At 43.8% G+C, this 144,179-nt stretch overlaps 1 protein-coding gene across 4 annotated transcripts; it reads left to right on the top strand.

The window, feature by feature from the left end:
* Nucleotides 1-43,103: 43,103 nt before the first annotated feature.
* On the top strand, nt 43,104-106,757 carry Macroh2a1 (macroH2A.1 histone). Of its 4 annotated transcripts, none has more exons than XM_027941002.2 (9): nt 43,104-43,291; nt 53,444-53,648; nt 73,663-73,769; nt 74,187-74,384; nt 82,793-82,903; nt 91,789-91,879; nt 96,394-96,483; nt 98,743-98,917; nt 105,996-106,757. In XM_027941002.2, the coding sequence occupies exons 2-9, from the start codon at nt 53,477-53,479 to the stop codon at nt 106,159-106,161; spliced, it is 1,110 nt and encodes a 369-aa protein (XP_027796803.1). In that variant the 5' UTR covers nt 43,104-43,291; nt 53,444-53,476; the 3' UTR covers nt 106,162-106,757. The 4 variants fall into 4 exon arrangements, with proteins under 4 accessions (XP_027796803.1, XP_027796804.1, XP_027796802.1 ...); XM_027941003.2 differs by having other exon boundaries at nt 43,105-43,291; nt 82,796-82,903; XM_027941001.2 differs by lacking the exon at nt 91,789-91,879 and adding an exon at nt 89,956-90,055 and having other exon boundaries at nt 43,105-43,291; nt 82,796-82,903.
* The last annotated feature ends 37,422 nt before the right edge of the window (nt 106,758-144,179 follow it).

Genomic DNA, 144,179 nt, shown 5'->3' with positions numbered 1-144,179 from the left:
TTAACCATTTAACAATCGGCCCTGATAAGACAGTTTCAGCACACCACGGTATGGAAAAAATTCCAGTCCCTTGATCCAAGTGCTGGCTACATCAAGAAAATAACCAATGTGAAAATGCCTGGAAACAAAGATGGTATCTACCTGGAAGCCTCGGGGTGGGGGTCAGTGTGGGCATTCAAGACACTCATACACTATTTTGTTATTTAAAAGTGCCTTCATTTGTATTTATCAAATTAGATATTCAAAATAACCTTCAGAGGAGCTTAAACCCTTCCATGTGGCAGATGAGGAAACTAGAGAGAGGAAGTGTGCCCAAACCCACTACCCACTCAGCTGATGAACAGTACAGGCAGCATCTGACTTGCTCAGTCCTGGCTCTGCCCCCTGCCCCTCCATCATGTGGTTGGTGAGGGGCAGCCATGGCCAGCTCTGCCTGAGCTTGGCTTGTAGAGCCTCACTGTCCAGGTCCACTTAACAGATATCAACAGTTGTGATTCACAATTGGAACCGTTCTGCCCAGGCCCTGGAATCAACCCTCTGGCTTCAAATGTGGCCCAACAGTGAATATTAGGCAAGAGGCCACACTCACATCTCTCCTGGAACCTTTCTCAGAGCCGTGACAGGTTGTGTGGCACTGAGTGGCTGCCTTTGCTCTCACAAGGGTGGAGAGAGACATAGCTCTCTGAGCCCTACCCCTTCTCTGCTTTTTTCATACAAGATGGTTGTATCTCTAATAAACAGATCAGTGGCAGGGCAGAGAGGCTTTCTAGTAAATTCTCTGCATTATATAGTCAAACCCTAAGGCTTCCTGGACTCCAAGGGCAGGGCAGTGCCTGGGCCAGAGGGCCAGATGAGCCTTCCCCCCTCCCCAAACCTGGAGCTAGACCCCAGCGTTAGACCCCAGACAGGATCAGGACCCCTGCTTGAGGCTGGGATCTCAGACCCTCAACTACATGTGTTTAGAAACCAGTCTCTACAAAACCCACCAGTGCAGAGTGAACCCTTCTCCAAGCTCACACCTTCTCCCAGTTAGCTACTACCCTCAGATTTCTGGGTAGGAGACATCCCATCACCCAGGCACATCCCCTCCATCCTTCGTCATTTCAAATATTCTGGCATGTAGGTTCAGTATGCTTGGCTCTCTTAAACATCACACTTTATGGCCTTTTGCAGTGTAATTTTGTTGCTGTCCTGCCATTCAATTTGAATTAAATATCAAACAGATGTGAGTCATTTTTTGCTCTTTTTTAAAGAAAAAGTTTAATATTAGGGAGCATGCCCTCCTATAAGATCAGGAAAGCCATTCGGAGAAATAAGCCCCTTCAAATTAAAAAAGAATCACATTGGTTAACGTTAAGATGCTTTCAAGTGATACATTTCGAAGTGCTAAGGGAAGGTGTTTCCAGAAAGCCATAAAGCGGCCAGGAGAAAGGAGAGGAAGATATACGGCCCAAGGCTGATGGGGAAATTGGAGCCCCAAGAAGGGGCAACCCCACCTGGGAGGAAGTTCTGAGCTTGGAGATGAGGTTCACAGATGATGTTGGGGGAGGCCATCTTCCTTGACGGCCTGAGGGGGGCCTACTCTCTGCAGCCTGTGTGGTCAGGCCGGGAAGGGAAGCAGGAGGAGCGCCATGCTGCTCAGAGAGCCAGGCTGTGTACCACTTCCCACTCTCAGGAGCTTACACCAGCTTGGCCCATCTCCCTCAACCAGCTTTCCCTGGGTGACTTTGTCTGTCTGGACATGCTAAATGGCTTAGTCCTCTTGTTCCTACCATGGTCTCTTGGATGAGGGTGGGGGTAGCCTTGTGCTGGTCATGGGAGAATGCAGAGAAAGTTGTGGCTCCTCTTCACACCCAAGAACGTGCATGAACTTGCCCCAAACCTCAGGGGATTCTGGTCTCCTGGTTTAGACATCCCTTCTCCCTGCCACCCAAGGCGGCCAAGCAAAGAGCGTGTCCTTGCCAAGAGAGTCAGTGCACAGAGCCCAGGAGCCCAAGTTTACCAAGTACCCACATGTTCAGAGCCACGCAGGACTCTGTGTGAGCCAGAGTTGCTGGTCAATCTCCAAACTCCCCTCTCCTCTTGGCAACAGTCATACCTGGAGCTCAGCATTATTGGACCTGCCGCCATTCGTGGCTGCAAGCCAGGGCTTCTCCAGTGCCGGCTCAGCCTAAAGTGTTTCCATGTGGTCTTTTGACTCACTGCACCTAAAGGCAGCTCTCCAACTACAGTCGCTGACTACAAATGGCATTTCCATGTGGCAGGGCAGGGGTCCAGAAGGCCTCTGATTCCAGCTGGTTCTGGACATCCTGGACACTGAGACAATGCTCTGCACACTCATGGTTTGCCTCTGGGGAACAACATACAAATACCCAGAGACCCTGCTCCTTGGGGAGTGTCAGGTCCTGCTGATGAGAAACAGAACCAACACTTCCTAGAATTCCAGACAAAAGAGAAGTTTGAGTGGAGGGATTTAGAGCCAAGAGAAGCCTAGATGGTGGAGTCAAACAGCTACAGATGGAATCCCAGCTCCACCATTTACTAGTTTCAGGACCTTGGGCCAGAGATCAACCTCTCCCAGGCTCTGTTGCTTCTGGCTATAAAACAGAAGTGTCACCCAACTTACAGGATGTTGGGGAAGATGGAATGGAGTGCATGGGAAGCACTCAACACACTGCTGGACTGACACTGAGGCCCCAGTGTTTGGAAGTTATCTTTTTGTCACACTTCCCTCCATGGTAAAAGCTCCCAGTCTGATGGCACTTGCTAGGATGAGGGGAGGGAGGAGTGTTGGAAAGTGGATCAGAGCCAGGTTCTACTCCTCCCCCTAAGAATCATGGAACACCCACAAGAGGAGCTACAGTTGCAAAGGGAGGTGGATGTGCATTACTATCTTATAGCCCTGTCCTGGGGGAAGGAAAAAATGGGAGGGGAGAGGGAAGAAAGGGGCAGAAATATCTGCAAGTGGTTTCAGAGGAGGAATTGAAAGTCATGAACCATTGCTGCCGTCCCAACCGTCCTTTTGCATCCTAGACAACTTGGTAACAATATACTCAGATTGCTTTGGAGAGCCTGGGGAGGGGTGCAGGAAGTGCAGCTAAGAAAGGGTGAGGCCTGGCTCCCACCCTCCAGGGACTCAGAACCACAGATTCTAGAAGGTTCTGTGCTCAGACTGGCAAATGCTGCTCTGGCCAGGCTAGGAAACCCTGGAGTTGGAGATAAAGCTGTGCTTTGGATGATGTTCAGGGAGAGGGACACCTGCTCTCTATGCCTCACTGCCCCCCCCCCCCACCAGCAGTGGGTGGGCAGCCATCTGTTAGAGGTCTCAGTTTAGCTGCTCCACCTCTCAACCTGCACAATCCCACATGGTAGTCATTCATTTGTGCTCCACTGACAGCTAGAGGTCTTTTCTAAACAGGTTGCTTGATGCCCATGACAGTCATAAGAGCAATAAAAACACAGTTCTCTTCTCAAAGAACTGAAATGCTCAGCTGTTCTGAGCACATGGGTGCAACCCTTCTCCCAGCCCCTCCTACTGGCCAAAGTCCAGCTACAGGGGCAAGAGAGGAGGTGATGCCCTGGTCTGGTAAAAGAAGCTGACTGTGGCATCTGCCAACCCCACATGTCCCCAACATTCCCAGCACACCAAACCTGGAACTTCATGTGGTGGCCACATTCATTCTGATGACTCTGCTTCCATGTCCCTGTGGGAAAAGGGCCTTTCTTCATCCCGGACTGATCTCACTGGGTCCTATTTTAGCAGGAACTTGATAGCTTAGGCATATTCATATATATCTCTGCTCTCATTTAATTTTAATTCTTATTATATACTGAACTATTGAGTGACTTAAAGATATTTAATATTTAAATACACAAAGATTACTTACATCCTCTTCAGCCCTTCTTGGGGAACATACTTTTTCACAGATGAAATCAGGACAGGCAGGCTTGTTTTGTCCAGTTATTTCCTGGACATTTTACCTGGATTCATCCCTATTGCGTTGATCTTACTGGTAATGCACGATTACATCACAACACACCTTAGTCTCTAAGCAATTCCTGGGCGTCTTAATTGGCTATGATGGGGGGAGGGGTTGTGTTTAAAGTAGTACTCCAAGCTATTCATAAAATAATTTTTCCTCTGGAGAAATTCCCTGGGAATGTTTCCAGGCGCTGCATACCAGGTGAGAGCTATGTGTGGATTTTCTGAGTGCTAGTTGTAGATCGAGTGCCTGACATTTTACAGGTGTATCTCATTAACTCATGTGCCGGTCCTGCAGAGCTCTTTACTGCGGTGTCCATTTTATAGATGAGAAGACTGAGGAGGGTGGGGTGGAGTGGACATTGGCGTATCTCTGTGTGCCATTTCGCGGGATGCTCCTCCCCACAGGTGTGATCTGGGTTTCATAAGAGTTCCAGTGCCTTTCCCCAGTCCAGCAAAGGAGTCGTGGTGAAAATGCTCCTGTGACAGAAGGGAGATATTATGGATGAGAGGAATCTGCTTCTTCAGCCTCTGAAACAACCCCTGCAGATGACCATCTCAGACCAAGCCCAAGGCTACCCTTCTCAACCCCTCCAGGGACCCTTTAAGTGAAACAGGGGTGCTGTTTGGATCTCTAAGCCCTTTGGAAGATGTGAAAATGGGGGCAGGTCAGCCACATGAAGTGCTGGCTACAACGTGTAAACACACCTCAGGGTGATGCTAATCTCCTAGGTCAGGCCCTGGTGCCACCAGCCGCCCACTGCAGGAACAGAGGCTGGGGTGGCCCTGGTGTGGTGCACCGTTTGATCTCTTATCAGTGGCAGGTGGTCACTGGGCTCCCAGGGCTAGGAAGGGAGCTATTTGTTGTCCCTCTGTCTACCTGGCAGTGGCCTGGGTGCCCTGTCCAGCCACCCCTGGATGCAAAGCAGCCATGGCAGCCAGGCTAGAGAGGGGCTCCGGGATCATGCGGCATCCCTGGCCCCTGGTTGTGCCCCAGGGCTAATCAGAAACACCTGTGTACATGGAATTTCCTGCCCCAGTTCAGCCTTCATTTCCTCTGCCAGTAAAAACCCAAGGCATGCAAAGGTGAAAGAAACCAGCCAGTCAATCACCCAGACGACGGCCACCAGGGCCGCAGAGACAGGACTTTCTAAATTAAATTTTAATTCCCACCCGATGGCCCGGCCGGCACGGCCATGATTCAAACCCTGCAACCGGTCACCATGGTCAGGCAGACCCCCACCCAGGTCCTTGCAGGAATTAACCTCACTCCCTAGCCAGTGGATGGTGGTGTCTGCCTTGGCCATCAGGTTGTAGAATGAGACCCAAAGAATGAAAGGGACCCCCTTTCTCTTCAGCTTCATTGTGCAGCTGCAAGGGCTGCCTGGCTGATTAGCTGCTCACTACTTCAGGCTGTTTGAATTATTAGGTGCTGGAGAGATCAGAGCCTGCCAGTGACTCGGGGACATTTAGCAAGACAACATCAAAGCCTGGGGACGGCCTGGGTCCAAACTGTAGGATAATGGTCAGAGCCTTAGGGTCTGGGCTCTGTCCTGGCCCAGCAGGTTTAGGTGAGGAGAGAGTCATAAAAATGCCTCCCTTTTCTCCCCCCCGCTCCCAGAACATTTTTCCAGAGATTCCAGAGGGCTAGGGGAAGTAGGGCTTGGAGCAAGGAGATATTTAGTGCCCATTTTATGATTGGGCAAACTGAAGCTTCATCTGAGAGAATGACCCGCCTGGCAATCTGGCTGGGAGCAAGTCACCAGACCAAGTTCCCTACTGGGGACTGTCGTGACCTCCATCCCCACCTCAGCCAAACAGGAGGGGCAGGGAGGTGACCTTGAGAGGCCAAGAACCAAAGCTTGGGCTCCCTTGGTCTTGGGCTCAAAGCCCAGCTGGTATCCTCTACAAGTTAATTTCTTCTAGTCTCAGGCGTGTGGTCCACAAAATGAAAAATAATGGTAGTCCCTCCAATGCAAGGTTCTTCCAAGAAATGCATGTGCATGGGTGCTTTGTGGTGAGGAATGTGACAAGCTGGGGGACCAGATGATTCAATCTTTAAGAGGAAGCTTCTACTTCTTGGCATGTCAGGTAGGGAAGATCCTCCCTTCAGGAGGATATGACCCCATTCTTGACACCCAAGGCCCCACTTCCCATTGAGCCTCATACCCAGTGTGCCTCATGGCAAGATGTTCAGGATCTTCCCCTCTCAATCCTGTGTGCACTCATGACAGCAAGTGAGCCAGGGTGGTTAGAGAAGCACAAATCCTCCCTAGTCCTAAAATGCACTCAGGCAAGAGAATCTTCAGGGCAGGGATGGGGGCAGGAGGCTGCAGATCAGCTTCCTGGCAGGACTGTAGAACGCTCCCCAGGACGTGGAGCATGTCCCACACCTTTAAAATCCACTCTTTTTTTTCTTTAGTAGTGCCGCAGTCCGGCTGCCTGGGCAAAATAACCGGGGGGTGACGAACAACTTGTGTGCATTGATACAGCAGGAGTGGAAGCCATTTATTGCAGGACAGGAGCAGTATTTATACATTCCACACAGCTTATCTTATTAGCATAAACTAGATACATCAGTCAACCAATAAGGAATCTCCACACTTAATGGCTTGCTGGCTCCACCTCACAAACCACTCCCTCTGGCATTTTGCCAGGCACCATCCAGACTTGTTTACAGACGCTAACATTTCCCTGGCAAAATGCCAGGCGCCATCCTGACTTGTTTACAGACTCTAACATAGTAGTTTTTTATTTTAAAAATGATACGTGCCCACTGCACATAAGATCATAATGTGGATGACTTTCGCTAATAATGTCGAGCACAACAAGTCAGACACAAAAGAGTTTATATAAAGTTTTTAAAGCAACAGAATGTATGGTGTTTAAATCAGGAAATGGGTCCTGCTTCTTGGGAGTGGCAGTGACTGGAAGTTGACACTGGGGCTGAGTGTTCACCAGGGGCTCCGTTTCTCGATGTTGGGGCTGGCTACGAGGGTCCGTTCACCTAGTGAAAATCTACTGAGCTGTACACTCGTGATTTGTGCCCTTTCCTGTATGTATTCAATATTCATATTCAATGGTAAATTTCCTTAAAGTAAGTTGTCAGATCCATAGCAATGTTAGGTGTACAAATAAACTACAAAGAAAATGTGTCTTTTTAAAGTAGGAAATTGGAAACACGTCACTTATCCTACCATCCATATGAGGTTATTTCCTCCCCTCTTTTCCATTCATGATGTGTGTATTTGATAAATTTAATAATATTCTAGCATATAAATTATATATTCAACCTCTTCCCTAAAAGTTCTACTGTAAGCATTTTTGCATACCCCTTTAATGACTCCTGAAAAGCATCTGATGACCCTATTATATGCTACTATATGGACATGTCATATTTTAACTAGGATGCTCAACCAGAATCAACTTTTCTCCTCCCTGGAGAGGGGGGCACTGCACAGTGTCTGGTGGGGAGAAGAGGAGGTTATTGACACCCATCAGGGACAGCCAGGCATGGGCTGCAACTTATTCACTTCCATTTCCCAAGGGCCTGGTCCAGATCTTGCAACTGGCCAATGTTCAGTAAAAATCAATGATCCTGCTTCTTGTCCTCTTTCCCTTCTGAAGAGGAGCAGTACTCACAGTTGAATTTCCTGGCTTGTCTCTTTTCTGCACATTCCCCTGCATAGAATGTGTTAATTCAGTTTCTTAAAATGAGTCTGAGGGACTCAGGGGAAAAGTGTAAACTGATCTCAAAGAAGGCTTGAAGTGCCAGGCAGCAAGAGGACACAGCACAGACTTTCAAATATCAGCCCAGAAGATGTTTGTAATTGCTCAGGGCCATTCTGCTTTCTAGAAATCAGCCTATTCACTAGCAAGAAAAGACTTATTCAAAAAAAACTGCAAGAAACAATGTTGATTACCGGGCACAGGTCACTGAAAGTGAGACCATGTAGCCCTAATGGAGGAAGTACAAACCTGACCTGAGCACCAGAACTGTTGGAGTGAAGACAGCACGGTCACCTTCAAGGAGTGCTTAGAACCTAAAGCACCTCCTGCCTCTGGTATTTGCCAGACCTAGCAGAGGAGCCTAGCAGGGGAAATGCAGGCTGCAGGCTGCAGGGCAGGGCTCTCCATGCTGCCTTATAGGGGGTAGATGCTGCAGCAAGCTCCTCATCTCAGGGCTACAGGCTTTATTGGAAAATCCCTACTAGTCCTTTGATCCCAGACTCAGCAGGGATGAATGACTAGTGATCTGCCACTGGTAACCTCTCAACTACTCTGTCTAGACAAAGTTACGATTCTGGATATTTCATATAAGTGGAATCGTACAATATGTGGGCCTTTTGTGTCTGTCTTATTCCACTAAGTATAACCTTTTCAAGATTCATGTGTGTTGTAGTAGGCATCAGCACACTTCACTCCTTTTTTGTGGCTAAATGATATTCCATTGTGTGTTTACACCACAGTTTGTTACTCCATTTTTCTATCTATGGAATGTTGGGGTGTTTCCACTCTTTGGCCACATGAACCCCAGTGTAAAATTATTTGTTCAAGTGATTGCTTTTTTTTTTTTTTGTACTGGGGATTGAACCCAGAGATGTTTAACCACTGAGCCATATCCCCAGCCCTTTTTATTTTTTATTTTGAGACAGGTTCTAAGTTGCTATGGCCTTGCTAAGTTGCTGAGGCAGGCTTTGAATTTGCGATCTTCTGCCTCAGCCTCCCCAACTGCTGGGATTACAGGTGTGCACTACCATGCCCAGCACTTTCACATTTTTAAACAGCAAAAATGAACTAAAATTACTGCATCTATGGTATCTCTCTGTCTATCTCCTTTAAGAAACACTACTATTTTTCACAGCAACTATACTTGCAATGCATGAGAATTCCAATTTCTCCGCATCCTCACTTATCCTTGTTATTTCCCCTTAAAAAAAAAAAAGCATAGCCACCCTGGTAAGTATGCAGTGTTTCCTCATGATGTCTTTCTTCAGGTACTTCCCATACATACTAAAGTGGGAGGATTCTGCTGTGAATAAAGGAAACAGAGAGATACAGGATCTCAGGGTAAAGGAAGGGAATTCAATTTTTTATTAACATATATCAATTGCACACCTTGATGGGATTCAGCCTGATGTTTCCATACATGCCTATGGCATGCATGCATCCAATCTGACCTCCTTTTTATCCACACTACCTCCCCTCCCCCACACCCATGCCCTTCCCATTTCCTGTACCAATGTCTTAAAGTATTACCCATACCTTTTCTTTCCATTCAACTTTCAGGTCATCCTTCTCCACTTTCATGAGAAAGAACATGCCGTACTTGTCTTTCTGTGTCTAGCTTTAATATAACATCCACCAGTGCCATTCATTCTGCTGCAAAGGGTTTTTTTTTTCTTCTTTATGGCTAAATAATATCCCATTTTGTGTGTGTGGTGTGTGTGCACTCGCACGCCTGCCAAATTTTCTTTATCCATTCATCTGCTGACAGCACCTAGGCTGAGACCATATCTTAGCTACTGTGAATAGTGCTGCAATAATCATGGGAGTGCAGGTGTCTCTTTGGTTTACTGATTCAATTTCTTTTATTTATATATATATTTATATATATATATATATATATATATATATATATATATATATATTTATATATATATATATATATATATATATAAATCCAGAAGTGGGATCGTTGGATCACATGGTAATTGTATTTTTAGTTTTTGTTCTCCATAATAGATGTACTAATTTATACTCTCACCAAGAGTGAATTAAGAGTTGCTTTTTCTCCACATCCTCACCAGTACTTGTTGTTGTTGTTTTTTGGATAACAGTTATCCTAACTGGGGTGAGATGACATCTCATTGTAGTTGTGATCTGCAGTTATCTGAGGACTAATGATATTGAATATTTTTCATATATTTGTTGGCCATTTGTATTTCTTCTTTTGAGAAATATCTACTCTGATTATTTGACATTTTTTAATTGCCTTACCCTGTTTTTTCCTTGTTAAGCATTTTGAGTTCCTTATGTATTCCAGATGTTAACTCTTTGTCAAGTGAATAGTTGACATTTTGCTCTCCCATCCTGTAGTTTGTCTCTTCATTCTGTTGTTCTGCTGTGCAGAAGCTTTTTGGTTTGATAGAGTCTTGTTCTATTTCTGTCTTTGTTTCCTGTGCTTTTCAAGCACTATTCAAAAAACCATTCCCCAGACCAAGGTCTTAAAGTGTTACTCATATTTTTTCTTCTAGTAGTTTCAGAATTTCTGGTTTTACACCTAGGTCTCTGATCCCTCTTGAGTTGATTCTTGTTCAGGGTGAGAGAGGGGAGTCGGTTTGGAATTTCTGCGTGCAGATGTTCAATTTAAGGAAGGGAATTTTTGCCACCCTTCAAAGTCTAAATTTTCTTTCCTTTAAAAAAAGAAACCCATGGTTGCTAGAATTGAGTTCTGTAGCCCATCGAGAGCACTTTGCAGTCCTGAAGCAAATCTCAAGAGGGTTTGGAGATTGCCACACTTGGGCTTAGATATGAGGAGACTGCCAGGCAAGCCTGAGGGAGGTGGTGAGGGCCGCTGGTGCTGACCGAGTTGTGGAAGCCTGCAGCCAGGCCTTCCTCTCTGCTTATACTTTTGCCAGCGAAGGGGAATGAGTCTGAGCACCTCTCCAGGGCCTCAAAAGTTTATGAGTTGGCTTTGTAGGATAACCTTGCTTTTTTTGGATGAGTTATAATGAGAATGCACAGTGGGGAAAGTGCCAACTAGCTTTTTAATAAAAACTATGGGTCCGGGTGGGGAGAGTACTTCTCTGCCTTCTCACCAATAGGGTCTGCGGGCCAGGGCTCAAAGGGTGACATATCAGGCTTTGGGTCCATTTTGATAGACACTAAATCAGAAGACTTTTTTTGTATTCCAGAATTAGTTTCAGCTAATTCTGAATGAAAATCTCTCCAGAAGTAGGAGGATGCTCCTTGTGATCTTCCCTCGGCTGCTGCCCATCAGCTTTGGGGGTTCTAAGTGTCTGGGAAGGGTGTAGTGGGACCAAGAGCTGATCCTGAAGGCCCCATTGAAGCTGCCCACTCCCAAATGCCAAACACCGCCAGAGAAACCCTCTCTGCTCTAGGTATAATTGTTCTTATTCAGCCTACACTGGAACAATTAGCATAGCAGAGCTCTGTGGGTAAGAACACTCTCCATGGGACTTGTAAGAGCTATAGTCGAAGAGATCAAATAACCCCTGTGCTTTCGGTGCAACAGGCCTGCACTCCATCAGCAGGCTGTGCGTGCCCAGCCAGCCAGGACGTAACTTTGGTGCAGACAGCAGGGCAATGAGGCAAGCAATAAAAAGGCCTAATCTCTTAAGGCAACATGAATTGTTGGCGAGAACATAAGGGGAAAGCAACATTAGCCAAGGATCATTTTCTTCTTGTTATAGATGCCTGCTGACTGCTTGGAAAAACCAAAGTGGGGAAAAATCCTGCTAACACTGGTGGGCAGCAAGATGCAATTTATTAGGACTGGTTTCCCCAAATTTTAACAGCTAACCAGTCTTACTGTAATTATTAGTGAGTACTATTGACTGCATGCTTCTTCTGCAATGAGTATTTTATATTTAATAACTTGCCTAATCCTCATGATCCTAAAAAATTAGCAGTATTATCACCCTATGTCATTCAGGTCCAGTGCAAAAAAAAAAACAGAAGTCATTTGAGGTATTAGCAAAGGAAGATTTTTTTTTGTATAGGAAATTGAATGTTTACAAGGTTGTAGTAAGGGATGGAGGAGCATTTGCATAGGGTAACAATGAGCTCTGCAATGTACATATCACAAACCCTTATATTCAAGGACACATAGCTTGTATAGCTTAGAGACCTGAGATAGCAGGCAGCTGCTGTAGCTGCCACCATAGCTATGTCACAATTTCTCCCATCATCTTTCTTGATTCCCTCTAAACTCAGCACAACCAAAGCTCCCTGGCACAACCAAGCTCTCCAGCAAACTTCCAGGGAAAAGAAGGCCTTCCAAACCTCCCTCCAGAAAAATCAACAAATTTACTTTCAGCCAGAACTGTAGCTGCAAGGGAGTCTGGGAAGCTTCCCCGTGAAGGAGGGTAAGTTGAGAATAAGAATACCTCACATCTCACATTTCATTTGAGTCCAGAGACGTTAAGTCACTTGCTCAAGGTTGCAAAGTCAATAACGAAGCTATTACTTGAGCCCAGTTAACAGACTCTGAAGCCTGTTCCTTCCCTCTGCTTTCTATCACATTTAAGAGAAAAAGTACTCTACGTATATTCCTTTTAGTTATAATTACGTTTATTTATCATTAGATCTCAGATTAAACTGCAAAAAGATTACTCTAAATTTTAGAGATAATGACTCTGGCAATTGTGAGAAATGAATTGCTCCAGGATTAGGAAGGAGGTAAAGTGGAGCACGCTAAGAGAAGATAAATGGGACTGGTGTGGATTCAGTTGCAGAGCAAAGGTTCTTGTCTCCTTGCCACAAGCAGCCTGAAGCATGGAGCAACACGCCCAGCAAACACTGGCACTAAGGGCCAGACATCATGCCTGATCTGCTGGGTAGATAGTCCATTTCATCTTCATTTAAACTTATAAGACAGGCAATTTTCTTCTTTAGATTTCATAGTCAAGGAGACTGAGTCTCAGAAAGATTAAATGATTTGCCCAAAGTCACACAGCCTGTCTGTTTTGGCAACTAAACCTTTCTCAGTTACAATCTGGAATTCTTAACGCCTGGCCATGTGTGTGCCTCCCTGGTCCCCTAAGGTCTGGCAGCATCTCACAGCACACAAAGAGCTAGATTCATCCAAAAAGGCTGATCACCAGCTACAGTATTCTGTGGAGCTGGCTCCAGCAGGCCTGGGGGCCACTTAGGGGCTGGGGTACCCCTCTACACAGCAATGTCTTCCAAGCCCATGATGCAGGACTCCTCACTGCACCCCTTCTATGGGGCCTGGGGAAAATTCTACAATCACATTGAGAATCTGTAGGGGTTTGCCAGTCCAATCCTCTATTGCACAAATGGAAAAGCAGAGATTCCAGGAGAGGAAATAAATAGTTAATTGTGATGGTTGCAATAGAGGAGGCAGAATCCAGTCTTCTTTATCTCCTTGTCAACTTCAGAGCTAACATTTTAAAGAAGAGGCATTGGAGCCAGATGATGTGCTAGTAGTTTAAGGACCCTTGACACCAGCCCCTCTCTTCACAGAGAACTCCTCCACCCACCCCACCTGTGAGTAGCTCTGAGACAGGGCCAATGTGCTCTTTCTTGAGTTCCATGATATTGATTTGTCTGTAGTCTTTGTTCTCAGTGATTACTTTTTCACTTTTCTACATGTTATCTCAAGCTTCAATTAAAAAAAAAAACTTACTTAAAAATAATATTGGCTGATTAGAACTCCCTAGGAGCAGGAAAATATTCCAATTTTAATTAATAAATCTTCTTTTTAGTTTAAGGGGATGAAAAAAACTATAGCATCTAGTACTGCTGTTAACTCAGGGTTTAAGGAAACTTAGGAGATGAAAGATGATTTGAGGGCTCCTTGGCAAAAACCGAGACATTTCCTTTACTTTCCCTTCAGAAGGCAGAAACACACACACACACACACACACACACACACACACACACAAACACACACAAGACCTATGGCAGAGCCTCCATAGCTGTATACAGACTGGTTATCTCTTCTTCCTGGATTACCAGCTAGACTACATTTCCCAGCCTCCCTTGCAGGCAAGTGCAGCCATATGAATGAATTCTGGACAATGGAATGCATAAATGGTGGAAGCAAATTCCAGCTTGATTTCTCTCATGTACAACCCCCGATCCCCTTTTCAAATCTACTGGAAAGGTTCTCCGAGGCCTTAGTGGAAAGTGGGGGCTGTAAAATAAAAGGAGCCTGAGTTCCTTTGACATCATGTGGAGGAGAGCCATGTAGGAGAGTCACCTGACCAGGAAAACCTATGATGGGACATTGCACAAGCAAGAAATAAACTTTACTGTAGAAAGTATTTAAGTTCATAGCTTACTTGTTACAACAAGAACCTTTTTGAAAAAGGCAAATCCTATTCCCCAAATCACCCCCCGCCTTCTCAATTTAGAGGCAGCCCCAAAGCATGTTCAACAATCTGAGAAGTCATGGTGGCCTCTAGCCTATTACTTATTGACTCTTAAATCAGAAACTGCTCTAACAAGAACAATTCACCAGCTTCCCAGGGCATTAGGGCAGTGGATAAAGGGGAAAAGACTCATTTCTCATTATAATATGTGAGAATCAGCAGCCTCCCTTCTTTTTAAAAATTATTCTGTCTCCTTCCTTGTCAACAAAAAGCTCAGGACAGCAGAATTCTGAACCCATTTAGTACAGAGGCTATCAGTTCTGTACCACCAGAGGGCAATAAGAGAATCATCACAAAAGGAAGAAATGGAGTGAACATTTGTGGAAAGGAACCAGAGACAGCCACCAGAATTGTGGAAAAGGACTGTGGTAATGGGAGTGGGTCAGTGAGGGAGCTCCTTTGACATCTGCCTCTCAGCTCCAGCTCCCTCACAGGCTAACTCTGCCTGTATATTTTCTGCATATATGAAAACCCTGGCTGAAAGATCCAACTGCACAAGGCAAAGAAAAACTGAACCGGAACTACCTCCCACCAAGATGTCTAAATATGTAGCTCTGTTAGAAAACAACACCATGAAAAAAAAATAGAAACAAAAGGAGGGGGGGGGGCAGAACCCACCTTATTCTCTGTTGGGCCTGGGGCCTGTAAGAACACAGTTTCTCCAGCATTATCTTGTGGTTTCCTACTAAAACCAAGGTTGTGTGTTCTGTTTCCTGGAATGGAGAGAAAGCTTTATTTTTTTTTCCCACACCAAGTCCCTAGCTGAAAATAACTAGAAAGGAAGGACAAAAATGTACCATTTAACCTTATGACAGCATCAAAGAGCAAGGAGTGGTAAAAGAAAGCTCTAGGAGAGAAGGGGAATCCAGAAATGTGAGTCCAGTAGCTGGCAGTCTTTTTGCCTTGAGATATTTATCAATTCAATTTTTTAACTGAAACATTGATCAAAAGCAGCAGCTGAGAGGTTGAGCAGAAGTTTTGACAATCTTTCACCTGGTTAATCTTCAAGATTTCCCAATCAGGAGAGGATTTAATAAGCAATGCAGGTTTTCCATTGAGATCCTTAGTATCTACAGCCCAAATATTAGAGAATTTTAATCCAGGTATCCTAGAAGACTTTTAAGGGAAAAGTTGGTGTCATGGGACCAGGAAATACAATTTCAGCGAAGCTGGAGTGAAGGAGAAAGGAGAGCAGAGCAGAGAGGGGAGGCTGCACACAAGGAATATATCAGTGAGCTTTTAACCAAGCACAGCTGATTGACCAGTTTCATGCGTCTCTACTAGCTACTGTGTCTCTGAACAGTCCTTCCAAGTTGTGTAAGTTGGGAATTCACCTGCCAGGAATTCCCATCTCTTGACCCCTGTGATTAAAGTTCATTCCAAAAAGTAAGCTCCCACATGTCTAGATTATCCCCAAATCCTTCCAGTAGTTCCAAGGCAGACACATCTCACACCCTTTACGTCACCCGGACATAGAAGTGGTAGAAGAAACCAGACACTTATGCGTCAGAATAACGCTGAGTTGAATGCCTTGAGCAGCATCCTTATGGATGAAGGGGACCAATAGCCCTAGAGAAGGTGAACTCACAGGATCAGAGAAAGAACACAAGAGATATCTCATACAATGAGTGGACCAGAAACAGACCAACACTAGCAAAGACTAGCTCCCAATATTGAATCATTTCAGCCTCTGATGAGATTATGAAGAGCTGTCCTGGAAGGGCAAAGACTAAGATGAAGCCTGGTAAGGGACTTCCTTTAGGCACAAAATTGAAGGGGTGCCCCCCCCCAAAAAAAAAAAAACAGCAGTAATTAAGATAAATGATATAAAAGTGAAACATTTTTAAAAATTCAAATTAATGAAAATTACCCATGAGAGACATATCAAAATTTGGGGAAAATGGTGTTTTGATTGGAAACTAAAAGGCTGCCCAGAGACACGGTGTTTGACTCAGTAAAGTTGTTCCTCACAAAAAAAATGTGGTAACAGTTCTGTTGCTCTTACACCTGGGTAATGGGGTTGACCATGTAAGTATGGAATGGGTGAGAAATGGTAGAAGCCAGGTAATTCAATGTTGGAAGGAGAGTTACAGAGAAGCAAGGTTGAAGGCTGGAGTGAACCATGTGGTTTTAGATTAGTGTTAAGATATTAGTATAAATTCATGATTAGCTTACTCTAGATACAGATGGAGAGATTCAGAAATAATTAAATAGAGCTGAATATTTGGGTCATTATATACATATTTCTAGTTCCGTGTATTGAGAGAGACTATTATGGTCCAGTATTTTGGTCCAGTTTCAATGAAAACTCCCAGTGCCCAGATCTTGGTGTCTACTAAAAGTAATCAAGGATCCTGGGAGAACTGGCTGGTTCTGGAGCTGGGGCAGGGAAACACAAGATGAGCCTGCAGTTATGGATCAGTATTGGTTCCTCACTTGTCACAGCATGCCGTACTGATGAGAACTGTTAACAACACAGGAAATTGGGTACAAGATATGTGGAACTCTCTTTGCAACTTCTCTGCAAATACAAAAATATTCTAACAATGTTTTTTTTTTTAAAAAACTGTAAGCAAGTAGGCCAATTCAAATGAATTTTCACCATTGAAAACAAAAGTAATTAATGTCCTCAAAAATTATGAACATGTATTTAATACTATTTATAGTTAAATAATTTGCAAAATAATAAATATAAACACAATCATGTTGTATTACACATAATTAAAATATACAATAATAGCATTAAGAAAGGGGGTAAAGGAATTAAGATTTTTTAAAAATCCTTGTATCATCTGAAAAATTGCAAAAATATTCACTTACATCAGATTTTTTCATGAATCAGGAATGTATATTCTGATCTCTAGGTTCATCACCAACAGAATGGTAATGGATTGTGGAACTGACAACATACAGAGAAGAAAAATCGAATAGTAAAAGTAACACAAAAGAGAGTAAGAAAGGAAATGGAGCATAAAAGAGACAAGGAAGATAGGAAAAAAACAATAAATCATAATGCTTAAACCTAAATATCAATTATAACATTAAATCTAAATGGCAAAAAAAATGAACTTGGGTGTAGCTCAGTGGCCATTTGCCAAGCATGCTAGAGACCCTGGATTTAATCCCCCAGTATCAAAAAATAAATAAATAAATAACAAATGCACCAATTAAAATCTAAATTAGACTAGATTTAGAAATAACAATAGCAACAACCAAATACAACCTTAAATACATTCTTTAATTATAAAGATACATAGTAAATAATGGGATGGGAAAACATTCAATTCAAACATTAATTAAAGCAAAGCTGGCATTTCTAAGGGGACCTCAAAGTATTACTAAAGATAAAGACCAATAATATATGTTAAAAAGATCAATCAACCACAAACACATAAAAATTCCAAATTCATATGCACTTTATAACAGAAGCTCTAAGCATTAAAAGCAAAATTTGACAGAACTATAAAGGAAAGAGATGAGTCCACATCTATCATAGGAAGTTCTAATACCCTTCTCTCATTAACTGAAACACAAGCAGGGAAAAAAAACAATAAGGGTTTAGAAGATTTGAAGAATACGATAAAAAAGTTGATCTAATTAACATACATGGAGTTCCACCTCCCAAAAGTGACAGAATGGATATACATTCTTTTCAAGTGTACATGAACATTTGCCAAAATTGAACATACGTTGATGCATAAAGGGAATTTTAACAAATTTCAAAGAACTGAAATCATAAGGAAGATAATCTTAACCCACAATGGGATTAAACCAGAAATTCAAAAACAGTAAGATTACTGGAAAAATCTCAAATATTTGGAAATTAAGCAATATACTTTTAAGTAAATTATGGGTCAAATAAGAGATCATAATAGAAAGGAAAACTAACTAAATAATATAAAAAAAATATACTAAGTCCTGTGGGATGCAGTAAACCTGAACTTGGAGGGAAATGGATACTCTGGAACTTTTACAGGGAGGAAAAGGAAAGAGCTTATAGAAGTTAGAATTATAGCATGAAATTCAACTCAGAGAGTTCCACTTCCAGGTAGAAGAAGTTGTTTGTGGCAAAGCAATGCTCTTGCTAAAATAACTTAGAAACATCAGACAACTTACCAAAAGCATCTATTCAAAAGTATCAAAGATCTTCAGAGGCATCAGAAGTTACAGGGAGTAAGATTCCATTGAGAGGGCAACCTTTCAGGGACAAGCTGAATATCTGCATCCATTCTCAGGGTAGTCATAAATACTGGACATAGGCCACAGTTTAAAAGTCTGGGCTAGGCCCTTGCAGACATGGCTTCCAGGAGCAGAGAACCCTGTGGACTGTTAGCAAATCACATGAAGTGACATAATTGTAGATCTGAGGGGCCTCAAACACATGGATGGTTTGATTCCTAAGACCTGAGATGAACTCTCAAACTGTAGTTAAGCAAGCTACTTAATCCAAACCCTTGGAAAAGCTGAGCGTAACTTTCTACAGTCCTAACATGTTCACAGACAGAAACCTGCTTGGGAAGTGAGAAATGAGGAGTTAAAAGTTAAACCCCCCTGGGAGTGACAGAAATTGACACTGACAATCTCTCACCCCTTTCCTGGGAAGACTAGCAATCTGCACATACCTAGAAGCCAGAAGCCAGACTTGGCCTTGGCAGAAGGCTGCTGCTATGGGACTGAGAAAGCAGCCTATGGGTATTTGGGAGAACCTCAAATACATCTTTGTTCTCCCTTTCACAACTATTGCAAAACTCTGAAAGTACACAGGGTGAGAGGCTAAAAATTTAAGCAAAACACCTCTCAAAAAAGCAAACACAAAAGTTCCAATAGTCACTGGGTAATGAAAAGAAAAAAAGACATACTAATGTCTTAATTGACAATTCTGAAGGGCCACAACCTAGGAATAGGGGTAACCCAGAGGTAAAGTGTGCTGAACTTAATGTGTGCTGTCACTATACCTGAGTGGTACAGGGGGTGAACTATAGCAAGTGCTATCAGTGCCCTGCTCAGACTCCTTTGGGCTACATCATTATAGTGCACAGTGACCTGACATTCAGCAGTTGGATGACTTTGCTTACCCTGCCCATGTATACAATAAGCCAGAAGGGACAAAGAATTCTGGTCTCCTGGAAATGGTGCTCAATCAATGATTGATGTGTGTTAGTGAATAAATACTTTGCTCCCTCATTCCTCAGTTGAGCCAACTCATAGAATATTTTCTACAATGGTTCCCAGACAGAGTACTCACAATGGTAACTTGTTTGACAGGGTACACTTTATGACAGTCTTTGCTTCTCTCTCTCAGTTCCCCACTCCATTACGGATTTCTTCTGAGATCACATTATAAGTAAAGGAAATGCTCTAAAATCCTATTTCAGGGTACACTTCTGGAGGGACCCTCAGTAAGAAAACAGAAGATAGGATCAGTAAACTGTAAGACAGGTTAATAGAAAGTATCCAAGCTGAATCACAGAAAGATAAAGAGTGGTGGGGGATGGGGGGCGGGTGCAACAAGGAACAAGTACAAGAACACAGAAGAGTTCAAAGAGGGCGATGCACATGTACAGAGGGGAGAGGCAGACAGAGGGGGAAGAATTTTGAAAGAAATAATGACTAAGAATTTTACAAGCATTGCAAAAGCATCAAACCACAGACTCAAGAAACTCAGGCAAGATAAATACAAAATGACAAAAGCAAAAACAACAAAAGCCATCTAGGCACATTCTCATAAAACCATAGAAAGCAAAAGTCAAAGAGAAATCATCAAAGATGTAGAAAATACACACATTCCCCTCCACCAGTAAGAATGAGAGAGGAATTATTAGCAGAAATAAAAACCAATGGAATTTCATCTTTTATATGCTAAAAGAAAGTAATTGCCAAGAATACTATTCTGCATGAAAATATTCTTCAAAAATAAATATGAAGGGTCTTGGTTTCTAGTCAAACTAACCCCCTTGCAGATAACAATCTCTTAAGCCCAAACTTTAAAATAAAATTATCTGAAGGCACTGGAAAATGAATAAACCAAGCAGAAACTAGAGGGGAGTCTACCCTTGAAAGATGAGCTATGGTGAGGTTACTCAACCTATAGATGGGTGCACATAGCAAAAAGCCATAGCTCTACTGCCTTGCGTTGTTAGAGAACTGGGGTAGCCAATTGTATTAGTCCATTTATCCATTGCTATAACAAAATACCTAAGACTGGATAATGCATAAAGAAAAGAGGGCTATTAAGCTCACAGTTTTGGAGGTTCAAAGACATGGTGCTAGCATTGGCTCCATTTGGATAAGGACCTCAGTGCCAATAGTATCACAAAGGCAGGGGTGCTTGCAGAGGGAAAGGTATTACAAATAGCAGACAATCTTTAAATAACTATTATAGACAAATTTAATAATGTGAAGAAGATGATTGACATATGAATGGAGAATCTCACTGGAGAAAAAATATAAAAAAGGCCAAATAAATATTTTAGGTCAATAACTTACACAAAAAAAATCATTGGATAATGTGTAGATAGCAGAAATGATGATCAGCAAAATTCAAGATACAGTAACAGAATTTGTCCAATCTAAAAGAGAGAAATAAAATGAAGAAAATGAACAAAAGTTCAGAGACATGATTGTAGAATATCAAGTGCTCTTGTGGTTTAATGTACATATGAGATGAAACTGGAGTCCCCTCAAAAGACATTTTTAATTGCTTACATTAAAAAGGGGAAAATAACTAGGCAAGGAGGTGCGTGTCTGTAATGCCAGCTACTTTGGAGGCAGAGGCATGAAGGCCAGCCTGAAGATGATATGTCATGAGCTTTGTAATGTTTTGAACAACCAATTAAAAAAAATTAAAAAAAAAAAAGAAAGTCCTTGTATCAAAGTAAAAGAATAAAAAGGTTCCAGGGTTTAGCTTAGTTGTAGAGCACTTGCCTAGCATGTGTCTGGCCCTGGGTGTAATACTCAGTACCACACACAGAAAAAAGGAAAGAAGGAAGGAATGGAGGGAGGGAGGGAGAACTTATAGTAAATGATCCAAGTTTCTACCTTAGACTTGGAAGAAAGACAACACTCAAAATAGAAAGAAGGAGGTAATAATATTTAGAATAAGAGATTAGAACAAGTAGAGAAAATTAACAAATCCAAAAGTTGAATCTTTGAAAAGTTTTATATCATGGATAAAAATTTTTAATGAGATAGGTGAAGAAATAAAGGGATGAGAAAGCAGAATGACCAATACCAAGAAGAAGAGAGGAAATATTACTACAGTTCCTACAGACATTCAAAGGGAAATAAAGGGAATGCTATGATTAACTTTATGCAAATAAATTTGATAACTTAGATGAAATGAACACATTTAAAAGGAAAAAAAATACCTTGTATCCAAACATCTGTAGAGAGATAGGAAGTGCCTGGTGGTTCCCCAGGCTGGAGGGAGAGGGGAGTCGGAAGCTATTGTTTAACAGGCATAGAATTTCCATCTGGAGATGAGTAGTGGGGGTGGCTGCACAACAGTGTATATGTACTTGTTGCCCCTAAAATGTACACTAAAACTCTTAAAATGCTAATGTTTTCTACAGATGAAAAAATGGTTAAAAAAACTGACACAGACCAAGTTAAAAAATCTTATTACTCTGTATCTGTCAAAAAGATTGAATAGGTTATCAAAGCCCTATACACATACACAAACTTACCTCTAGATTGAGATGATTTCATTGGTGAATTCTATCAAAATTTAAGGAGAATGAAATACAAATCCTATGTAAACTCTTTCAGAAAGTGGAGAAAGAAGGAGCACTTCCTCACTCATCTCTGAGGCCAAAATAATCTTTGATAACAAGACCAGACCAAAATATTATTAAAAAATAAAATACAACTATAAACCAATGTCTCTCATAACAATTGATGTTTCAAAAAACCCTTTGCAGAGGCATTTGCCAGAAAATAGATGGAACTGGAGAATATCATGCTAAGTGAAATAAGCCAGACTCAGAAAGTCAGGGGACAAATGTTTTCTCTCATATGCAAAAGCTGGAGCAAAGTAAGGGAAAATAGAGATGGAGTTGGATGTCATAATGATAGAGGGAAGATCAGTGGAGCAAAAGGAGATTGTGGGGTAGAGGGGGGGATTGGAAAAGGGAGGAAATGTAGAATGAATTTGACAAAATTACACTATGTGTGTATATAAATATACCACAGTGAAGTACACCTTTATGTATACTTCTAAAGGACCAGTAGACTAGAGGAAGGAGGGAAGAGGGAGGGAAAGAGGAGGCACTAAGGACTGAAATGGAGCAAATTAAATTCCATTCATGTGTCAAAATGAACCCAACTACCTTGTGTAACTGTAATGCACTAATAAAAGCATTTACAAAGTCCTTAGCATAATATTGATAAATCAAGCCTGGTAATATACATATAAAGGATAATACACCATAACAAAGTAGGACTACTAGGAATACAAGGGTGATTTCACATTCAACAGCACCTAATGAATTCCACCAGACTAACAGAATAAATGAGTAAAATCATTTGATGATATCAATAAATACAGAAAAAGCTTTTGACTAACTGAACCCTGCTGTTATATAAAAATTCTCAGAAAATGTGGAATACAAAGAGTTTTAAGAAAAAGCCTAAGCTAGCATCACATTAGATTTTTCCCTCTATAATCAAGTAAGCAAAAGAAAGTATATTCCCAGTAGAAAGAAAGAAAACTGTCCCTATTCTCAGATGACACTATTTTTTTACTTTTAAGAATTAAGAAATGTTGGGCTGAGATTGTGGCTCAGCCATAGAGTACTCGCCTAGCATGTGTGAGGCCCTGGGTTCAATCCTCAGCACCACATATAAATAAATAAATAAATAAATAAATAAATGGATGGTATTGTGTCCAACTACAACTAAAAAATAAATATTTAAAAAATAATTAAGAAATGTTAACTACAAAACTACTAAATGTGTTTAACAAGGTTTGGTATTAAAAAATTAGTACCTGGGCTGTAGTTGTAGTTCAAGGATAGAGTGCTTGCCTAGCATGTGTGAGGCACTGGGTTCAGTGTTCAGCACTGCACATAAATAAATAAAATAAAGGTCCATTGACAACAAAAAAATATTTTAAAAAGTTAATATCCAAAATTCAATTGTATTTTATGTAGTAGCGAAAAATGTTGCAAAATTAAAACTGATTATATTAAAATAATATAAAAGAAACCTAAAATATACACAAATATATTTAATAAAAGATGTGCAAAACCTTTTCTGAAAACCATGAAACACTTCATTGAGATATAAAGACCTAGATAATATGTTATGATGTGTTAAAGGATTGATCAATTCAATCTTATTGATTTTTCTCAAATAGATCTTCAGTGCAATCCCAATAGCAGGCTGTTTTAAAAATAGAAATAATAGCTTATCCTAAAATGTACATGAAATGCAAAGAACCTAGAATAGCCAAAACAGTCTTGGAAAAAAAATTTAAAGCTTAAGGGCTTGTATTACTTGACTTTAAGACTTAGTAAAAAGTTATAACTGAAATGGAGAAAATTAAATTCCATGGGCACAAAGTTTAATGTTGGTAAAAAGAGAGACAAATAGAGCAATGGAACTGAACAGAAAGCCCTGGGATAGAATTACATTTACATGGTTGGTTCATTTTCCATAAAAGTACCAAATCAAGCCAAAGGGGAAAGAGAAGTCTTTTCATCAAATCGTGCTAGAACAACAGTATATCCATATAGGAGGACATGAAGACTGACTCTCCTGCCTCACTTTGCACACAAGATTTGATTTGTGATGGATCATAGATACAAATGTAAAAGTTATAAGTGTAAATATATTGAAAAAACATAGAAAAATATTATTATGACCTGGCACTAGGCAAAGATTTCTTAAACAAGAAGGATATAACAAGAAATCAAATTATTGATAAAATAAAATTTATCAAAATTAAAAATTTATGGTCATCAAAAGACACTTAAAGAAGCAGGCAAACCACAGACTGGAAGAAATATTTGCAAGATACAAAACTAAGAAAGAACTAGTACACAGAATGCATAAAAAAATCCTACAACTACATAATAATTTGTCAGTTTTTTGTTTTATTTAAATTTAAACAGTAGAAATAGATTGTTACTCCACAGATTTATTGAAGTACAAATTACAGTCAATAAGTTCCCTCTCATATCTCTTGATTGATGATAGAGACAGAGACAGAGACAGAGAGATATCTAAAGAATACACCCAACTCCAAAAGACAAACCTTAAATATATCTAAAATGAACAAATAAAAAAATAAAACGTGCATTTTGGGAAACAAGAACCCAAAAACTTTTAACACAAAGGACTGACAAAGCCTAAAAGAGAGCTGAAGTAAAAATACTAATATTGGACCAAGTAGATTTTGAGAGACATTGTCAAAAATAAAAAAGGAAAATTTTATAACTATATACATCAATTCACCAGGATAATGTTACAGTCTTAATATTTATATGGTTAATAATGTATATATACACATATATATCCAACATTTATAAAGCCAAAATTTACATAACTAAAAGAGAACTAGACAAATTTATAATCATAGTGGATTATAAATAGTCAACATTCTTTTTTTTTTCCTCAAAATATATTCATTTTATTTTATTTTTTTTTAAAGAGAGAGAGAGAATTTTTAATATTTATTTTTTAGTTTTCGGCGGACACAACATCTTTGTTTGTATGTGGTGCTGAGAATCAAACCCGGGCCGCACGCATGCCAGGTGAGTGCGCTACCATTTGAGCCACATCCCCAGCCCTATTTTTTGTATTTTTGACATTTATTTATTCATTCATTTATTTGAGACTGGGGAATGGATCCAGAGGCCCTTTACTACTGAGCTACATTCCCAGTCTTTTTTATTTTTATTTTTTTCAACATTCTTAATACCTGATAGAATAATTAGATTAAGAAATCAGTAAGGCACTGAAAATCTGAAAAATACAATTGATAAACTCATCCTAATTGACATATATAATATACTGTGCCCAAGGATGATAGAATTCATATGATTTTTCAAATGCCTAACAAATTTTAAGCAAAATAGGCCATAAGTTGAATCATAAAGAATTTTAACAAATTTAAAGTGTTTGCAATCATTTACACTATATTCTCTGAGTACAACAGAATTAGCTAGAAGTAAACAACAAAACTCCCAAGTACCTAACAATCAAACACATACTTCAAAAATTATGAGTTACAACTGAAATGACAAAACATTATGAACTGAACAATAAGAAAAATGTCATGTGCCAAAATTTATACAACTAAGCCAGAGGAAAATTTATAGTTCTAAATGCTTATTAGAAAACAGGAAAAGTTTCAAATTGGTCATCGAAAAGCTTCCATTTTAATGAATTCTAAAAAGAACAGTAAGTTAAATCTGGTGAAAGTTGAAAAAAGGAAAGAACAAAGACAAGAACTGATCAAATAGATAAAAAAATAAAAAAGGGAAAATTATAAAAGCCCAAAATAGGGTCCATGAAAAACTGATATACCCTAGAAATACCAATTGAGAAGAGAAAAACCCCAAAATATCAATATCATGAATGAGAAAGGATATGTCACACGAATGCTGTGTCAAAGGACAAAGATATTTTGAACAACTTTGTATTGACAAATTTAACAATTTAGAAAAAGTGGATGAATTATTAAAAAATATATGATTTATCCAACACTGACAGAAGACCAGAGATAATCAAGTCTGTCAAAGAATTTACTGTATCACTAAGAATCTTCCTGCAAAGAAAAAGCAAAACCAACTGTCATCACAAGAAATACATTTAAAAAACATGGGGAAAAAAATTAGCCATCTAATCTCTGACAGTGCACAGAACAGAGGAAAGACTTTCCAACTCTTCTTATGAGGTCAATATATAATCTTCATTGAATATCACACAGAAACATTACAAGAAAAACACAGACCAGTCTTTTTCATGAATACACAAACAAAAATGCAATAAATTAAATCTACCAGATCATAATAAGGTGGAGTTTATTGCTTTTGGGTAACTCAATTTGTTTACAGTAGTAGGGATTGTATCCAGAGACACTTTACCACGGAGCTACATCCCCAGCCCTTTTTATTTTTTATTTTGAGACAGGGTCTTGCTAAATTGCTTAGGGCCTCATACAATAGCTGAGGCTGGCTTTGAACTTGTGATCCTTCTGCCTCAGCCTCCCAAGTTGCTGGAATTACAGCCACAGCATCTGGGACCTGGCTTTACAATAGTGGTTTAACATTAATAAATTAATCAATGAAATTTGCTACATTAAAGAAAAAAGAGAAAATATGTGACCATCTCAATTCAATACATGCAGAAAAAACAATAACAGATAGTCTTCTGACTTTATTTTAATTATATATGTCATTTATTTATTTTTGTGGTGCTGGGGATCCAACACAGGGCTGTGTTTATGCTAGGCAAATGCTCTGCCATTGAGCCACACCCCAGCCCACATCAGCTACTCTTGATTAAAAGGAAAAAAAAAAAAAAACCTTCACATTAAGAATAGAATAGACATTCTTTAATAAGGAGTATTTGTAAAACACAGTGAACATCATAGTTAATAGTGAAATATTGAAAGTTTTCTTAAATGAGATTAAGAACAAGATAAAGATGTCCACTATCATCATTTAACACTGTATGGAAGATTTTAGCCAGAACAAGTAAGTCAATTAAAATTAAATATTTCTAAGCAAAATTAAAATGCACGTAGAGAAATGGGAAGGGGGAAAGCTATAAAATGTCACAAGACATCCATGGGCGCTATGTGTGAGCTATGCATGTCTCGTAACCATATGAGGGGACATCTCTGGCATCGCATGCTGGTTGGGCTGCGCAATGCAAGTGTGCCTCTCCTCTCTCTCTCTGTCTGTGATCCCACGCAGCACCTGAGATAGATTTGACTTGCCAAGGTGTCAATCGATCTGCTACCACAAGACATCACTAAGCAAGACTCCACCTTTGAAACCTTATCCCCTTCCTTATTTGGTGAAGAACATTCTATTGAAACTCCTTTATTGGTCTCCCTATAAAAATAAAGAGATTCCGGATGCATGCCCTCTTGCCTTCCAGCGTGGAAGATAACCCTTGAGGTCACAGAGCCATTGTATCCTCTGATATGAAAATTATTTCTGTGTCCTGTGCTTCCTCACCATTTTCTTAGTTTAATGTTGCAGCCTCTTTTGAACCGAGTTCATCTGAAGGCATGGGTTGCAGGCAAAAATAGAAATTTCATAGATCATAAAACACAGTGTCCTAAAGATGTCCATCTATTTGGGAGATGAATAGATCTAATTCTAGCCAAGAGTAGCCAAGGCAATCATGAAGAAGACAATCAAAATGGAAAAACTGTCACTACCAAATATCAGGACCTATTATAAAGAACATTATTAAGAACATGTATTACTGGCAAAAGAATAGAAAAATAAAACTATGGAATACAGTGATACTATGGAAAGAATTGTGTTCCTCCAAAATTCATATGTTGAAACTCTAAACTTCAGTGTGGTAGAATTTGAAGATGGAGCCTTTAGGAGGTAATAAGGTTTAGATGAGGTTATGAAGGGATGGCCCTCACCAGAGATCAGTGCCCTTATAAGAAGTGATGGCACAGAGCTTGTCCTCTCTCTCCATGTGAGGCTACAGTGGGAAAGTGGCTGTCTATAAAGAGTCCTGCCCAGAGATCTGATTGGCTAATACCTTGACCTTGAGCTTCTGAGGGTCCAGGAGTGTGAAAAAAAAATCCCTCTTATAGTATTTTGTTATGACAGGCCAAGCAAACCAGGACAAGTAGAGTCTAGAAACAAACCCACAGATATGCAGGCACTTGACTGGGGCTAAGGTAACAGTGCAATAGGAAAAGAATAGTTTTTTAATTAACTGGTGCCAGAACAGTTAAGAAAAATTATTTCTTATCTTTATGTTGTATCATATTTTTGTATTTCAGATGTGTAACAAATTTAAATGTGAAAAATAAATTTCTTTTATTACTTTGTTCAAAATTGGTTTCCTTTTTTAATTGAGGTCTAACTTACATACAAAACTGCACAAATCTTAGAAGATTGATGACATTTTCTACATATCCAGAAGGATCCTTCATGATCCCTTCCAGTTACCCCAAAGTAACCAATGTTCTGACTGTCAAACCAGGTAAATTTGTCTGTTTTTTCATTGCAGTCTAGAGACTCTCTGGCCCCTTGACCCTGAAAGACCATGAGAGATTCACTTCAGCTCTTTGAAGGTACTGAACTTAATTTGTTATTCTCCCACTTCATTCAGCTGCAAAATCTGGCAAACATCTTAAAACTTTTTGAGACTGGATGGTTTTTTGAGACAGAATGTCCTCCTTTAACAGTCCTGAGTATTTTGTTTTTCCTTTTAAAAACACTCTGCCTAACACACAATCTCAGAATTTAGCAAGCATTCCATGGGAAATCCAGACATGGAAGTCTCCAATCTATCCATGAGTCCTGTGCAGCCACCAGAACCCTTGCTGGATTCTTATTCCCCAGTAGAGTCCCTCTGCATGTGTTAGGTTCAAAGTTCAATCTGAGTACAAATCAACAAAAGCCTCTAGGAAAGAAAACTGCTAGTAATCATCAGCTCACACTCTCTACAACTGAAGTTTATATAGTACTTGTTGCTTAGAGAACTCTTTGATGTTGTTAGGTTGAGTATTGGATTGCATCCCAGCAGCTTGGGAGGCTGAGGCAGGAGGATTTAAAATTCAAAGCCAGCCTCAGCAACTTAGCAAGACCCTAAGCAACTCAGTGAGACCCTATCTCTAAAATAAATACAAGAAAATGGCTTATATGTGGGATACAAGGGGATGTGGCTCAGTGGTTAAGCACCCCTGGGTTTAATCCCCGGTACCAAAAAAAAAAAAAAAAAAAGAGTTAAAAGAGTATTGGGTTGCTATAACCTTCTTACCCTACCCAAAGATTGATGACTGATCAAGCTTTTAGGAGAAAGCAAAGAAACTTAGGATAGGCAAAATTTTTTAAAATAGGACAAAGAACATGCTAATCATACAGGAATTAAATGAATAAATTGGATACATCAAATTAGGAATTTCTAGGGCTGGGGATGTGGCTCAAGCAGTAGCGCACTCGCCTGATGCGTGCGGCCCGGGTTCGATCCTCAGCACCACATACAAACAAAGATATTGTGTCCGCCAAAAACTAAAAAATAAATATTAAAATTCTCTCTCTCTCTCTCTCTCTCTCTCTCTCTCTCTCTCTCTCTTTCTAAAAAAAATTTAAAAAATAAAATAAAATTAGGAATTTCCATTTACCAACAGACACAATCAACTGATAAAAGAAATAAAAATAAATTTTAATAAATTAAGTAAATGGGTGACAAACAGTGTTAATCAGTTTTCTGTTACTATAACAAATACCTGCCACAATCAACATACAAAGACAGAAGGTTTATTTTGGCTCACTGTTTTGTAGACATCAGTCCATGGTGATTTGGCCCCATTGCTTTTGGGCCTGTGGTAAGGCAGTGCATCATGGTGGGAAGCACAAAGCAGAGCAAAGCCATTTACTTCATGGATGGGATGAGAAAGAGTAAGATTACCCCCTTCAAAGGCATACCTCCCAATACCCAGGAGACCTCCTACTAGGCCCCACCTCTCAAAATCTCTACCACCTCCCAATAGCACCACCTGGGAACTAAGTCTTCAACTCGAGCGCCCCTGAGGGACAGTCCAGATTCAAACTAGAGCACACACCTTGCTCATATACTGAAACACTCAACATTGTCCATTCCCCCCCAAACTGATTTATATGTTTAAAGCAAAAATCCCAGCAAAGATTTTTGCACATTTTTGCACAAGTTTATTCTGACATTTATATGGAAAGTCATAGGACTGAAAATAGCTAACACAATCTTTACAAGAACCAAGCAAGAGAAACTACTCTGCTGATATTAAGGCTTAATACGTAGCTCCAGCAATTAAGGCGCTGATATTGGCAGAAAGATAGACACATGAATCAATAAAACAGGGTATAAAATGCAGAAATAGATTCACATCAATATGCCTGATTTCTGACAAAGGTGCCAAACCAATACAATGGAAGAAGGAGAGCCTTTTCAACAAATGGCTCTCAGGCCACTGGATATACATTGGGAAAGAGAGAAAAGAAAAAGAGGAAGAAAAATTTTGAGCTAAACCTCACATTTCATAAAAAATTAACTTAAAATGGATCACAGACTTATAGGTATAACATTAAAATTAAAAACTTGTTTAAAAGTTTTTAATCTTTAGGATATAAGACTAGGAAAAGAGCTCTTACTGTACTCAAAAGCACAATCCATAAAAGGAAAAATTGATAAATCACACTTCTTCCATATGAACGAAATAAAAAGAGAAATTACATACTCAGATAAAATATTGGCAGACCACAAATCTGACAAAAAAAAAAAAACAACCTGGTATTTAGAATATGGAAAAAGTCCTCAGAATTCACCAATAAAAACCAATTTGATTAGAAAATAGACAAAACACATGAACAGATATTTCACTGGATGGCAATATGCACATGACAGCTATTTAACATTATTGGCCATTAGGACAATGGTAATTAAAACCACAGTGACATATTGCTACACCTGTCAAAATGACTAAAATGAAAAATAGGGACAACACTAAGTAGTGATGAGGATGCAGAGAAACGACTGCTGTTGCATTGCTGGTTGGAACATAAAAAAGTATGGCCACTTCAGAAAACAGTTTGGTAGTTTCTTATAAAACGAAATATGTTGCTACCATACCACCCAGCACTTGCAGTCTTGGTCACTAATCCCAGAGAAATAAAAACATGTGCACACAAAAACTTGGAGGAGAATGTTCATAGCAGCTTCATAATACACAAAAACTAGAATAATCTCAGATGTCCTTTACCAGGTGAATAGTTGTGCAACCCATAGTCCATACATACCTTGAAGTACTACTCCACAATTAAAAGGAACAAACTATCGATGTTGACATTGATTGGATGAGTCTTTATGTAATTATGCCAAGTGAAAAAAGCCAGTCCCAAGAGGTTACATTCTGGATGTTTCTGTTTATGTGACACTTTAAATGTCAAAATTTTAGAAACAGAGGATAGATTAGGGATTTCCAGGGATTAGGGATGTGTTGAAAGGTAGGAGGAAAGTGGCTGTAGTTGGAAAGGGACATGAGACGTTCTTGCATTGATGGACCTGTTAGGTACCTCGACTATAGTGGTAGAAACAGGAACCCACACAGGTGATATCATTGGTATAAATTAACATACAAATGAACAGAATTAAATAGGGAAATCAGAATAACTGTTTTATACTGATATTGTACTATATTAATGGTCCCTATATAACATCAATGATACAATATTGACACATTAAATATATAGGAATATATATATATATGGGAATCTAACCCAGGGGTGCTCTTCTACTGAGCTACATCCCCAGGCCTTTTTATATATTTTTTTATTTTAGAGACAGGGTCTCCCCAAGTTACTGAGGGTCTCATTAAATTGCTGAGGCTGGCGTCAAACTTGTGATCCTCCAGTCTCAGTCTCCTGACTAGCTGGGATTACAGATATGTGCGATCACAGCTGGCTTGACATTGATTATTATGTTATTATGCCATAGTTTTACAAAATGTTACCATTATAGGGAAATGGAGAAAGTTACAAGGGATATTTCTTCACTCATTCTTATAATTGCATGTAATCTATGATCATCCAAATAAAAATTTCAAATAAAAAAATCAGACACATACACACATAAAGAAACAGAAGAGACAAAGGCCAGTCAAAGGGTGGGAGAAGATACCAGCAATATCTACAAAGAAACTGTATCTAGAATACAGTACTTTTTCAAAACAATAAGCAGAAGAAAAACCACCCAACCAAAAATACAGCAACAGTCTTGAAAAGGAATTCATAAAAGAGAATGTTCAAATGACCAAAAAATATGTGAAAAGGTATTCAACCTCAATTTTATTGCTTCAAGAAGATAGAAATTAAAGCCACAATATGACAGTCTATATGCACCCCACCACAATGGCTAAAATGGAAAAGAGACAATATCAAATTTTGTGGATGATGCAAACTATGCTGCCAGTGGGAGCAGGAAATGGCAAGACCACTTTGCAACATTGGCAGAAACTCCTAAAGCTAAACATGTACGTGTTCTATGTATGCTGTGTGCTGTCCAGTTAGGTTCTACAGCACACTGTGCAACCTCAGAGGTATATAACAATAAACTTTTTTTTTCCTGCAAATATATGGGTCATCTGGCCTTTCTTCTGGTCTCGGCTGGGTATACACGCCCTCTTCCTGCCTTAGTCAACTAAGACTCAGCCAAGCAATGTTACTTATCTTGTTTGGATGCTCAGATTTCTAGGCCCTCTGCTGAGATTGCACCTCATGGAATCCCATCCTCCAACAGGCCAGCCTAGGTTTTGTGTCAGGTTAGTGAGGCATGTTTTTATGGTAATAACAAAGAAATTGGAGCAAGAGAGAGAGAACAGAAATGCAAATTCTCTTGAGGCCTGTACTCAGAACTGGCACGCCACACCTTCTATCATATTCCAGCAGCCAAAGCAGATCACAACTCCCAGATCCCAGCCCAGATTTCAGGAGTTGGGAATAGACTCTCCCTCTTGATGAAATGAACTGCTAAATTATGTTGCAAGGGCATTGGATAAAGTGTTGAAGAACTAAAGCCATTTTTGTGATCAACCAATAATATACTGTGACCCAGAAATTTCATTCCAACCAACATGTATATCCATACATTCTCAAAAGACATGTGCAAGAATGTCCATAGCAGTGATCTTTATAACAACCTCAAACTGGAAACTATCCAATGCCCACTAACAGAAAAAAAAAACTGGGTTAATAAATTATGATTGTATAGATATTTATATATAACAAAAGAATACAGTGGAATTAAGTTTTGAATAAACTAGCATCATATCGTATGTCATACCATGAATGAATCTCAGATATCAGGTAAGCCAAAGAGGCCAGACATAAAGGAGCATATATTGTATGGTTCCATTTAAGAAAAGTTCAAAACAGTTGAAATGAATCTATGGTGTTGGAAATCAGAATAATGTCTACTCTTAGGGACTAGAAACTGAAACAGGGCACAGAAGGGGAGCTTAAGGGATGCTGATAATGTTCTGTCTCTTGATCTAAGTGCAGTTTACACAGGTATATTCAACTTATGAACAATTCACATAGCTACTCAATTATGTCTTGTGCACTAATGGGCAAATGTGTGATACTTCAATAAAAAGTTGAAAGTTAGATTCCTCCCAGAAGAAGAAAGTGAATCATAAAGAAATGAACAGAAATTTGTGAATTAAGAAACAATAATGAAAGATGATCAACAAAGTTGATTCTTGTTGGTAACACAAACGGTCAAGAAAAAAATTAGAAAATACATAAACTAAAATAGCAGAAATAAGCTAGATGTGGTGCATACCTGCAATCCCAGCAACTCTGGAGGCTGAATCAGTGGAGTCACAAGTTCATGTCCAGCCTCAGCAACTTAATGAAACTCTGTTTCAAAATAAAAAATAAAAAAGGCTAGGGATGTAGCTCAGTGGTAGAGCACCCCTGAGTTCAATCCCCAGAACTGGAAAAAAAAATCAGGAATATAAGAATGAGGCATATTAAAACAAATTCTATGGACATTGAAGATGAAAATCATGTAGTATTAGTAATTAAATGTCAACAACTTTGAAAAATCAGTTGAAATAATGAATTCCTAGGAAAACACTAAGCAAACTTTACACATGAGAAGAAACATGAATAGCATTTTCCTAAGAAATAGAATCTGTAATTAAAAATATTCCCACCAAGCAAAACTCTAGATGGTTCTTCTAGCAATTTCTATCAAGTTTACAAGAAATTAATAACAATCCAACACAAATTCTTTTGGGAAATTTAAAATGGGGGGGGGGCGCGAGTAAGAGTAATCCAAATTAAAATCACAGCAAGTTATTTCAATCAACAAACTGATTCTAAAGTTAATAAAGAGTAGCAAAAGTCCCAGAATGGCCAATACAATATGGAAGGAGAAAGAAGAACTAGGTTGAAGTGCTGGTACAATCCAGCTTCAAATCTTATTAGAAAGCTTTGTAATACAGTTGGTATTAGTGAAAGAATAGACAAGCAGATGAATGGAAGAGAACAGAGATGTCAGAAACAGGTCCACATAAATATAGTCAAATGCTCTTAGACAAAGGGACTAAAGCAATAAATGGAGAAAAGAAGGTATTCAGCAAATGGAGCTGGAACAACTGGATGTTCAACCCCAAATAATAATACTCTAGACACAGACCTTGTACCCCTTGTACCCTTCATAACAATTAAACCAAAATGAGACACAGACCTAAACGTAAAACAAACTAGAAAACTCCTAAAAGATAACAAGTAGAAAATCTAGATGACCTTGGGTTTAGTGATGACTTTTTAGAAAGAGTACTAGAGATACTATCCGTGGGAGAAATAATTTATAAGCCAAACTTCATTATTATGCTAAGTGAAATAAGCCAGACCCAGACAGTCAAGGGTTGCATGCTTTCTCTGATATGCGGAAGCTAGTCTAAAATAAGGAAGAAAAAAAAGAAAAAGAACTCAAAGGAGGGGAGTTTCCATCAAGACAGAAGAAAGATCAGAGTAGAGGAAGGGGATTGATAGGGAGGGATGAGGAAAAGGATAAGTGAAGTGAATCTGACCTGAATTTCCTATGTACAATGAACTTCACCATTATATATATCCACAAGACATTACTAAAAAATGCTGTGGGTAAATAGCAGAAAGGTCAGAAGAGTAAAGGGAAGGGAACAGGGGGAGGGAGCAAGAGAGGGAAGGGGAAGTACTGGGGACTGAATTAGAGCACATTATATTTCATGCTATTATGTCAAAATGAATCCTAATGTTATGTATAAATAAAAAGAACCAATAAAAAACAAAAATAAAATCACTTTATATTTTCCTAAGAAAAAACAATTTTTTAATTAAAAATTTCTTTTCTGCAAAAGACATTATCAAGAGAATAAAATAAGCCATAGACCAGGAGAAATATTTGCAAAAGAGGTTTCTAATAAAGGATTACAATCCAAAATAAACAAAAATTCTACAACTCAGCAATAAGAAACAAACAACTGGACTTAAAACATACACACAAATATATATATATATATGTGTGTGTGTGTGTAATATATGTTTTTTAAATATTTATTTTTTAGTTGTAGGTGGACACAATACCTTTATTTTATTTTATGTGGTGCTGATGATCGAACCCAGTGCCTCATGCATGCTAAGTGAGCGCTCTACCACTGAGCCACAACCCTAACCCTCATATATGTTTTATACTCTCTCTCTCTCTCTCTCTCTCTCACACACACACACACACACACACACACACACAAACACAAAGACCTTGACAGACACCCTACTAAATAAGATATTCAGGTCACAAATAAGCATATGAAAAGATGTTTCATTGTCATTTATGCAAACGCAAACTAAAACCAAAAGACACTACTACAAACCTATTAAAATAACCAAAATCCAAAACACTGACATTTGCCAGTGTCAAGAATGTGCATCAACAGGAAGTCTCATTCATTGCTAGTAAGAATGCAAAACAGTACAGCTGCTTTAGAAGACAATTTGACAGTTTATTACAAATTAGACTTACCCTTACCATATAATCCAGCAATTCTGCTCCTTGGTATTTCCCCCAAAGAATTGAAAACTTACACCCACACAAAAACTTGCAAACAGACGTTTACTTGTTTGTTTATTTATTTGCAGTACTGGGGATTGAACCCAAGGACACTCTACCACTGAGCTACTTCCCCAGCCCTTTTCATATTTTATTTTTTAATTAAAAATTTTTGTAGTTATAGACGGACAGAGTGCCTTTATTTTATTTGTTTTTATATGATGCTAAGGATCCAACCCAGTGCCTCACACATGCTAGGCAAGCGCTCTGCCACTGAACTACAGTCCCAGCCCTTTGCATATTTTGAGATAGGATCACACTAAATTGCCCAGGCTGGTCTTGAAACTGCAGTCTCTTGCCCCAGCTTCCTTAATTGCTGTGATTACAGGAGCCCTGATTTCTTTTAGTGGGTGATAGTATTTAAAACCAAGATCAGGAGCTAGTTATATTTATTGCTACAAGTGTATTTCTCTTTTCTGGCCCTTTCAGCAAACAGAGTTAAAAAACTCTACATGTGTATACAATCATGTGTGTACATTTATATGTGTGTATATGTATGCTTGCATGTATATATAAACACATATCCACATACACACGTAGATGTTTATATATATACCTATTGTAGAAATCATGAGTCTACACCATTACCTTTAAAATTCATCTCTAGATGGTACTTGCTGGCCTTCCTCCATTCTATATTTTCAGGTCCCTTCTTCCACAGTGATAAACCTGGTTCCCAGTAACGGCAATGCCCTTACTCATTTGCTAAAATCTATAATACATCTAAAATTATTCAAAATTGATTAATCCATACTGCTACAAAAAACCCAAATCAATAAAAATCATTTAAGATTTGTTGGTAATTCTTCTCTGACCTTCATTCCTGTTACAGGTTGAAAGTACCAAATACTGGATTGATAAATTGCTTGGATTTTTCTTCTCTCCTCTTCAATGGGATTATGGTATTTATTTGAAAGACAATTAGGTTCATTGGTTTTTAGTTCACTTTTCAATTTGGGAACTTTCTCCCCACCCTGTTATAGATGCAGTTTTAGTTATGAATATGGGAAACGAGAATGTACCTCCCAATGTGAAAAGTATGCAAAAACTATACTCAGGGGTATGTCACTTTCTCTTGTGTTTTTCTGATTCTCATTCCTTTCCGGGAACTATCATTTTCAATATTTTATGGTCTGTTCCTCTTGTATTTTAGGCAGGTGTGTGTATGTTTTCTTACCTTTCTTTTTTACATAAAATGTGACATACCATATAAGCTCATTTGTTCTTTGTTCTTCTCACTTATCAATATCTCTGATGTGGGATTCACTCACATCAGTTTTTAGCAAACTCTATCATCCCCACAACACGTAGTATTCATTTTGTCTATGCATCATAGTTTATCCAACCAATTTCCTATTTTGTGTATTTAAGTAGTTGCCAATATTTTGAAAATATTGAAAAAAATCAATATTTTACAATTATGAATAATGAGACATTGAATAATCTCATGCATATGTATCTTCAGGATAAATTCTAGAAGCTTATTTACTTGATTTAGGGTAAAGGCAAAGATAGTTTTATTAAATGTTGTCAAGTTTCTCTCCACAGAGTTGAAGAAGTTCATATTCTTACCAATAATGTATGAAAGACAGAGAGTGCCTGTTTCTTACACATTTGCCAATAGGTGTAGTTTCAAGCTTTTGAACTTTCACCATTCTGGTAACTGAGAAATGGTTTCTAGGTGTGGTTTTATTTGCATTTCTCCTATGAATGAAGTTCAACAGCTTTTCATATTTTAAGTTCCATATTATGTCTCTTCCTGTTAATTGTTCTTGTGTTTTGTGAATCTTTCAATAACATTTTAAAATCTTTTCCTCTCAGTTTTCAAAAACCTTTTTTTCACCAAATGTTACAGACTTCTTTGAACTGAATTCTGTCTCCCCAAAATTAATTGTTGAAACTCTAACTCCCAATGTGATTATATTTGGAAATAGGGCCTTTATGAGGAAATTAGGTTTAAATGAAATAATGAGGGTGGGGCCCTAATAGGTAGGATTAGTGTCCTTGCAAGAATAGACAGCAGAGGGCACTCTTGCTCCCCTCACTTGCACACCAGTGGAGGACAAAGCAGCAATTTACAAACCCAGAAGAGAGTCCAGGCCAGGAACTGAATTCTGTGGGACCTGATCTTGGGCTGTCCAGCTTCCAAAACTGTGAGAAAATTAATTTCTATTGTTTCTATGCACAGGTTATGATATTTTGTTATGGTAGCCAAGGCAGAATAAGACAGGGACATAATTTTTATCTGAGGTATATTTTGCCCATATTTTTTCCAGTTTATCATTTTGACTTTTGAGTTTCCTTTTCCATGTAAAAATTTTGTATTTGTTTTTAATGTAGTCAAGGGAGGAGTATTATAATAATCTTTTCAGATAATTGGAAATATCGTTTTGATTCCATACCAAAGCCTGACAAATGCACAGTTCTTAAAGGTTAGCAGTTATGTAGAATCTAAAAACAGGTCACTTTGAGTGATCTTTTATCTTTGAGTGATCTTTTATCAAATCTTGCACTTTGAGTGATCTTTTATCTTTGCGTGATTTTGTGAAAACACATTCATCATATGGAAGTTATGTAGAACTTCCAAAAGTTGACAGACTTAAATAACGCCAAAAATCATCTTAGTTAATATCATCACCTGTCTCATCAGAAATGTTTTTAGGTATTGGGAACTGGTTAAGTTCATGGTGGAAGACACAAGCTTTAACATTTTAAAATGTTGTTTCATTAAGAGCACTATTAATTCTTAAGTGAAGCTAAGTGTATGTATATGGAGGGGAGGGGTGGAAAAATCTTGACTGCTAATACACAGTTTGGGGACACTTCCTTGATTCTGCTAAGGTGCCAGCAGTTTACCTACTAGTGCTTTTGTATCATCAGTACAAACACCAACACAGTGAAAAAGGCAAATACTGCTTTCATATTATTATGAAAGTAGTTTCATAATAATAAGAAAGTGCTCTGTGGACCAGTGAGTAGCACTGCTCTATGGGTAGCCAGAGTCCTTTAACCTGAGCTCTAACCTCAGGGGGAAAAACATTTCAGTCTACCGAGGTCTTTACACATGAATAGAGGTGACAGAGCCCCTCCCCTCCTTCCCACCTGCACCCTGCAGGCCCCTTTGTTAATTCTCCTCAAGGGTAAGTAGTCACTTGCACTTCTTTTAAAGCAGGGCATTCGACTGCTTAACAAACATAGGAGTGGGTGGAGACTGCAGAAAATCAGTGACAGTGTCATGTTGCCGCCAGTTGCAGATCAAAGAGAAAGAAACCATCTCTGAAGTCATCTGGGAAGGAATAGAGGGATTTGCTGCCCGAGAAGCCAAACATATCTGTTCTGTGGAATGGAGCAGTTTGTTAAGGGGACAGAGCCTGGTGAGAGAGAAATTCTAGAGGTTTGCCCGCAGCTTTTCTCCAGTGATCCTGCATTCTCCCTACACACAGGCACGCACACAAGCTCACACCCGCATGTGTTCTCCTCTTGGTTTGATAAGCACTCATCGAAAGTTTAGCAACTCACTGGGACTCCCTGCCTTCCACACATAAGGTCAAGAGAAACCAAGGAAATGGGTGACATCTCCATGGTTTAACTCTCAAATCATGGAAGGTCTGAATACTCAGGGTTGGGCAGGAGTTGGTGGGGAAACCAGGAAAGTTTAGCCCTGCCCATGCGCCCAAATCATCCTGACATCATGGAGGGCCATTTAGTCACCAGTGTCAGAGCCTTTTAATGGCCATCTCTGATCCAGTAACCCTCCTAAGAACTTATCCTTAAGAGCCAGCCAGATGTGCACAGAATGTGTCCCTGAGGATGTTCATCAAGTCTTTATAATAGATTCAGAAACAGTCTGGGAGGAGGAGAGGAGGTAGGCAGAAGGAAGAGGCAATAATAAGTTGTTTAAATAAATGGTGATCCAGCTCTGGGGATGTTGTTTGCAAACCAGGAGTGGTTTCCAAAACATGCTCTGTAGACCCCCAGAGGTCACTGAAACCCCTTCCTGGGGTTTGTGAAGTCAAATTATTCTCGTAAGACTACCAAGACATTATTTGACTTTTCACCATTGGTCTTTATTTGCATGAATGATGCAAGAGCAACAGAGTAAAATGCTGGTGACTTGGCACAAGTCAGCATTATCATCAGACTGTATTAATAAATAGTACTTTATTTTCAAGCACTCAGGGGAAAAACAGTTTCAAAATGTTCTTGATGAAGCAATAAAAAGTATTAATTTAAAAAAGTCATTGACACTTCAGGACCCATTTTAAAATATTTTATGTGACCAAGTGGGAAACACTTCTGCAATCCAACTAGGACAGGTGCCCTGAGGAAAAGCACTGGTATCACTGAGTTGTGAGCTGCCTTTCACAGAACACATTTTCTTTTCTTACTCTTCTTTTTTCTATCCAAGGGATTGAATCCAGGGACACTTTACCACTGAGCTACATCCCCAGTCCTTTTTATTTAAATGTGAGACAAAGTCTAGCTAAATTGATGAGGCTGGCCTCAAACTTTTGATCCTCCTGCCTCAACCTCCAGAGTTGTCGGGATTACAGGTATAACAGAACACCATTACTACCTGATACAAAGACTGACAGTAGGGCAAAACACTGCTTTTGTGAGCCCATAAGTACTTTTGCCTTCATGGACTCCATCCTCTATAAGAAGATGGAATATTATATTTTATGACTGTATTGGTTTAAAGACAAATATATTAATTATATATAAAATATTCTCTTCAGTTAAAAAGAAGTAACCTTCATTTTCTTCTAATTTTAAAAGAAATCAAGGCTTTTCCACGGTCTCATAAAATCCTGTGGACCTCTGCATTATTCCTAAGGGAAAAGTTGGGCCTGGTTGACAAACTATGGTTGTTCAGACTTGAGGTGTATCTGAACTTCAGGGCTTCATTCTCCACAAGGCACATTTTTAATATGTGATATTAATATTAATGTATTTGTATTTATGCTAATGAAGGTTTTTTTTTTTTTTTTAAATAAAGGAGCCTGTGGAGGCAAAATTGCTTGCAGCCCACAAAAGTCTTCATGAAGTCCTGGGAACCTGTAAACATTTTCTTGAAAATGAATGAGTCTCTCACTTGAAGGAAAATCTCTATGACCTTGTTGCCAATAACAAATTTAAGCTTTTAAGCAAAAATTGTAATTTTGGGAAGCTTGTGTCTGCCACTGAATTTGAAAACTTCCCAAGACTTAAAAACCTTCAGATGAGAGCAGCAACGATATTAATGAATGTGGCTTTCCAATCTTGTACAATGAACTGTGTTCATGTTTGGAAGGCTCACAAAACTCAATAAACCTATATTTTCCAAATGACCTATGCATGACATTTCTAAATCATGCATAGTTAAATGGTCCATTCACGACATAAGAAAGATCAATGGATTTGAATGTAACCGAGTTTGAAATTCACTGATTGGTTTCACTCTCTAAATTGTGATTAACCTTTAAGAAACTATTCTTGAATTTTGGTGTAGTACCTTGCAGAACTGAGGGTGACTGCCTAAGGAGTCTTGGCTCTGTCCTTTCCCTGGCACCACTTTCTTGGGGGAATCCTCACATATCCTTGATGCTTATTTTCAAGCATCATCATTTCTCCAGCTTCATCTGTTCTTTTCTCTTCCCTCCTTCCACTCCAACCTCACACCCTCTGTGCCTTAATGATTTTGGACAAGCTCCTGCCTCGGGTCTTTGCGCTTGCTGTTCTAGTGCTTGGAACACTTCTTTCCGAGATAACCACATGGCTTGCACCATGAAGGGATTGCGATTCTTTCAGGGTTTTTGCTGGAATGTTATCTTCTCAGGAAAGCTGTCTCTTAAACTTAAAATCTGGCTCCTATTCCACACTCCCTATCACCCTCCCCTGCCTTGTTTTTCTCCACAGTATTGACGCCATATGACACGTCTCTCCTTTTCTATTGCCTTTCTTCTTCCGCTAGACTGCAACTTCAGGAGGGCAGGAATTTTTGCCTGTTCAGTCCACTCTTTCATTTCCAGCATCCAAACTCGTGCATGGCACAAAGTATGCCCTGAGTATTTAATTGAATGCATGAATGGTACATATCGCACACTGGTTTGCAAACTAGTGAAGCTTCAGAATGAGAGCAAGAGTTTACAACCGCTGCTATTCCAGTGAAGCCTGAGGGCTGGGTCGAGCCTTCAATTACCTCCATAATCCCCAGAAACAGCACATTAAACTTCACAGCAACTCTTAAGATTGCTATTCTTATTTATATTTAGTTCGAAGCCGGGTAGAGAGGTGGCTTCCCTCTCCATATTTTGGAGGGAGATAAATCTAAGGAAGGCCCCTATTGAAGCACCAGGCATGGGACACTAACGCATTGAGGGGCAAAATCTAATTTAGGTATAGGGGGAAGCTCTCTGCGCGATCCCTCCTCTTTCTGCTAGTCTACAGTTTTTTTAAAAAAAAAAATGCGTGTGATAAAGATTCACTGTTTATATTAATGAATCCCAACTTGGAACCAATAGCCAAAGTTGGCTGAGTTGAAGTAGCTAACTCCTTCCACCCGAGTAAGTGAGCTTGACTTTGAAGAACCCCAGAGGAGCCGGGAGGCAGGTGCAGTAGTTATTTTGGGGTAGACAGACTAGGGTTTGAGGATGGCTTATATCTTAAGGCAGTGGAGGTTTGAGATCCGGGAAATTTGAATTGACTGGGGAAGAAAAAGTGATCGCTGATAACAACTGCGCCCCTCCGCCCCCGTCCCGGGTTGATGGGAAGGTTACTAGGTTGAGGCGGCGAAAGACTCGGGATGGGGGCCAGGCACATAGTAGGCGCTTACTCCAGATGCAGAGTTTGAAATATGCTCCGGAGAAGCATATCAGGCTCTGGGGGCCTGACCCTTTCCAAGTCCTTACAAGGGCTTAGCTCCTCGAGCTCACGGTCCGAACCTTGCGTCCCTCGTGTGGACAGGACGCCTGGGGGCAGAGTCAGCCGCCGGGACCTGGGTGCAGCAGGGGACAGACCCGCTGACGTCCAGGGAGCGGAGCGCTGGACTGGGGTCAAGGCCGGGGCGCCGGGTGGCGCGGGGAGGGGTGGCCGGACGCGCGGGGACGGGATGGGATGTGACGAGCGGCGCGCTGTGCATTGTGGGAATCCCGGGGCCGCGGCGACTGGTTCCAGTTCACTCGGCAGCGGAGCCGGGCGGAGGGGGCGAGCGCGGGGCGCGCGGGCGGGAAGCGAGGAGGCGAGCGGGCGGGCCAGCGAGGAGTGCGGAGAGAAAAGGCGCGAGCGGCCGAGAGGGCTCAGGCCGGACACCCAGCTGCTGCCGCCGCCGCCGCCGCCGCCGAGCCGCCCCGTAAGTGCCGCGCGGGCCCCTCGCCACGCGCCGGGTCCCCGCCGCTCGGGTCGGGAAGCCGCGCACCTTCCAGCCGAGGTGCCTAGGAGCGGCCCGGCCTGGCGCGCAGCGGGGCGGCGCTCGGCTGGGCTTGGCTGCTGGGTTCCGTGCGGCCCACGCCAGGCCTCGCGCCGCCAGTCGCCCGCCCAGGCCCTGTCCGGGCCGCGCGGGAGTCCAGTCCCTTTGGTTTTGTTAAGAAAGGAAACCCGGAAACCAACTTCTCTTCGAAAGGCGTCCTCTCTCTGTTCCTGGGCGCTTTTGTGGGAAGGAAGACAGTTGATGCCCCTCCCCTGGCGACCCTGTCTGGGCTCTGCGCGGGCTGGGCCCGAGGACGCAGGAGGCCTGGTGGCGCTGGCTGGCTGGTCAGCCTGGGCCCGGGCGTCCGGGAGCTGTTGTGTGAGGAGTTGTACTTGGTCTAGCGCCCGCCGGCCCGCGAGTTGCCCGCCCAGGCACAATAAGTCGGGACCGAGCCCCAGGGGGCCTGGTGTAGCGGGCTGGCTCTGTATCTTTCTGCTTGAGGCTGCAGCGGGGGTTAGGGGATACTCGCGGGAATGAAGCCAAGCCTGGGGCGGGGGCAGGGGGCTGTCCAGGGATGCGTTGGAGAGGGGCCACGGGAACCCCCGCTGCTCGGAATGGACCTTTTGTTTGCTTTGTGGTCGGGAGGTTTTTTGTTTTTGTTTTAAAGGTAATTCGGGGCAGGCTGTAGACTGCCCCAGTGGAGAAGACCAGCAGGGAAGAGACTCTCTGGGGGTGGGGTGGAGAGTGAGTGCGCAAGATGCTGCTGGCTTGCTGCTGGCTGTATCACCTGACAACAGGTGTGAGAGATGGTGCGCCCCACCCCCGCTCCTACAGGGACCACGGATCACTCAAATTGCTGGTCAGGAGATGACTTGAAATGCTCTTTTAGACAAGATGTTAGGGAAGATGCCGAATTTGAAACCGAACGACTTCTGTACAAACAGCTGAGACAGACCTTGAATTCAACAATTACAGTTACCACGGAGTCCTTGTAAGATTTTAATGATCCAATAAACAGCACAGAAGACTAGACAATTAGAAGTGCCCTCTTGCTGACTTCCCTCTTTCCTAACACCTTTGTGGTTTGAGGTTTTTTCCGTTGTGGGGAAGTGTTTTGTTCTGGGGCTCCTGGCTCCAGGGAGTAGGAGTTTTAAGCAATTTTAGGTTTGAGTGGAAGACTCAAGTGGTAAATTAGGTAGAACCCACCTGTCACCTACTGTAGACCACCTTTAGGGTCCTGGTCTGCTGCCAGATTCATTATCACTTGAAATAGAAGTCTCATGCTCCCAACTGGAATTTATAAGCCTTGTATACAGTTGACCAAAGTTGGGCAGCAGCATCTCAGTTTTGTACAAGACACTCCGATAGGGATGACCATGTTTTAAACCTTTTTTTTCCCTTAAAAATAGCAAGAAAATTCTTAAGACTTAAAATTATTGACCCTTTTAATTTTACAAGGGGAAATTAGAGCCCTCTTGGTCTCTGTCCCTGTGTCACTTTGTTGTTCTTGTTAGTGCTCATCCCTAAATGAGGCATAAGGGGGATGTAAGTGGAAATCATTTGAGGCAGGGCTTAATTTAGGATGAGGCAAGGATAGCTCACATTTTCTTGAATTTTGAGAATTGTCTAGGACACTTCATATGTGACATTCTAATACACAACTTGGTCACTGACTTGAGTTTTAACAAATGGACCAGGCATAGGGAGTGGTATAGCTCAGTCTGCCATTTCTTCTGGTCCTGGAGACAGTATGACTTCCATCCCCATCAGTAGGCTTTGGAGTACATGTGTTTGGGGACCTGCCTCTAATATTTTCAGAGCTAATCATGCGCCAACTCACAGATTTATTAAAATAAATAAAAGCACAAAGTGAAAACCCCTCAATGAAAAACCCAGCAAGAGTCTATATGGTGTTCATGAGAATTGCAACAACTCCAAGGGTTTGAAACAGGCTTTTCAGAGCCCCATTCCTAGAACATGGACTGGGAAGGGGTAGGAGGACACAGGGCCCATACCTGACTTAGAGTCCTCCTCCCATTCTATAGGTTAGAAGGATGCTGGGTCCTGCTTTGGTCCCAAAGAGTTCTATGACTTGTTTGAATGGGTCAGGACTGCCTGACAGGTATCTCGCAGTCTTTCAACAAACCTTTTTCCTGAGAATCAGTATTGATTCAGGGAATGGGGGCACAGACATAAACAAGAAATGCCCAGGCAGGCCCTACCCTTGAGAACTGACCTTAGGAAAAGACAGGCAAGTGGCTCTTAGGAGGTCAGTGTGAGAGGCCAGTGTAGCCCTCCAGAGGAACAGTTACCTAGCTAGGAACGAGCCTTTATCTGGCATGGAAAAGTCAAGTAGGAATTGACTGGGTAAAGAAGGGTAGATGGGGTCAGGTGGTTGAGGCTTGGGGAACCACATGAACAGATCTTAGAAGAAAATAAGAGAAGGGTGTAGGTAACTGCCAGAGGCTTAGTACAACTGAAGCCTCGAGTCAGGTGAGCGTAGTCATACAGCATCCTGATCAGAATAAGACTTTATTCCAAGTATCAGTAAGGAGCCACTGAAGGGTTCTGAGCAGGAGAGGGATGTGATCAGGTGTTCTTTCATTCTTGCTGGGAATACTTCCTCTGTTCAGCAAATGCTGAGTGGCTTGCAGATGCTAAGTTTGACCAAGGTCCCACCCTCTGAAGCTCACATTTTAACTTTTTTCTTGATGGCCTTCCCCTGGAATGGTTGTCATCTTAGAGTTTGGCACAACCTTCAAAAGGGGAAGAGGTAAGTTGCATTGTGAAGCAGGCAGAGTATGACTTGCCATTGAGTAGTGCCAGTCTCTTTGGTGCAGCTCAGAAAGTCACCATAGAGTAGGCTTGCAGAGATGAAATTTTAGTCCCCAACTGCTTCCTGCAAATTGCTTCCTGCTTGTGGTGAATGACACTTATGTTTGGGTTTTGCTTTTTCCCACCACTGAAACTTGACACACATGCTAGAACAAAATGCATGATTTAGGATTTATTTTTCTATCTCAGTGTTCTGTCTCTTCTGTTTGCAATTCCTCCCATTCACTGAGAGTAGACTGTAGGTTCTTTAATTGTCTGGCTCATTTTATGAGTTAGTGTTTAATGAATGAATAGAGATGTTTTTTCCTGATTGGCTGGTATTACAAGAAAGATCTCTGTTGCAAGCCAATCAGAGTGCAGCTTGTGAACCCAGGGCTGTGAGTGATGGTTGTATAGTATGTACACATGCCTCTGGGGACATAGCAGCAGTGCCACTGTTAATCATTTGATGTAGTGGGAGTAAACAAAATAGAATACTGTAAACAGGATTGGTGTCCTCCCCTTCAGAATCAAGTGTCAGATGTGTTCTTTCATGATTGGAGTTGATGGGAAATTGACAAGTGCATGTGGATACTGGAGCATTTATCCAGCTGCAGGGAATGGATGGGATAGTTCCCCCTTGAAAACAGTGATTTCAGTATGAATGGCTCAGAATCTCCATACTGGGGGCTAGAGCTAGGACTCTCTGCTGCAGCTACCCAGGAGTTGCAATCAATATTTCACTAAAGATCAATATACATGTGTTCATTGCTTAAATAATAAGAAACTTCACAATTAAGCATTCCAGTAGTTTCCTGAGTGCCCTGATTATTTAAGGGCTTTCTCTGCTGCACTTTCAGCAGGAGTCAGTGTCTTACAGGTGTGAGGAAGGCAAGCATTTTCCTCTAGTTTTTGTGACTGAGCCTGTCTAGTGGCAAGAGGAGTGGTTACTGAAGCCTTAGAATTGTCAGAATTGTAAGCCTCTGTCTGACTTATGTCCCAGCTGTCAAGGCATTGGAGTGTTCCCTTCTTGGAAATCCCTTAGGTGGTTCCACAAACTCCCTGACTTTTAAGAGTGGGCTCCCACAGTGATTTGACCAAGTGTGTGGTCCCAGAGAAGGTTCCCAACTGCTGTCCCACTGGCCACAACTCTGAGTCCTTGGCCTTTGGAAATGCTGCCCTCTTTGTCAAGGGAACCTCATCTACTCTGTGCTGACTAATCAACTATTGTCCCTCCTGCATTGGAATGCTTACCAGGTAGCAGGCAGGGTGGCAGGTGCTGGACGATAGTTGTGAGCAGACTGCATTGGTTCATGTCACCAAGACTTCAATGATGATACAGTATACCTGTGCTAAGGATGGGGCCACTGGCTTGACGATTTATATATAAATTGGATGCAGAGTAGCAATCAGGTTGGAAGGAAGGACTAGAAAGTACCTTTACAGAATACTTTACATAAAATGGAGAAGAAAGAATATACTAAAGATGAGGGGTAAGCAGAGAGAGATTATAAGGCATTTTAAGCTGGGCTTGGGAGCATCAGCAGATATGTCCACTGGGAAAACTGGGAGTATTTAACCTAGGGAGCTCTGGTTGCTAAGCTACTTCAGAGCAAGCTGAATAGACTGAAGGATAGAGGTGAGAGTGAAGGTGATTTGTATGGAGTAAATAGTAGGAGCATATAGTAGGACTTACATGTCACCTTTATGCTTCTCTCATGCCCCTCCCAGTAGTAGAGGGCTTCTTGTTCTAAAGTCCATCCTGTCCATGGAATCCTTAATTTGCCCTGTTCTATGAGGGCAGACCACATTTTTCCCAGGCACATCTCAAGTTGTTGAGGAGCTAGTGATCAGACTAGCTTCTTATTCAAGTCTGGCTCATCTCTCCGTATAGCCCCTTTAACAGTTTATTTTCAGGTAAGCATTGAGTTTATACAAACAAGGTTTACTTTTATTGTGATTAATTCATAGTTGGAGAAATTTCAATGTATAGTAGTTTGGTTTTTGTTAGTATGACAAAATGTCTGAGGCAGGCCAATTTATAAAGAAACGCAGTTATTTTGGCTTATGTTTTTGGAGGTGTAAAGTTAAGGGCCCACATTTAGTGATGGCCTTCTTGCTGGCAGAGTCCTGGGGTAATGTAGAGCATCACATAGCATGAGACAGGGAGTACACCTATGTATGTGTGTCTGTTCTAATCTCTTTCCTTCTAATAAAGCCAACAGGATTCAACCATGGGGATTCTATCCTAATGATCTTACTTAATACTAGTCATTTCCCCAAGGCTCCACCTCAAAACACTATAGTTGGATTAGGTTATCATCCTGTCACTCCTCAGAAGTGGGGGGGGGGTTAAATATCAACACATGAAGCCTTGGGGGGGACTCAAACCATGTCTAAACCATAGCACTGAGATCCCTTCAGGATCAGTCTCAAGATCTTCATGTCTGAGGCTGATAACAGCAAAAGGTCAGTCAAGCTAATGTACAGCAATGACTGGCCGCAGGCTATCCCTGTCTTGAAAACATTCATGGCCCTCAACAGGTTGACTGAGTAAAGTGACATTTTTGTCAGTTTGACTAAATAGTATAATTGTATTGTGAGCATTTCGGTGCTCTGCCGAGAGGCTGAGTGCTTAGTAAGCCACTTTGTCTATCATGTTTCTGTTCTTCAGATCAGACTGTTGCAGACATGGGTCAAATAGGGATCGGCAAGCTTTGACTGATCACTTAGACCCTAGCTTCAGAGTCAGATTTCAAACTGGTTTATCATGTGACACAGAGATGAACCATCATCCCTGACCCTTTTTTTTTTTTTTCCTGAGCAAATAGTTAGAATCTATTTCCCAATCTCTCTTGGAATTAGATATAGCCACTGGGTGTGGTGGCACATACCTATAATTCCAGCAACTTGGAGGCTAAGACAGGAGGATCCCAAGTTAAAGGCCAGTTTCAGCAACTTAGGGAGACCCTATCTCAAAAATAAAAAGGGCTTGGGATGTAGCTCAGTGGTAGTGCACCCCTAGGTTCAATCTCTGCCATGTAACCAAGTTCTAGTTGATGAATGATTGTCAGTAGTGGTATGCTCCACTTTCAAACGTGGTCCTTAAAAACCTCCGTGTATTATCCTCCATGGTATTTTCCTTGGATTAGGCATTGAGATGTCAGAGTCAGAAGATGGAAGGGGTTTGGACTCACAAATCATTATGTGCAGGAGATGATGCACTAAGCAATCAAGGAAATCATTTTTTGAATTGTACTAGTTAGCATTCTGTTGCTATAATGAAAAATGTGAGCTAGTAACTTTACAAAGAAAAGAAGTTTAGCTTGGAGTTATAACTAAATAAACTTCTTTGTAAAGGTCATAGTCCTGGCATCATCATGGCAGATGGCATCACAGTGGTGGGAACATATGAAAGAAGGGGAAATCATGGTGATTAAGAAGCCAGAGAGTGGTTCAGGGAAGGTGCCAGCAGTAACCTCCCACCAGGCCCCACCTCTTAAAGGTCCTACCACCTTATAACGTCATCACACAAGAGACCCAGCTTTTCATCACATTAATCTTTAGGAACAAACCACATCCCAAGTGTACCAGGATTTTTCATGAGTAAGTAATAAATTGTAGGGACTTATTTGTTAAAGCAACCCTGCAATACATTCACCAGTACAAATGTCCAACACCTGTTCTTTGAGAGCGGCCTTTTTTCTTCTGATACACACTGTGTTGTTTTGTTAACTACTGAGTACCTGCTCAGTGAGGTAGTATTAGACCCCTTTCAAGCATGTTCTGACTAATTCTCCCACTAAGGCTTTGAGGTCTTCACTATCATCATCTCTACTGGATAGATGAAAAAAATTGATATAGAGGGGTTAAATCCCATTTTCAAGGCCCCATGGCCATTAAGTGGCAGAGCCATGACTAGAATTGGGTCAGTCTGGCTTTCACCTTCTAGTTATCAATCATGCTCAAGAGTCATTTCCCTCATAGCTATTCTGTCCTCACATTGGTATTGGGCCAGAGCAATCCCTACCTCCAGAGACCTCTGAAGAGCAGAATGGATCTGGCCCACTCATAGGTTGATCTGGAGACTGCACAGCTGTGGGGTGATTTTTCCAGAGGGTGTTTTACAAACCACTGCATGCTGCTGCATGTCATGAGGCTGCAGAGCTTAGTCACAATTCTTTCATAGCTTGGAGAACTATAGTTAGAAGTGCAGAAAGAACACGGGAAAGGGGAAGAACAGAATCTCTGTAAGAACCTCGTGGGCCCAGATAAGTTTTGAGGTTGCTAATTGGACAGAAGCCTGACTCAAGATGAGATGTGAAGGTGTTCTGCTAGCAGCGTGGCACTGGAAAAACCATGATGACCTAAGAGAGTTCAGTAGAGTTGGGGAGGCAGGCACACATGTCAGGATATATGCTATGGGAACATAAATCAGGCAGTGACCATATCTAAGAAACCCCCATGGCAGATAGGGAATATGAGCAGTTTGACAAGAGGACAAAGGGTGTTCCAGGCAGGAGGAGCATGTTCAGAGACATCCTTTATGTAGCATGACAGTCTCAGGAAATCAAGGGTAGCATGGGGTGGCTAAACATGTGCAGGAGTGCCAGGAAGCAATGCTGTAGCAGTAGTTGAAGGGTGTTATTTATGGCAGGCTTGGAACTTAGGGTGATAGGGAGCCATCAGAGTGGGCAGAGGTGCCTCTGTTGTCTGTGGTGAAAGTCTGGTGATAGGAGAATAATGAGTGGTAAGGAAGCTGAAGGAGGGCAGGGAGGGGAATGAGAAGTGAGGAGGCTGAGGTTCTGCACATGGCTTGGACAGAGCTTGGCGTTGCACTTGGTGGTGGCCATTGGCACTTGGGTGCAATGGGGCACGCAGGAAAGGATGACTTATGCTTGAGTGGCATGGTATATGATAATGCCACTGATGAGGCCAAAAGACACAGAGGAATTCAAGGGGTCTAGGGGACTGATAAACGGACCCTTGATATAGGCAGTCACAATGCAATTCTGGTGCCCAGCAACCAAGTGTGCACTGGCCTGGAGACTAGGAATCACTAGCATGTTGGCATAGAGCCCCTTGGCTACAGTCAGAGGAGGGAAACACAAAGAGCATCACTCTTAAAAAGTAAGTGTGAGCAGTACCTGCCAGATGTGGGGCTAATGGCTTCTCTCTGGAGAACACTGTCAACTTCCTGCAGAGGCAGCCCTAGACACACCCTACAGGTCTGCTAGAGCATAGATGAGTCTGCTCCAGTCGGAAAGGGACTAAGCTGCCAGTAATCAACCCTGACCACAGGCCTCCTCTACTGAAGGAGTGGAGGCCTCCAGATTAGCTTTTAGTCCAAAGATGTTGGGTTTTTGGTCTGTGAAGCACTTTTGTAGTAAAGCCAGATAGTGCCAGGAAACCAGTGACAACTCTTCCTAAAACACAGGCACATGCATACTATTCCTGCTTAAGAGGGAGCACAGGACCTGTTTGCAAGAGATATCTTAAAACAGTGCATTACCACAAGAAATGGGATCAGTTAATTGTTTCAGAAAAACTTTGATCCTCTGGGTCTCTGTCTAGTATTATGAGTCCTTAAGATTTGTGGTGCCCTGACAAGGCACAGTACAAATCTCTCTCATCATAGGGGCCTAAGTCACCTAACCCCTGCAGAGGGGCCTGGTGACACAGCAGCCCAGAGGGTCCAGGAGTTCTTCTGTCAGCCAGATGACTTGAGATGCTCTCAGGGTCATAGAGATGTTAGGTGTGAACCTGGTGGTCCCCAGTGTAAGGAGGAGTGTGAGAGTAACAAGGACTCCTAGTCCCGTGATCTAGACTGTTGGAACTGGAGGGGTTCACACACCATAGAGCCTGACCTGTTTCTCAGTACTGGAGAGACCTGTCCATTTGGTTCAGTGGGTTGAACATGATGTTCCATAGGACAGGCATCAAAGAGATTCCAGAACAAGCTGAGATTCCTCACATCCCCTTTCCCAGCACCCTGAATTGGCCCTTTTGAACTACTTATGATAATCATATAAATGACATGGGTTACTTATTGTCTCTTTCCCCACCAGCTCAGGAGGGCAGGGATCACTTCTGCCTGGCATAGAAGTGCACACGAGTGAACAGAAGGCTTTGAGCTACCCCAGAGATATAGTCAAGGAAGCCCTCCACCAGCTTGCAGCCTGATGGGAGATAGGGACATGCACACCGTTGCTGTGGCCTGAAGCCCGTAGAACCTTGAGGGTGGAGTAGCCAAACCCTAGCACTCACCCAAGAACTCAGAAGTGATAGATGGAGGGCCAAGAGCAAAGACAAAGGATAAAGGCAATCATGGTAAAACAGTTTCTGCAAATGCAGGGGAGATGAAGAAGAAGGCGGGCGTCTGGGAGAATTCCCCTGTGGCTCACTGTGTCCAAGGTTGGAATACAAGTAGTGCAAGGTGAAGCTTGACAGATGTGTCAGGCCTGCATGGTGGACAGAGGTCTTGATTTTATCTTGGGACTTGTGGCATCCCTGGCACACTTTGGAACTGGGACCAGGACATATTCTTATGTGTGTGCCGATTGCCTTGGCCATGGAGTAGAAGGTAGATTGGAATGAGTGGGGTAGCTCTTTGAAGGAGTTGTCTGCTACCACTTGATTAACATAGTGATAAGCTGGATGCAGTCATGTTGGAGGGTTGAAGAGGGCATCTTGTAGACTGTGGAGGTGGGGCATTGGGTTGAGATAGCCCCCTTTCCTCAGTGTACCCAAAGTACTCCAAGGGCCTTTTATCCCAACCTGGCTGTATACAATACTAAATTCTATACACTGCTCTTGCCTGTCTTGGATCAGGATAGTTATATAAAGATACTGCTTTCATCACAAAACCCAGATTTCTGGCTTTCTATCTTCATTCTAGTTGCAAGTAACACTCTTCTTTTTACTACAAATTTATTAGCCCCATCTCAAGTGTTATGACGATGCAACTTTTAAACAAGTATGTAGAACATAAACAAGAAATCCCATTTTCTTTTACATCATGAGGCATAAAGCAAGGCACTTAAGAGCAGTCACTGTTAGGATAACTGTTAAATGGAGATGACCAATAAAATTGATGTGCTAAGCTGAGCCTTTCTCTTCTTGGAGATCAAACTGCTCCAGCAGAGTGTGTAAATTGGGCTTAGAGAGTTTAGCAGCTGCAGGTGGTGTATGGCCAGGCCTGTGCCTGTCAGATGACCCGAGTGTACCTGGAAGAAAGGGGCTGTGATGTGATCCTGATTGGGTGTGCTCTTGCCTTCACAGTGTGCTTGCTGATCCGATTCCAGGGCCACTGCCATGTCGAGCCGTGGTGGGAAGAAGAAGTCCACCAAGACCTCCAGGTCCGCCAAGGCAGGCGTCATCTTTCCTGTGGGGCGGATGCTGCGGTACATCAAGAAAGGCCACCCCAAGTACAGGATTGGAGTGGGGGCACCCGTGTACATGGCTGCTGTCTTGGAATACCTGACAGGTGAGTGTGCCAGGTCAACCATGGACACCTGGGCTCAGATAAGGCAGTTCTTATAAGTCTGCCAAGGACTGATAGGACTTTTTTCTGTTTCTTTTATTTTGAAGCTTTCCAAACCTACAGAAAAGTTACAAAAATAGTATGACAACCATTATCATCTAGATTTTTCAGTTGTTAATAATTTTTCCCATTTGCTTTATGTCTCCTCAAGTATGTGTGTGTGCACGCATATGCTCACAGATGCCTCTGTTACTTATTTTTGGCTGTTACATAGTCCAATTTGAAAATACTTGGTTGCCACAATAACACCCTTTATGGTTTTGTTTGTTTCCCTTTCCTGATCCAGCATCCATTTCAGGATTATCCATTGCATCTGGCATTCAGGTTTGGCCAGCCTATACTAATCTTGACCAATTCTCCAGGTTTTTCCATTCTTAAAATGGAAGATTTAAAATCTTGACATTTTTGGAGAGTCCAGGCCAGTTGTTTTGCAGAATGTCCTTCCATCTGGGCTGGTCTCATGATTAGAGCAGGTGTCACTCTCGAAGGAAATGAGTCCTTTCCTGTGTATCACACCTGATATGGGTTTGTGCTGTCAGTGGTGATGTTCAGCTTGCTCATCCAGCTAAGTTGCACTTCTGCACATCTCATATCACAGTTGTCACCTAGTAGCTTTAGCATTCCTTGATGATCTTCCCTGAATCTGTTATTATTGCGGTAGTATGAAACAGCGACTTTTACATTTCTTTCATTTCCGTACTTCATTAGGGTAGCCTTCTTCTGTAAGTAAGAGTTTTCCCTATGCCCTTCTCTTCTTTTTATTTTTTGTGCTACCAGTGTTAGATCATCATTTAATTTAGTGGGTTATACCCCATTCATGTTACTATTCCTTTTAACGCTCTAATTATCTCAAATTTGATCAACCTGATTTTTATGTCCCTTTGCTGTATCTCCACTGGTTTCTGTACATTTCCTTGCTGTCCAACACAATAAGACGTTCAGTCTCACCCTGGATTTCCTTGCCCCAGTTCTGAAATCAGCCATCTCTCCAAGGGATCCTTGGTCTTTTTTCAGATATAATCTTATTTGTGTTTTCATAAAAATTAAGGGGTGCTACCCTAGTTTTAGGAAGGTGAAAATCAGGCCTCTAAAGCATGAAAGGACTTGCCTACAATACAACATTTAAGAAGTTGAGAAAGGCCCCAGATCCTGCTGCCCTTCTGTAATGTTTTTACCACTTATTTCTCTATACATGAGCAGGTAGGTTGCATCGTGCCAAGAAGCAGCAGGCTTGATACTTTGCAGAGTCTTCTGAAAGAGGAGATTCAGCAAGACAGTTGGCTCTTCCAAAGTGGCACAGCCAGGCAGCAAATGAGCTGGATGGCTTTCTGCTTTCCCAGTTTCAATATGGCAAGGCCAAGGGTTTCCCTGAAGCAAACTCAGTCATGAGGAAGGTAAAGTTCTTGTGTTCACCTAGGCATGAAAAGTAATGGTTGTTCTCTGTTTACAAGGTGTTTGCACATATTCTGGGATTTTTGCCTTTCTACTTGGCAGAGACTTATAAGTGGGGAACCTGATAGCGTGAGCTAGGCATGATTTTTTTCATTACATGGATGAGGAAACAGAGGCCGAGAATTTAGGTGACACACCCAGGAAAGTTTTGTATAGCATTGACAATCAGCCAGAGTCCCGAGGAGGGGTCATTCTAGTTCTTGCATAGCAGTTTATATGCTATATGACAAAGGTTGAGTCACTTAACCTCTCTGGGCCCTATTTTCCTTACAACTCAGATGGAGACAACTGTCCCTACCCCCACCACTTCCAGGCTGCTGTGAGAGCCAAAGGAGCTTTATTTGAGCACAATGGAAAAGCTTCTGTGCTATACAAACCCAGACTCTGGCTTTTGGCTTCTGAATGTCATAATGACCTTGCCTCTTGGATGTTCTCAGACACTATCTTCAGGTTAAGTACAATATCATCATTTCTTCCTCTAGCATTCTCTGTTTTCTTGGCAGAGTGTGATGGGGAAGTACTATCATTCCATCATATCTTAGACTACTTGTGCTCCTCAGAATATCTGTATGGTTCCCTTGGCTGTGCCTAGCTGGTTCTGAATCTGACCCTGCTGCTCATGAAGTCAAGGTCAGAGGATCTTTACTCCTGGGAGGCTGGAGACCTTGTCTTTTGTCCTGCTTTTGTCCCTGGCCCAGCTATCATGGTGTGTGATAGTGATCATAAAGGATAGTGGGAATAGTCAGGGCAGCCCATCACTGTGGCTGGGAAAGTAACTCACAGCTGTTCCTTACTCTATCATCAGCCTCATCAACTCATGCATATTAAAGAGTGATACACATATTTTACATTGTATAAAGTCCTAGCAGGGCTATAGTTGGCTGAATCTGAGCCATTTCTTCTGCCTGCACACAACATTGATTCATTGGCATGACCACTGCCCAGTGCCTGCTCCCCACATGGAGTCTGGCCCTAGTGACTTCAGAAGAATGTTCTGAGTGGTTAGTGCTGTGCTGTTACTCCTGTGGCCATTGTGTTCTCTGTGCTGATGGTATAAGAGCTGACCTCTGGGGCTGTGTCTGGTGCACACACATCCAGAACAGTGCTGTACACCATGCTAACTGCTCTTGGATGGTGACAACCCTCAGCCCATTGGGTTGGGATGTGGGAACAAAGGGGCACTTGGGAGTTCTTGGCATCTGCCTACTCTGAACTTTGGTTTGGTTGCCTGAGTGAGAAGGAGAGGTAGACCTAGGTCTCTTTCTACACTGCTCCTTGCTTTTGTTGCACTGAAGACCTTTTATCACTCATGTCCACACTTAATGAGCACCTGCTGTTTGCCAGGCTCTGTGCAAAGTCCTGCATGACAGCACAGGAATGATCAGGGCAGAATGGGCTCTGCTTCTTCCAGTCTAGTCTGGGAGAAACCAGCCAATTCAGACAATTACATTGTCACAAGCGCTATGAGGGAGGGGGTGAACAGGCCAAAGGAGGGCCCAGTGATCCAGGGACCTGGAGAGGAGCTAGCCAGGGAAAGCTTCTCTGAGGGGGAGATATCAGCTGAGTCCTGGGGAGGGATGGTCCAACCAGCCCTACAAGGGCTTGAATAGGAGCTCTGCCATTCATTTGACACACTTCCTTTGTGTCAACCCCTTCCCAGAGTGTGAGGAAGCTACAGAAAGGGAGAGGCTGGAGGACTATCCCCTCAGCAGCTTGGGGTCTAGTCAAGGATGTGGCCCAAAGTTCATGGTCTAACACAAGGCAAACAGCTGGGGGAAGTCCCACCATTCAGCAGGTTCTCACCAAAGGCTATGATATGTTTGACATAGACAAGCACCTGACCCATCCCTACCCGCAGCGAACTTCCTGTCCAGAATCAGATCCAAGTAAGAAAAAGGCTGTAATGAGACAGAACCACTTATGCTTTGAGGCAGGAAAAGGGACTGAGTGGGGTTTGCAAATCCTGGAGGACTCTTGTTACCAGTGATGCCCTGCTTGTTGTCACCTGAAGACCCTATGAAAGTATTGTTTTCTCGTCCATATGGCCAAGCCTCTTATAGGTGGTGCAAATAATTGCAGGCATGGTGATGGGGATGGGCCACACGGATGCCCATTTGAAGTAGCTTGGCTGGCCTCCTGCCTTCATAAGTCTCCAGTGAGAGACCAGGAGGGGTCTGGGTGCTCAGGGGTTGCTAGTAGGACTGCTGAGTTGCAGGGCCCACCTTCTGAAGCACTGAGCTGACATTTCCTTGGTGACCAGCTCGGGATACTTGGGACTCTGCCAAATTCTAGAGCTGGGAAGTTAAGAAGGTAGATCTTAGTGTCAGACTTGCCAGTTCTTATTTGTGGCCTTGGGCAAGCCACTTACAGCTGTGTGCTTTGGTTTGATCATCAGTAAAATGAGGATCCCTATCATTGCCTCTGAGAGTTGTTATGAGGCTGAAGAAGGAGCTGCATGTGTGGTTCTTTTTATTGCCCGTACCTGCGTGTGCTCACATGTTGACCATTAGCATTCTGGTTAAAGTGCAGGAGAGGAGGGGATCCCCAGTAATCCTGTCTGACTACTAGGGTGCCCCCTTTAAGGGATGGTGACAGGAACTGTCACTGCCCATCAGGGCCTGTTGTCCTTCCAGCTGCTTCAAACTTACCAGGCCTTCCCAGACACTGATAGATATCTTGGCAGCTTCAGGCCTGCTCCCTGAGTTATTTCAAGTAGCCACAGGACCTTCCTTCTAAAGCCTGTTATTACCCAACACCTCAGGATGCCCTATTTTGCCAGACTCTTCTGTCTGATGCAACAGGCTCCTTCTGTCCAGAGTTCCTGGCTCATTCGTGGAAACCACTAAGGATTTTCCAGGTTATCCAGGAGCTAAGCATGGTCCTGTTACACAACAGCTGAGGCCAAACCAGCCAAGGAATAGGTGACTTGGTGGCACCCCTGCAGGCCAGAGCCATGGGAACCCTGTTATAAGGACCTCTGTGAAGAGCACATTCTTCATGGAAATATTCTTCCTTATCCTTCTCAAGGATGGAGGGATATGAAGCCTTGCAACTTGAAGCTGGTTTCTGTTTCTTCTCTTGGTTGCAGAGTCCATTAATCTGCCATACTTAAAGGAAGGAAGCATTTGGAACAAACTTGAGTCTAACAACCAGACAACTCCTTCCCCAGATCTCTGTGCATCTAGCTTCAAGCTCTGCCTGACCCTTCCCAGAGCTCTTCCTGAAGATTGTGATACTGTCTCTTGGGCTCCTCAGTGTCCTGGGACTGACTGTCCTTGCTCTGTTTTGCCCCTTGACCTAGATGACCATAGAATCACCACCTTTTGGGTGCTATGAGACCTGGCAATGCATCTGAAACATTTAACCAGCATTCATAGTGAACACTCAATAAGGACAGATAAAAACAAGTGTGATTATGCAGGAAACTGGGGTAGTCAGGGACAGCCTCTGCCCAGCCACCATCTTTGCACGCATTCTACCACTGATCTACAGCCTTTTAAATTTTATTTTGAGATAGTATCATACTAAATTGCCCAGGCTCGTCTTGAACTTGAAATTCTGCCTCAATCTCCCAAGTAGCTGGGGATTATAGGTGTGTGCCATTCACCACAACTCTGTGGAACTTTTAGATTAATGGTGTTTTAAGGGAACCTGACTCTACTTAAGTCCAAGAACGAAACTAGACAGTGCTGGGGTGTAGGAAACATGTCAAAAAAAAAAAAAAAAACCATGTGATATGACTTTTCCCCTCCCCCTGAATTTTCATTGATGATGGGGTGTTTAATGACATATAAGTGGCACTTTACCAAAAAACATGGTCCTATGACTGAAATCAGGGCATGACCTAGACCCATTCTCCCTCTTTGGAGATGGATAAATGAAAAACTTTGTTGAGTTCCTTCATAAAGGAACTTGTTTTAATTTGGGACCACTGAGTAAAACAACCTTCTATACTGTAAGACTTTTCAGAGTCTCTTACATCCAGGTGTCATTGTGAATCTCCAGGAAAGGAAATGTGAGATGTAGTTGTTCCCAAGTTTTTACCACTAAAGTCTTTCAAGGAATAACAATAAAAATATTTTGCATAACAGAGCATAGACTGCTTGCTGGCTAAGCCCATGAGATGGCACTATTAAGAGTAAAGAATCAAAATAGAAAGTCATCTTAAAGAAGGAGCTTAGGTCTGGTTTGTTGTGCCATTGAGGAACCAGGCTGGACTAATAGCTAGCACGATCTAGGCCTTCCGTCTCTATACTGAGCCCAGCACATAGCTAGTGCTGGAACATGTAAGTGAGGAAGTCACTTTGGGAAGCCATACACTTATTATTCTGAGCTGAATCACTCATATGCTAGCTTGGGGACCTGTTCTAGACTCTGAGATTCAAGACAAGAGTCCCTACTCTCAGGGAGCTTGCCCTGGAAAGAAAAACCTTTCAACCAGACCCCAAGAAAATGGGCCTGGTTCCTTTATAATGACATTCTTTTTCTTGTTTGTCCAGAAACCCTACTACATAGACTGATCACACATCTTATTCTACCAACTTACCTCCTAGTGATTTAAGCTTGTTTGTAAAAATCAAATCCACCTGCAGAGGACTTCTGACATTTAGCAGGATGGAAAGCACTACTTCTAGCTCCCAAGACTAGTATCACTGGAATATGCATAGACCCTCCCTAGGTGACCACTGCTTAGATCAGAGCTAAGCTCTGGTCTGTTTAAAATCTAGTATATTTTTGTTTCTTGTAGCTAGAATATATGTTCTTTTCTGTCTTGCTTGGATTTAGTCTATAAAATGATGATGACATCTAAATTTACATATTCCTAATCCTCCATGTTTTAAACCTTGGTCTTTTCTCTTGTATCTCTTCTCAATGACCAGAATCTCTACACTCCTCTGACAAGTACCCAGCATCCTCTAATAGTGGATGCTACAAATGTGAAGCTACCTTAGATTCATGGCTAACTATTGTGAAGTTTCAGGGCCAGCTCCTGACCTGGAGAAGAAGCAGGGTCGCTGGGGTGATGTTATGGCCACTTTATAGACTGAATGAGGTTTAGTCCTCAGGCCTGGTTGCATCCTGCAATAGAATCCCAAGGAAAAGGGGTAGTTATTAGAAATACACCTGGCCATCTGGTTTTAGCTAACAAAATGATCATCCTCATTCCATGTTGCAACTTGTTTGATTTCTGATCTCTAACTCAGATCAGATTTGCCTGTCTTGGATATTAGTCCTGGGAACCACACCTCTTTCCCACTCCCATCTCCCAGAAGTGAAGCAGAGAGAACCCTTTCCTGTCAGCTGCACATCCTGTTACACAGGTACTCATTTCAGCCAGGTCATCACACTTGGTACTTCTGATGTGGGAAAGAATGAATCTTATAAGCTTAGAAGATTGGGGTAGGCAGGGCCTGTAGTTGACTGAAAATCAGTCTCAAGCCTCTTTGCTGCTTTGTATCTGGGATACCCAAGTGTGTCCTGGACTTACCCAAGTAAACAGAGCAGGAGGAAGAGGACAGTCAGGTTCAGATCTTAGTGCTCTATGGCCCCACATCCCTTGCATATTTGCATGACTGTACCTACCTTAGACTGACACTTCAGGTAAAGACCCAGCTAGTGCTTGATGGAACCTTCTGGGGTGTTGATGCTGCTCTAGGGCTCATGCTACTGTGTTAATTGTGTTCTACAGAGCCTTTTATGAGCCTCATTTTCTTTAATTAAAAATATACACATACACAGAAAATGAAGAAGAACTTTAAGGAGCCAGGAGGTTGCAACTAGAATAAAGCTGGAGACCCTGAAATTCAAACTTCAGGATGCTGGATACCTTGTGTGTGCAGACTGCATTTGAATGCATGGTCCCTTTTTTGGTTATGTGAGTAATTTGTGTTTGAAATTTAAGAAGCTAAAACTCACTCAATCCTACTACCCAGAGATAGAAGCTGGCACTGCATGCCTTTTATGTGTGTATGTATAAAAGAGATAGATGTTAGTCTAATTATTTGTTTTTATTAACATATATTATTAATGATTTTATTTGATAACCAATCGTCTCATCACAGAGACTCATATATAATCTTATAAAGCCACTTATGAAATGATTAAGGAGGTGCTTCCACATCAACCCTCCTTCAGTCTCCTGAGGGAAAGATGTCTCCAGGGTAGACATTCAGGGAGAACTTGAAGAAGACTCAGTTCCTCACTATGTGCCTTTGGTGCTTGTCACCATGTGTGCACATCATTATGTGCCTTAAGATGTGGTATCCTGTGGCCAGCACATTAACAGACCCAAGTGGGTCAGGCCTAGAGCCTGGGAGTCACCAAGCCAGGGATGTCCCCCAGTTCTTCACTGCCTTACCCAAGATGTGGATGTACAGTGTGGCTTGAGGATGTGCTGCTTCCAGGGCACATGAATCTGCTGTAGAGCTCAAAAACTGAGTTTTCATGTAGTCCTTCATTTGGTCCTTCTAAAAAGTCCATAAAATTGTCCAGGAGAGTACAAATGTGACCTGGGCCTACTCCATGAAATAATGGTCTCATTTTTCTCTTCTCTCCTAGGTCTAGGTGTTGGACTACAACACTTGGATTGGAGAGAGGAAAGGCCTCAGTGCTTCTTTTTGCAGATATTTCTTCCAGTCTGTGGCTTGTCTTCTCATTCCCTTTATAGTGTTTTCACAGGGTAGAAAATTTTAATTTCAATGAAGTCCAGCCTGAAAAGTATTTCTTTCAGGAATGAGCCTTTGGTAATGATCATCACCAAACCCAACCAAGGTCATCTAAATTTTTCTCCTATATCATTTTCCAGGAGATTTACAGTCTCACACACTATATTTAGGTCTATAATTCATTTGTTAATTAATTTTCACAAGGATGTAAGGCGAAATTTATATAGATTATTTTTTTCCTTTTTTTTTTTTTTAACATGTGGATGTTCAGATGTCTAGCACCATTCTTGAAAAAAATCTCATTGCTTTTTTCTTTTTTTTTTTTTGGTACTGGGGATTAAATCTAGGGGCACTCAAAAACTGAGCCACATCCCCAGCCCATTTTTATTGTTTTATTTTGAGATAGGGTCTTGCTAAGTTGCTCAGGGCCTTGCTAAGTTGCTGAGGCTGAGTTTGAACTTGTGATCCTCTTGCCTTAGCCTCCTGAGCTATTGGGATTACAGATGTTGCCAATGTATCCTGCCCCTCATTCAAATTAACTAGAAATCTTTAATGGTCAAGGAGTCTCACTGTTCTCTCATGATATCCCTTTGAAGGGCAATATGCAGTTTTCATTTGTGCCATCAGGATCAACAGAGAGGTAGACAAGTTCCACGTTAAGTGTACTGTATTTGCTTGAGCCAACAGACAAGCTCACAACACCACTAAATCTGGTTCTGGTTTAGACAATGAAAAGGTGCGACCAAAACTAAATGTGAGTTTTTTCATCTGGGATCACTGTACTTTTGATTGAGGTGTATCTCTTAGAATTTCATTTAGTAAGCATCTTTGTGGTAAATATTCTCAAGTTGTTTTTGAACATGTGTTTATCTCATCTATGAAATTTTCAGCCATTATTTATTTAACAAAATCTATTCTAATTTCTTTTTGGAACACAAATTAAGCATATATTAGTTTTTTTATCTTCCATATCTATTAATCTCGTCCATATTGTTTATTCATGTCTTTCTGGATTACTTTCTGGATAATTATTTCTGATCTGTCTTCTAGAACTATCTTCCAGTTTGCTAATTTTCTCTTCAACTATGTCTAATTTACTGTTTAATTTGGTCACTAAATTTTAATTTTCAGTTATTATACTTTAATTTCTATAATTTTATTGGATCTCTTCTGGATTTGCTTGTCTTTATATAATCTTTTCACTTTGAGTTATCTTTTTTTAAAATAAAATTTTAAAATAAATTTCACATAGTTATTTTACATGCTATTAAGAATATAAGTCTTTATGAGTCTATTTCTGCTGTACTTTGAGTCATTCTTAGGAAATCCTGACCCTCCTCAAGGTTATAAAAGAATGTCTTTATGCTTTTGCCTAGTATTTTTAAAGGTTTCATTTGTCATATTTTTCCTTTGAACCTTTTGGAAGTTATTCTTAAATATGGTGTGAGATACAGATCAAGTTATTTTTGTCCCATATGCTTACCTAGTTATCCCAGCACAATTAATTGAATATCCCATCTTTTCCCTGGTGATCTGAGATGCTACCTTTATCAGACACAGAATTACTAGATATAATTAGCGCTATTTCAGGACATCTTTTTCTGCCTTGTTGATCTTTCTGTCTTATTATAAAATACTTTGTTTCTCATACATACTAGGTCTTTCATGTTTTTTCTCATACATACTAGGTCTTTTGTTGATTTTATTTTCTTTAATAAGTAATAATACCCATGGCAAAATTCACATGATAATAAAGGGTCTGCAATAGACTTGCATCTCCCTCCTAGCTCCTTCATGTGCCCATTTCTCCTCCCAGGATTTTCTTGTATATGGTATACATCTTTTGAAGAATATTCTTTTTTTCTTTTTTATTTCAAAATAAATCTTGAAAATGAAATGCCAAAAAATAGGAGGGTAATGGGTGCGTGTAGTATGCAGAGGTTGATGACTTATTTACATTTGGACCAATGTAAGTGTTGGGAGGATCTGAGAGTCTTTGATCTCACCCTAACCCCCCTCAACCTGCTCAGTTCCCCAGTCAAACTCAAGTCTCCACTTGGGTTTGGGAGACTGCACCTGCCTGCTTTCTGGGCCTGTCCAGGGCTTTCCTCTGGATGGTAGCTTTTTAGTTCATGCCACCTGTAGTGGATCCTGCTATTCTAATACATGAAAGCAGGCCAGTGCCTTGGAGAACACCCCTGCACCTCCATCCCTCATCACTGCCTGACCATTGCAATGTTCAGCTCAGTCTTCAGCAGTCTATCTGGAGTGACCTACTTAGGAAAGACCTACCACTCCCTGAGCAAGGGCAGGGTGCCAAGCTGGGTGCCAGGGGTTGAAAGGAACATTGTTGACTTCCATGGATGTGTATTGAGTGCCTGTATGTGCCAGTCGTGTCAGAGGCCATGTCAGTGACTTGAGGGTGGAGACTGCTCCCTGCACCTCACCCTTGCCTTTGCTCAGCTCCCAGCACAAGGCCTGGCATTTCACAGCTGCAGGAAAAATAGTTATTTTATTGAAGGATGAGAAAACCAGTTAGCAGGAGGAGGAAATAATTAATAATGTAAGATGCAGGAAGCTGATGAGAGCTAAACTACTCCCTTGGATGTTTAAATGAAGAATAAGTAGGATTAACAGGCGAGCACAGTAGACCACATCTATCTAAGGAGGTTCATGGGGCAGCGTAGCTATTGTTGGCAAATAGGAGGGTTTTAGAAGCATTGCAGGGACTGCTCTGTCTCTCTCTGTACCGTAAAGTCACCACATATGTCTCAGTTCTACTTTGAAAAGCATAAGTGGCCAGAAGCTGAAAAGCAGCCCACCTGGTTAAAGATTGCAGTGTTCTGGCAAGGGTGCTACCCATACCCCAGGGTGCCTCTGTACGTGGCTTCAAAAAGAACTACTTACTGAGAGAAGGAAATGGGTCAGAATTCTGCATCTATCTTCTCTCCCAATGTCTCCCTGCTAAAATATCAGCAACTGATGGAACACATTTACAGTTCTCTTGTTTTCTTTCCCTGACTAGAGGGCTATATGTCTAGTCAACCCAGAATAAAATAGCATAAAAGAAAAAGCCACTCCTCAGAGCTATAAATAAGTTGTAACAAGAAGGTAAACCCAAAGGGTATTAATCACAGTCTGCCTCCTTCTGTCTGTCTCTTCCTGTCACCCCTTCCAGTTCTGTTTGCCAGAAGATGACATAAATCCTCCTTGGATTTGTCTGGCTGCCCGGTTCAGCCTACTGTTCTGACCCCTGCCCCACTCCTTTCTTTCTTCTTGTCCCACCCCAGCCCCTTTTCAGGCAAGTGTATCTTTTGTTTTATGGCTGGCAAGCATGGGTTCCCTGGTATCCAGAGCTGCTTCCTTTATAGGTGGTGCCTCACACTGAGGTGTCCTCTGTGTTAGCATTGTGTTGTGACCAAAATACCCAACAAAATTAACAAAAAGTTAATTTTAACTCATGGTTTTAGAGATTCAGTCCATGGTTAGCTCTGGGCTGGAGGTGAGACCATCATGGTGGAAGGGCATGATGAGGGAAAGCTGCTCAGCTCATGGCAGAGGCACTAGGGACAAAATATAATTCCCAGAGCCATGCCCCTAGTGACCTGCTTCCTCCTGCCATGCCCCACCTGTCTAGTTACTACCCATTAATCCATTTGATGGATTAATCCATTGATTAAGTTACAGCTCTCGTAATCTGATCATTTCACCTCTGAACATTGCTATATTGTCTCACACATGAGCTTTTGGGGGATACCTCATATCCAAACCACAACATCCTCTCATGGGTGTGCATGATACCATTCCCATTTATCTACAGAGGATCTCTCCGGGTCTTTAAAAATGTTGGTTCTCTTCATTTCAGGCCTACAGAGGTGGGGAAACGGTTTGGAAAGCCAGGGCTCTGGAAATGGCTAATTATTGACTTTTCTTGCTATCAATATCCTGACTAATGCTCCTTATAGGAATTGATAGCTGAGGCAGTCTTTGGTTAACATTTATCTATTGCCTCTTTCAATCTTGATATTGACTGCTAAGAGTCAATATCTGCTGCTCATTCAGAAAACGAAGGCATTTACCTGGAGCGCATCATTTTTCTCGTCCCCTTACCCCATCCTTCAGCAGTATCTATTCCAGAGGCAGAGACGGTGGCTTGTAATTGTTTTGGGGGTGAAGAGAAAGTGCTTTTGAGTTCTAGGTGATGACAGCAGTTTAAGTTCTAACATCTGCCATATGCCGAGCACATAACCATGTGCCAGACACTGCTTTATGTTGAGCAGCTCACTGAATCCTCAAACCACCATTTTGCTTACGAGGAAACAGGCTCAAAGAGTTTAAGGAACTTCTCTAAACTCACTCACCACAGTGCCCCATCTCCAGAAGAACAGTTTCTACAGGCTGTCTGTGTGTTAACTGCCAAGGGACTAAGGACCACTTAGTCCACTATGCAGTTCATCTTAAAGCAGCCAGTGGATACCTCATGAGGACTAGTGTGTGCCTAGTCCCCCAGGCATGGCTCCTGTCCTCTATGAAGCTGCAGCCTAAGGGAATAGACTTGGAGGCAGTCATAGGCAGCTTCCAGAGCATATGGTATGTGCCTTCAAAGGCTGGAAACATTCCTGTGGCCTGATGTGGTCAGGGAGGACAGGGTCTTGTGAGATGGGGCAGGGATAAGGAAAATGAGAACATACAGGAGGAAATGGGTATGAGCAAGGGTGGGGGTTCCTTGGAGTTTTGTGTGCTGGGCTACAAAGAAGGGACAGTGTGAAAAGTGACAGAGGTGCTGGCAGTAAGTAACAGCTACAGAACAAGTAAGGTACCAAGGGAAAGCACTAGCCTGACCAGGGCAACACAAGGAGCCCCAGTAGGCCTCAGAGAGGACTTTGCCCAAGCAGGTATGCAGAGGTTGTACTGCTCTGGTGCTGGGAGGGACTGGAGGGCAAGAAGCTTTTTGGTCAGTGTCCCTTCACTAGAGAAGGGGATATGTGGAGTCCTGGTGACAGAGCTTAGGCACATGCTTAAACAGTGCTGGCCCTTAGCCTCTGGAATCTACAGGTAGGTGGGACAGAGACTGATCTTGTAAAGATGTACCCCAGAACTGTAATTGCTCTTGGAGTTCTTATTTCTAGGACACACTCATTGCTCTAGAAACCACTATGAAAAGCAACCTGAAAAAATTTCCTGCACTCAGAACCCTTTTTGTGAGAAGCCAGATAAGCAGTCTGGACCTGAATGTCCAAGGCCTGTGACATTCTAGTAGCAAAGGCCAGTTGGGGCAGCACAGAGTAGAGCTGCCTGCTACTTCTCATTTACTCTGTTTTTCAGTTTTAATTTGGAAATGAAAATGCAGATGATAAATCCTAATAGTTCAAAAAAGCATAGAGCACAGTTCTCCCTCTGGCCTAGTCCCTGCTCCCAGTCCTTGTTGCCATGATGCCTAGGTGAGAGCATAGACCCCTACCTCAAATGACAGTCTATGGAATGTACCCACCCGGTCCACTCCTTGTTTTCCCCTCTTAAAAGTCCATCTGGGAAATAGTACCATGACAAGGTTCTTAAATGAATTTCCTCTTTACATTATACTCTTCAAATCATTTCATTTCAGCAGCCATCTCTGATTGTTCACCCCATCCTAGGATGAATTAAGAACAAATGGCTGTGGTTTTTCATATTAAAACAAACATACACATTAACCATTTCCTTGTATGTTAATTTAGAGTCCTTGAAAGCAAGTGTTTGGTGGTGCGGAAGGCCCTACCCAGCTGCCAGCCAGGCCAGGGGTTAGAACAGGTTTGGGGACCTTTCTCAGGCAGCTCCCTCCAACCCCTTCCCGCCTCAGGCCTGAACTTCTGCTGCCTCAGCAGAAAGCTCTGGTCCTTTTTCTCCTATTGTGGTAAGACAAAAGACCCAGACCCTATCCCAAGGCAGAGACTGCCTGTGGGGCCGCTCTGGGTGCTGTGTTCCATCAAGGCAGGTCTGGCAGCACTGAGGTTAATCAAGTTCAAGTGCATTTTCCAAACATATGTAAACTGTTAAGTGTAACAGCAAAGAATAAACTATCGGGGAGGAAACACCAGGTTTTTTGTTGCTTTTCTCCTCTTTTGCCTCTTACACACATCCCTCCATCCAGTTATTTAGGTAGAGGAAATAGGGCTAAGGGGGAAGTATTGTTTTCTTTCCCTAGTAATCAAGTCTGCTGCACTTTTTATTTTGTAATAGTGTAGTTGTAGCCTCAGTAAAAATAGCTTGTATTTATCAAGTTTTCAATTCAATGGTAACTCATTAAACCTCACAAGCCTGAGAGGTAACCTCAAGCCCTGCTTTATAGAATGGGAAACAAAGCCTTGTCTCACAGCAAAGTGCAGGAGCTGGGTCATCAACCCAGTGCTCACAGCTAACCGCAGCTCTAAGCAGTGTGCATGCTTGCTGCCTCCACTGCAGACGGGCAAGCCTTCAAGAGAGGAGGAAGCGTTCCTGATGGGGAGCTCTTCAGGCATTGGGCTGGGTTGATGGGTTAGAGCAAGGTAATATTTGCCAGCAATCACAATATGCCCATCTTGTTAATGTGTATGATATAAAATGACTTTTTTCTTTATTGTTAAACATGGAAGACAGCATCCTCTAGAACTTACTTTAGAAATTCCCAAGTTAAGCTGTGTTTCTGGCTTATTGGAAAACCGTGGGAAGGTGGGAGACTTGACCAGATGCTGCCTCTGAGATCCTTGACTCTTAGACTTGACAGCAAGGAATAAGCTTGTCAGACTCTGAACCATCTCTGGTGAAGTAGAAGAGTGGTTCATGAACAAAATACTTTGTATTTGATAAAGGAAATATTTTCTTTCATCACTGCCATAAGCTTTACTTTCTCTGTAGAATGCTTAGTTCTTTTGAGGCCCCTGGGATAGGCAGATTGGGGAACTTCACTGTGGCCTAGAGTTTGGTTGATAGTTCTGCAGTGTCAGTCCCTGTCACCCTGTGGAAAGGTGGGGGTGATTCTGGGATGCAGCTGCAAACACTTGGGGTCAACTAGGGAATTAAGGAGGCTGTGGTGTGGTCAGGATGCAGGAAGCTCTTAACAGACGCCTTCCCATTGGGGTTGATTGGGTTAAGGTCTTCAGAAATGGTGTAAAATAGCTCTGAACCCAGTGAACTGCTGATGGAAGGATGGGAGATTTGAAAGAAATACAATAAACAGATTCCTTATCGTGTTTCTGGCTTTGTAGCAAATATCTCTTTTCACCTTGGGATTACATGAACATTGGCTTTCTTTGATTTCTGGTTGTTCTTTTCAATCTTTTCTTTGTTAGATGAGATGCTTCAAACAGGTCTGTAAAATCCCAGAATCTTTCCTATTGCAAGGTTTGTGTTTGGAATTTGGCGCAGCTTCTTTTCATCACCTGTTAGCTGTTAGGAGTCTAATGCTATAAACCATGACTTCATCTCCCTAAAGGAAGATAGGAGAAATGCTTCCATACAACAGATATGGTTTAGTTAAAGCCTGGGGGTGCAGGGGTGGAGTGTGGGAGAGAAAGACCCTAAGCTTTAAGTCTTGGGGTGAGCTTGGAAAGTAAACCTGTCAAAAGTATTCATGTTAGGCAGCTGGTATATAGTTGAAAGGGCTGCCAAATCCTGCCATTATCCAGGACAATGGGAATCTTGTCAAGTTGCCTTAAACCGATCATGTTCAATGAAGCTGGGGAGCTTTGGGCCTGGGGGTGCCTCTACAGTGCTTGCTGCTCTCAGGAGAGACAACGTTGCCCTGCTGGTCCCCACCACCACAGATGGTGAGCCAGCTCCTTACTCATTGTTAGACACCAGGTCTGGCCAGGAGTGGGAGCCAGTACACCCTGGGGTGTCCTGCAAATCAGATACTACAACAAACAAAAAACACCTTAAAAGAATAACTAATGAGTTGGCCAGTATTGCTCATCATTCCACTTGTCCCTTTTGTGGCATTTATAATTGGGAACCTTCCCACACTCAGAATCCTCTCCAGATCTGACCCAAGAATACTGGGCCCCAGAGCAGTCCACTTCTGATCACTGGCAACAAAATTAAACTGTTGCTGGCCTCACAGACTTGGCTCCAGGGGGTGGAAAGCCTGGTAAAGGCTTCTGCTTCTCCTTCTAATTGCTCTTTTCCAGTTCCCTGGAGGTTTCTGACAGATTCCATTTGTTTTGGTTACAGCCTCCAGGGCTATGGCTCCTGAAAAATCCCACCTAGGGAGGGTCCAAGGGTTGAGTTCCGGAAACTATGGAGAAAAGGATTTTTACTTGTGGATCTGGTATTTTCCTGCTTCTCTTTCTCAGAATCATTTTTCTCTTAGATTAGCCAGAGACAAAAAATTTAGAGACTCACAAAACCTTCCAAAATGTGAAATGAACTAAATGCACAAACCCCTACTATGTAGGAAGGTGAGGGTTCCATTGAGGTTGGGGCAAAGAGAGCAGGTTATGGTCTAGCCTAGAGGATGGCCCGCTTGCTAGTGGGGCTATGGGCCCATCCCAGGAGAATGGGGTACAGTGGCAGGAATCACCATGCAGCTCTGGGACCTTCATGACTTAGCTTTCCATGTCACATACAAAGCAGAGAATCACTAACTGGAAGGAAGACTTCATCAGGATCTCTCCTTTGGTGGCATGTGCCCTGCCCCAATTTCTTGGCAGTATATCACCCTTTCTACCCCTCCATCCCATGAACATGTGCATACCCTGGATAGCAGATGGAAGTTATTTCATCTTGTTGAGTTGCTGGCACTTTGTACCTCTCCTTCTCCTCTATAGCAGGCAGCCCTCTCTTAGCCAGGAAAGACCTTTATGATTGCCATTTCTAAAACTGGGCTGAGGATGAAATGGTGGGTATTACTGATACTCAGCAAGGGGTGAGTTTGTGCTGCGGGTTCCCACTTTTGTTAGCAATCAGGATGTGTCTTCCATCTTTCTTGGCTGTTGTAAAAATGCCCAGGCCCTTTGCCTGCTGTAGTGCAGGGATGGGTGGAGTGTGGAACACGCTTCTCGTAAAAGGTGTGTCTTCATCTTGTATGTCCCTTGATGCTGGTGTTACTGTGGTTACTATCCATCTGGAAAAAATGCAAGAGTAAACAGAAGATTAAGTGCCTGCTCAGCTAGCTGGGTTGTGACTCTGTGCCCCTCTCAGTTACTCTTGCTGGACAGAGCTCCTGTCTCTGCTTGCAGAGCTGAGGGCTCACTCTTTGGCAGTAGGGGGCTGGGGGCTGAACAACCATCTAGGGGTTTTGCAGGAAGGAAGAAGTCCTGGACTTCCACACTCCTTGTAAAGGAGGTGGTGGAATGTGACCCTTGCCCTGCACTTTCCAAGGAACTGAGATGCTCCCTGTCCCTCACTCCATATGCCCCTTCATTGCTCATTGCGACTCCCAGATGGATTTAGTTTGGTATTCGTACTCCAAACTAAAGTAGCAACGTGTGAGTACAGTTCTGGACATTTCCTCAGTGGAGAATCTGAGAATATTGAACTTGTAGCCACAAAGTAAGACCCTAGGATAAAAGGCCTGTGGAGGCTGGGGAGTATGTCCTCTGGCTCCTGGGGAGTTCATCTGTGACTCCTTGGTCCTGGGGTTCCTTCTGGGTCACTCCATTGCTTGCTTTCTTTGTTTCACACACTGCCTACCCCACCCAAGTCCAGGGATCCCACACATACTCAGGCTCTTCCCCAGCCCCACACCATTTAGGTCTTTTGATCCATCATTTTCCTTGCACAAGAGAGTGAGGGCAGCTCTGCAGAAAATGAAAAGACCACATCCCTCCCCTCCCCAACCACCAACGACCACTTGAGTCCCATCTTGTAGAGGGTCTTCCGCTAACATGCTGGGCAGGAAGTGGAAAAGTCTACTTCCACTTTCTTGAGAAGCTGCTTTCAAATGATTTTCTTGCCACAGAGTTGGTCTTAGTAAAACAGGTCACTTTGGTGGACATATTCACTCTTTCTCTCTTTTTAATGAGGGGCAGGTAAGACTTTTTTTTACACATGATGGTCAGCAAATTAAACTCGTGCATATTCTGGCTCTGGAATCTGATGGCCTTGTGTTTCCCTGTGGCCTCAAAAAGTGGAGGTATGCTGGTGGAGGGGAGGATGCTGTAGATACCAGGAAGCCAACAAAGTGGTTACAGCTCCATGGTGTCAGATGCCCCTCCAAGGCCTTGCTGCATTGGATTCCAGCACAGGGATCACTGTGGCTGGCTGTCCTTCCTGCTCTCTTACTCCTGGAGGCTGTGCTCTTATGGTGTTCAGACATCAGCTTTGGCTTCCTTTTGGGCTTTTTGCCCTTAATGGAGATGGACCTGTCTGCTGGGCATCAGGACCCATTACCATGATCGATTGTCAGAAAGCTTCATTTAAACTGGCAAACTCAACTATACTAAGGCTGTAGGGGAACAGCCCTGTGAGACTGACAGGTAAAGGTGGCTCCCCACCCCACCAATTATAGTATTTAAGTACTGGCCAGCTTCCCTGCCTGGCACTCATGACTCTTGCAACATGACTGAAGCCCAGGGAAGGGACCCTGTGGTACTTCTGTAGCACGGTATATGCAGCTCTGCAAGTGATCTCCCTGTTGACCTGGGAACATTGAAAACACAGGGGCCTTGGTACCTCTGTGTCCCTCTCTTTAAGCACAAGGCTGTGTGTCTCAGTGTGGTATTTTTTAAACAAATGAATTCCTGGATTTATCAGGGAAATGTGCTGTTCCAAGTGTGACTGTTTTTTCCCCCCGGCCTGTAGGAAAGTGTTCATGAGTAGCCAGGTAGCTTTTCGGCTTTACACACAAGTAGCAGTGTTTCATGTGGGGTTCAGCTACCGTTAGTACCTCTTAAAAATGTATATACCATGTAATACTGTAAATTTCAAACACATGATTTTTGTGCACCTAGCATTTTGTCCCTAATTATATCATAATGATTCCAAGTACTGACTTTGCTGGAGAGATCCAGTGTTTACAACACAACTAGAACATTAGAAATTCTTACCTACAGGCAACAGGTCAGGCTTGAGGTGGGCCCAGAGAGTACTCTGGCAGGACATCAGAGACAAGGCCTTAGCAGGGGCAGAATCACAGAAGTAGGCACTGTAAGATACATTCTGGAATATTTGGCCTTTGGTTTTTTGGGGATTGGCTCACTTTGCTTAGCATGATATTCTCCAACTCCATCCATTTACCTGCAAATGCCATAATTTTATTCTCTTTTAATGCGGAATCATATTCCATTGTGTATATATACACATAGTTTCTTTATCCATTCATCTATTGAAGGGCATCTATGTTGTTTTCACAGTTTAGCTATTGTGAATTGAGCTGCTATAAACACATGGATGTGGCTACATTACTATAGTATGCTAATTTTAAGTCCTTTGGGTACAGACCAAGGAGTGGAATAGCTGGGTCAAGTGGTGGTTCCATTTCAGGTTTTCTAAGGAATCTCCATACTGCTTTCTAGAGTGGTTGTACCAATTTGCAGTCCAACCAGCAATTTGTGAGTGTGCCTTTCCCCCCGCACCCTCGCCAACATTTATTATTGTCTGTATTCTTAATAACTGCCATTCTTACTGGTGTGAGGTGAAATCTTACAACAATTTCGATTTGCAATTCTCTAATTACTAGAAATGGTGAACATTTTTTTTATACATTTGTGGATCAAATGTATATCTTCTGAGAAGTATCTGTTCAGCTCCTTAGCCCATTTATTGATTAGGTTTCTCACCTCAGGGCAACTATTTGCCCCTGTTTCCATGCTGTGGGTGGGGATTAGGACACACACAGACCTCTGATGCTCTAATATGATCACATACTTTTTTCTGCTCCTCAGCGGAGATCTTGGAACTGGCTGGCAATGCAGCAAGAGACAACAAGAAGGGACGGGTCACACCCCGGCACATCCTGCTGGCTGTGGCCAACGACGAAGAGCTAAATCAGGTATGAGGCTCCCTCTTCCACCCCAGACACTAAGCATATAGCCCAGGAGAGAGCAGTCCATCAGAGAGGCTGTAGTGGTTGGCTGACTAGCAAAGCTGCGGATGGCATTTTAGACTGTGAGCAACTTGCCTACTGCCTCTGGTAGTTTTTCCTCAAGGCCGTACTGGAAGTGTGGGTAAAATAAGGTGTTTGGCTCTCCCTGGAGAAAGAATATGATCTGAAGTCCATTTGATTAAGAGACTCTGAGGACTTGATCCCTGTATAGTAGGCCTGAGTTCTGTCAGCATCCTCCTAGGGGCCATGGAGGCAAGAGCTGTACCAGCCAAAAGCAAGAGGACACATGGGCAGGGCTGACTTCTTGAAGGTCAGAATCGTGGCGGTCTGGCTCACCATCTGCTACTTTGGTTTTCCTGCAAGCTGCTAAAAGGAGTCACCATAGCCAGTGGAGGGGTGTTACCGAACATCCACCCTGAGTTGCTAGCAAAGAAGCGAGGATCCAAAGGAAAGTTGGAAGCCATCATCACCCCACCCCCAGCCAAAAAGGCCAAGTCTCCATCCCAGAAGAAGCCTGTGTCTAAGAAGGCAGGAGGCAAGAAAGGGGCCCGGAAATCCAAGGTATGTGATCTGACAGGTCATGTAGGATGGAGTAGGATGATGCACAGGTAAATGGGGCCCTAAGGAGGTCAACCCCTCAGGGGCTACTAAGGGAGGAACATGTAGGAGCTGTTTAGACAGGCCTAGCCAGCTCAGGTAGCCAGTCAGGAGGGTCTCCTAGAGCCTGGACACAGTTGCCCTGTGGGTAAGCCGGATGGGATGGGATTTCAGGGAGGAGTCGGGGGGGGGGGGCAGTGACAACCCTAGGCTGGAAGTGCTCTATGCCTAGTGAAATGCACATGCACATGGAAAGGGGCTTCCCTGTGCTAGGAGATGGCCTGCTGTCAGTCCTGCTCTGAGACCAGACTGCCCTTGTGCCCTGATGCTCATTTGCAAGACTTTCATTCTTTTGCCATAGCTATATGTCTGTCTTTGGGCATGCTCTGGCAGGGGTGGTCCAGAAGTTTTCCTTTCAGGATGGGTGCTTCTGTCAAGGAGGAAAAAAGATTAGCCAGACACTTTCTGCCTGACCTAACTTGGGTGTGAGGTACTCATCTTTTTGTGTTGAGGGAAACCCTGTCACTAGTGTGACCAGTGCCATTTTGGATGGGCAAGGACCCTACATCCTAAACAGGACCCTCACATCATGGGGTCAGTGCTCTGCTCTCCTGTCTGAATGTCAGCTAGAACGTGCATTCTTAAATGTTGTCACAACCTCTGGGGCCAACAAACAAGGGATGATACAACTCGGAGCTGACCTCCCTTGAGGTGCCTCTGAGGAATTTTCCTTCTGGCCTTCAGATGGACCAGAAGGAAGTTACCTCTGGCAGAAGGTGGCCCCTCTATCTTGTCAGACCCCAGTAAGAAGTCCTGGAAGGGCCTTGTGGTATCCAAAGATATGGCATTGGGCAGTTGTTCCTCCACAAGCCCAGACCCTCTCCCCAGGGTGGAATAGTGAGGATACCTTCCAAAGATAGGCTTCAGTGGTCATCTGGTAAGCCTGCCAGCTCCTAGTCTACAGCTTGTCCTCTTCTTGGAGCCCAGCTTTCATCCCAAAGGGGAACACCTCTAATCTTCTCCTATCTGTTTACACTATTTTGAGGCTTCCATTATTTGAGGTGGAATAGGCTGTATTCCTTGTATGCCCTCCAGGTGCAAAAAACACTCCTGAAAATGAAATCTACCTCTTGGCAAATCACCATTCACGCCAGGCCCAGAGTCTCTCCCTGTTCTTGCAGAGAGAAACTTAATATTGAAAACAGCCCATGCATTCCACCTGGTTCACAAGTCCTGGAGGAGGCTGGGGCGGCCAGGCAGGGACTTCACAGAATGTTCTATTTCATTCCTGCTAACTATAAAATTAGCAGATCGAACTGTTCCTTTCCCCCTTACAACATTTGTAGTTGAGAGGGTGGCAGGGCAGGGAAGGTGGGACACAGTGCTGTGCAACCCTTCTTAAATGTTCAGAAAGACATAGAGGTGTCAAATCTATCATCTCTTGAAAGCAGGACCCAGGTGCCTGGATGCCCACAGCACAGGGCCCTGGCACTGGGTCTTAGAGTAGAACGGGAAAAGCCATGTCTTGGGCCTGGTCCTTACTGTAGCTGTGTCTTGAGCCAGTGCTCTTCTTTGAATGTAACATGCTGCTGTGAGAGTTGAGCATGTCTATGGGACACCAGCATCTGCCAGCAAACTAGGGCTGAACCTTGTTCCCTTGTGACTCTAGCCTTCTAGTAGATTTGGTCCCGTGACTTTCTGAACTTTCCAATTTATCAGGAATTCTTTCTTTCTTTTTGGATTTGAAATATAAGGGTGTGTGTGTGTGTGTGAGTGTGTGTGTGTGTGTGTGTGTGTATGTGTGTGTCCTTAGCTTCTAGTAGCTATATTTGGAGTCAGCGTTTCTAATAACCATATGCCAATAATCACTCAAACACTCAACTTTTCCCTTGATTACAAAAGCAGGAAGTCTGTGATGGTGGTCTGTTTTTCTTCCACACAATAAAACACATTGTCTGCTTACTGTACCAGTATTTGGCTAACATTAAACCCTGGGGGGAGCTGAAATTGGAACCGTGAACAGCTAATTTTCAAAACATTTGTTTAATGTAAATTGTGGTATCAGCTCCCAGAAACAGCAGAGAACCCTGCATTTCCAGGTTTAAGTGGATCATTCTGAAAATAACCTTTCCAGAGAAACACAGAGAAAGCCTTAGTAACATGCTAAAGCACTTGTAGTGAAAGGAGTCGGTATTTTTCAAGTGTCAACACTCAAATTCCAAATCATAATTTTCCCCCCAATTCTATGTAATTTGAAGGTTTTGAAAATCTTCAATTGTGGCAGCTGAGTAGCTATAGTGGAACACAGAAGGGAACAAACTCCATGGGAACTGTGAGTCCAAAACCCTGGCTGTGCCCCAGGGTCCCCCTCCTTGGGTGGCCTCAGGCAAGTCTGTTCCCCTCTTTATGCCTCAGTTACATCTACCCTATAAAATGATAGGCTCTATTCTGTCCTTACAGTTCAGTGGCTCTATGCATATTACCCAGTGTGTTTTTGCATAGGTAATATATATGCGTGTTTGGATAGTACATGAGTTTGCAGTAAAAAAAATTGCACTGCCATCATAGTCTCTGAAGTGAGCTTTTATTTATTCGTTCAGGAAGGATAAATAAATATATGCATGTGAAAGAATATAGATTTGCAAATCCCTTCACATCCTACCTGTTCTTAATGGTTAAGAATTGACACGATGGAGTCAGCCACCTGGCTTTATATTTGAGTTCTGCTGAGTGATCTTGGCAAGTTACTAAACTTCCCTATCATTCAATTTCCTCATCTAGAGCTATAACACAGGGTGATTGTGAGGCTTAACCCATTAAGTCCCAAGTTTTTAATTCTGTGAATATTTCAAATATGTATTAAAATAGGTTGGACATCATCAGCTGAAGCTTATTATAGAATTTATTATTGATAATAATAGTAATAAAGTCATTGATAATAGAAATGAATATTTCACCTGTTAATTTTCTTTAAAGAATAGAATTCTAAAAACAAATTTATCATAAATTTACCACAAATGGTAATGCTCAATTTAAGTTTTTATAGGTGTCCCATATATGGGACATGATGGATTAAGAGAGAATTCACAACCAGGCATGGCGGCACATGCCTGTAAATCCCAGTGACTTGGGAGGCTAAAGCAGTAGGATCACAAGTTCAAGGCTAGCCTTAGCAAATTAGCAAGGCCCTAAGCAACTTAGTGAGACTCTTGTCTCAAAATAAAACATAAAAAGGGATAGGGATATGGCTAAGTGGTACTGAATTCAATGTCTAGTACAAAAAAATGAATTAAAAAAGAGAATTCACATAAAATACCAACAGCTGTGTCTAGCACACTGGTGGCTGCTGCCACCCTTACCTTGGCAGTTCCTCCACATCTCTGCACATAGAGCGTTTCATAGGATACCCGTAGTTACTTCCATAATATGTGAAACCCATGTAACCAGTCCTCCAAGAATGGACTTTGAGATGGTTTTTAGTATTCATTCTGATAGTGCCACAGTGACCATCACCAGAGGTGGGGCTCTGTGTTCACGTGCAAGTATATCTATGAGATGAAGCTCTCAAAGTGAACTTGTTAACACAACGTGTGAGTATTTTTTTTTAACCTTGATGGCTGTTATGCACTGCAGAGCATTTTAACTCCATTAAGAATTTTAAAAGCTTTCTTATTCTTTGACATTTGATATCAAGTTGCTCAAAGGAGAAAGAATTCTCGTTTGATTAGTATATTTTGCATCTATGCATGCTAGTTACTACCTCAATAGAGGAAGGGCAGCAGTGAACACAATGTTCTTGCCCTCCCCAGTGCTCAGTGAGGGGAGCAGGTGCAGTATAGAAGGTAGGAGAGAGTAAGTGCTGTGACAGAGGGACACGATGGCATAGGCAGTGTTATATTACATAAGTGGTTGGGGGAGGCTAATCTTCTAAAGTAACACTTGAGCTGAGACCTGAAAGTAAAGTATTGGATTATTCAGGTGCCTCAGAGTAGAGGGCTCCTGTGCACCCGGCATCCCATGAAGTGGGAGGGAACCTTGAAGGGAAAAGACAGGATTTCTCTGCCAAGCAGACAGGCTGCAGAAGGAATGGTTTGTTTGTTCTCTGTACCACTTTACTGCTTGCTATCTTGGCCACTTGTTTAATCAGCAGTTCTCCAACCTGATTATTCTATGAATAGGTAAGCTATAATTTTGAGCACAATTGAAAAGAATTTTTACAGATAACCAAATACTCAAATACACTCATACGTTCTTCCTTATACACACACACACACACACACAGTACACTAATTAGTGTAACAATTTCGTGAAATTAGAAGAATTTAAAACAAACATGATGGAATGATGTTAAACACGCTTTTATAAACAGCACTAAATATATAGTTACTACTCTAAGATTAGATTAATAAAGAGGCATATAAAATAATTATTAAAGATACCTAAAATAATTCAGAAACAATCATCTAAAAGTACAAACTATAATAGGAAAACAGGGGTTAACTCAGAATTGAGAAAATGTTTCTGAGTCTCTTAGTAAGAATCTCTCAGATTCAGTGTCCTTGAATTAGAAGACTCAGTACTCTTAAGATGTCAGTTCTCCCCCAAATTATCTATGGATTCAACACAATACCATTGAAAATCCAAGCATGATTTTTTTTTTGAGAAATTAAGAAGTTGATTCTAAAATTTATATGGGAATACAAAAGACCTAGAATAACCAAATCAACTTATAAAAGGAAAACAAAGTTGGAGATTTAATAATACCTGAATTCAGGATTTATTAAAAACTATAGTGATCAAAATAATGTGGTATTAGCATGATAGTATTAACATATCTGATGAAGAATCTCAGACTTAGGGAAGGTGGACAATTTCACAAGGTCATACAACTACCAGAGTCTGGATTCAAACGTAGAACTTGAGTTTGACCCATGCCCGTGGGCCACTTCCTTAGCAGAAGACCCTGTTCTGGTAATGGGGACTAGAAAGCCTTCCACAACAGGGCAAGTGGGGGCAACAATTTTAATAATTGCTGAAAACCACCAGGATCATGGCATTACCCTTAGAACCTGGCTTGTATCCAGGTAGGGGAAGCTTAAATGCCTCAGTTTCCACTGAGCCAGCTCCAACTTCCATGGCCTAAATTCCTATCTATTATGGCTTTCTCACCTCTTAAAATTCCCATATCCTGTGGGGTATGATAGCGTACCCCTGTGATCCCAGGCTAAGGCAGAGGATTGCAAGTTCGAGGCTAGCCTTAGCAACTTAACAAGACCTTGTCTTAAAAAAAAAAAAAAAAAAAAAAAAGGCTGGGGATGTGGCTCTGTGGTTAAATGTCCCTGAGTTCAATCCCTGGTACCAAAAAAACAACAAAAAAAAAAGATCCCTGTAGCCTTGGGTAGAAGCACTAATCCTTATACTATCTGTTTATCCTCCAGTGGGAACATCTTTGTTCTATTCCTGTATATTTACTGAGCACCTTCTGAATGCATAGTGTTGTTCTGGGTAGAAGAGAGCAGTGGTTTTCAAGCCTTACCTACCTTCTAAAAGAATTTGAAATATCTTTTTCTAAAATTTTATTTTTGTAGTTGTAGATGGACAGAATGCCTTTATCTTATTTGTTTATTTTTATGTGGTGCTAAGGATCGAACCCAGTGCCTCACACATGCTAGGCAAGCACTCTGCCACTGAGCCCCAGCCCCAGCCCAAGAATTTGAAATATCTTTGTATCATACAAATTTATAATTTGACAGCTTTACTTTTCATAACGAATTTAAGTAGCTGTAAAGGATATGATTTTTGGTTTTTTAAAAATATTAATGTTTAAAAATTGTTTCATCTCTTTTTTAAATATCCAGTGGAGCTGGGCAGGATAGCACAAGCTTGTAATTCTAGCAACATGGGAGGCTGAGGCAGGGGGATCACAAGTTGAGGTCAGCCTCAGCAATTTAGTGAGACACTGTCTCAGAAAAAGGAGGAGGCTTGCTGGGCATGTAGCTTACCACTGGGTTCAATCCCAGTACTTAAAAAAAATTTAAAAATAAAAAAAAATGTGTATATATGCATGTGTGTACACACACACACACACACACACACACAGTGGAATCTAGATATTCTGATTTGAAACACCATCTGTTTTAAAAGTATGCAAAGAAGCTCTTTTATAATAGTTAGAAATTTTACATTATTTCTTTTTAAACTTATTTCCCTTTCACTTAACCCTCAAAATTTCATTTTAATTTAACATGCTTTGTACTTATAATATTCTGTTGATTTCTGCAACAAAATGATTTTTCAATTTATTTTGAAAAATATTTTGGCCTTTTATAAAAGCACTAAATGGTACGAATTCTACAAGATTAGATAGCTGATGCCTTTATTAATAATGCACATTTGATCAAACCAACAGTGCATTACTAATGTTAATAACTATTAGGGAAAAAATAAAATTTTATTAGAAAAGCATTATGGGATGGGTGGATATAGATTTTTCTCCCCAGTTTAGTTTAAGTATCCAAAGATGAATGTTACCTTTTGTTAGAATGAGACAAAGTATGGACATCCTATTTTTGTATATTTATAGATGTAAGTGCATGGAAAATCTTGTTCACTAAGATAAGTCAATGGGAACAGAGTTTTGTGATAGTACAGAGGACCAAGTGATGTTGCTGTTTCTGATATATGCCAACAGCCACATAGTAATCTCTTATCCATTGGTTTTAATAAACATTTTATATTAGAATAGCTTTAGATTTACAAAAGGGCTATAAAGATAGTACAGAGTCCTTGCATGTCCCTCACTGTTAACAGCAGTTTCCCTATTGTAAATATCTTACACTCCCGTGGTACACGTGGTCTTGACAAAGCAGCTGACTTTGGCACAATACTATTAAATAAGCTGCATCAGTCTGTTTTTCCATGGTCTCTCAGCTGTTAACTCGATTAGGTATTTCTTCTGTTTTGTTGAAAATGTGGAATTAAAAACACCTGACTTTGAAAGGGTTTGTTACCAGCTAGTTCCCATATTTCTGGATAAAATATTTTTTCTTCTTTATATCAAAGCCTTGGAACTTCAAATTGAGTTCATTTAATTTATGGAATATAAGTCAATAACCTAATTGCCAAAGTAGTCCTTATTGTTAAAGGCACCAGCAAAATTAGGTGTTATTTTTCAATGTAAGTGAAACTTAATATGCACATTAATGAATTTGAATCCTAAACATGCAAATGGCTAGGCCACAGTGCCTCCCTTAGGTTATTGCCCAGGCTCATCCTATTTCTTAGCCTTGCTTTTCTTCCTTTGTTTCCACTGGGCCATACCTTGGGAGTAAAGTACCTTTTGATAGTGATTAGGGGAAGGTTAAAGGGAAAGTGTCTAAACAAAACTTGCCATTATTCCCACTATCCTTATGCTATAATATATATGAATGCTAAAATTCCCAAATGAACCAAATATCCATTTCTATCACAGGTTCATTCTTAACAGAAATATGAAAAAGCATGTGTCTTGACCTCCAGAATAGTGTGTTCTGTTGGTGGTTACTCTGGGAAGTGGGAAGAGGGTGGTTATGAAGGAACCCAGTGTGTCACCTCAGCCCCAGGTGTAGAACCTTCATAGGGCAGATTATGTGTAAGAGAAAACACCTTAGGAAGATGATCCTCTGGAGATTGGTTTATTTAAAATTATGGACAGCATACGCCCCTTGGAAGGCCCTCCAGAACTCCCGTGCACACATACTTCACTCTGAATGGTGCTGGGGAAGAGGCCCAGAGCCTGCCAAGGCCCATGGCACTGGGGGCAGGATACCAACAGCCCTGTGTGCATCCTTCTTTACAGCTGGGCTTTATGAAGGAAAGTAGAAGAGTCCTACCTTCTTGGGTGGGAAGGTTCAAGCCTGTGGTCCTTGGGATGCTTGTTAAGGACTTTTGAGGACTAGAGACCTAAAATAGTTTATTTTCTTCTTAAACTTGAATGGTGCAGATATCTAGAAAGGAAAGAAACTTGAGGAGATGTTGACTTGGTCTTAATTTTTGACAATGGTTCTCTTTCTAAACTATCACAATAGAGTGAAGTTTTGCCTTTAAGTTGCTTCTTAATGGAACTCTGGGCCCTCAAAATAAGTGTGCAGTCCTCCTGTGGGAAATGCTGAGAGTTGATTGTGGTTTAGTTTCCTGTCTTCTCCAAAATGTTATGGGCAAGGCCTCTGAGCTGCATTCCCATTAAAAAAAGCCCAGACTTAGGCTGGGATTGTAGCTCAATGGCAGAGCACTTACCCAGCATGGAAGAGAGGGGAAAAAAAGAACCTGAAGAAAAATTCAGACTTGTTGGTCCTGCTCCTTTGGCTCTCATTCTGACTCTTTGTTTGTGCAAGAAGAAGCAGGGAGAAGTCAGCAAGGCAGCCAGTGCTGACAGCACGACAGAGGGCACGCCGGCCGACGGCTTCACCGTCCTCTCTACTAAGAGCCTCTTCCTTGGCCAGAAGGTAGGTAGCTGCACTTCAGCCTGCTCCAGGGCCCCGGGGCAAGGCTGGGGGGTCCCCAGGGCTGCTCCAGGACCCACGGGTGGACAGAGCTGCAGGGGACTTTGGGAGTGGCCCAGGGAGGGCTGAGGACTGAGAGAGGACCACAAAGCTGGGGTGGGGGACTCTGGCGGGTAGGGATGGGGAGACTGTGGTAAAGATGGTGGGAGTCTGCCAGTTGGTATCAGACCCTTGGGCTTAGCCTGGGGAATGAGCTGCTTTTGTGGGATAACCTGGTCACCAGACAGCATGGGTGGTGCAAAGGGAAGGATCTGGCAGGCAGCCTCCTCATTCTCATGGATGCTGAAGGTAGATCTGATCCTGGGAGGGGACTTTTTTCAGAGGTACTAATTGGGCACTCGGGGCTTCTTCACTGAACCACCAGACGATTCTTCAAGCCAAATGTTTGTCTGTTTTAACCGTGGGCAATATATTTTCAGCTGCCCCAGTGATGCAACTTTGCAAGGACGCCATGGTTTTGTAAAAGATAATTCACTTTTATTGAAAATAAAAATGATGCAAAGGCTTTTAAGACCTGAAAATGAGAGTACATTAATATTTCTCTATTAGCACCAAAAAAAAAAAAAGAGGGTGGGGAGAAAGAGAATTAAGCTTTGCTTAATTTTTTTTTCATTCTTCATTCAAAAATTAAAGGACTGAATTTGACCTTCCATGTAAATTTGTTTGGTTCTAAGGTGGTAACAACATGGTTCAGAAGCTGCATCATTTTTAGATCCTCACTGTCGATTTTCTTTAGCATCCCAGTGACACGGTTCTCTTGCTCACATCATTGCAAGTTCTCCCCCCAGCCCTTCCCTCTTCCTGTCACTAATTGCACTCAGTCTCTCATGATGCAATTCCTGTGGTGGACTCTGTGTTCCAGAATCTAACCATTGCTGTTTACATTTTATAACCATTATCTGTATTTCATATGCATTTTTCAAAAGAAAAAAAAAGCAGTTTTAGTTGTCATCTTAAGGTCTGAGGCTTTAAAAGTTTTTGTTTAAAATACATGTACTTTTCATTTAAAAATTTTCAACTCAGCAGTGCAGGCAACCACCTGGGTTTACTTTCACACCCTTTAACATGTCCTTTGGGGAATGTATTGAAAGTTAATGTGACCTGTCATCCAAATTGCTTCATTTGAAAATAACATGTGAAAACCTCCTGCTATTCAGAATTAGCTCCTGTGTGTTCTAGATCCCAAACATAGATGATTAGCCAGGGCTCCCAAACCTACTAAGCAGGTACCACATTATTGCCCCACTCTGTCCTTGGACTCCAGGTCCCTGGCCTCTTTCTTCCGTGTTCTTGCTTCCTCCTGCTGGCCAACCTCAGATCAGAGCTCAGACCCCCCTTGCTGGATGAGCTCACATAGTTCCAGAATAGTAGCACAGAACAATACAAATGCCCACATACAAACAGAGATGCCCTTCTTGTCATGTTGCTCTTCAGAAATGAATGGGATCAGACCTGTGTCCGCTGCCTGGAGCCCTGCCTGGTAAAGGCTGTAGACACCTTGATGGCTCCCATCACAGAGTTGGGCACAAGTCTGCTCCTGGCAGCTCTCCTCCCTTTTGGGTACTTTTCCTAACAGGCCACAGGGCAAGCACCACAGCAATAAAAAAGTGCAGATCTGGCTGATACTGACTCTTAGGGCTAGGAAGAAGGACCAAAAAACCATAGAAAAGTCTCAATACTCTATAATTTAGACATATTGCCTAATGAGGAGAATGAAAGCACTGGGCTGGATAGTGAAACTAAAGGGCCTGTTAGATATCTTGGCTTTTGGTGAGGTTTGGTTGAGCTGGAGCCCGCTGTAAAATGGTCACCAGTAAGAGAAGGGGCTGATGCTGACAGCCTTCCTTTGCATCTCACATGCTTTGTTCTCTTAGCTACCATGAAACTATCCTTCCTGTTAAATGTGCTTACAACATAATGAGCTAAAATTCATGCACCCAGGAAGAGGTGCCCTGAATATCCAGCAGGGCAGGCACCTGTTAGCAGGGCAAGCTGCATCTTCCCAAGTGTTGCTTCTCAGAATAAAGTAGCTTATCAAGTCAGCCTGGGCACCAGTGTTAGAAACTAAGATGCCATTGTCCTTTCTGGAACCTTATACTCCTGCAGCATGAAATGGAGTTAGCATTTATATTTTAGAACATTATCTTTTTTTTTTTTTTGGCAGGGGTGGGTACTAGGAATTGAACCCCTATGCCCATGCTAGGCATACATCCCCAGCCCTCAGAGCATTATTCTTAAGCAGTACTCTCAGGCCCTTTATTGGCTATTACTGTCAGGTGAAAATCATTGCATGTGGTATAAAAGGGGCAAGAGTCATAAAACTGACTCATATAAAATTTTACACAAAGCACATTGCGAATGTTGTTATTACAGACATGAGTTTTGATTTGGATTTTAGTAAATGTTTCAAAAGGGTACTGTAGAATGATGACTGTATGGTACCCTGTGTTCTATGAATCTTATTTTTCCATCTGTGACAGTGAAATCAGTGCTTGAATATTGCAAGCAAACTGAGGTGGAGAAAGGTGATATTGTGCTTGCTCCAGCCCTGTAAGGCAGAGTTGCTAAGCTACTCACAGGAGGAAATGGCCCAGGGCTTAGGAGCAGGGACCTAATTGTTGTTGTTAATGATGTATTTCACATACTGAAGACTCCGGAGTGATTGCCCTCATTAAGCTATGATTTTACCCAATGTTCACACACGTTGTTGAATTGTTTTAAAAAAGAAAACAGTGCTATGAATCTGAATCCACTAAGTGTTTTTGCTTCGTGGTTCAACTGAGATTTGCAGCCTTTTTTCAGAGGTTTTAAAACCTGATGGTTTTATTGCTGAAAAACACTTCCAATGTGTCTATCTATAAATCTGTGTCGGTGGTAGTAAATGATTTAGGTTTCTTGGTAGAGTCAGTATTATTTGAAGCAGTTGGGAAGGCAGTCTAAGGAGGGAGTGAGTCTCCCTCCTCTCAAATGATCAGGATCATGGATTCAGCACTGGAAGCCATTAAAGGCCAGTGACATGGGGGCCCAGGGACTTCCTCCCCCTTATCATGCCCACTTCTTCTGGTGTTGAAAAGCTGTATGGAAAGAGGGAGCTCTGAGGCAGCAGTGAGTGAGAAGGAGCCCTTCACCCTTTTCCACCACTCTGGCAGATGACCAACTTGTGAGGCCGACTAGGGAACCATAGAGTGGCTCAGGGACAGGCCTCCTAGAACCTGCTCAAGTTTTATGGTTCCTCACTCATTCCCCATCTCCGCCCCCCCCCCCCACCACCATGTGGACCCCAGAGAAAGCACAGTTCTCTTGAGAAATCTAGAAGTAATTCCATAGAAGATACCTACTTCCCATTCCCTTTAGTGGAAGTGGACATTGGGGACAGAAAAAGAATTGTATTTTGGGGGGGGCTAGCACGGACACATGAGAGCAGCCAGGCTTCCTTCCTTGACCATTATGAGGGACACCAAAATTTGACAGTTGTAGCTAGATCCAGCACGTTATTCAGCTTATCATTAACAATCACTTTTATTTCCTAAAATTGAATTTGTGACCAGATTATATTTTTAAAAAAAGATTTTACTATTTCCTGTAACCAAATAGGTCAGGTCAATGAAGGCTGCGTGTCCTTCTATAGCTGCAGCCCACCTGCTTCTTTCCTGTCATTAGTGATAGACTGCCTCCTGGCCTGCCCCATGTAGTAGGTGCCAGCCTCCCATCCAGGTGAACCAGGTTGGCTGGGAGCCACCAAAAGCCCCATTTCATCTCAGAATTATATCTAAGGATGTTTCATGTTCAGTGCTAATAAGACTATAGCCACCGTAGGAAAAACTTGGGTACAGCAGGCATCACAGACTGGCTACAGCAGAGCCACTGAGGTTAGGATGATCAGACCTCCACCATGGGAGGGATCTTAAAGCTAGATGGGCTCAGTTCCTTTCTCCCAACTCTATAGCCAAGGGGATGCCCTTCTGTTCTGTAGTTGACAATACCCTGTGGTTGTTCTCTCCAGTGGCCAACAATCTTCACAGCTGTTTTAAATTCCCCATGCTGTGGTTTAAAACTTAAGTTTCTCATTTTTTCCAACGATAGGACAAAGTAACCACCTTATTAAAATTCTGAAATTGTTCATGATCCTCCTCCTTCTTGGCAAATGAAACTGTTCTTGGGAATTCCCACAGTTGCCCAGAAGTTTGATTTGTGACCCACAAGTACCCATCCTCTGCATGTACTTCATATGTCTACATGCTTTGACTGACAGGAGGCCTCCCATGGCTGGGGTGTCTTGGCCCTACTACACGTATTTATGTGTAACCAGCTGGACTGTGGAGTCTTTTCCAGACTTGTGCATACATGGTCCATTTGCCCCCAGGCTTGGGGTTTTCCTCCTGTCTAGGGAAACTACTGTCTTTTTTTATGATCATCTCACTATTGGCCTCTTTCCACTGTCCAGCCTGCCCAACCCAAGCTGATTACCCATTTGTCTTTCCAAAGTGTCTGAACCAATTTGTCTTCTTCCCTTCCCATCCCGAGCACACAATTTCAAGTCCAGAGTATTTTTAAAAATTTCATATTCACATATATTTTACACCAGTAGAACTATTTTGTGGCTCAGCCCCATAACCTGAAAACTTCTGCTGAGCCCTGACACAAAGTAGAGCACAGTTAGACAATCTCAACTCTAGCCTCATCCTCAGATGTGGGTGAGAGAGCAAAACAGCACTTGGTTGGCTGGGAGTTCCCAGTGCTGAGCAGTAGTGGACCTGAGCTACCGTGGTCCATGCTTCTAGGAGCAGGCTGCTCTGGTCAGAAGAGAACGTGAGTCCAGAGAAAGCTGGGAGTTCTCCAAGGAACTGAGTTAGGCTTACAGCTGTTCCCTCACTTCAGCAAAGTCAGTCTGCACAGTTTCCCCAGAAACTCCTTTACCCTGGACAGAGACTGATTTTCCCTAGGACAATCAGAGGAAGGCTCCTGAGGTCCCTTGCTGGCTAGATGAATCAGAGACCATAAAAGTAGCTGCTTTTCCAATGAGGCATAGCTGAATATAAATCCAGAAGCATCTATACAAATTGAAAATGATCATGTGAATTTTAAGGATGTGTGGTTGTTTTTTAACAAAAAGAAATCTTTCAGGTATATACTTAAAAATCTAACCATCCATGCCATGCCAAGTGTTTCTTTCCTTTTTTCTCCTTTGCTTCCCTCACTCACCATCCTGTATCTCCACACAGTGTAAGATGTTTTAATTTTTAATATTTTTGGTAGGGCAGGGATTAGTTTGAGTCTTTATAAACTACATTTGCTAGGGCTTAAATTCAATACTAAATAACATAGTAAAGCCTACCACCTTATTCTAAATCCTGAGGGCTCACTTGCCTTACCCTGATGCTCCAACCCAACCCTGCCACTCATACCCCTTCTCCTTGAGGGCAATGGTCAGGCCTGGCCCTATGCTAATTATCTCTTTTCTGTGCCTCTGTCTGGCACCATAGCCTTGAGCTGCTGAGATCCCCCTTAGGCCTCCTCCAGATTCAGGGATATAAGTGTCCCCTAAATCAGCCTGTGGTACTGAGCACAGGAGCAACAGCCCAGAAAGTCCAATGGAGAAAATTAGTCTCTCTTCTGAGTTTTTAACTTAAAATGAGGGCCACCACCCTGTGACAGGGACTACATGGGGTCCTTTCTTAACTGTGTAACCAAATTTATTTGTACAGCTGCTTTCTCCTAAAGAATAACTTTTAGTAATCAGTTCCCTTTTTTGAGAATCTGGCTCCTTCTAAGAATCAAACATGTGGTTTTATATTTCTCATGCTTATAGAGTGTCAAGTTTTTGTTTGTTTGTTTGTTTTCTTTTTAACAAAATGCTTGACCCTGGAAATTCAGCAGCTCAGAGCTCAGTTACCAAGAGCCTCTTTGCCCAGAGTCTGTACAGCCTCTTATCCGAGTGAGCACCAGGACCAGAGCTCCTGCTCCACTGGGCCCCACAGGCCACAATCCCTCTCCCAGCCTGGTTCATGGTAGGTTTGAGCACCAGCTCCTCTGTGGGCTGCTTAGGTGTTGCACTTTTTTGTAGTTGTTAGGACTTTACATCATTGAAGAAACTTTATTAAAGGACAGAGGGCAGGCACATGCAAACTTACTACAGATACTTGCATCTGAAGAAAAGGAAGGGAGGAGTAGGGCCAGGACAGCCAAATCCACAACTCACTCCTCTCTTATTCAGTGGCTCAGGGTTGCCTTGGCAACAGAACAGCAGTGTAGAAGACAGTCAGGGGGTCTTCAGAAAGAGCCAGATGGCTGGTCAGCCTCAAGGAAACTGCTCATAAGCCATCAACTAGGGACTCTGACCTGACCAACAGGTGAAAACTATTAGGACATTGTGCTGCTGGAGCATTGCTGTTTTCTTTCTGGGTTCCACCAGAACTTCAGCATTACATGACTAATAAAATTAAGTCATTAAACAACAGACCTCTTGTTCCTTGCCACCCCTGAGCAGGGGAGGGGAACCCACCAGCCAGCAGTCACAGTGATGGGACAGCCTTAAAGACCCATAGCCACTTGGAAGACAATGGCAAAGCTACTAGGGGCGTACCCAAGCCAGTTACTACTCCCTTTCACACTGCCCTAGTGCCCAGGGGCGAGGACAGTCACAGGTGCCACCTGGCACTAAGCACTCTGATTCTGGGTCCTGACAGCTGCTGTACTTTGGTCCCCAGGTCACAAGTTCCTCTAAAGAGAGCCAATCCCCCCAATACCTTGTGCTTCCCTTCTGACCTAGGCGTCACCCCACAGCTGTGAGCACTCTGCCTAGCTTGCTTCCTTTCAGCACCCCAAGCGACATTGGAGTCTTCTGATTGAAATGGATCATGTTAGCCAGCGCCTCCCTATTTCCCTCCATGCCCAGTGCACTGTGAGTGTCCACTGCTATCACCTGTGTCCAGGGCTCACTTCTCTGCGACTTGCAGGCTCTCCTGTTATTTCCCACCTCATGCTTTTCTTTTCAGCTGAACCTTATTCACAGTGAAATCAGTAATTTAGCCGGCTTTGAGGTGGAGGCCATAATCAATCCTACCAATGCTGACATTGACCTTAAAGATGACCTAGGTAATTGGGGATGGGGTTCGGCACCACCAGCTGTCAGATGAAAAGTTATGGAACCCAGAATTTAGACTTTCATCCACCCAGACTCCAGAATGGTCAAGGCAAATTTTCAAATCCTTGATTGACCTTCGAGTACAGACCTTAAATATTACTTCAAGCTGTTCCAAATGGAAATGGTCTGATGTATTTCCTTGAGTGTGATTGGCCACTTTCCCCTCAATTGCAATGTTTATCATCTAAATTCTCTTCCATAATGATCAAACTGACTGCTGGTTACTTGGGGGGGATTTTTAAACACGTGGTGTTTTTTTTTTTTGTTTGTTTGTTTTCTTTTTTCCTTTTCTTTTTTAAACTGAACAGTCTCAGGTAACTACAAAATGATAGTTTCTCCATTTAAGCCTTGATGAGGAATGACGCTCAAAGCTTGAAAAGGAAGACACGCTACATTAGTGTGCCACTGAGCTGTCTTTCATTTACAAGCAGATTGGCTTGTCCCAAATTTACCACCTACTGACACTTCTCCCACTTTTTCTATAGTGAAAATACTGAATGGCTAAATGCCCCTTAATGAATTATTTGGCCAAGACAATTATTTGAAATAGAAGGGCAGCATCTCTTTGAATGTGTTCCTGTGAAGGAAACTGCCTCAGGGCCATGGTATCTCCTGCTCAGGAGGGCAGAGAGTTTAGGGCAAGCACAGAGGTACTCCTCAGATGTCCTGTGTCTGTTTCATCTTTTCATATAAGGAATTGTCAACTTAGGGCACTAAAGCCGCTTGTCCCCTTAGGGGTAGAGAGCCTCGCCAGGCTATGCAGATACCCACAGAGACATTGTCATTCTAACACTGACTACAGTGTATTTTGTGTTCCTTTAGCTCCCAGCTGTGGCCACTTTTGAAAGATGGCAGATGCCTTGTTAGGAGAATTGCTTATTACCAGCCTGGGCCCACTCCACACAAACCAAACTGAAGTCATGGGCTTCAGTTGGCTGAAGATGTGGGGACTGAGACTTAAAATGTCCTTCTTGAACTGTTTTTCCAACTGTCTCACACAATACTTTAAAAAAGCCACAAGCTAAAAAATAAAAAATGCAAAGATAATATTCAAGGTACATTTCATATTTAAATATATAAAAATAAGATTTACTAGAATAAGAGACAGGCCTGTAAAAGTATTTCTACCCATTGAGGGAATGAAGGCAATCCTGAACACACATCTATACTGTTTTCAGGTTTTTGAGAGCTTCCCCTTGAAGGCAGACAAAATGGTGAATGCCACAAGAATGAACATCAAAGCCTGCAAGTTGACTACTGCAGACTAAATGGAGAAACTTGTTGTTTTGGTTGGCCTGATGGTCCACATTTTTTTTAAAAGCAGATGCCATGTTTTAGTAGCCTTCTCAGTGGGGTGCCAGTGTTACAGGCTTTTGCGAAGTGAAATGGGGCATTTGTTGTTTTAATTTCTTTTAACCTTTGGAAATGATCTCATGTGTGTTTCTCTTTTTTTGGACTTGTCATTCAAATGTTTAATTTAAACATGTCACATTTGATATTCCTCCTCCTCCTCCTGTCCTTACCCCCATCCACATGTGCGCACACTGCGTGGACTGATTGCCCCCTGGGCTCATATGTTGGAATCGACCAGGTAGGACAGCCCTGCCATTGGGGCATTAGTAAATGTGCCTGTGCGTGGGTCTCGGTCCAACACAGTTGATCTACATTTGTTTACCTGTTATAGTTGCAAGTTGTACAGGCTGACATTGCCTCGATCGACAGTGATGCTGTCGTTCACCCGACAAACACTGACTTCTACATCGGTGGTGAAGTAGGTAATGCCTAGCCGGGTGCTGCCGAGTGTGTGTGTGCATGGTCAGTCGGCCGCCGCAGACAGCTTGATCCTTTGACAGCTATGCAGGGCTGCATTCATTTCACACTTCCAGCTGTCCTGACCTTCCCAAGGCCTCCCATCCCTGGGTTGTGAACCAGAGAAATACAGCTAGCTGTCAGTCAGGGTGCATCATGCAGCTCACCAGTGGGCACTTCTGGTTTGTAAACTGGCTCAGCAGCATCATTTCTTCCCTTACTTCCTGAGGCACAGCTTTGTTGGAGACTGGGTTCATAGAGATCTTAGGGAGGATTTGGTGAGATGGGCCGCATGCTTCTAAGACCACTTCTGTGCCCTGTAAAGAGTGGACAAGGGGTATGAAAACCACCTCACTTATGATGAGAAGTCCCTAGACAGCTATTCTAGATCCAGAAGGCACCTTCCTCTCCTCTGGCAGCTGGCAACCCAATGTAGGTTTCCTCCCCTGCATGCTCACTAGCTAAGTGTGGCCAAGGCAGAGAGCACTGAGGAGGCACATCCTGTGGCAGTGGATTCACAGCGTGGGCATCAAGGCCCTTCTCCAATAATGCTGAAGGGCTTATGTAATGAGGCATCCGATGGTAATCCCCAAATTAATTTCTAGCTAGAAGTAACTTGAATCTTAGCCTTAACATCTTCTGGTTATTATGGGGCCCAGGAAAGCCACTTAACTCCTGGATACCTCAGTTTCCATAACTGGTAATAATAAGAATTACATGAACTGTAGGCAGAGTGCCTTGTCTGGTGTCTGTCTTGTGACTGGTGCTTGCTGTATGGTCTCCCTCTGATTGCAGATGTGATTTATATATACATTTGCTGGGCCTGAGAACAGCATTCTCAGTATTCAAATACAGCTTCCAAAGAGAACAGTGACATTCCTGACAAGTGCCAAGTACAGTCATTATGACAGATGAGGAACTTAGGACTTTGCTGAATCCTGGACACTAGATATACAATAGCACAGAACCCTGTGGCTGCCCAGTTCTGTTCAGTGTCACTAGCAGAGGAGCCATTCAGTCTTACCCGGACCACAGGATTTAGGCTCTTTGCTGTCCTGAGCATTTTGGACTTCAGACATGGATGGACAAACTGGATGAGAAAGTCGGGATTTGCCACCTGTGCCAAGGCCAAAGTGAAGTCAGACTGTAGGCAATTAAAATAAACTCTGCTTTCATAAGATTTTAGAGGAGTTTAATAGCTCTTAAGACAGGGAGCTTAAGAGAAAGATGCTTCTTTTCTTAACCAAATTAAAACTTGATCAGAGGGAAGTACTTATATGGAGAAAAATAAATAAATGAACAGCAAAGGGCTAGTCCTTTTTTTAGCTGGGGGGAACAAAGGCCAGTGTTCATCCTGCCATCCAGAGCATTTGATAATGGAAATTATGAAGCTCCCTGGGCAAGAGGATCTCACCCAGGCCCAAGGAGAGGAGAAAATTGGTCAACCTGCTGTGGCCCACGGAAGGCTATGTTAAGCAGGATTATCCAGGCCTGGGGGAGAGCTGGAGGCTTTGAGACAGGGTGGCACCCAGCTAGGACACAGGCCCCTAAAAAGCCCAGTCCTTTCTGAGCTGTCAGTGGGGCTGGACTCGGATTAACAATGTTGCTAATGCTTTATTTACCTCTGTCATGCTTGCCCAGGCACCAGTATCATAGGGTCAGGAAGTAACCTGGGCCCAAGGTCAAGCCCCATATCCCTCACTGACACTGTCCTAGCTAGGACAAACCTCAGAAGGAATAAAGCCTGCCAGGGCTGGAACCCAGTCTTCCAAAGCCCACCTCTGTGCTTGCTGTGCCTGGCAACCCAGTCCAAACTAGAACTGACCCCAGATGTCTCGTATAATCCCAAAACAACCATCAACCAGATTCATACATGGCCTCAATTGGTTCCAGCTCCCACCTTGATGTGTGAGAGGGGAAAAGAGGAAGCTAGGGAAGCAACCACTCCACTTTTCATTTTCGGTGTGAATTCCTGAGTCCCAAGACTGCTGGAAGAAGGAATTCGAGTGCAGGAATGCTTAGCCCCAGTGATTAACTTTTACCCATCAAAAGTTCTTTCTAACAGTGAAATAGACCACAGGCTTAGCCTGACATTTACCCAAGCCTAAATTTTCGCTTAGGCTGTTTTGAACACTGATACTTATGCCTGCTTTCTAAGCATGAAATAATGTTCTTGTTCTCATGGGAGTAACACATGTTTATGCTTGGGGGCAAATAAGCCAATTGCTTTATGATTAACCCTGAAGTTAAGCCTAAAAAGCAAGAGTCTTACATTAAGAGTGTTGACAATATGGTTGAAAATGGGCCTGTTTCTTGTTAAAAAGTACACGTGTGTCTACATGAACATGTGCATACATATGTGTGTGTAGGAGTCAAGTCCTGACTGGGTTGATTGCCTGCAATCTAGGGTTCAGTTTTTTTTAAGTTTGGGAAATGCATTAAGTGTATTTTAACTTGCAATTTCACTTCTAATTAAAGCAATATTTAATTATAAGTAAAAATTTTAAAGTAAACACTCTTCCTAAGATAAAACACCTTTAATTAAAAATCAGCCCATTTTCTTAGGAAATATTTTGTACTTCAGAAAGTCTTTATGAATACAGTGCTGATCTTGTTTTATTTTCCAAATTTCCCAGTTTTTACAAAATGGTAGATATGATAGAGAATGAGAACCTTAAATAATCCAGCCTGTGGCATATTTGTCACCCCATCTCCCCAAGCTTGAGAATGGGCTAAAGGGGAAAACTAGTCTTGGGATCCAGCTGATTTGCACTCCTGTATTGGGGTCTCACAAGTAACCTGGGCCCAAGGTCAAGTCCCACATCCCTCACTGACCCTGTCCTAGCTAGGAGAAACCTCAGAAGGAATAAAGCCTGCCCAGGCTAGAACCCAGTCTTCCAAAGTATCTGCTTCCTGATGGGTGGAGTTTGGGCCAGGAGGCCCAGAACCTGCTCCCTCAGGCACATGGCTCATTCAGCTGCCACCCCTGACATTTAACTTTATTACAGACATGCAGCAGCAGGTGACAGTCTCTGGATGTGACATTGTGACACCTGCCATGTAAAGCTTCTGCTGCTTTTCAGGACAAAGGGATAAGAGCAGTCTGAGTTAATGATAAGTGACACAGGATCCAAAGTTTATTCCTTTGGAAACCTAGCCCTCAGATCGCCAAGAGTCTCCCACAGGCAGGGGGCTGCTAGTCATGCTCATTCTCGAACCCCTGACTTCCTGCAGCAGGGCGGCAACAGGTTCAGTTCCCGCCATCATCCCTGGTTCTGTCTTATTTGTGACAGTGCCCAAGCTGTTTGCTTTTCTTTCCAGACACTTCCTGGGGTTGATTCACCTCTGCAGAACAAGCCTGTGAATGAGGCAGGTTTTGCTAAGATAAATAGACATAATCCATCATTACCCAGTGAATCCAAAGAGAGCTGGGGCTGGTGCATTCTGATATAATTTGACCCTCCTTACCAGAATCACACCAGATACACCTTGAATTTTCCAAGACATATGGTGAATCTTAAGGGGAGTATATTATCCTCATGTGAGGAAAAGTACTTTAAAATGTGCAAAACTAAGGAAACAGAGCTTAAGGAAGAATCAGACCCCATTCTGGCCAAACTTTAAAGGGTGATATTGTCACTAATTTTGCTGCTTTTTAGCCCACGTGAGATGTTAACCCAAAGTTCTTACAGGTGTTGGTGACCTGGTTTGAGAACTTGACTTTCATAGATGTAAATGATCACTTAGCAAGCACCCCGATTCTTAAAAGCACCATATTTTGTTGTTTCAAATTTGATCTTGAGCAGTTAGCCTTCTTTTCAAACTTTTATACAACCCAGTTCATCTTTAAGCTCTGTTTCTGATGTTACCCTCCTTTCCCTAAAATGATTCTGAATCGTTAGTGTAATTAAGAAAATACTGTCTGAGGCCTTTTTTTTTTTTTTTATTCACATATTACACCAAAGCTGCAAAATAGAAACTAAGCATGCAATGTTAGTCCAAAGGGGGCCAAATATGAACACTTTTTTCTGGGCCTCCTGCCAAGAGGAGAGGTGGCTGCTCGATAGGGGCATGGTCTCCTGCTTCACAGACCTCCTTATTTGGGGCTTCTCCCCAGAGACATAGAAGAAAACCTAGGGCAGGCAGCCGCCTTGGAAGTCAGTGCCAACTGGGCTCTGTGCCTATGTAAAGCATGCAGAACAGGCATCTTCACACCTCTGGCAGCATCACTGAGGCAGATCCAAATAAGGGGCAGGAGAGATGTGAGTAGAGGCCGCAGTGCCAGGGTGGTAATTGGCCCATGATAAATCCCTTCTAAATTTCACTTTCCTGACTGAGCCAACGCGTAGTTCCTGTTTTGCAGCCTTATGGAAATTTAGCTGGTCAGATCATTTAAAGTACGTAATCACCTGACATGCTAAGTGTCTATGTGTGCTGCAGGCACAGAATGGCACTCTGATCCTACCCTGTCCTTATCTAGGAAACACGCTGGAGAAGAAGGGTGGCAAGGAGTTTGTGGAAGCTGTTCTGGAACTTCGGAAAAAGAACGGGCCCTTGGAAGTAGCTGGAGGTGAGGTGGGGAAGCTGTTGTGCTCATTTGGTGTGTCACATGCTATGTTGGGGAGATGACTTAGAGTTCAGAGGTGAGTGGCAGTGCAAATATATCTCCCGGGGCGAGGGCCCTATAAGGATTACCACTTAGAGATTTATCACATGCAGATTGTCAGGGGAGCTTAAGGTTTGTGAAACTCACCTTTGCAATTAAAAAAAAAAAAGTTAATAGCTCTTATAAGCTTGGCATCAAATTTTAAGGAATTACAGAAACTGAGTTTGGCAAATCTACAAACTGGGAATTCTAGACAGTGATAATGAACCATCTGCAACAATTGCTGGTGGCAGATGCAAATTAATAATTTTCACCCAACCACCTGTGTTTTTAGTGGGAAACATAGAAATACATATTTCTAATTTGCCATTCCTGATGGGAGAGGGAATAAAATTACTTTGAGCCTGACATGGGCAGAAACATTGCTTAAATCTAGAGGCAGAGTATTTCCCACAGCTGCATGCCTGAATTTTAGAATTTTAGGTGATCAGTCGGGCATGCAGGACAGTGGCCTCCTGAGTCCGTGCACTTTGGACTCCAATTTTCTTTTATTAAGGACCCATTCTATCAGTAAATCCTGCTTGTATATTTAAAGTGAATCTTAACTCAATATGGACATCAGTAATTACTACATGATGTCCACACAGGCTCTCTGTCAGCTGGCCAACGAGGCCTTGGCCCTCTCTCCCCAGTGACTGCACATGACCCCCATCCTGGGCTAGTCTCGAGGCCTGATCTGAGTGAAGGAGCAGCATTCCCTTTGCTGACCTGAGTCTCACCTTTGCTCTGCCATTTCTGATCTGCATATAAGGGGCATGACAGGCAGAGCAGTAACTTAAGTTACTGTTGCACCAAAGTTCCATGTTGCACAAGGAAGTACACACACAGCATTAGCTACCCAGCCACAAGCTGCTGGTCTTTCCCCTTCCCAGGCCCTGCCAGTATCAGCCCATAGACTTTCCCCCCCAGTGCTCCTGTTTGAGCCCCACTTGTGGCCCTCCACATTTGCCCCCACACACAGAGAGACACAGCTGAGGCAAACACATTAGATTTAGCATGGTTCAAGATAATTTTACTTAATAACAATACATTTTGTTCTTATATATAAGAGCTGTTTTAGAAAATATTATAAAAATTATAAAGAAGAAAACAAAATGTACTCCTGCTCCACTGCCTGGAGATAATCTGTTAGCATGTTTCTTTCCAGCCGTCCATGCATAATTTAGCAGTGACTTCAAATATGGACAAACCAGTGAGTTAAGCCTCCTAATCATAAGTTTCTGTAGGGTCAGCAAGCTGAACCAAGACTCACACCCAGACCCCACTTTTGTTAGTTTAGAGCTATTTCTACAGCACAGTGCAATGCTATCCACAGATCACTTCTCCTGTGTCTCCTAGTGCTACAATCTTAACCCATACCCCTTGGACAATGCTGACAGGTATTCCTCAAAGTGGGTTTTGGACATACCAAACATATATACATATCAAACCACGATGTTTGGGTATTTACTGTAGCAGTGGGTTGGAGACATTAGCACACAGAACCTGTCAGACATGCTGGCCCTGGAGCCACCTTCTTTATGGAGCATGTTATGGATGGGAGAAAGGAACAGGCTCATCGCTGCTCCTGTATATGGCAGATGTGAGTCCCTAGATCTAACAAGGGAAAGGTGGATCTCTGAGGAGATGAGTACTTGGAGATGGGCTCCTCCTCCAGGCACAGGAAAAGTTGCATCTTAGCGCCCTTATCATGGTCTGCCACAAGTAGGCAGGATCAGTCATGCATGAAGGATGGCCACAGAGAGGGGATCATGTTGCTTAACACTCTCTCCTAGCAGGCTTATCTTGAATGGTGTCTGGAAGACGTAGAGATAAATCATAGTCATTGCAAAATTCTGACACATTGGGTCGCATTAGATGGATAGAGCCCAGACATCCGGCATGCTTCTGAGGCAGTGCTCACTACAGTCTGGGCTAAAACTTTGGTGGGCACACATCCAGTGCCAGCTTTCTAGGGGTGGGTTTTGCTTGACCACCCCCAAATGAGGAGACCAAGGGATAAGCAGTTTCCAGCTTGTGCTGATGCTAGAATTGCCACCCCACAGACAGCTGCCTTCCTCTGTGGACACAGGCCAGCAGAGGCCCGGGGAATGCATGCTTTAAGCGAGAGAGCAGGCTTGTGTTTGGCATCTTGTGATGTGCACTCTGTCTTGTCCCCTCCAGCTGCTGTCAGTGCAGGCCATGGCCTGCCTGCGAAGTTTGTGATCCACTGTAATAGTCCAGTCTGGGGTGCAGACAAGTGTGAAGAACTTCTGGAAAAAACCGTGAAAAACTGCTTGGCCCTGGCCGATGATAAGAAGCTGAAATCTATTGCATTTCCATCTATTGGCAGCGGCAGGTATGGGCACTCTTGTCATCATGTCAGTCGTGGCTGTATTTCTCTGTGACCCCTAATTGTGACACTGTCATTGTGGACAAGGCCTCCTGAGGCTGCTTCAGACCTTGCTTTGGTCAAGGAGACCAGAGCATGAGAAAGGGAAGAATGCCAATGTTAATCAATAGCAAGGGCAACTGAGCAGTCACAGAGAGACAGACCCCAGAACACTATGAAACTTGAATTATGATAGCAAATGTCATCACAGAGGTGATTAAGGTGGACAGGATGGGAGGTGTGGACATAGGAGTACTAAGATTGTGATCTTCTTATAATAAGCAAGTTAAAAGCAATAATTCTGCCCCCAAGCTACCACAGCCTTGGGCAAAGCCCTTTATCTCTGTTCTTTTATTCCCAAAGCCCCTTCCTCTCCTGTCCTGCTGCTCTAGGTGATCCGATGACCTGCTCTGCTCCACCTCCCAGCCTTCAAGTTATCCCCAGGTAGACTCGCCAAGGGCTATAGGAGCAGCATGATTGCCCCCGAGACAACCCAGAGGGCCACCACTAGAGGAGTTTAGTCTTTAGCAGCTAAGGATGCAGATAGGCCTCAGCTGCACCCCCACAGCCTCCCTGGCCACACACTCCCAGACCAACAAGTAGCCTCTCGGTTTTCTGACAGGGCAGTGCTGCACTGTGACTTGGGGGCCAGGCCTGGAATTGGCCACTCACCAGCTGATTCACAGCATATAAATGAACCCCCACTCTGAAAACAGGTGTAATTAGTAATCACCCACTTCCCCAACCCCACTCCATGTAACGTCTCAGGGTGTTCGGAAAGCTGAAGGAGTTTTTAGAGAGAGAGTGCTTTAAGAAACCTGCTGTGACACAGGGTCCGTGGTCAGGAGAATGCCGCCTCTGAGATTGGGGCGGCATCTCCTCAGGCCTCTTGGCTGAAGGAGGCTGGAGACAACAGCTCCATGGTGTGTGGATAGGGCGCCAGGAGGGTTCCTGAGCAGAAGACAAGCAAACGCACCTGCGCCCATGCATGCACGTACGCACACTCCACACTCAACTACACCTCCAGAAATGCACGGTGGAGAGCTGCCGACTCCACTCGCTTTCCTACTGTTTGGACGGCCATCTTTATTTTCAGTGACTATACTTCATTCTAGTCCCTTTTTTTACCAAAAGCATACATGAAATATCTTTTAAAAAGTCAATACCATTTAAATACACATTGATATCAAAGGCTAGCAGAGTTAAAATATCTAAAAGCCCTTTTGATTGGCTCTAAGAGCACCTGGCAAAGACAAGCATCCTTCATAATTTAGTCAGCAAGCACTCAGCTCAACTTTCCCTTGAGTGATGGAGCTGCATTATAGGTGCTAAGGCCAGTCCCAAAGTGGATTCAAAACCATTTTTCTCTTAAATGTTTCTGGGTCAGAGCTTGAGTAACCATACTCCTTGCTTCTCCCACCTTCTCATTCCCCCATTTCTTACACAAGGCCTTTTTTTTTTTTTTGACTGGCGGGGTAGGGGTTGCCAGCATGGTACTGTGTAACCTTTGGTAAATGAATCAACCTCTCTGTTTCTGGCCTGCCTTAACCTCAAGTCAGGCCATAGGGATTACCTTTCCTCACAGATGGTTCTGTGGCTCAGTTAATTAGTGCTTCGGATGCACTTTGATCTACCCTGATGAAAGGTGCTTCCGAAGAGCAAGGCAATAGGAACCTTTATTGGCGGTAATAATTTCACGCTCTTTCATATGGCTATTGGGAAATTTTTAATTGAAGCATAAAAGTAATTCCCATAAAAGAGCATCTGTTATTACAAACTTATTTACATTTTTCATGGAGTAAAAAGTTTTTAAAAATAATCAATCTAAAGCTTTTAAGAGGGCGGAATGCCAAAGGCAGCACACGTGTGGGGCTCCCTGAGCCACATCTGTCAGGCAGACCTTGCTGCAGCCTGGGAGACAGCTGCCCTCCTTTTCATGAGGAAAGAATGGGATTACACCAGGGCCAGCAGTAAATCAGGGGGGTTCCAAGGGAAATAAGACGGCTCGTCTGTGGCATCCAGTGTCTCTGGAACAAAAGTCACGTTGGAACTAAAACAATAGAAATACAAACATGGTCAAGAGCCAGGGTCACTTTCTCTCGTGGAGGCCATCAGCCTCCAGCTCCTCAGCCTCAGTGGAGGCAAATGTGCAACCCTGGCCTAAGCCATTTTAATCACAATACCAGTGGACAGCCCTGCATCTCAGCTCTTTGACCTTAGGAGGTAACCCTTGCTGAGCGCACGTAGGGAAGGGCCAGTTTGGGGGCTCTGATTAAACTTTCCTTAGATTTATAGCTTAAAAGGAAAGCTCCCTTTGTGTTTTTCAACCTACAATTTATGAGGATTCACAGAGCCCCTGGCACTGTGGTAAAGCCTTTAGCTATACTGTCACACAGCAACCCCAAGAGGCGACATGTCACTATGTCCATTTAAAGGCAAAAGTACCTGAAGCTTAGCTAAATAACTCCCCTGAGGTCACCAGCTTGAGGACCATGCAGAGCCAGGTTCTGCGGGAGGCCGCTGGCTCCAAGGCCTATGCCCTAGGCAACCCTGGTGCCCTGCCTGCAGGCTCTGCCTGATTCCACCTCCACATGACCTGGCCTTCAGCCTCCTTGCCCCTCATCTTTGACTTTAACGAGAAAGGGCAGAAACCAATGCCAAGCCTCTGAGCTGGCAGAAATTCCCCATCAGCTGATTTGTGAGCCCAGGTGAGAAATGGTAGAGGCCATCCTTGGGCTGCCTGAATACAGAGGACCCATCAGCCCTTCTGGACACCACTGCTGTCAGTTGATGATTCACCTGGTCTTCACCTCAGGGTGGGGGAAATTCATACAGTCAGGCCATCACTGAGTTCAGAGCTGGGAGGACAGTAAAGACCAGAAGCAGCAGCGCAGGACAGAACCTGTTCTAGCAGCAGTGATCCACACGTGGGGTGACAGCGAGGCTTCCAAGACCTCCGCCCTTCCCATCTCCCAGATAGCCAAGATGATCAGACTGGGTTGGCCCAGCAGGAACACAGTCTGCCTCTGCCCTACCCAGCATCAATGGCCAACTCCCATCTGTCCCTCCAGGACATCTGCTTGGAGCCTTCATCCCTGGATGGAGCTGCTCTTTGTGAATCCCAGGTGTCCCTAACTGATCTGCTCCTCACATTTTTTCCCTGGAGGTGAGATCTCAACAGGGTGCCAGCGATGCTCCACACTGGGAGAGAGCTTAACAGAGTAAGAGGAGCAGCCCTTGTGAACCCAGCATCCCTGCATGTCCAAGTAGGACAGGGGTCCTGTGTGTGCCCCAACCACTGCTGAGCAGGCTGAGCCAGGACTACACCAGACCCTGACAGCCTGGGCTCCCCTGGCACCAGCCTAGGGAAACAGGGGCTAGGACTCTGAGCAAAGGCTGTTCCAGAAACAACTGGAATGATGCCAGGGGACACTCAGACATGGCTTTAGGAGCTGGGGGAGGGGTAGTCAAGGCCCAGCCCTGCGTGCTGGAAGTGCATGCCATGAGCACAGGGCAGGGCTATAGAGAGGGGCATACATACAGGTGGGACTGGTGGTGGCCCCAGCATGCTCTTCCCCATGGTGTATAACCAGTTGAGGAAACTGATGCTTAGAGAAGATCACTCCCAGCCTGAGGGCAGCTGGGTCAAACCCAGTCTGACTCTGGAGCAGAAGCCCTTTACGTTCACCTGCTCTGTGGCATCCCATCTCTTCTGAAGGGCAAACAGTCCACAGGGCAGGTGACTGTCACAGAGGTAGTCAGCCTGAGCCGAGGAGGTAGACCTGGCCAAGCAGGAATGGCCCTATTTAGAAGGATATGTGACCTGCAAGGGAACCCAGCTAGCCAAGGAGCCAAAGATGAGAAAAGCCAAGAGGCACGTTGCTCCCACAAGGGGCTCAGTGGGGTGGCACTGCACCAGGAAGCCTGTGATGTACTGTGCTGTGACAGGCCACCAACCAGGCCCACAGCCCTCCAAGAAGACAGGGCATTGCAGGTTGAAGGGCTTCTCTCTGGGGGCCTGAGGTCAACGTTGTTAGCACAGGGTGATTACAACGGCAAAAAAATACCCTGTCACAAGGCCTGGGGTGGAGGGCAGTTCACTGGGTGAGCCTTAGAGAGGATCCCCAGAGACCACTAGCTTCTAAATGAGGACTGCACCTCCCTGGTAAGTGAACATACCAGCTTCTTCCATACTCCATGTTCTCCATTTCATGGGACAGAGACCAGGCCCCAGCACACATGGGCACTCAGATCCATGTTGGCACCAGGAACTCCTGAGCTCTTCGCTGCTTTGCTTCTCTGGCCTGGGAGGGTGGGGCTGTCAGGGCATCTGTGCATCTGAGCCATGCCCCGGCTGCCCCTGTTTTGAGGGTGCAGGGCTGGGTATATAAAGCACTGAGAGCATCTGACAACTTCCAATTTGTTATAAATGCTTCTAATTGTAGAAATAGGAAACAGTTGGGGTTCCTGCCTGAAAACTTCAGGAAGGCCATCTTCTTTGCCATTCCTTCCTGGCAGCCTGCATGGTCCAGAGCAGCCACAGTCTCATGGAGGGGCTCCTGCTTTAGGTTATGGTTTCGTCAGCAAGAGTTTTCCTACAAACAAAACCTGATTCATGTTCACCCAAAATTAACCTTTAAGGACAAGGCCTGGCACATCCTGACAGAACAGCCTGCTCTCCATTAGCAGAAAGGTACTGTGAGGGCCCTGCAGGTCCAAACCTCTATTCCATACCTTTTTCCCCAGTTGTGCATCCTTAACCTTTGGGCCTACTTTGTAAGCTCAGATTAAAAATCCATGCTGGCCATGTGTAGAACAGGGGTTCTCAAAGTGTGGTCCCCAGATGTGCAAGATCAGAAACTCAGCAAGCTGTTCCAGCAGACTCTTCATGATTCTGGTGCCGGCTATAGTTTGAGAACTTTGATGTAGAAGAATAGGAAAGAACATCCCTCACTAAAATCACAAACCCATTTTCAGGGGTCTAACACAGAGGATTGCAGAGCCATAGAGGCTCTGTGTGAGAAATTGCTAGGCCAACATGAGTGACTGGAATACTTTTTGTGCTCCATGGAGAACTGTGGGCCTCCCCGTCACAGGGGCCCAGGGCCACATTTTCTGTGTGTGCCTATATCAACCACATCTTACCCAGCTTGGGAGAGCTAAGACTATAGCTGCAGTGGCCCAGGCAGACCAGTTGCTGGGAGGCCTTAGGGCTGCAGCCTTGTCCCAGGGCCACACAAGCCAGGCTGAGCAGACAGAAGGAGACGGGCCATAACTCTTGGGCTATACCACAGACTGCCACTCCAGATAGTTATACATGCCTTCCCTCAGCCCAGTTCACCTGTGGAGGTATGAGGGGAGATAGGCAGGAAGGCACTGTCGTTGGAGAGTGCAGAGCTTGCAGAGTACATGCAGAGAACAGCTCCTCACAGTGCTATCAGTCTCCACACATCCAAGCTCAGCCCACTTCAGGAGCCCAGCCACAGCTGGAAGCAGCCTGCACAGCTGGGAAGATGCTCCTCGAATGAAAGGTCACATTCACCTCCCCCAGCAATTCCCAGACAGTCTAGCCTTTGTGTCTTGTTCCAAATAACCTAGCCCGTGTGCTCCTTGCTGCCTGTGAAAATGGTCATGGCAGCTGTGCCTGGCTGAGCTTTCAGATCTGAGAGTGGGCATGGGTGACAGACAAGTGACCTGCCCACTCTCATCAAGGCCCTTTTCCCTCACTTCCCTAGCATGTGTAAACCCTGGGTTCAATCCCTGGTACCCCCAAAATAAAAGAAAACCCTCTCCCTACATGTCCCTGCCACCATTCAAGCTGTGGATGAAGCCATGTTTTATCAAAAGCAAGTCACAGAACAGTTTTGTGAGCATGCAAGGCTCTGAGCACTGACAGTAAGATGTTTGTGGCTCTCCAAGGGATCACTAGATGGTTCAAAACTCACTGGTATGCAGCAAGTGAGGCTAAAAGTGCTGTAACAAATTCCTGTCTCGTGTTTGAAAATTTGCCTACCTGCTAGCAGGCACCCTACCTGAAGGAGGTGACCAGCAGAGACAGGCTGGCCCATCATTTCAGATGCTTGTGTGTCCATGGGCTCAGTTGTCAATCTTCCAGTGAGCAAAGAAATCCCCCTAAAGCTGGCCCCAGACTCTCGCCCTCAGTATCCTTAACCATAAAACATAGTCAGCAGAGGATTTGAATCCAGGGCCTGCCTCCAAGTCCTGGTAATTTCCACCAGACCAGGCCAGCTATCTGGTAACTGTCACCTTCCTCGGGGTGCCCTGGATCATGTGTACACAGTGTTAACTAGGAACAGCCTTAGACACACACATAACAGTGAGTATCAATCTTCCCCATCCTGAGTTCATCTTAAATTCTGAGCCCCTGCCTCCCCACGTGACATTTACTTTAAATGGAAATGCATGGAGACTCTGGGATGAGAAGCTCATTCAGCCTAGAACTCTTCTGTGCTCTTAGCTCCTAATGCCTGGCCTCTGGGGTGACACTGGCTGATGTGTTTTGGAGGCTAGATTCTGGGACAGTGGCTCTTGCAGCCTTGAATCTAAAGGCTGGTGTAAAGAGATCATCCTGCATGTGTGGATGAGGTCAGCACCTTCCCAGAGAACCTCCAGCCTTCTTCAGGGATGGCACCCACTTTAGCTGTGTGGCTTAGGGACAGCACTAGAGGCAGGGACGGTGGGAAAAAGAAGCAGGGTTTGTGCCACCCCTGGAAAGCTTAATGCACATCACAAAACACTGTCCTGCCACTTGCTGGTTGTCTTTCAGAAGACCTGGGTGCCTGCTTCTTGGGAGGCACACAGTGCACTCTCCTGTGCCACACAGTGCTCTGCCTGCCGCCTGCCCCCAGTCTTTAGGGTACTGGGGTTTCTCATACCCATGTACAAGCAGCTACAGGGCTCAGTGAACACTGACACAACATGGGGCAAGATGCTCAGATGGTCTTGAGGACCTTCTGCAGGAGAAGACCCACAGGAGGACCACTGTGGCCACCTGGTTGCTGATTGCCTGCTTTCTATCCTGTAGGAACGGGTTCCCGAAGCAGACGGCTGCCCAGCTGATTCTGAAGGCCATCTCCAATTACTTCGTGTCCACCATGTCCTCCTCCATCAAAACGGTGTACTTCGTGCTTTTTGACAGTGAGAGTATAGGCATCTACGTGCAGGAAATGGCCAAGCTGGACGCCAACTAGGCTGAAGAACTCCAGGACCAGCCCACAGCGTGTCCCCTGCCTCCAATTTGAAAGAAAATAAAGAAAAAAATTCCCCTTCACGCTTACTGGGAGGCAGGAACCCTTTTTTTTCAGTTTTGCTCATCTAGGGAAAATAAGGTTTTGGTTTCCAGTTTAATTGTTTTTGACCTTCTAAAATGTTTTACGTTAGCACTGATAGTTGGCATTACTGTTGTTAAGCACTGTGTTGCAGACCGTGTCTGACTTAGAGTAACCTAGGAGATTTTATAGTTTTATTTTAATGAAATTCTGATTGACGCAGAGCAGTGGGGAGAACAGTCCCTTTTACATGTCGCAGAAGCCAGGAAGCCCCATTTGTAACCGTGTGTCGTGGTGCTCTATTGTACACCCAGTGGCGTTCTTTTTACTATATTGTTCTTTTTTTTCCTCAGAAGAAAAAAATCATGAATTTGCAACAGACCTAATTTTTGTTTACTTTTTGTCTTAATGATAGATTTGAAAATGAAAGATTTAAAAGGCAGAACAGAATCTTTGTCCTTAATTATATTTGCAATTTGGAATTTGTGTGAATTGATTTAGTAAAATGTTAAACTGTTGTTGCGACTGGCATGTTTCAAGTTATTATACCTGTGAGCTGTAAGGGTGGTGGGCAGGGACCATCTGCTGGCCCCTGGTAATTTGCAGAGGATTCATGTAAAGTCTCTTCTTGGGAATGTACCTATAGCCACGTTAGGGGTGAATGGCAGGCTAGAGCTCAGGGTACCATTTGCCACTTATAATGACACGGTAAGGCAGGTCCTGTTATTTGATATATTTTATAGCTGAGAACACTGAGGCCTACCTAGTAACTTGCCTGTGACCACACTGTTAATAAGTGACAAGCAGATTCAAGCGCAGATGCCAACCTGTGAGATAGGGCCCCTAATGGCACACTCTAATCAGTGCCAGGAGTCCATTTGGCCTTGGTGCTGTTTCTGACTCAGAGACAGAAACATCTCCGTCCACCATCAAATGATCTAGATGGAGATGAGGTTTACATAGCTTCTCAGTGAATTGGATTTCCTTAACTTTAGAGAAACATCATAGGAGTAAATGCTGTATTTTTTCAAAGATCTTCCACTAGATGTCGCTCAAAGGTTTAGGAAGTACCTAGAGAAAAGGGCCTCAGGTTTCTGCTCTGATTGCACAAAAGAATAAATTGCATTTGTCAGGCTTTGCATGAATTATTTACCATAATCACCTAAATGTTTCTAAACTTTGAATAATCCAAAGTACATTGTGCCCCTGAGATGTGGGCACATAGAAGAAATTCTTTTTAATGAAACTCAGGGAAAGAAAGCCAACAAACCACCTGGGATTCCCATCATCTTTAAACCACCCAGTTAACTTTTAAAACTGGGACTAAAAACTGTTCTCTGATGTCAGCCTCATGTTTAAAGCAAGAAAAAGAAAGGGATCACTACTTTTAAAAAAAATTGATGGAACTACAGGAATCTAATTTTATTTATTTTTTGGTTCTGGGGCTCTAACCCAGGGGTGCTTTACCACTGAGCTATATCCCCACCCCCGCTCCCTTTTTAATTTTGAGACAGGCTCTCACTAAGTTGCTGAAGGTCAACACTAAATTGCTGAGGCTGTCCTTGAACTTGCAGACTTCCTATCTCAGCCTCCCAGGTGGCTGGGATTAGAGGCATGTACCACTGCATCTAGCTAGGAATTTCTTGAAATGCACATATGCCTCTATTCACAAGACAAGTTTGCAATTAGTATAATTTGCCAAATGAAATTATTTGAGGGGAGAAACCCTGCGGGATCTTGAGCCTGGTGTTGTTCCCCAGCCCAGCTCTACCCTTGGCTATGAGCATCAGCTGCAAGGCAGACTTTTGGAGAGTGCTGTGGGCTGAGCACCCACCTCTATCCTGCAGCCCTGAGCCCAGGGTGGCCTCAGGCAGACCACATCCACTCCCACTTGCTTCTGAGCTTGTCAAAACTCAGCAGCTGGGTTTTGTCCTGAATAATCCAGATTTTTTCCTTTAAATGTCATTTGAAAACCAACAAGGCTCCAACTGGGACTCGGCTGACAATGGTAACTAGTGTAGGTGTCCTCTCCATACAGTATTCATTACTTCTCATAACAACCCTATGAGGAAGGCACAACAGATAGGTAAAGCATATATTCCCTAGGTCACACAGTGGTAAATGGTGGAGCTGAAATTTGAACCCAGCTCTGATTATACAACCAGACCTCTCGCCACCCTCCCTGGAGCTAGATTCTCCTTTGGTATCTGCCCCAATATTTTGTTCTCCCTTAGGCAGGGCTTCTTGCCTACTCATTGATAAAGCCTATGTGGCCAGCCTTGGGGGCATAAACAACCTGTAGAAGGAAAGATGAATAGGGATGTGTATTTCAAGCAATCCAGAGGTCTAGTGGATGATGCGTGCTTACTGTGAATGAGGCCTCAGACTGGGGCCTCTTCCAAAGGCAGGTCAGACAGTGCCTCTGTCCAGCAACAGGCTCAGATCAGGGAGTTCTGTTTGCTGGTTCGGAGAGTTCTGCAGTGGTTCTTGGAGCAGACAGACTAGGGCTTTACTTTGTATAAAAAATTGGAATCTCCTAGACCAAAAGAGAAAGTAGTGAGTGGCAAGCCGGCACATAGCTACTCCTTCATGTCCCTTCTGCCGAGAACCCCAGGTCTGCGTCCCTTTCCCACCATGTCAGCCAATTCAGTCTGGTTCCGCTCTGCAGCCCTGGCCCCAGCCCCAGCCCCATCATGTGCAGCTGTCCACGATGGCTTTGTTTGATAGAATCCCTCCCTCCTATTTGGGGTCAGGTGGCTGCTGTATTTGGTCACAGCTACAGCAAAGCCCTGTCAGACAAACTGGCATATGTTAAAGCAAAATTTTTTAAAAGACGAAAAAAAAAAAAAAAAAAAAGCAAGCAATGGGCAATCATTTCCACAGTCCTGCCCTTCCTAAGCCCCAGGATTCAAGTCTGTCTACAGTCAGTCTTCCTTGGGTGGTGGAGGCCCTCACGAGGCCAGGCCAGCCTGGGTGCAGGGGAGTGTCTCGTTTCCTAATTTGTCAGTCAGGCCGCATCGTCGGTGGCCCTGAGTGGTCCCGGGGGATGGCCTGGCCCATTTATTCATTAGCAACGGTGATGTTTAATTTTTGCTGCCGGCGCCACCAGCCAATGTTATCTTGGGAGCTGGCCTTGGTGTCGCCTAAGAGTGATCGGCCTCAAGACACTGGGGTGGGAAGGGGTCCTGGGGCCCACTCCCCACTGAGAAGAAAGGGAAAAGTTCAATGGCAAGGGGTGAGGCCACCTTTTCTTTGGCTTTTCTTCTATTTATAACCTGGCCTGTTGTATTTGCTTGTGGGGGCCCCCCCGATATCAAAATAATATCACATGACCCTGGTGACAGGCGAGGCAATCACACTGCTCATTAATCCAGCCCCTCACCACCCTCCATGCTCCTGGCAAAGGTGTGTAAATAGACTGGCCTTTCCCTGACCCCTGGAAACCAATCCAGTCTGGGCTGCTTTGTCAAGCTTGGGGGAACCAGAAACAGCGACACCACCATCTCTGTAAGAGGCACTTTTCTGTTCCTTCCTCTCTTTTCACCCCACATGCACGGGCGCGTGCACACACACACCCACACACGCATATACATAAGGAGACTCCAGAGGCCTCTGTGCTGGCAGAGAGCAGAATTGAAGGACATGCAAACAGCCTTTTAACTTGAACAGAAAACAGCCGGGATTCTGTCTCCCACAAAACATAACTGAAATTTTTCTTTGAGAGGTCTCCTAAGTTGGGCCTATTTTGCTCTGTGAAATGACTAGAACTTTCTGTAGATCTGCCCACAGTCCCCCTCGGAGTACTTAGAGCAGGGCACCCAGGACTCCCTCCAGAGTCTGGGGGATCCAGCACACAGCAGTCACGCACGCCAACAGCTGGCACACACACTCTGGTGTCAGCAGGGGATGTGCCCCATGCACTCCCAGCAGATTCCCTGCCCAGAAGCCCTCTGATGGCCCTGTTGAGCAGGGAATCTGGGAAAAATGCCCCAATGACACAGGTTAATGGTCAGCACCTTGGCTTCAGGTTTATGACTACTCTTTGAGGAAGGTGAAAAGCTTAGAGACCCAGAATGATACCCTGCACATCCCGTGTCCAAAGCTCAGAAACCACAGTGATGATCGCGGTACAGAAGAAAGCATCCCGAGAACACAGGGAAACGAGGTCAAAGGCACCTTACTGGGGGAATCCCTTCTGACTTTGAGTCCTTAGGCAGGTGACTTGGATTCTTGATGTCACACTGTTCCCACATCCCCACATACAACCTCCCCATCCGTGACCCTGACCTGTGGGGACTGAGCCCTGTTCCCTCTAACACAGGCTGATAGCATGTCCCCTGCCAACCACCACAGTTCACTCAGGTCAGGCCCCAGACCCGGCCCTCTTTGCACATCTGCCTATGCAGTCCCTGCCCGAGCTGCCTGGGAAACCTGATATTTCTGTACCTTGAAACGACAAGGCTTCCTAAGCTTAAGAGAATAAATTAGAGTTGAGTTCAAGTAGGCTCAGCTGCAGCGGATGGGCAAATTGATTTGCTTCCCATCTGGGAGATTAAATTCCACTGCCCCAAAATGGCAGCAGGGTAATGAGCTGTCAGTCAAACAGGGCAAGCCAGGGCTGGCGCATAATTGAAATCTAGCAGCTCCTTGTTAGGTCCCACGGAGGTCCTGGCTTCAGAGTCCCACCTTGAGAAGGCTACAGCACACCAAGAGAGCATATCTGGCCCAGTGGAGCTTCCTCTAAAGGGAAATGCCACCTCAGGCAGGCATGTGGCTAATTGTAAGACTTTAGCTGAGTTCAAAGTGCTTGTGATGTCTTTTTCCACAGTCACTGACAGCTCTCCAGGATTTAATTATGGGTGAATCCAAACAACTGGGAGGATGTTGACAACTTCCATTAGGATTATGCTTAAAGGACATTGCTTCCTAGAGGGCCCTTCTCTGAACTCTCCTGTGCATTCTTATGTATGTACCCAGTCACCCCAGGGCTCCTCAAAACCACCACCACACCCGACTCAGGCCTCTTGCCTACAGAACCATGCTGCTGGGCGCATTCTCTTCCTAGATAGTGGGGCCAGTGGCTCCAAGTTATAGATAAGGAAACCGAGGCCCTGCAAGCCATGGGGCTGCTGCCTTCTCACTCCTCCAGAGGCCCTCCCCAGTCCCACCCACACTCCCCTGGCACTCCTTCCACCTCTCCTCCCTCGGGAGAGGCCACTCTGGTCCTGCAGTCAGCCCTTGATCCTCACCAGCATGTGCTTCTGTCTGCCTCTTTGTAGCCCTTTCTCCCCTGCAGGTCTCAGCTCAGCCCTCCCTCCCACTTCCTCCAGGAAGCTTTCCGGTCTGGTCCAGGTGCCCTCTCTTGGCACACCCTGCACGCCCACCATCCACACTACCTGCCTTGCTGTCTAGCGTTTGCGTGCCAGTCTCCCCAGCAGATGCCGAGTCGCGTCTGTGCATACATTCCCCAAAGCCCCTGATCACCTCTTAGGGTCTGGAAAAGAGATGCTCCCCTCCATGAAGGTGGGGACCAGGGCCTGTCGCACCCTTGGTGCCACCCCAGAAGGCCTGGGGCAGGAATGGGGGCTCTTTTTTGATGGCTGCATGAATCATTGCCAGAAAGGACTCAAAGGCCAGTCAGCTGACATTGGACTTGACTCAGAGAAGGCAGAGAGCAGGTTAGGGGTCTGTGGTCTTCCTTCTTGTCCTCCCCCAAGGACATTTATGGCACTCCAACGCTGTAGAAATCAGCCTGGGGGTGGAGACAACCAGGAGTAACCCATCATGCTAGACCTCTTCTTTGTTGTGGGCACAGGGTGGCTTCAGAGTCTGATATTGGCACTAGGCCCTGACTTGGTCCCCTTCTGCCATACTGCCAGCAGCGCCCTGGATCTCATGGCATCTGATGCTCTGCTTTGCCTTGCTCTGGAGTTGCAAGGGGAGTGGATGTGGGGCTTTTCTGGTTAGATGCTAAATCCATGCTGTGAATAAACAGGGGAAATAATGGAAAATGTCTGCAGAAGGGACTTGCAAGTTATGGTACCAGAAAGCCGTTGCCCATGTGCCAGTGACTCGAGAGTACATATTTTACAGGCCACAGGGATGTGTTCTTGTGGGCCATCAAGAGCCTCTTCTGGTGACACCACACACACATTTGTGTCAGGAAGCTGCTTCTCACAGCCAGCCCTGCAACAGGAGGACTAGGTCCTGACACCAGCTCCATCCAAGACCTGACTCCTGGGACTGTGAGGCTCCTCCACTAGAAAAGAGCGTCCTGTGGTCACCATCATAGGTGATCCATAGGGCAGCCCTGGTGGATCTCCACATCCCTCTGCAGGAGGTGTCTCCCACTCTCTGCTGCCCAAATCGTTATGACACCCAGTAAAGTCACAATGGCAGGAGGGCCATCGAGAGCCCACCATAAGACTCAGAGGAATCTGCCACCTCCATGCTTGGGTGGGAAAATAACAGCACAAGAGACGTTGCCATTGCACAGAAGTCACACTGTGAGGACTGAGGGGCCTGCATGTGGTATTTCAGCAAATCCTCCTAACTACCTTATAAAGAGAACCTTAGATCCCTGCTTTTTAAGTAAGAGTTTTGATCAGGGAGGTGAAGTGACTTGCCCAGGCCACACAGCAAGAACATGGCCAAACCACATTCAAAGCAAGATAATGACTGGCTCTGAAATCAGTTCTTGTTCATTCTGATACGCTGCCTCCCACTGGCCTCAATAACTGTGGGTTCCCATTTTACAGATCAGGAAAAGTGAGAAGATTGAACCAGCACCTGTCCCTCCTCAGTCACCGAGCCAGGGAGTGGTCTGCCTGCCGGGGGACCCTGTGCTCCCTCCTGGACAGAGCTCAGACTGACCGGGGAACTGGTCCTGAGCGCTCCTCCTCCTCACACTGGGGTCGCGGCCGGGGGCCTTCCAGTAATGCGCGGGCTCTTGTTAAGACCCGTCGCGCCGTCCTCGGGCCAGGCCTTGTTTTTGCTCCCATGCGGAGGCCCTCGCAGGAAGGCCAGGCGCACGTGCGCAGCCCCATAAATCCAGCCGGCGTCGCTCATTACAACGTTCCGCTTCAGGACTCGCCGGCCCCAGCCCGCGCGGGCCTCGCCAGCCGCTGGGCCTCCCTGCAGCCGGGCTGGGCGCTCGAGCCGCCCGCCGCTCAGACATGAGCTCACCCAGCGCGCGGCGTGTGAGGAAGTGGCCGGGCGGCGCTCTCGGCAGCGAGGGGACAATGTGCCTATTAAGGGCTGTCAAGCCCCCGCCCCACGGGGCAGGACCACCCCACTCTGGGCCCTGCCCAGCCTCCCAGGGCCGCACTTCTTGAAGCCAGCTCCTGGGGATGTGCCACGGGCGTGGCCAGCGCGCTCCGCAAGTGGCCACAGGAAGTGGTCGCAAGGCAGGGAGGGGTGAGGGTGGGAGAAGTAGGCCCAGGGACAGAAAGCCTGCCGTCTCCTGGGGGACTGGCCCGCTCCCTGCGGGGATCTCTGGTTAAAGCCTCCGTTCCCAGGGCTGTAAAATGCAAAGCTACCTGCTGCCCTGGCCACCCCCAGTCACAGCACTGCATCAGATGACAGGGTGGAGGACAGGGGTGTCATTACTGGGAGCCCTATAGAGGTGAGCACATGGAGAAGCTCTCCAGGTAAGGAAAGCACTGCTCTGCGGCCCATGACCCTGAGCCTCTGGCTGTCCTTCAGTAGGAAGCCTGGCTAGGCCTTTATTTGTGGTCTGAGAAACAGGGAGGAGCTTGGAGAGGTGGGCTACCACTGTGTGATGGTGTGGTGAGTCACTTGACCTCCTCAGGGCACCTTGTCCTCTTCTGCAGAGTTGACAGCACAGTGACACCCATATATGCCTAATAAATGGGAATGACTTCTATGGCTTCTATGCCCATGCAGGTTGGAAGCCATCTACCTGCCATGGCTGAAATCCAAATGCTGTTTATGGCCTGTGTTGACAGCACCCAGCTCAACTTCCTCGCCCCATGGTTATCAGTGCCATCGGCCTCTAGGACCCACCTTTACTCTGTGCAGCCAAGGGTGCTAGAGGCAGCTGAAGCCCCTCTCCACATGGTGCTGCGGCTCAGAGAGGAACCAGGCAATGTCCAGATTGCAAGGAACACATTTCAATTCAATAGACGCTAGCTTATTTAGGTGACTAAGTTTAAACTAATTAAAATTAAATGAAGTATTCCATTCTTCCTTCACACTAGTCATATTCCTAGTACAAGGTGGCCACATGTGGCTAGTGGCTGCCATGGTGGACAGTGCTGATGACAGAGCTCCAGGATGGAAGAAAGCTGTATTATGCAGTTCTGTCCTAGAACACCACAGAGGCTTTCAGAGTGACCACCTGAGCGTCTATGCCATTTGCCTGAGTCAGTACAATTCCATGAGCAAATGGTTCCATGCTATTAATAGTGATAATGACTGATAATTATGACAATGAAATAGTAATACCCACGTACCAAACATCTCTATGTTCCAGGCATGGAGCTGGGTGCCTGACATTGATTATGATTTAACTCCCCACATATTGTGACATGGCTCCATCTTCTACACTTAGAGAGGCAAGGACAGGTAGCATGGAATAGCTCTGACAGCAAAGCTGGCCTGCTCTGAGGGCAGAACCATCTAACCTCCTGTGCTGACTAGATCTGCATGCAAAGGGATGACTGTCTTTTCCAAAAGGTGTCTCTGTTCCCCTGCCTGCCTGCCATTCAGCTTGAGCATTCTTTCTCTCAAAACAGCTCAGATTTATTGGAACCTGGTTGAGGGTCCCCAAGCCCTTGATGTGTCTTTCCTTAGAGTGGCCTGGGAGAGTTCACTCCAGGCCAGTGGGGGGCTGTGTTCCCACGAAGCACTCCCAGATCTGAGAGGGACCTCCTCACTGCCTTGCTCCACCCCACCCCAGGGGCCATGGGGTGGGGGAGATGGGCTAAGGTCCCAGCTGTGCTGCAAACCCCCTCAGGGCTGTGGCGTCCTGCAAGGGTCAGATCAGCAGAGCTAGAAGGGACAGATGTCAGGTGGACACCCAATTTATGACAGAAGCAACCTGTATTTTCCTGCTCAAAGCCACAGCCAGAGCATATACCAAGGCACAGAGAAAAGGGCAGGGTGACTGTGGCCAGACTCTCAGAATGAACCCCAGCACCTCTATTAATTTAGCAATTCGCTGTTTGTTGGGCAAATAAGTGTTAAGCACTAGACTCAACACCAGGTCACTTGGTAGCCCTGCCATAGCCTGCTACAGACCAGGTCCACTGGACAGGACACACCATCCCACCAGCCCCAAACCCCTCTCTCATTGCATCCCTGTGGAGTCCTCATGAGGTTGGCTGGCAGAGCAGGGAGCGCCCTGCAAGCTGACAGATGAGGGAATGGAGGTATAAGTAGTACAGGCATATTCCTAAAGATCCCATGGCCCCCACTCCACTTGCTCAGGTCCCTCATCACCTGGCTGCTCCATGTCCTTGAAGGGAATGTTTTTCAGGGTCAAGGAATCTTAATGCTTCTCAGCCTTTGGCTAAGATCAAGTGCAGGGACAAGGCATCTGGTGGGCTCTATGGCTCCAAAGACCAAACAGGACACTAGAGATCCAACTTGAGACGGCCTCATCCCTGTCTCAGGCCTCTTACCCTCTCCCTCACCCCTGCAAGCTGCCCCAGAACCCACGTCACCAGGCAGGATTACTGTTGCACTCACTTGTCAATGAGGATGTTTCCTGTCCCGCAGAAACCTGTTTGTTCAGAAATGCAGAAAGACAGACCTTCAGCAGGTCTTCCTGGGCCAGGGAAGCCTCTCCCCCCACATCCCAGAAGACCACCAGGGACTCACCAGAAACAGCTTGCCAGCCTCAGGGCCGACCCGCAGCTGGACTCTTCTGCCCACTGGTGTGAGCCTGCTGCAGTGGAGACGGCCAGGCCACGGTGCCAGGGCTCCAAGCTGAAGCAAGATGTTGAATCGACGCACAGCTCCATGCTGAAGGTGGAGAGGAGCACTGTGCCCTCCCCAAGGCCTGATCCTACATTTGTCTCGCTCAAGCCCTAGGACTCCGGTTTAAGAGCCTTTTTATAGACTCCTATAAAGGAGAAAGTGAACTTTTAACGTGTTTGCACTCCACTAAGTCAATACGCATAAAAGGGACAACAGCTGAGCTTCCTCTGCCCATGTGCAGTCCAGCAGGAACTAGAGGACAGTCGGTGCCATCTGGTCCTAGAGAGCATCCCATGGCTGTTCCTCCCCACCCATGGGCCTAGAGCATCACCCCCCATTTTGCAGGCTCTCTGTCCACCAGGACCCTAGGCGGGCACTAATGAAGCCGGAAGCCCCCACCCACCCCAGCTGGGCTCAGGGTAGTTCCTGCCCTCACTCAGCCGAGACGGCCCCCCAGATGCATGACTTTCATGGGAAGATGGAGAGGAGGGGAAACGCGGAAGCTGTAAAGTTTTACTAGAAATTCTCCACCATCCTCCTTTGGCCCCAACACTCATGCTGCCCTTCAATTTAAAGAGAGCTTCCTTTTTGCTTTGAACTTACCCCTTAAATCTAAGCAACCCCTTGCCCGCTTCCAGGATCCGGACTCCAACTCAGGGATGTCTGCCTGGCTGCCCAGAAGGAGCAGAAGGGCAGCTCAGGGAATTTCACAGGGCCATTCTCCTGCCCAGTCTTGCCCTGGAATCACCCCCAAGAACGCCACCCGCCTGCCTGCCACCCCATTAAGGTCAAGGGAATCAGGGTTTTATGCCTGAGACCCAACACATTCCTTGGGGCTGGGTTTGCAGACACTGATGCCTAGCTCTCTGCTCATTCAGTTATACTGAGCAAGGCACAGGTAAGGGACAGGCCTTCGGGCCCTGTGGTAGGCATCATCTCAGGTGGTTAAAAACACAGACCTTTTTCTGGTTCTTGGTTTGGGTCCCAGCTCTGCCACTTACTAACTGATCTTAGGTGAGTCACTTAGGTTCTCTGAGTCTATAACTTACCTACAAAATAAGAACAATAGTCACCCCACACTCAGACACATACAACTATGGTGAACTTGTGAAGATTACATACACAGCATTTGTGCCCATCATTTAATAAGTCCTCAATAAATGGTAGCTTGGCACTCTAACAACTCTGTAAGGAATTGCTATGGCTTGGGTCTTGAGAGTCCCCCGAGGGCCCATGTGTTAAGGGCTTGGTCCCCAGCTTGGTGCAGTTTAGAGATGGTGGAAACTTTAAAAGTTAGGGTCTGGTGAATCATTGTGGGGTGTGCCCTTAAAGGGGATTGTGGGACTCTAGTCTCTTCTCTCTCTTGCTTCCTAGCCACAGAGTAAGTGGTTTTGTTCCACCATGATGTGCAGCCTTGCCACAGGCCCAAGAACAGTGAGCCTAACCATCTGTGGACTGAAACTTGCAAAATTCTGAGCCAAAATAACCTTTTTCTCTTTATAAATTGGTTAACTCAAATATTTGTTACAGTAACAGAAAGCTGACTAACACAGGAAGATACCATTATCTCCTTTTTGAGAATGAGGGAATTGGAGGTGAATTGGCTTACCCAAGGTGACATGGGGAGAAAGAGACAAACTCCAAAGCCCACAGCTTTAAGGGCTATGGTGCAAAACACTCCAGGCTTAAAGGCAAACCAGGTTTCTACATAAGTGATAAAAGTTTAAGGAGAAAAGGTATGTTTTAGTTAGAGGAGAAAAAAGTTGCTTGGCTCACAATTTCAGAGGTCTCAGTCCATAGATGGCCAACTCCATAGCTAGGGACCCCAGTGAGGCAGAACATCATGGCAGAGGGTGTGGAGGAGAAAAGCTACTCAGGATATTGCCATCAGGTAGCAGGGAAAGTGTTCTGCTCACCAGGGACTAAATATATACCCCAAATGCATGACCTATTCCCTCCAGCCACACCATACCTGTCTAAGTTCCTGCCCAGTTAATCTCTATCGGTGAATTAATGCACGGATTAGGCTCTCAAAACCTGATCACTTCACCTCTGAACTTTCTTTCATTGTCTCATACATGAGCTTTTGGGGGACACTTCACATCCAGACCATAACAAGGAATGGCTTTAATTTTGACATCACGGTTTCGAATCATTTCTTATATTGAGTTGGTGACGCTGGGGAGGCAGGGATGGTATTGTTTTTAGTGCTTAGGAGGGTCTTCCCAGTGATTGGACCATTTTTACAGCTGCTGCAGATTAAACCCTCCCTCCATGGCTGGTTAGCCACAGGAGGGTCCCGAGAGGCCAGGGCTCCTGCAGTCCTATGACTGGCTGAGGTGGGGAGGCCTCACAGACAGGAGCCAAGGCCACCCAGCATCTCCCTCATAAAGCTGCCATCTCTCTGCCCCATTCTGGCCTAGAATTCTCTGGAAAATTGATATCTCTTTGAAAATTCTAAGGATCATCTGCTAACCATCTTTGTGAAATTCTTACATTGTAGGACAATTGGGGGAGGGGGAATCACTTGTGAAATGGTTTCTTCTTGTTTTAAGTGGATCAAGAATTCCTCAGAATGAAAGTTATATAAAAATAAGCCGGGATGGTATGCCAGCCGGGAATCCACCAGCTGCGCCAGTCGAGAGGATGAACCTCGCAGGTCATCTGGAGGCAGCAGGTAGGAAAATGAGGCATAAGGGGCAGAGGGACCCACTCAGCAGCCAGTCACCAGACTTTTGTCACTGCTAGGGAGGCAGGTGTGATTGTCTCAATCTGTCTGCTTTACTGTGTTGCCTAACCCTCCTCTAGAACGCCTTGAAATGTCCAAATCCCACAGCAATTGTCTACTAAACTCCCCTTTGGACAAAGAGTTGGTTTGTTTTTCTAAGTTGTTAAAAGGTCTGGGAATGTGAGCATCAATCTGGTTCTGGGAGCAAAGGCTGGCCTGCATGGAGAAGATCTGTCCCCACCATCCCACCCCTTGTGTGTCCCCAGAGTCTGACAGTTCCTGACAAGGCCAGATATTGGTTAAGAAATTTAGTGGGATAGAGTAAAATCATTGTCACAATTGGGATTGCTAAGAAATGAAGTCTCACTGTCCTATGTCAGTGAGACAAAGGTTGCCCCTCACCCTGATCTGACATCCCTCTGTTCGCCCCTATTCTGCTATCAGGTGCATCTCTGAAAGGAAAACATAGGAGGGTGGAGGACAGACGTGGCCACAGAGCTGTCACTGTGTTTGAGAAGAGTGGCCTGGCGCCCTTCCCAGGGTGATGATCAGAATGGAGGGAGGCAAAGCTCTGTTCAGTAGCTCAGGTCTAACTTCAGGTCTGAGTGTGTATATTAGTTTCCTGTTGCTGCTGTGACAGATTATTGGTTTAAAATAACACACAGTGTCTCGTGGTTCTGGAGGTTTGAAGCCCAAAATGGGTCTCACTCTAAAAATCAAAGTGTCTCCTGAACTGTGTTCCTTATGTTGCTTTGTCTTTTTCAGCTTCTAGAAGTTGTAAGCATTCCTTGGCTCATGGCCCTTCCTCCATCTGCAAAGCCAGCTACACAGCATCTCCCTCTTCCTTCTCCTCCTTCCTTCTTATCCTTCCTTCTCCTCTCCTTTTCTCTTTCTCCTCTGCTCCTCTCCTCTGCTCCTGGCCTTCTCTGAGTAGTAGTCCTGCCTCCCACTTTATAAGAACATTGGGCCTAGCTGGCTAATCCAAAATAATCCCTTCATTTCAAAATCCTTAATTAATCACATCTGCAAAATCTCTTTTGCCATGTAAGGGAGCATATGCATAAGTTCCAGAGTTTTAGGATATGGACATCTTTGGGCACTATTCTGCCTATTATAGTGACCTCAAAGACCCTGGGGGCACACGTGCTCCTTACACTACCAGAAAGAGAAATAACCAATTATTGAGCTCCATGTGCTCTGTTCACCAAGGGAAGGAAGTCCAGTAGATGACTGGACTTTCCCCACAAGGCACCCATTCCCCCATTGACACTCACCCTCTGATGCAACCCAGGATGAATGAGACTTTGGGGGCACCTGCTGGCCCAGGAAGCACAGAGCCCCTGTCCTGTGCCTGGGCAGACTCAGGACCAGGGCGGCCCCTCCTCATTGAAGGGATCAGGACCCAGGCCTTCCTCAGCACCCCAATCAAACTTGTCATAGCACCCACCTTTTGAAGACAACCATGGACTCCTGTCTTGTTCTCAATACTACAGACTCATGCTGGAGTGGAAGACAGGTGATGAAGAGCCACAGGTGACACAGGGAACAGACTCTGGGCTCTCACCTGCAGCAGGGAGGGCAAGCTCCTACATGGATGTTGGACACTGCAGCTCCCCATGGGAGACACAAGGGCACGCGACAGCCAGCTGGTTAACAACAGGTCTCTGGAGCCCATGAGTCTGGGTGTGACTCCTACTTCTGTTGCTGTTGAGCACCCAGATTTTCTCTGAGTTTCAGTCTCACCAGGTGGGAAGAAGGTTTGTTCATGATCCCCACCTAAAGGGCTGCATGTGGCTCAGTGGGCAGAGGAGATGGTAAAGCCGAGCAGTGGACATGCTGTCAGCCCTCCATGAGGTGCGTGGTGGCCCTTCTTGGCTCTTTGGAATCATGGTACTTAGCCCAGGGCCTGCTCCAAGATGCCTGCTCATCTTATGTTACCTGTTTTATTTGAATTGTTTTTGTTTTCATTTTGAAGTCTCTTGTCTCAGAAGAGCATTTCCCTGAGAGGCTCTCCTTCTAGGGTGGGGTGTGCAGGGAATGGGCAGGCACCTGAAAGTGTCCCTCATGGAGACAAGTGGGGCCTCCCTCTACCCCTCATTTCCAGGTCCCTGCAGCTGCTCTGCTGCCTGCAATGAAGGGACAGGGAAAACACGCTTGGACAGGCTGCCTAGGGACTGTAAGGAGCAGGTATTCCCTGTCACCATCTGTCCCCTATAACTTCTTCCCCAGATAGTCTCCCTGCTATTCTCCAACTGCCCTTTGTGTTCCCAGTCAAGGGTGACCATTCCTGGCAGCAAGTCGATCAGCCAATCAAGGAGGCAAAAGCTGCCTGGGATGGGCCAGTGTGGCCCTTCCAAGCCCCCTTGTGGAGACACCCCCTTTCCCTCCCCAAGTGTGCACCAGGAGCACCCACACTTCTGCCTGACTGAGCCTGTGGGCCTAGCCCAATTGCAGGTACATTGCAGCCCAGAAGATGAAGACCTGTCCATTGCCAAATGTCAGGCTTGCACATTGCTTCTAATTCTTCCTGGGACCCTAGAATGCCTACCCCCTCTCCACATGCCCATTCCCAGTAACACAGACTCCACCTCAGCCTTTATTTAGGAAAGACCTTGCAAACCCCAGTCAAGTTCAGGTGCTGGTACAAAACCCCAGCCACTGGCCTCCCAGGAGCACCTGGACATGGGATGCCCAACCTCAGCTGAGTAGGGAGCAAGATGCTTAAGGAAGCCATGGGAGGAGCCCTTCCCTCCTCCCCTTTCAGGTCTCTGCTCCCAGAGCTGAAGGGTATCACCTGGGCAATGTGGTAATGCATGTTCTGCGCTGAGTCTGAATTATCGGGATCTTTTCCTAGGCTTCCCTCTCTACTTCAGACCAGAACCAACAGAGGCAGCCTCATGGGGTCCAGGGGCCAGCAACAATAAGCAGAATTTATTTACTGCCTACCATGTGCCGGGCGCCATGCTAAAAGGCCTCCAACAACTCCGAGGTAGCAACAATTATTATCCTCATCCTCCCAGGTAGGAAGGCTGAGGCTTTGAGAAATCAAGGAACTTGCTCAAGGTCACATAGGCAAGAGACAGAGCCAGGGCTGAAACCCAAGTCTGTCTGACTCTGACTCTCTTCATCAGTAGGCTCCCCTCCTGCCCTGGCATTTCTCCTCCTGAGTCAGAATTCCACCTGAGGCCCCAGGTCCAAAGCTGCTGTGCTCAGAGAGTGATTCTAAAGCTAAGCCAGCTCATCACCTGCCACACAGCAGCAGAGCCCCCTGGGACTGTCCCACTGCCCTGGCAGAGCACCCTGCCCCTCTAGTGGAAATCTGAGGGCCAGGGCAGCATAAGGAGCCTTCTATTCCCTGAGGACATGTCAGCTGTCATGCCATGGTCTAAGCAGTGTCCTTTCTCCCTCTGCCACTAACATCTGCTAGTGCCTGCCTCGCCAGTGACGGGCACGTCATCATTAACAAAGGTGACTCATAGAGGAACAGACTCCATGGGGGCAGGGTTAGTGCCAGGGGAGAGATGAAATGCAACTTTTTCAATGAAAGAGGGGTAGGAAAACGTCACTGGTAAGCTGCTGTGATTCTGAAGAATGAATCCCGATTCAAAACCAAACCCCCAACTAAACCTGAAGAACTGGGGGTTGCTGGGCCTTGTTGGCAAGAGTTTTGGGAGCAACTCAACAAGACGGCAGTTAGAACTTCTGCGGGGGTTCTGAGAACAGCCTCACAGTTGAGCCCTACCACACACACCTGTCTTGCAAAGGGCTCCAACCACTTGCAGCTGCAGATTCCAACCCTAAACACAGTAAAGCCCTAACCCTGCACGCGGCCCTCTGCCCACATGTACAAACCCTGGCGCCCCCACCATAAAGACTTAATGTATCATTTGAAGGTCTATAACCATCATGAAAAGGAAAGAGGGCAAAATTCCTTCAAAATCTGCCCTGCATGGATGCCACCACCAGCCTGCACACACCCATGCTCAGAAATGAAGCAGGTCAGAGCTGTGTGTTCATGGGTCACTGGTCCATGCTGCCTCCCACTCAGCCTCCCCAGCCACTCACATCCATCAATAGGGATGGACTTCAGAGCCAGGCAGCCGGGGCTTCTCAACTGAGGTGCACCTTTGGCTACGTTATTTGCCACTCCTGAGACTCAGTTTTCTCCTTTGTAAACACATGTCAAAAGTTTTGTGAGGATTAAATAAGATTATGTGAAATATATATATATATATATATATATATATATATATATATATATATATATGCCCTTATGTATACACAAAGAGTCGAGGGGACACCAGCACAGCGTCTTGCACACTGTAGGTTCTCAAATGTGTGTTCTCAAATGTAGATTCTCTCCTTGTGTCTGCACATCCTGCCCTCTCTGGGACAAGCTTCTCTTCTTCCTCCAAATGGCCCTGAGCTCACTTTGGGGCTGGGACCCTGAGGCTTGCTGAGACCCCTGCTGAGTGCCAGGGATGAATGGGATTTGGCAACTAGGGAGAGGAGATGTGCTCCTGGTAGCACCGGAGGCCATCCTCCCACCGACATCCAGAAACATTGTATAAGACACGATCACCCAACCTGTGAAGTTAAGGGTCAGCTAAAATGAGAAACAAAACCAGAACAGGTGTGGGAAACCACAGGGCCAAAAGCTCTAGCTGAGGCTGAGCCATGAGACCACCATGGCCTGCCAAGCCCACCAAGGCCAACTCCACGTGCCAAAAGCCACACCCACAATTCTTTGGAGATAGCTCTTTTCTCCTCTTCTGACTTAATGATAGGCATGTTGAGTTCATTAAGCTTCCATGGGAGTCATTTTGTCCTGTTAAAACGATCTACCAGTTATGACCTTCATCTAATCAGAGGTTTTGAGGTTTTGGGAGATGATGGCGTGATGGCCTCATTTGTTGTTTGATTTTTGTTTTGAAACAGTGGCTCAATGGCTGTGCATTAATCTTTTTTTTTGGCGGGGGGGAGCAAACCCAACAGGTGGGTGGAAGTTTAAGTCCAAATGTGTGTGACAAAAACCACTGTGGTCCTCAGGAAGGAGTCCTGATTTCAAACCAAACCAAACCTGAGAAGCCAAGGAGCCACATTAAGCCACCCTTAATGTGGCCAGGAAACATTCCATCTGGCAGCTCTGAAAGTCCAAGGACCTCAGAACTCTGAATTCTGTTGCAAATGGGCCAGTTCTTTCCTGAGCTCCTGTCTTCCTTGCGGGTCCTTATGGAGTATGGTTCATGACAACTGGCTCACACAAGGAAGCCCTGGACCTCTGCTTTCTACCTGCAGGCAGGAGGCAGAGAAAGTTACTCAATCACTAAAAGGAGGGAATATCTCCTGATATTTTCTTAGGAAGAAGGAAAGGAAGAAGGTGGAAAGGAAGGAACTCACAGAGAGGGAAACCAAGAGCCACGGAGAACAATGGATCTTGGAGCTGCTCCCAAAGAGTAGAGCTGGGACCTAATCAAGGAAGAGTCCCTGACCCTAGGGTAGGCGGTTCTCACAGTGTTTACCAGAAGGAAGACCCTGCTATGTAACTGTGCTTTGTGCCTCCCATTTCAAATAGGAAAGGTAGTATGGCTAATTTGTCTCAGTACTGGATTGTACATTATGGTTTTGGGAGGTTAGGGTGGGGGCAGTCTTGTTTCTTTATAGTAAGATAGTATATTTTGCTTATATTAATTTCCCTCCCTCAAGGTAGATTGTGTTTACGTTCAGGAAAAAAACTCACCTTTCCCAACCCCCCTCTGTGGTCAGGTAGACTTCCTACTCCATTGATTTTGGGCTTTGCCACGTGACTTCTTTTGGCCAATGGAATGTGAGTTACCATGAAATGTGCAGAGGCTAATGTACCTAATGATTGTCTCGGCCTCCAGTGCAAGACAGTTCATCCCTGGCTCCTGCAGTCTCAGACCTGAGCCACATGACCCGCCCCCAATCTGTGAGCAAAAAGTAATTGTTTTTGTCATGAGTACCTCTTTCAAACATTTAATGGAAGATAGACTGAGAAAATTGATTTGGTACATATCTCATGAGTTTTTCTGGACATAACAGAATGGGGGAGATATTTTTTAAAAAATATCTTTATTTTATTTTTATGTGGTGCTGAGAATTGAACCCAGTGCCTCACACATGCTAGGCGAGTGTGCTACCACTTGAGCCACATCCCCAGCCCCAAGGGGAGAGATTTTTAAAGAGATAATGGGAGAAGTTTTTCCAGGACGGGTGGAAGATATTAACCCTCAGATTTAGAAACCCCAACAAATCCCAGATAGGATAAATAAAAAGTTCACACCTGGACGTGTTGCAGGGAAACGGTCCAACTATGAAGACAAAAAGAAGATCTTAAAAGTTTCCAGGGAGATTGGGGTCTGTGTGAGCTCCCCGCCTAGGGGTTGCGTATGGGGACAGCTATGACCTTTCTTGAGTACAGTTGCCAGGCAAGTGGCTTTGTGGGTATTATGCTGCCTGGAGGACATCTTGGAGGTCTTCTATTCTGGCCCCCTAAATGATGGTGAAGACCCAGAGTTCCAAAGGGAGAGGGGAAACATCTGCAGGCATTGTCTTATGCCCTGGCAGACATGAGGCTTGAGGGCAGATCATCCACCTCCCAATTCTGTCATCTGTGGCTTTTACCACAGATGACAGAATTATCCTGGGGCCTGCTGCAGTTGGATACACAGAAAACAGGTGCTGCTTAAGGAAAGAGGAAGGTAAGGAGAGTCCCCAAAGGTCCTGACACCTGGGTCCCACAAGCAGCCACCTCTTTGGCTCCTGATGGCTGTACTTTGGAAGAAACCACCTTCTACCTGACACAAGCTGTCTTCTGGGCCTCTCCTGGCACCACACACTGTGCTACCATTCCCAAGAGAATGCCCAGCCCAAACCCAGCCCAGGCCCTGCCAAGAAAGGGCACGACTGACTATCAAAACTCCCCTCCAGCCACTCGACCTCTTGGAATGACCTTTTCAAAGTGGGCATAGCATGATCCCTCTTTTCTTCCCTGACTAGCCAAGGTTGTTCTGAGGAGAGTGGCCAACGTAAATAGCACATGAAAATGAATCCAGAAAACAAATTTCCCGTTCCTGGATGATGAACATCTATTTGCGGGTGGCAGACCAAACTTCCTGGAACAGTTTCCCAGAGCCCAGGGCCGTTTGTCCTATCTCAGTGCCCCTGAGCCCAGAGGTATCACTGGCAATGTGGTCTCCGTAGACAACCGTTGTCTCAGGGCTCTGTCCCCCCCACACACACCTTCCTCCCAGGTCCTGGGAGGCAAGGACAGGCACAGCGGCAGGTCTTACAATGACCCAGCCAACATGCAAATGAAGAGTCTCTTGGAGTGTGTGGACTGGCAAGTGAAGAAATAGCATTTGTCTCTGCGCTGAGCAGCTGGGCCTGGAAGTACTGCTGCAGCCATTACTCAGCTCATTAACAGCCATGGGTTTGCTTATTTTCATTTAAAGAATCATCTGTCTGGCATTTCCCTGGGTGGTACCCCTGGAATCCCCTCACAAGTGACTGCCTACAACTTGTCCTGCAGATGGCCTTGGCCAACCCATTAGCACTTGGCAACTTCTGGGCTCCCCTGTGGGCTGGAGGGTGCACAATCTTACACAACCTATTGACTACAGTGCAGAAGAAACCGCTCTAGGAAAAGAAACTGGATGTTCGTGGTCGCCACCTGTAGCGTGGGATCCAGGCTTCTCTGTGCAGAATGTTTTCAAAGCCAAGAAACAGGCCACAAGGTCTCAACAGCCAAGAGTTGTCATGACTTCCATGCACAGAAAGCTCATTCCGCCTCCTCAGAGCCAGGGATGCGGCCCTGACAAGCTTCTCCTGTGGCGTCCGAGTCGGTCCACACAGGAGCAGTGGAGTGGACGATGAGACAGGACTGCCCGACGGCATGACATTGGCAACAGCAAAAAAGGACAGCTACAAACTAGAGAAAGATGCACAACCAAACAAGAACGCAGACAGAAACTTTAAAAATGTACCCTGCAATCATTAAGTATAGGGACAAGCTAGTGAATATTTGAGTAGGTTTTGAATTATAGCAGAGAATAGAGCCGTAGCATGCCTAATATATTATATATATTAATATATATCTTACATGTCATATGTGTTGTAGTATGTACATACAACACACATATATGTAAAATATGTATACTTTTAAATGTGAAAAATTTTAATTGATTTTGCCTAAATTATTATTATACTGGTATTGATCAGTTGGAATTCTACCATGAGAAGAAATGTTTTCTTCTTCTACACCTATTTATTTGTACCAATGTGGGCTCAGGAGAGCTGCAAAATGGCTTTTTTTTTTTTTTTTTTTTTTTTGAGGCTGAGTTTTACTAAGTTGCTTAGGGCCTTGCTAAGTTTCTGGGGCTGGCTTCGAATTGGTGATCCTCCTGCCTCAGCCTCTCCAGCCACTGGGATTACAGGTGTGTGCCACTGCACCCAGTTGATGATTTTGAATCCATTACATTCATTCTATATTTTGATATTCAACTGTCCCACGTTGGGCCAGTGGGAGCCATTTCCCTGTCCTATTGACATCTCCCCAGCCTTCTTTACGCCCTTCCTTACTTTCTGGCATAATGAGATGCTCCTGGCTCATCTTGTACTTTTCTTGCCCCGACCCAGGAATCAGTCATTTCTCCAAGGAATAGGCTAACTTTTGTCTGCTTTGCTCTGTTGAAGACGCTAGAAAGATGCATAATTAATTGTAAAACCCAGAGTGTGTGTTCTTAGAAATGTAAGCAGTTGTCTTATTTGACACATTTTCCATGTCACTCTTAACTGTCAGAAACTGAAATGTAACTAACAGAGTTTTCCGAATCATCTCTTGTCAGTGATTATCCACCCAGAGACACACGATTCTGTACAAGATTTTATATTTCTTAACATTCAGTTTCATGCAGGCTTCAAGTCAGCCCAGTGGATAGACAGAATAAGAATTATCCCATTTGGTAGAGAAAGAAAACTGAGTCCCAGCACTGTCAAGGGGTCCATTCGGCTCTACAGAGAGGGCGTGATCGAGCAGCTGCCATCTCTTCTTTTCCAATGACCATCTCTGCTTCCCACCCATGGTCCCCACTTTGGTTTTCCTGACATTGTTCACTCACTGACGGCTGAAAAGATTAGGGTTCATCAAATCCAGAGATGCTAATAACACCGTCAACATCCATGAGCACATGCTGATTTCATTATTATTCTGCTCATCTTGCTGGGAGCAGCCATGCATGGCTCGATGGAGATTCAAGACTCTCCATTACAGAGGGGAAGCCAGACTCAGGCTAAACTGGCATTTGCTCTGAGCCCAGTGGCATTTTTAATGCATTTGAAAATCTAGACATGAGTGGAGGCACCCAAGGCCTAGTACCCCACCGAGCCTGCAACAGAGGCCCTGACAGTGGATTTGCAAGCCCTGCCAACAACTCCCACACTCAGCCTTGCCAGGAAAACCCTTCTGGAAGCTTGCCCTCCTCACCCAGCTCTATCAGGCCCACAGAACACAGTGGCCTCACAACCTAAGTCCTGTCACTCTTCCTGTTTCCCAGATGAGAAAGCAGAGAGACTCAGAGAGGTTGACTGACTTGCCTAAGCCACACAGCTAGCAGTGTTTGGATCATCCGGGCCTCTAACTCAGATAACTGAGAGTCAAAACTATGTACCTTGCCATAGCTATTCCTCCTCCCTGCTAGTTTCTACCGTGTCCTCTGTGAGTTGAATGGCACAACGCACAGGCTAGACACCTGTTTCCTATAGGAGAAAGTGTGCAGAACCACACACTCTCTCTGCCCTCCCTGGTTCACATACAAGGTCAAGTTCTGATTCTAGGCCCTCCAGACACAGCTGACTTGAAGGTAGAAGCCATTTCTACAGAAAAGCAATAGCTTAGGGACTTGCCCAACTTGCAGTAGCAGTAGAAGTAGCAGTTGTTACTGTTTGGGGTTCTGTTAACAGGATTTGGTTTTGCTACTCTGGGGAATGCTAATTCATTAAAGGAGCAATATTTTATGGGGCCAAACCTCTAACTTGGTCAGAGAGCATAGGGGAAAAATGTAGAGAAGGAGAAATGTGAAATTATATCAGATCCTGTTTCAAACTCAAGATAGATGAGTCAACAAAATGAAGAGCTGTGTCTATCTCTGTGTTCCTAGAGCTCTCAGACATGTGCACATATGTACATGGCCAAGGTTTCATCCAGTCAGTCCCCCTCCCCCCCAGTCCATGTCTACTCAAAGTCCCTCTCTGGACTGTCACAAAAGCCTGGGGAAGGCAGGCCCTGCATACAGGCCCCTCCCACCCTCACGGTCTCCCTGACACAGCAGTATCTGAGGGGAAAGTCATACCTACAAGTCTCCAGGACACCAGCGAGGGCCAGTGCTCCAGCTCTTCTCCCAGGAACACTGGGAGGGACAGCTCCTGCAGCTCCAACTCCTTGAGACCCCTGCAGACACCTGGTCTCCAGGGTGGCTGCCCTACTCCCCAGGTTTAGGGGAGTTAGGGAGGTTGAGAGGATAGCAGACAAGACTCAGCAACCCCGTTTTAGAAGGAGGGTTGTTCTCATTCATTCATTCCTGGCCAACTCTGTGGCAGACAGCATTCTAGGAACTGGTCACTAGCTTTGGCACAGCACTTCACAGTTTCCAAAAACATTTCAATCATGTTCTCTCCAGCAACTCTCCCCACACCCCTCCGCCAGACAGGGTGGACACCATGCCTGTCTTACAGAGAATGCTGATGACCAGGAGCAACTTGCCCAGGTCATAGAGCAAGGGAGTAGCCAAGCCAGGCTAGAACCCAGAACGGAGGCACCTAGGCAGGCCACTCAGCCCATCTTCTTGGCTTTCTGGGTCCTCTTATGACAGGTAAGCTATGCCAAAGAGCAGTGTATTAGGAACATTTCACACACACACACACACACACACACACGCACAGAGGCCAGAGATGGGAGCTGGAAAATGTCCCCTCAGCACTAGGACAACTCTCCCCACCATGTTCCCAGGGTAGCCCCAATGACAGGCCTCCATTCAAGTCTCATTTTCACCCCTTTACATCTGTGGGGCTGCACCTTCCTATCCTCATCTGTAAAATGGGCGCAGCAAGTTTGGCTGCCCCGTGAGAGCCTTCCAGGGACATAACAGGATAACACGTGCCCCTCTTCCCTGCACCCTGCACAGAATTCACGTTCTGCAGATACTTGAACTCTGTAGTCACTTGAACTCTGATGGTTCCTTGGTCCCCAACCTGGGCAGGCTATGGGGGCTCAGAACCTGGGGGCTCAGGACCCTCTCCCAGATGGACCATGGCCCCCAAGATTGACAGGCTGGTTTCTTCCCTGCCCTGGCCCCCCAGGAAGAGAGAAGGAAGATGGAAGGGAGGGAATGGAGGGGGTAGGAGGCGTCCGAGGGCTAGGCATTCCCATTTGTCGCCTTTGTCTGCACCCCTGTAACTGAGAGGCCTGTCTAGACTGAGCGGCTACTAGAAGTAATCCCAGGAAAATCTCCCTGAAACCCGATCTCTCCCCTTATCGAGGGGCAGGCAGATTAGCCTGATTGATTGAACAATGGACACAGCAGCCTCACCAGATCTCCATGTGTCTCCTGTGCAGAGAAGGCCCTGGGCAGGCAGTCACAGCGCCCACCTGTGGAAGAACCTGTGCTTTGGGGTCAGCGCCTATTGGCCTCCCAGGCTGCCTCAGAAAGAGGGCTGAAAGGACCCACTTCCACCAGGGCATTAATAATACCGTGACAACTACTGTCACCACATAGAGCGGCTTTCCATGGCCCAGGGTCCCTGCTCAGGCTCCCGTGGACCACACTGTGCGTGCCTATCATGGACATCATCACTGTCCCTATTATACACGGACAGGCACTGGGCCTCAGCAACATGCTCAAGGTCACACAAGGTAGTGGAGTCTGGAGCCAGCTCTGGTCTGTTGGACCCTGAGGCCTGCGAGCTCACCCCTGCTCCCTTCTTGCCCTTGGCATTCACACCCTGTGCTCAGCCAGTCACAGGCCCTGCTCCACGATCCAGATGACTTTACAATGTCCACCGGCAAGGCCACCTTCAGTACCACCCGAGACGGGGAAGGGCTCCAGGAGCCACCCACATCTGCCCACCAGTGTGACTAAAGGGTATCGTTCTCCGTTTTTATCTTAACCACCAAATGTAGGGACTCCCATGTAGACAAGGCAAGGCTGCCCCTCACTGCCTCCATCAAGAGCCCTCCTGACAGAGGGTGAGCCCAAAGAGGGTAAAGTCACTGGTGGGGATAGAAGGGCCATCTGTCAGTCCCCATAAGGGCTAGGCATGGGGAGACACAGCAATGCATTCCATATTCCACGGGCCCTGGGAAGACCAGGGGAAGGGTGGTGAGCTCGCCCATGCCACGTGGCTGCAGTCAGGAAGAAGATGCCGATAGATAGCATCAGGGCAGGACAGTCGGGTTCTGCCGGGTCCTTAGAGTGCATTGGTGAGATGATCCAACAACGGTCATGTCCACGGAGCCCCTTCATCACTGCCCACGCCACAGGGCTGGGGGAGTGTCTCTACCCTGGATACCATCAGCTGCGTGGCACTCTGATGCCACCTGAAAGCAGGTTGCTGCCATAGGGCCTCAAGCCACAGATGAGGAAACTGAGGCTCTGGAAGAGCCCATCAAGGAAATGAGAAAGATATCCACTTAGGACTCAGCCAAAGGGTTCCCATGGAAGCAGTGTCAGCTCATTAACTAGAGTGGGTAACCATGATCCCCTGTAATACTGCTTTGAGATTTTTTTGCAACCTGAATACCCAACTGGGGTCCTAATTCATTTCAGCAAGTGGCACCCAATCCACTTGTGTCTCTCTGATGTCAAATTGGATAATCTCTGGCCTGCTGGTTTCCTGATGGCCAGGTAACACCTGTGCTGCCCAGCAGCCCTCCCCTGCTCTTACGGGGCCCCAGGTGGGTGTGAAGTCCCTCCGTAGTCTCCCCATATGTCAACCCAGCATCTCCTGTGTCATTCCAGGACCAACCAGACCCTCAGTCCAGGACCTGGCTCCTGCCACCTTCTGGGCTGTGGCTCTTTGGGTTCTTTCCTGCCACCTGCCCCAGCCCACCAGCCTACCCAGCTTAGAAGAGGCCTGCCCACTTGGCTAGAGGGCAAGGCCTTCAAATTAGACCACTGGCCAATTTCTCCCCATGACTTTATTATCAGGCAGGGAACAGCCATTAAGCCAGGCCCTCCCTTAGGGATGAGGATGATGCCAATTGGGGGAGGGGGTCTAGCATAGTCCCCAACACTGCAGGGCATGATACTGTCAGAGAATGGCCATGAGATACCTTGGGCACCATGGATGAAGGGTCAAAAAGGTTGGTGTTACCATGAAAGTCAGTAGACACCCAGCTCCCGTGTGGGCAGTGAGGGTGGAGAGACACAAAGCCATGCTGTCCGAGACCCAGCCACTAGGCTGGGCATGCTGGGGCCGGAAGGCATTGGCAGGCAGGTTGTGATTTGATTCTCTTTCTCCCCCAAATCAGAGGACTGACTGCGAGGAGAGTTCTCTGAGTTCTACTTTGAGAGACAGGCAGGAGAGCTGGGGCACAGGTATTCCAGGGGAGGTTGAAAGTGAGGGAGGGACACCCGGGTGGAAAGGACGGGGCTCAGTAGGACTACCAAGAGAAGGAGATGCTGGATTCAGATTGATGTCACCACATGAGCTTTGCACCTTGGGAAGGCGAGGAGCTACTGAAGATGCAGAGAAGAGCTGAGTTCTTGGGAGATCACTCTGGTATCGGGGGAGCAGGTGGATAGGAGGGTGCAGGGCAGAAAGTAGAGAGCAGCAATGGGGCTGTTGCAATGGTCCAGGTGAAAAAGGGCTCCTGCGCCCACTCTCTTTGCCATTTGTAAGCTGTGTGGCCTTATATGGATTACTTAGCCTTTCTGAGCTTTAGTCTCCTCCTGGGTTGAAAAGAGACTAACAGCAGGGCTGTCATGAGGATTAAACCTAATAATGCATGAAAAGCATTTGGCACCGTGCCTGGCATACAGTAAATGCTCAATAAATGTTTGCTTAGAAAAACAAAAAGGCAAAGGTTGACTTCTAGAGCCCCTTCCTCCCCCAGTCCCCCCAATCAATAAAAGCAACCCTTTTATCTAAATCCCCGGGACCAAAGGGAAGCCAAACACAGCAGCTGCAGCTCTGCCGCCCAAGACCCGCGCCCCGCCTGCCCAGGCTTCTCGGGTTGGGGGCCCACCGCTGCTGCTGTGGCCAAGGAAAGAATGCTGGCGCAGTGACCTGGCCGTGAACCTTCCCCCAGCCTCCAAGCACACACAAAAGCATTTCTTCTGCCTCAGCCTGCAGGCACCACCCAGCCCAGCACACCCTGTTCCTTTGGGGCACCCATGGAACCGGGCTGATCCGTGCAGAATCACACACCTGCCTGGGTTTGGCTGTCTGTGTCCTACACTGGGGCACAGGAGAAAGAGGAAGAAAAATGTGTTCTTCATATTCATAACTCTGGTGATATTTTTGTGCTCAGTGCTGAGTTCCTGCATAAAGCAGGGAAATTCAATCCAGTGTAAAATGTGCTTGGTAGAAGAGCGGGTAACACAAGCTCTTGAAACCCTGAGAACTTTTTGTTGGTCTTTTCACAGGAAAATTGCAGGATCTTTCAGGTGGGCTGAGAAGTTGGGAGGCACAGAGCTGCAAAACTGGGCAGTGGGCTAGGGACAGACAAGATCAGCCCCTCAGGAACTTCAGAGAAAAATCCCTTTGACTGCTTATTGGATGGAGATGTATTGGCCTGTCCCCTGGTATGGTCCTCAGCTGTTCATATGCCAGGGGAACATGTGGGCAAGATGCCATTTCAGATCTGATAAAAGTAGGACTGTTTTCTTGGTCATCTTTGAAGTATAATTTATTTCCTGTAGTGAGATGGAACAGAAGCATCATGATGTGGGGGGTCAGACAGATCACAGGCTTGAATCCTCTTTCACAATTTAAAAGCCACATGGCTTACTCAGTCTGACCCAGAACTACAGGAGAAACATGGAGATGATGGAGTTGCTCAAGAGGACTTGTGAGAGTAAACTGAAATATGATGATGCTCATAAAGTCCTGAGCCCTGTGCCTGGTACATCACCGGTCCTCCTCAACATCTGTCCCCTTCCTTTAACAAGTGTCCATTTCAGAATACGGCACATCTATCCCACTCCTGCCCTCAAACTGGGCCAGTGGATCGATTATCCAGATAAAGCAAAATAATTTTTTTAAAATGGCTATCACTAGATAATTGAAATAACAGGGATTTTCCCCCATAGAAATTATCTAAATAAGCTTCAAGTTTCTTGAGGGTGCAACACACAGGCTGTTAAACAAGGAACCTACTGGCCCTGAATGAAAAACTAAGCCCCTGGTCATATTTCCAGAAGATGGAAGGACACATTATCTTTGCAGAAAGAGGAATCAAAATGCAATTCCCTGTCTCCCAATAATTGTTCGGTACAGAGAACCAAGTTGAAGAGAATTCCAAGGGAGGTAAAAAATGTATCTTAAAATGGTGGGAATTAAAAGTTCTCAAGAATGTGACATTATCTTTTGACTTTAAAAAATTCTTTTGTAGTTGTATATGGACAGCATGCCTTTATTTTATGTATTTATGTATTTATGTATGTATGTATGTATGTATGTATGTATGTATTTTTATGCAGTGCTAAGGATCAAACCCAGTGCCTCACATATACTAGGCAAGCACTCTGCCACTGAGTTACAGTCTCAGCCCCTCAAAAATACTTTTAAGATTGATTTATGTTTTCAGTTTTTAACTCAAAGCATCTAAAATCAGATGGGAGATATAAAATAGGACACTAAATTATGCTCTGATTCTAATAAACTAGTGAAGCTTTCTGTTGATAGAAGTTCTTGATTGGCATCCTTTTTTTTCTTTGAAATGTAAAGTAAAATGCATCCATTTTGAGTATATAGGTTGTTGAATTTGGACAAATATATACATGCAGGAAACCCATCGTGTTCAGGAGCTAGAATATTTCTAACTCCCTGTAAAGCTGTCTGGTGCCCCCGTATAGTCAAATCCTCACCCAGAACTGCACCCTAGCTTGTGCCATGGTTCCATGGGATCATGCAGGATGCACTCTTTTTCATTTAGCATGTTTTTGAGATTCCCCCAAGATGCTGTGTACATCAGTAGTTCGTTGTTTTTTGGTTTGGAGGGGTTTTTTATTGCCAAATAGTATTGCATAGTATAAATGTATCACAATTTTTCCATTCACTAACTGAAGAACATTTGGGTTGTTTCTAGTTTGGAACCTTATGAATGAAGCTGCTATTAATATTCATATAAAAGTCTTTTGGAGGACATATGTTTCCATTTCTCTTCAATAAATACCTAGGAATGGAATAAGTATGTGTTTAACTTTGAAAGAAACTGCCAACTCATTTCCCAGAGGGGCTGCCCAATTGCACACTTGAGCCAACAATAGACGACAGTTCCAGTTACTCTAGATCCATACAACCACTTGGAATTGTCAGTTTTTAATTCTGCTTGATTTTTTTTTTTTTTTACATTTGGAATATATTCTTATTTCACCGATTTATTGAGGTAGAAATTTCAGGCAATAACATTTACCTATTTTAAGGACATGATTTGATTAACTTTGGTAATTGTATATAGTTTTGTAGCCATAAAACATCATGGAGATATAATGCCCGGCTTGGTGGCGCACGCCTGTAATCCCAGGGGCTTGGGAGGCTGAAGCAGGAGGATCATGAGTTCAAAGCCAGCTTCAGTAACAGCGAAGCACTAAGCAACTCAGTAAGACCTTGTCTCTAAATAAAATACAAAATAGGGCTGGAAATGTGGCTCAGTGGTTGAGTGCCCCCAAGTTCAATCCCTGGTAACCCCCCCAAAAAAGATATAAATATATGTAATTAACATTTATGTCACCTAAAATATTTCCCTCATGCCCTCCCTATAGCCTGACCCTTGGCCAGCACTGATGTGCAGTTTTGCAGCTGTAGTTCTGTCTTTTCTAGAATTTCATGTGAATGGAATCATGCAGCATGTAGTCTCTTTCGGTTAATGTTTTCTGAGATTCACTGTATTATCTACAAATACTTTGATCCTTTTTATTGTCAGTTAGTGTTGTGTATATTTCATAGTATAGATATACTACAATTTGTTTATCTACTCATCAGTTGATGGTCATTGGATTGTTTCCAGATTGGGGCTGTTATGAATAATGCTCCTACAATTGTTTATGCACAAGTTTTTTTATAGCCACATTTTTCATTATTCTTGGGTAAATAACAAGGAGCTTAATGGCTGGATAAATTGGAAGCATGCTTTAACTTTATAAAAACACAACCAACAAAAATAAAATTTAAAAAGCAACACACACTCTTTTGCAAAGTGGTTCTGTGATTTTGTATTTTGACACGATGTACATGCATGCTAGTGTGGAGTAGGCATAACAGCTGCCCCATGACTTTCTCAATCTTGGCATTTTCAATTATAAAACTTTTAGCTATATATGTTACCTCATTGTACTTCCTTGCTATCTAAAGATGTTAAACACAGAGTGGCTTGCTTACCATTCATTCTTATAAGTTCTTATATTACGTGTCTATCCAAATATCTTGCCTACTTCAATACTGGAATCCCCCCTTTTTGTGTCTTACAGAGTTGTATGAGTTCTTTTCATATTTGGGCTAAAAATTCATCAGATATATGTCACATGATTTTTTTCTAATCTTCCATTTTTATTTCCCTTTTATTAGTTGTATCTTCTGATGAGCAAGACATTTGTTTCAATTTTTATTAAACCCACTTCATATATTTTTAAAATTTTTTTAGAGAGAGAGAGAATATTTTTTTTTTTTGTAGATGGACACAACACAATGCCTTTTATTTTTTTATGTGGTGCTGAGAATCAAACCCAGATCGCACCCATGCTAGGTGAGCGCTCTACTGCTGAGCCACAATCCCAACCCCTCACTTCATATATTTTTAAGATTAGTGATTTAAGTCCAAAGAAATCTTTGTCTATCCTGATGTTGCAAAGATTTTTTTCCTACATATTCTTCTAGAATGTTTCAATTTTACTCCATGATCCTTTTTTTTTTTTAAGACTTAGGTTTTATTTAATTAATTTATTTATTTGGAGTCTGATTGCTGTTTTTTTTTTCCCATGATCCTTTTTCAAAAAATTGTTTTAGTTGTATTTGGACATATACATATTTATTTTTATGTAGTGCTGAGACTCAAACCCAGTGTCTCACATGTGCTAGGCAAGCACTCTACCACTGAGCTACAACTCCAGCCCCCTGTGATCCTTTTTTGAGTTAATTTTTGTGTATGGTTTAAAGTAGTAGGTCCAGGTGCTGTTCTTCTTCCACATAGACAGTCAGTTGCTCCAGTAACAATTGTTGGAGAAAATATTCATTCTCTTGTAATCTTTGTTGATAATCCATCAACAGGACTCTGTCCTGATCTTTTAATTTATGTGTCTGTTAGTACATCAACATCACATGAGAGATTGCTGCACATTATGGTAAGTTTTGAAATCAGAAAGTTCTCCAACTTTGCTCTTCTATTTTAAGATGGCTTTGGATTTGTGGTTTTCAGTGTTTAGATCTTACACATATTCTGTTAAACTTATCCCTTATGAAGTTTGTCATTTTTCATGCTATTAAAAGTAGAATGGTCTATTTAATTTTATTTTCTAAATCTTTGCTACTAGAAGTATAGACAAGAATTGATTTTTGTTCATTAACCACATATTCTCTGAATATACAAAACTCACTTATTAATTCTATGCTTTTCCATAGATTCCTTAGGGTATATTTTTTGCATACATGATCATAGTCCATGAAAGAAGACAGTTTTGATTTTTCCATTCCTGTCTGTGAACACCTCACTTTTTACTTAATTTACTGTACTGGCTGGGATCTCTACTTCAATAATGAATAGAAGTGATGACAAACTTATCTTACTCTAATTTAGGGAAAGTGTTTAATATTTCACCATTAGGTATGAAGTAAACCATAAGTTTTCTGTAGATTCCCTTTATCAGGTTGAGGAAGTCCCTCTGTTCCTAATTTGCTGATGATGGGTGTCAAATTTTGGCAAATGTTTTTCTGTCTTTGAAATAATCATATTTTTCTCTTATTATTCTGCTAACATGAATTACATTGATTTTCAAATATTAAACCAATTTTGCATTCCTTGAATCAACACCATCAGGATATATTTTCTTTTTCATCTATTACTAGATTTGATTTGGTAAAGTTATATTAAAGATTTTTGTGTCTATGTTTATAAGATATATATATATATAGATATATATATAGTTTTCTTATATCTTTGACAGGTTTTTGGCATCAAGATAATACTGTCTTCATAAATAACTTGAGAAGTATTGTTTCTATATTTTCTGAATGAGTTAAAGAGTCCTATTACTTATTCTTTAAATGCTTGACAGAATTTACCAGCAAAAGCCCCTCTGGGCCTGGATTTTTCTTTGTGTAGAGGTTTGGGATATCATATTCAATTGCAGAGGGTGTTCAACTTACAATGGTTTGAATTGCCGATTTTCAACTTCACAATTATGTTAGTTAATTTCTTATTAGTATAACAAATACCTGAGATAAATCAACTTAAAAAGGTTTAGTTTGTGTTGGCAAGGCTGTAGTGGAAAAGGTACACACTCATACATTGCTGGTGGGACTGCAAATTGGTGCAACCACTCTGGATAGCAGTATGGAGATTCCTCAGCTATCCCTCTCTTCAGTTTATATCCAAAGGACTTAATACCAGCATACTACAGTGACGCAGCCACATCAATGTTTATAGCAGCTCAATTCACAATAGCTAATCTATGGAACCAACCTAGGTGCCCTTCAACAGATGAGTAGATAAAGAAAATGTGGTACATACACACAATGGAATATTATTTAGTTATACAGAAGAATGAAGTTATGGCATTTGCTGGTAAATGGATGGAACTGGAGACTATCATGCTAAGAAAAATAAGCCAATCCCCCCCAAAAACAAAGTCCAAATCTTCTCTCTGATATGCAAATGCTAACACACAATAAGGGGTCAAGGGAAGAATAGAAGTTCATTGGATTAGACAAAGGGGAATGAAGGGAAGGGAGGGATGGGAATGGGAAAGACAATGGAATGAATTGGACATAACTTTCCTGTGTTCATATATGAATACACAACCAGTGTAACTCCACATCATGTACAACCACAAGAATGGGAAGTTAGACTCCATGTATGGATGATATGTCAAAATACATTCTACTGTCACATATATCTAAAAGGAACAAATAAAAACATAATAAAGATTTATTATAATAAAGATTTATTTTGGCTCACAGTTTCAGAGGTTTCCGTCTATGGTTGCTCAGTTCCACTATCTCTGGGCTTGGGAGAGAGTACATGGTGAAGGAAACTGCTCACCTGATGGCAATCAAGGAGCAAAGAGAGAAAGACAGAGGAAGGCACCACTATCCCCAAACTCCCTTTAAGGACACACCTCCAATGACCTAACACCCTCCAACTAGGCCCACCACTTAAAGGTTCCACCACCCACTAGTGCCACAGGCTGGGGACAGAAACTTCAACACATGGGCTTTTGTAGGACATACAGCAACAATGGTACAAAAGCAATAGGCCCTCAATAGAAATGGTACTTACAATTTTGATGTTTTCCAGTCTAAAAATATTCAGTACCATGTTCTCATGATTCTGAGAAGTGGCAGAGAGCTGCAGCTCCCAGGCAGTCACCTAATAATGAGGATAAACAATCCACACTCTGCATTGCACTGTGTAACTGGCATTTTTCGGATACAGGTATTCAATAAGTTACATGAGATATCCAACATTTTATTATAAAATAGGCTTTGTGTTAGGTGATTTTGCCCACCTGTAGACTAATGTGTTTCGAGCACATTTAAGGTTAAGTTAGTCTAAGCTATAACAATAGGTATATTAGATGCATTAAATAAATCTCCAGCTTATGATATTTTTCACATACAATGGATTTATCAGGACACAATCCCATCGTAATTCAAACAGCACCTATATTTTGATAGGTATGGGACTATTCAGGTCTGGCTTCTTAGATGTAATACTGAAAGCATAATCCATGAAAGGAAAATTCAATAAGTTGAACTTCATAAAAAAAACCTATGCAAAAAAATAATACTGCTAACAGAATGAAAAAAAAACAAGCCACAGACTTGGAGAAAATATAATATTCACCTCTAAACCATAGGGGATATGTTCTAAGACCCTCAATGGATGCTGAAACCATAGATAACACCAAAACCATGTAACTATGTGGTTTTTTTCCTATACATACCTATCTATAATAAAGTTTAATCAATTAGCCAACCAAGAGATTAACAACAGTAATAGCTTAGAATAATAAAATATATTGTTATTAAATTAAGTGAATATGATCTCCCTCTCAAAATATCTTATACTATAGACCTTAGCATACTCACCATATATTTTTTCTTTCTTTTTTTTTAGAACTTTCACCTTTTCATCTAAAGAAAGTATTTTATATTTTCTCTTTGACATATCTAAATTACCAGCAACTACTCTTGCACTTTGGGGCCACCATAAAGTAAAATAAGGGTTATTATGCATTGTATACTACAACAGTAGATCTGATAATAATATGGTTTCTACGTAACAAACAGGTGGGTAGCATATACATCATGGATACATTGGACAATGGATGATTCACAACCTGGAAGAGACAGAATGAAATGGCACAAGATTTCATTAAACTCTTCAGAATAATATGCAATTCAAAATTATGAATTTTTTTTTTCTGGAACTCTCTAATGTTTTTGGATCACAGTGGACCAAGGGCAACTGAAACTGTAAAAAGTAAAACCATAGATAAAAGGACAAATATATGATGAAGGATTCATACCAAAAACATACAAAGAACACTTGAAATTCAACAAGAAAACAACCCAATTTTAAAAACGAGTAAGAGATCTGGATAAACACCTCACCAAAGAAGATATAAAGGGGGCAAATAAGCATTTGAAAAAGTTCTCAATATCATGTGTCATTACAAATATAGTTTAACACACATTTCAATACATTCATATGTATAAGCACAATACAAATACAAGAGACAAAATTTTTTTAAATGCGTCTTACTAATGTTACACAATGGAGTATTATCTTTTTGGTAATATTCATAAAAACAGAAAAGCATGTGGTGTTATTTGTTCTAGAAATGTGTTCTGTTTTATATTTGGTTGCCCAAGAAAGTAAACTTGGGTTATTTTGATAATTCACCTCAGTGGAATATCCCATTCCCTGACATGAAATTGTTGTTGTTTATCATCATGGTGATAATCCTAATGATATTAATAGAAAGAAATGCCTAATATATGCATAATTCTCATTACTTTTATATGCTTCATTTGATTTGGGGTGGGTACTGGGGATTGAACCCAGAGGCAATTTACCACTGAGCTACATTTTGGTGCATTATACTTGTACATAATGGTGGGATTGGTTGCTATGTATCCATATATGCACACAATAGGACAATATAATTTGGCCAATATTATACCCCATATTTCCCTTTTCCCTTTTCTCCTCCTTGTAACTAGTCCCTTTCCTCTATCTACTCCACTGATCTCCCTTTGATTTTCATGAGACCCCATTCACCTTTCTTTTCCTTTTTCCTTTCTAACTTCTATATATGAGGGGAAAAAATGTGACCTTTGACCTTCTGAGTCTGGTTTATCTTACCTAACTTAAAGGTTTCAAGTTCCATTCATTTTCCTGCACATGACATAATTTCAGTCTTCTTTATGACTGATTGAAACTCCACGATGTAAACACACAACATTTTTTTTCCAACCATTCATTTGTTGATGGACACCTAGGCTGGTGTCTACATTTTCTTCTAGGAGTTGCATAGTTTCTGGTCTAATTCCTAAGTCCGATCCATTTTGAGTTGATTGTTATGCAGGGTGAGAGATACGGGTCTAGCTTCATTTCTCTACATTTAGTCTCATTCCCAGCATCATTAGTCAAAAAGCCGTCCTTATTCCAGAGTTTGTTTTTGGCATGTTAGTCAAGAATCAGATGACTGTATTTGTGTGAGTTTTTCTCTGGGTCTTCTATTCTGGACCATTGGATTATGTATCTATTTTTGTGCTAGTACTGTGCAGTTTTTGTTACTATATCTCTATAGCATGATTTGTAGTCAGGTATAATGAGGCCTCTAACATTGCTTTTTGGCTTAGAATTGCTTTGGCAATTCTGGGTCATTTATTCTTCCAAATGAATTTCAGGACTGAAAACCCTACTTTAAATATACAGACTCATAAGATAAAGGTAAAAGAATGATAAAAATAAATTTCGCAAACACCAATCAAAAGAAATCTACACAGTCTGGAGAGTCCTCAGAAAACTTGAAATGGAACCACCATGTGATCCACTCCTCTGTTTATATGCAAAGAACTTAAAATTGGTGTAGTACAGTGACAGCCACATCAATGTTCATAGCAGCACAATTCATAATAGCTAAAAAATGGAACCAACCTAGATGCCCTTCAACAGATGAATGAATAAAGAAGATGTGGTTTATATATATCATGGAATATTACTCAGCCATAAAGATGAATGAAATTACGGCATTTCCTGGTAAATATATGGAGCTAGAGAATATTAGGTTAAGCCATATAAGCCAATCCAAAAGAACTAAAAGCCAAATGTTTTCTCTAATATGCGGATGCTAATTCACAATAAGGGGGCTGGGATAGGGAAGAATAGAGGTGCTTTGGATTAGACAGAGGGGAGTGAAGGGAGAAGAAAGACTACATGGGTAAGAAGGACAGTAGAATGAATTGGACATTATTACCTTTTGTGCATATGACTACATAGCTGGTGTAACTCTACATCATGTGCAACCAGAAGAATGAGAAGTTACACTCTTTTTAGGCATGATGTATCAAAATGCATTCTACTGTCATGTATAACTAATTAGAACAAATTAATATATAAAAAAGAGAATTGTACTAATGATGTTCAATAACATTAGAGGATGTGACATGTATAAGGAAATTCTCTGTACAAATTTTACAACTTTCTTGGAAGTCTAAGTTATCTCAGGTTTTATAACTTTTTTGAAAAGAGATTTGACAATTAAGACATGTACTATAATCACATATATAGAAATAAAATGCAATTTAAAAATAGCAAGGAAGGCTGGGGGTATGACTCAGTGGTAGAGAGCACATAGAACTGAATTTGTGTAATAAAATTGTGCTTACAGAAATTTATAGCTTTAAATGTTTATATTAGAGAAAAAAAATATATAAAATATTGAGGGCTTTTCCTTAGGAAGCAAGAAAAATAAGAGCAAAGTAAATCCAAATAATTGAAAGGAAGAAATTAATAAAGACAGGGCATGAAATAGAAAATGAATCAATAAGAGGAAAGTGAATGAAACTAAAAGTGAATAATCATAAAATATCAATTTAGACTTGTTCGATCTTCTATTTCTTAAAAGATATCCCAGAAGGAAAAAAATAAGAAATGAAGAAGTTCCTTAAAGACACTACTTACCAGAAGAGATTAAAAGAAAAATAGAAAATCCAAAACACCTTATCTTTTCTAATTTTGTTTCAAGTTGTTCTTATCCTTTAAGAACATTTAAATCATAATTTAAAATATTCCCAGCATTTTAGGGCAAATGGCTTTACTGCTGAATTCCAGTGAATACTAAAGTAAAACAATAAAATCCATCCTACTCTAGCATCTCATAAAAACAGGGAAGAGGAAATAATTTTTAATTAATTTTTTAAAGTCATTTCCTTGGGTACAAAAAAAAAAAAAACAAGAAGAATACAATATAAGAAACCTAGAAATTAAAAAACATTGCTGAAAGTAATTAAAACTAAATAGAAAGACATTACATGTTCATGAATGGGAAGACTTAATATTGCTAAGGTGGCAATACTCCCCAAAGGAATATACAGATTCAACGCAGTCCCTGTCAAAATTCCAGCTTTCTTTTTGCAGACATTGATAACTAATCCTAAAATTCATCTGAACATCAGGAACTGAGAATAGTCAAATGGTCTTGAAAAAGAATAATAAAGCTGGAATGCATATATAATTTCAAGACTTTAAATATAAGGTGTCCCCCAAAACTCATGTGTCAGACAGTGCAAGAAAGTTTAGAGGTGA

The sequence above is a fragment of the Marmota flaviventris genome, chromosome 5 (genome assembly GCF_047511675.1).
Source record: "Marmota flaviventris isolate mMarFla1 chromosome 5, mMarFla1.hap1, whole genome shotgun sequence".
Classification (NCBI taxonomy): Eukaryota; Metazoa; Chordata; class Mammalia; order Rodentia; family Sciuridae; genus Marmota; species Marmota flaviventris.
Note: the sequence above shows the minus strand (reverse complement) of the source record. Positions and strands in the feature narration are given on the sequence as shown.

Excerpts from the sequence above, each read along its gene's own strand:
- Macroh2a1 (XM_027941000.3), top strand. The coding sequence starts at position 53,477 with ATGTCGAGCCGTGGTGGGAAGAAGAAGTCCACCAAGACCTCCAGGTCC. Across the intron at positions 53,649-73,662 it reads TGTCTTGGAATACCTGACAG|CGGAGATCTTGGAACTGGCT; the intron begins GTGAGTGTGCCA and ends TCTGCTCCTCAG. Across the intron at positions 73,770-74,186 it reads ACGACGAAGAGCTAAATCAG|CTGCTAAAAGGAGTCACCAT; the intron begins GTATGAGGCTCC and ends TTTTCCTGCAAG.